General features: G+C 28.8%; 3 protein-coding genes across 8 annotated transcripts; 2 read left to right on the top strand and 1 right to left on the bottom strand.

Annotated features, from left to right (window-relative positions):
* Nucleotides 1-3,387: 3,387 nt before the first annotated feature.
* Nucleotides 3,388-16,332, bottom strand: LOC136976039 (probable RNA-binding protein 18). The gene is made up of 5 exons (XM_067271231.1): nucleotides 16,165-16,332; nucleotides 7,411-7,505; nucleotides 5,771-5,984; nucleotides 3,972-4,045; nucleotides 3,388-3,897 (listed from the first exon to the last, which is right to left on the bottom strand). The coding sequence occupies exons 1-5, from the start codon at nucleotides 16,171-16,173 to the stop codon at nucleotides 3,714-3,716; spliced, it is 576 nt and encodes a 191-aa protein (XP_067127332.1). The 5' UTR covers nucleotides 16,174-16,332; the 3' UTR covers nucleotides 3,388-3,713.
* A 15,880-nt stretch (nucleotides 16,333-32,212) lies between these two features.
* Nucleotides 32,213-43,268, top strand: LOC136976015 (probable glutamate receptor). The gene is made up of 12 exons (XM_067271213.1): nucleotides 32,213-32,318; nucleotides 38,350-38,469; nucleotides 38,559-38,740; nucleotides 38,811-39,122; nucleotides 39,197-39,297; nucleotides 39,580-39,667; nucleotides 39,749-39,907; nucleotides 41,000-41,171; nucleotides 41,246-41,469; nucleotides 41,516-41,568; nucleotides 42,100-42,384; nucleotides 43,043-43,268. The coding sequence occupies exons 1-12, from the start codon at nucleotides 32,276-32,278 to the stop codon at nucleotides 43,266-43,268; spliced, it is 1,965 nt and encodes a 654-aa protein (XP_067127314.1). The 5' UTR covers nucleotides 32,213-32,275.
* A 2,463-nt stretch (nucleotides 43,269-45,731) lies between these two features.
* LOC136975966 (uncharacterized) lies at nucleotides 45,732-111,587 on the top strand. 6 transcript variants are annotated; one of them, XM_067271148.1, is made up of 17 exons: nucleotides 45,732-46,005; nucleotides 51,742-51,814; nucleotides 60,471-60,530; nucleotides 64,829-64,915; nucleotides 71,765-71,815; nucleotides 72,028-72,128; nucleotides 74,065-74,173; nucleotides 84,555-84,634; nucleotides 87,521-87,691; nucleotides 88,935-89,137; nucleotides 89,341-89,467; nucleotides 92,491-92,663; nucleotides 92,764-92,800; nucleotides 97,477-97,545; nucleotides 97,841-97,954; nucleotides 109,423-109,678; nucleotides 111,046-111,587. In XM_067271148.1, the coding sequence occupies exons 1-16, from the start codon at nucleotides 45,923-45,925 to the stop codon at nucleotides 109,649-109,651; spliced, it is 1,767 nt and encodes a 588-aa protein (XP_067127249.1). In that variant the 5' UTR covers nucleotides 45,732-45,922; the 3' UTR covers nucleotides 109,652-109,678; nucleotides 111,046-111,587. The 6 variants fall into 6 exon arrangements, with proteins under 6 accessions (XP_067127249.1, XP_067127248.1, XP_067127250.1 ...); XM_067271147.1 differs by having other exon boundaries at nucleotides 84,531-84,634; nucleotides 111,046-111,585; XM_067271149.1 differs by lacking the exon at nucleotides 71,765-71,815 and having other exon boundaries at nucleotides 84,531-84,634; nucleotides 111,046-111,585.
* Nucleotides 111,588-114,402: the final 2,815 nt, after the last annotated feature.

Here is a 114,402-nt window from a genome sequence, read left to right on the forward strand (position 1 = left end):
AGCTTGCACGTGGTTTGTCATTTAACAGGTTGGCAACGCTTTCTTCAATTTAAACTTAATAGGACTGCAGTATTTTTATATCATGGACAAGTTAAAAAAGGTGCTTTTCTGGTGGGTTATTCTGGCAGTCTGACAGGACAAGATGCTGCTTTATATGAAGAGAAAGTTCCATTATGTCAAGATGTCCATCCATAGGAAGCCAGCATCATTGTAGATCAGGAGTTGTGGCAAATAAAATAGAATTTGGTGACATGATAAACTATTTGGTTTTGATGACAAATTTGTACTCTCACAAATAAAACCTTTCAAATCTTTAGAGGCCCGTAACTATTTTACAAGTACAGTAGAGAGTCGTAATCCGAATCAATTTGGGGACTGGGGTTGTTCGGATAACCGATTATGTACGAAAAAATATATTAACCTGTCCCATGTTGAAATTTTTCTCCGTTACGTGTCGCTTCGTGTTGAATTTTCGTCGATTTTAAGCCTAACGAAAATTTTTATAATTATAATCGAGGCTATTGTATCGTTAAAAATTATTTCTTTATTTTGTACAAAATAAATATATTGAAAAATATAAAAAATAAAAATTATACTTTAGAAGTAAATCTAGTATCAAAAAAGTTCGATTCGGCACGACACAGTCCGACTGGAAAGCGTTCGATAACCGGTGTTTCGGATAAACGACTCTCTACTGTAGTTGTGTTTCTCATTATGTGCTCTTTCATAATGCTCCTGCTGTGCAGTTGGGTTGTGACCCAGTGGCGTAGCGTGGGTGTCAGCCGTTTGGGGCGGAAGAAAATTTTCTCGCCACTTTATTTTAAGTATCTCAATTTAAAAGACTAAAATATACAATAATTCTAAAGAACTTTACAGCAAGAACAATCATCATTATTGTGTATTGTACAGGTGCAACTTTTTTACAAAATATTATTTGTTGTGAAATTTTGCCACCCCCACTACACTACTGTTGTGTCCACTCATACCCCATGTATAATGTTGGCACCCAAGTCTAGTGATGACTCAATAAAATGAGGAAACCGAAAAAATTTTTCAATAATATATTATTATTAAAAAGAACTTATTTATAACACCATAATGATAAGAATTTGTCAGGAATAACTTGGAAGTTACTAATGTAAAAAAAAAACAATGTAAAATTTTAGCTATTTGTGGAAATTATTGGTTTGTATGTTAAAAAAAATACACTTTTATTAATGTAAATTAGACTGGAAGGACAATTGGTTCAAAAGTCATTTCTAATTCATCTGATAGCAATTATCTTTGCTTAACACTTTAATATTAATTGTACTGTATAGTTATTATAAGCAGAGACTAAGAAAACAAAACAGAAAGGTGAAAAATAAAGTTAAAACACAATTATCTATTCAAACTAAAATCTGTGGTTGTTACAATTATTTAACTTTACTTTGTCAGAATTTACAAAGGGATTTATGCAACCGGCTTGTACACACTATGATACTCATGCAAAAGTTTATCTAATCATAACATTTGATTACTAGTTATTGCTTACCTGAAATGAAATGTTTCTGACAAACTCTTGTATTGATATTCACTTTATTCGTATTGAAATTTTTCTGGTTAATTCTTGAAAGACATCAAATTGCCTTTGTTGTGAAAGTTTCTCGGTTTGGAGTCCTTCGTGACAAATAATGCCAGGAATTTAAATAAAAAAAAACACATTCCTTTGTTCTCGAGTGAATTAGTATTACACCCAATTACACAATTCACCACAGTGATATTCGTGACTAATAAACAACACAAGAACTCCAGCTAAAGCACACGTAAACAAGCCACAAAGATGGCACCGGATAATTGTGCATGCTCGTGACCACTCGTGATGTCAATTTGAAACTTTTCTATTATACCCATTAGAAAACAGAAGTCTCTAACAACATTAACTAATTATGATGTGAATTAACGCATAGAAGATGGATGAAAATGCATGTATTTACGTATCTTTGGGAAAAATCACGACGGCAAATGCATTAATGGCACGCATTCTTCAATTTTATCAATTGAAAATCTAATCTGTAACATAACCTGCATTCAAGCAATTTTTTTCCAAAACATTTAGAAGTAATTGTTATGCAGTGTTTATAAATTCAATACCATCAGTACACATTATTGTTTATCATTCACAAAGATAGTTATTTAACATCAAGTACAGGTACAGTATATACAAATTATAATCCTATTTTAAAAAAATCAAATACAAAAATCTACTTTTTTTTTTATTTAATGGTCAGATGGATGAATTGGTAAATGCATCAGCCTTTGGGACCTAGGATCAAATAAGTAGTGAACCCTGGACCTTTTTGTGGACATTATCTTGGATACTTTGAGCCAAGTTCAATCCCTCACCACCTAGCTTACAGTGGGAACTAATTACGAGTTCATTTGGATCTACAGTGGGCACCACCACCACATTAAGTGTCATCGAAGTCACGACGAGCTGGGATAAAGGCCCTCTTGGTGTCCACAGTGCAGAGTTAAAAAAAAGTTTCTGATTTGGAAATCAACACAGAAAAATATCTATCAATAAATTCTGAGATAATAATGCCCCGAGAAGCATAATTGGATTTGATTAAAATACCAACAAATCTACTCTGTGAATTGTTAATTTGTTGCAACAGATTAAACTTTCATATTTAATGTGTTACAAATTACATATGACTTTTAGTAATTTAAAATTATGAAAAAATCTCAATTACATATTGTTAACCAAATTTTAGTAAATTAAATTAATAAAAAAAAAGGTTATAATAATTTGTAAATTTTAAATCATCACTTGTTTAGTAATGTTTTAAATGATATTTTCTGTTCGTCATATAAAGAAAGTATTTACAAAAGAATAAATTTGTGAACTTATATAAAGCTTATAAATTACTTAAAAGCAACAATAGAAATAACCCACTTACTACATTTGTGGATAAAAAAAATAAATTTATCTTGACATTATAGAAAAACATATAAATCATGAAATTATCATCAAACTAGACTGATTATAAGTATTGTATCATACTAATAAGATTTTAATTGTGTAACATAACTTCAGATCAATTTTAGTTATCAGAACAACATACTTAAAAATGATTATCATATGTACTGTACATGTCACTGCACTACTATAAAAGTAAATATTTGCATACTTAAAAAAAATTTGATTTATGCACCTGTTTAATCATGTATCATCAAAATATTTCATTGTGAATATAAACAACATATTAAAATAAAAATATGATTTGTTTCATTCCTTGTTTATTGAAATATGAAACACTTCCCTGTGATTTTTCTGTATTTATATAAAATGATAAAATAAATAAAAATTTTAAACAAATGAGAAATTTCAAAGTTACACAAAAGTATAAAAAAACAAACATTTATTTGTGACAGAACTATTCACTAAAATAAACTAGTAAATAAATTCTTTTTTTTTTCTTTACAAAATGTTAAAATACACATAAAACTGTACAATATGGTTACAGTTTTACAATAAACGTTTAAAACAATACTAATTATATTAAGCATTTTAAAACTAACATAGTCTCTTAATATGTTGAAATATAATTAGGTTATCAAGAACAGCAATTTGAGGGGCATATTCTTTGACTTTTTCCATTGGAAAAATCTCACATAATTCATTTGTCAATATTACAGTTTTTTTAAATAAATATTGATATATTGATGATTCATCTATTTTTTAAACCTTTTCCTTCTGGATATGGTCTGTTTCTAGATAATTTGTTGCTTTTAGATAATTTATTTCCTATAGATTTTGTTGCTGTTACTGCAAGACATCTCTCCAGTTCCATTTCTCTTTCATGTTCCATTGATCTTAGTTTAGCTTCAATAGCATTAATTTGGCTTTTAATACTAAAGAAAACAAAATTATAACTATCAATTTTATAATATATTCTTATGTTTTTCAAAATTTACGAAAAAATTACCTTTTATTTGATCTTTCTTGTTGCAAATTCATTCCAGGAAGCACAAGCTGAGGTTTCTTTATAAAATAATCTTCCTAAACATAAAGAGATATCAAAATTCATTATTTTTTGTATAAAATTAATTAATCTTTTATAGTATTTTATACAAAATCAGTTTAACTTTTATGAGCATTTCACTATAGAAAAACTACAGGCTAACTAGTTGTAATAATGAACTAGTATATGAATATTTTACTAAGAGATGGTTTAGAAAGCTATAACCTTTCAATGTTACTACTACATAAATATTCCAAATCTGTTGGGAGCTATTGAGTCAGGTTTGTTCAATTAGCACAGTAATAAACTAAAAAAAGAAATGTTAATGGTTAGAATGTTACTCAATAGTTGCTATTTTTCCATCTTAAATAATATGATTATTTAATTTATACCAATAAGACTTTTTCCCCCCTCTTATTTGAATTGTTAAATTGTGCAAGTCATCATTAAATTCAAAATTACAAATCTAAAAAATGTGATTACATAAAAATAATTCAGATTTATCATCTACCTAGTAAAAATTTAAATAAATTTAATTTGAAACATTAAACAACATAAAACATACGTGTTGCTTAAATGTCACAAAAACCAAACTCCTCTCAGCTCATACAATTTACATCAGTATTTCATAAATCCATAAAAAGAATGTGTGATTAATGTAGAAAATCATACTAAAATGTGAGTTAAGTACAAAGATTTTATAACACTTATTTATACCTTAAATCATTGTTTTGATAAATACATTTTCTATTTTTATTATTAAATATAAAAAAAAATTAATTTTTTTTACTTCTCTCTAACGATATTTTCATATTAATAATAAAAGCATATTTTTTCAATATAAAAAAAAACAAGAACTGATGATACATCAGTATTAATATGAAAATTTTATGAATTTATCTATATAAAACTCATTTTCTACAGGAGTGGAAATTATTAAATACTTATCACTGTATCAATTTATAAAGTTAATCGTGATATGACAATATTTCAATAATTCAAAAATAAAGAACTTTGTATTTGAGTTTGTGTGTAAAGGTGAACAAATTGTAACATTAAATCAAAGCTTTGAAGGTATAATTTTCATTAAAAGCAAAAATAATTAATTTAAAAAAACATCTAAAAATTCAAGTTCTGAATTCTTTTTGAATGTAGACTAATAAAACTATTATTAGATAAATGTTGCAAAATGAAGCTGATGGACATCTACATGTCTGTTTACAATTTTTATTTGATACAGAGTATTTCCTTTTGTCGAAACTCTCTTTATTTTTAGTTTCTATTTTATTTCACAATGAAACGATGATTTAAGACATCAGACTCTTGTCTCTGTCATCTTCATTGTGAAATAAAACAGAAATTAATACAGAGTGATTATTGGTATAATTAAAGAATATTTATCATTCATTAGTAAATAAAGAATTTGATTACAGAATTATTATTAGGAAGTAATATGGCTTTTAAATTGTCGGCATTACTGCTGACGATGTAAATGCCACAATGTATATAAGACAAAATGGAAAGAAAAAAATTCTTAGATACAAGTCATTTTCATAAAAAATTATTTGGAAGAAATAATAAATATTACCACTCATTGTATTAAAATAATAAGTTTATATTTATCAATATACATAAATTTTCATTCTTTGCTACCATATTGCTTCATCAACAAATTACTTACTCTTCTATATAAACTTAAAATTTTAAATGTAAAAAAAAAAATCTATTAAAAATATAAAAAATATTAAATAAATATAACTCACAGCAGGAACTGAATTGGCCCATTTCACTGATAAACTTTTTGATAAAACAATTTTCCCATTTAAAGAAGCAAGTGCCTTTTCTGCTTCACTTCTAGTCTGATATGTAACAAAGCAATATCCTCTTGGCTGTCCTTTCAAAGGACCAGATTTGTGAAAAAGAAAATCAAATTTCTTAACAGTACCAAATTTTTGTAATATTTTAATAAGGTGATATCTGAAAAAAATAAAAATAAAAACATTATAAACTACTGGCAATTAACCAGTGAAAGTAGAAAGTGATATCTAAAAATAAAATTAACATAAAATAATAGCATTTCATTCAACAATTGATTATTTAGGGTGTCATATAAGACAGTCTTGAAATCTTTCTTATAATATTTATGAAAAACTATAAAAACTAAATTTGATGAGATACATTTGTAATGATCATGACTTTTTGTAAAGTTCAAAAAATATTACAAAAAGAAAAAAAATGAAATAAAATGATATCACTGCACATAGTTAAAACTTCATTCTTGCACATGCATTTCAAAAAAAAATAAATAAATAAATAAATAAATATGGGTACGCCTCACTTTACGCCCTATCTGCTTAACGACCACTCGCACTTACGACCGATCGAATTTCGACCTGCAATTTGGGGAATCTCCTTTCTCGGCTCGAGTGTCGGTCAGTGGCAAATAGTGACATGCGCACTAAGCGTACTACAATTGACTTATAGTACTATAATAGGTTAATAGCATACTATAATAGCCTTTTTATGAATAAATTTGAAGTTTGTTGCATAATTTGTATAATTTTACAACGATCCTATATTCCTGGCGCAAGCTCCTCGCTCGTCGACCAATTCACTTAACGACGTAGTCTTCGGAACGAAACTCCGTCGTACAGTCGGGAGTGTATATATATTATTTGTTTAAATGAAATACAATCATACTCAAATATCTGAACTCCATATATTGTAGAATTTAGAAATTTGGAGACAAGATTTCCTTTATAGCATGCAATATCCAAATCAAATAATTCAGTGTTATGAATTTATTCAAGGTACATTTATGAAAACTTTAAAAGTACATTGGTAAAAGTGGAAAGTGTTTATGCTCTAACATGGTTGTGCATTTGATAATCCAAAACTAATTAATGTTAAGAAGTTGGATTAAGTATAATTTTGCAAATAAATAATAAAATAAAAATAAATAAAATTTTGATTATTACATATAATAAATTTATATAAAATTAATACTGAAGTATATATAAAATAATGTAATTTTTTAAACAAAAATTTGTAATTTTTCTTGTTTCTTTCTTTAGCTTTTATTTTCAATCAAAATAAGAATCTTTTAAAATTTCAATTCAGATTACTGGACGGTTCAAATTATTATAAGTATATTCTACTTGTAAGTTGCATACATTCATTGTAAGTTTTGTTACTTTGTTTGGTTAATTAAAACAACATTCACTATCTATTATTTTGTCAGAAAGAGAAAAGTTCTATTTAGGAAGATAAATAAGATATGAATGTTTGCTTTTCATTTGTGATACCACAAAAACAATTGAATTTGCAGTTCTAGTAATAGTAAATCCAAGCAAAAAATATAAAAATATAAAAATTTATATAAAACAATATTTGTCAGGCTTACTCTGTTAATCTACTATCCAAATTTCCAATCCACAACCTTTTATCATCAGCTTCTTGAGGTGGACTTGGATCTAAAGGCAATGGAACACTTGGTATCTATTTTTTTAAAAAGTTGCTTTCATTAATTCTACACACCCATAAACAAAACACAGATTTAATACTTTATTTTTGCTTAAAATAAATTTTACTATTATTTCAAATTTAATAACTATTGAATATTGAACCATAAAGAGAATCTAAACTTAAAAATTGAATTTGCTAAATAGTTTATAAGACACACATATATAGTAATATTGTAAATGATATCTATGTTAGGAATAAAAAATTATCTTAAAATTCAAAAACCAGTTTACCTATCTTACAATATAATTGAGATGAGATGATTATAATAATAATAATAAGCACATAGCCCAAATGGTTAGGAGTTAAAAGTTGAAATTTGATACACTGTTACTTTACATTCTCATGAGGTACCCTAAGAAGAAATTTTTCAAAATTCCCATCCATGGGGGAGAGGGAGAGGGTTAAAGATTACCCGGAAGAATGTGGCTTCTACTGTACTATTTTAGATAAAGTTTTTGCATTTTTGTGGGAAATCAGACATATTTTTAGACCCGTCTAAAAATTCTCTAATTAGTCTTAGAAGAGGGGAGACTTAATTCTTATATCAATGGAGATCAGCTATAATTTTAATCTTCACTATTGTTACTTTTTGCCCAAGCAATGCCTGGCTCATCTGATAGTGTTCTTTCTCTAAATTATTAAGAGTTATGTATAAATATTGGAAACAATTTTCAAATTACTCCTTTTTAATCAACAAAAAAAGCAACAGTATAAGCAAAATCATATTTACTGTAGTAAATTTCAAATATTTTTGAAGCAGTCTGTGGTTTAAGCTTCAGTTTGAATTTTTATGAAGTTCAAGAGAATTCGTACATCAACACACCAACCACTGCTGTAAATCATCGGGCTATAATTTGGAATAAATAATTATAAATAACAAAAAACAAAACAACTTACTGGAAAATTCATTTATTATAATAATAAATAATAAATGAATTTGGCACTAGAGGGCCGACAATGGCTATAACTTAACGTTAAATATACTGAAAGAGGAAATCGGACCGAAGGTCCGAGTAGCGTAACTGGTAATGCATTCGCACGGTAAGTAAAAGTTGCAGGTTCGAGTCCCACTTTGGGCCGATTCTTTTCTTCCAATTTAATCTAAATTATTTAATTAAATATTATAATTATTAAATTTAATACATGATGATGTCTAACACCTCCCTCTAGAGCCAAATTTATTTGTAATTCATAATTATTATTTCCAAAATATTATTTACGGCAATTGTGGGTGTCTATTTGCTAAGCATCGAGTTAATAGGATTGTTTATTCGAATTCATACATATATAAACAACAGTAAAATTTAAAATAAAAAATTTAAAACATATTTTTATATCAGAAACAACCAAACACCTTAAGTTGCTGAGAAAATTTAATAAATAACAAACGTTTTCAGCCAAACCTGTTGGCCATCATCAGGTTAAACGTATTCGAATGCAAACACAAAAATGGAACAAAAAATTTAAATACAAACAAAATAAAATAACAGATAAAATATACATATAAGAAAGTAAAAAATAAATATAAATAACAAAAAAATATAAAAAATATGTATAGGTTAAATATATAAACATTAATAAATTACATGAAACTCAAATAAATGCAAGACATGCATTTATCAATAAATTATATGAAATACTGACAAATATAAGATATGCAGTGATAACAAAAAATCAAGGCATTAAATTAAGAGCTATCAAACCCCTTAATTAAATACTTCCATGCCGAAGGCAACCCTTCAGCATCCCTGGCATTAATGCAGGCATTATGTAATCTGCTCTTAAATATTTCAATGCCTGCATTAATGCCAGGGATGCTGAAGGGTTGCCTTCGGCATGGAAGTATTTAATTAAGGGGTTTGATAGCTCTTAATTTAATGCCTTGATTTTTTGTTATCACTGCATATCTTATATTTGTCAGTATTTCATATAATTTATTGATAAATGCATGTCTTGCATTTATTTGAGTTTCATGTAATTTATTAATGTTTATATATTTAACCTATACATATTTTTTATATTTTTTTGTTATTTATATTTATTTTTTACTTTCTTATATGTATATTTTATCTGTTATTTTATTTTGTTTGTATTTAAATTTTTTGTTCCATTTTTGTGTTTGCATTCGAATACGTTTAACCTGATGATGGCCAACAGGTTTGGCTGAAAACGTTTGTTATTTATTAAATTTTCTCAGCAACTTAAGGTGTTTGGTTGTTTCTGATTTAATTTTTGCTGAGTGAGTTCACTTCAATGTTAACATATTTTTATATTAAACAATTGTAAGAGGAGAACTGCTTTCGATGTTATAATATGAATTTTTATTAAAAACTTTTAACACACACTTAGAAATTTTACAAAAATCTCCCATGGACTTTTTAAGCATCCTTCTTCTTTGTCCCTTCGTACACCATCAGGAAAGATTGTAATGTTTTTCATTGTTGAGGCGGATGAAAAATCTCCAAATAAAGGTCGACTCTGCCATGAAATTGTTATTTCCTGATAGCGTACAAAGGGTAAAAGAAGAACACTTTTAAAGTTTGTCCATGGGCAAAATTTTGTAAAATTTCTAAGTTTGTGAATTATTTTTGTCTTATTTTTGACTTTAATTGAAATCATTACGTTTGTAAGAAATCTGAAGATAAGGATTGCGCAGGGGAGGATTTGTATAGATTATATATATGTGTTAATTTGATTTTGGTAAATTATTATGAAATTGGTAATTATTACAAATCTGTTTCCATTTAAAGCTTGTTCAGAATTTTAAAAAGAATATTTTTAAATTACGTACCTCTAAAAACCTGTTACCGGTGAGTATTTAATGATCCAAAAAACGAAAAAATTAGATTTGAATTTTGATTAGATTGATAATTTTTTCGTTCTTTGGATGATTAAATACTCACCGGTAACAGGTTTTTAGAGGTACATAATTGACTATCATCCGGTGTTGAGTAAAGGGAAGTTATAATATTTTTAAATATTAGGGTTTCTCATTTCCCAGTCTTTTGTTTGTCCTGAGATTCCAGGAAAAAAGGGAACTGTTTCCCGGGATCTCAGGATATAATTAATTATTTTTAAGATATACAAGTAAAAATTGTTGGATTAAAACTGAAAGTGTCTTTATTTATAAGAAAACGGCAAAACATTAACATGGTTGCAGAGCATGGTTGTGACTAAAGATTTGACACAATAGTTGTCAGATTCATCAAGAACAACCAAGTCGCCATTTTGTTGTGTCAGACTAGACTCAACGAAAAGCCGCCATTACCACGTGCAAGTCAGCTTCTTTGTTTCTCTAGCTCATTTAAAATTAATTGCTAAATACTTGGAGATGGAAACAATGAATATTGGTACTGAAAAATTGATGAAAAATAACTGGGAAAACTGGAAGTTTCAAGTTAAAATATTACTAGATAGCAAGGACTGCTGGAAAGTTGTAACTGGAATGCATAAAAAGCCAGAACACCCTAGCAACAATGTTAGTACAACAGAGAAAGAAAATGAGAAAGAGTTGTTGATCTGGTCCAGAAAAGAAAAAGCTGCCAAATTGGTGATGCACAGTAAAGTAACAGGAGAGGCACTTTTAGCAATAAGAAATTGTAAGGCATCAAATGAAATGTGGAACAAACTACTTATCATGTCATATCTGTCAAAGGAAATTGCACTGAAGGAATATCACTTGTTTAAATATGAAGATGGAGAATCTATAACATTATGTTCTCTAGAGTTGATAGAATAAAAAAAAAAAAAAAAACAGAATCTTTGACAAAACTGATGATTCAGTGGTATGCAAAATAATCACAGTCTTTCCACCAGAATATAAACACTTTGTGACTGTGTGGGAATCTATGGACGAGAACAGAAATCTTGAGACTCTGATGGGAAGATTAAAACTGGAAGAGTCCAGGCTTAAACAGGGAGAGATTGAGAAAGACAATGGACAGGCTGAGACTCTACAATGTAACAGCAGATACAGTAAAAAGGGGAACTGGAAAAACTCAAAGGGGAACAGAGGAAGAACAACAACTGGTATAGTTTGTTTTGGATGCAATAAGCCAGGACACAAACAAAATCAATGTTTTACTATCTGCAGAACCTGTGAAATGAAAGGTGCCAAAAAGTGCAAAAAGGAAGAAGGAGTTAACATTAGTTTAGTAAACAAAGAAGAAACTGAAGCATGGGTCACTGAAGAAATCAAATGCAATCCAAAAGTAGATATATGGATTGCTGATAGTGCAGCTACTGATCATATGATAAGCAGGAAAGAATGGTTCAAAGAATACAAACAAGACACTTCTCATGTAGTGACAAAAGTGGGAAATGATTCTGAGATGCTGGCTATTGGAGAAGGTTCCATAGCTGTGAAATTTTCTCGCAGCAGATGTGCATATAAAAGTGTAGAGCTAACAAGAGTTCTTCACATACCCAAATATGGAAGAAATTTACTCTCTATCACAACATTAGTTGAGAAAGGACTCATGAGTCTGATAATGAAAAATGTCTTCTAAAAAGAAACAGACAAATTGTGGCTAAAGGTTTAAGAGTTGAAGACTGTACCACATGCTTATGACAGTAGTAACCCAAGAGGGAGAAGTACATATAGTGAATGCCACTGACCCCTTGCAACTGTGACATGAAAGACTGGAACATCAGAATAAAAGACATGTGAATGGAAATTGAGGTGACTAATAAATGTGAAGATAATATCTGTAAAGGCTGCATGATGGGAAAAGCTCATATGTTGCCTTTTAGCAAAAGTGAAACTGTCACTCAAGAAATAGGAGAATTAATTCATGTGGATATTGGAGGACCAATGGAAATTAGTTTTATAGGTGGCTCCAAATATTACATCCTGTTCAGAGATGATTTCTCAAATTTTCAAGCTGTAAAAATACTAAATGCAAAAGAAGCAGCACTGACCAAGTAAAGAACTTCATAGCATACAGGTTCTGACAAGTAAAGAATTTTCAGGCTCCTGTCACAAATAGGCTACATAAGGATTATTGACTATCTGTGACATGCCATAATAAGAAAAAATTTAAGAAACTAATAAAGCAGGCTTAAACTAATAAGCATTAATTAATAAATACAAATGTATTCTGATAGTTTGTGGGTTAATAATACTTTGTTTGCAAAATTTCCTCAACTTTAACACAAAATAAGAAAAAAAGTGAATTTTTAAGAAATTTGTGGAATTTCCCAGGTTAAAAATCAGCCGGGATCCCATTGAAAAAACCATAATATGTACATAATTACATACATACAGTGTGTTTTTGAAAAGTTCTTGCCAAACTTTAACAGTGTGTTCTACAAGTCGTAAAAATGAAAAATTTCCATATAAACATAGGTCTGAGAAGGCTTCCTTTCCATATAATATCAAGTTGAGAAAATCTCTACAGTCTTCACACTTCATGTACAGTACATTGCTGTTAGCTTGGCCGTGCATAAGATGAATGTCTACCATTTCTTATGAGTTATAGTAATGGCTCCTTGTATTAAGAACACTTAAAAATACAGACTTCAAAACCATAGTTTGTTATTTTGTATTATGTAAAAATTTTTAATTACATCCAATTTTAAAATTGTTATAACTTTGAACCTAAAATTTGTATGAAATATTTCATTTTTATAACATACAGAACATACTGTTAAAGTTTGGCAAGATGTTTCAAAAACACTATACATAAACCTATGTTATAGTAGATGACAGTGTTAGTCACAATGTATATCAGATATGGTCAACCAGTTGACTGCAGCATTATTCCTGTTTAAACAAAGATAATATGATCTGTTAAAGTGAAAAAGAAACCTTTGTAATTTCTATAAGAATATAAATTCCATATTTCCTATTGAGAAATATTTTAACTATTGTTATGGATTTGTATGCTGTACTATATGGGACAATGTGTGTCAACTTTTGGCTGTACTATAGATTACAACCTATGGAATTTTGGGACTTTGAGTATATATCTGAACTCAGACTCAGGGGACTGAGACAAATTCAACGATACTCTACTTTTGGACAGAAGACAAAAAATAAGAAAGTCATCGTACTTTTTTAATGCTATCGGGCAGACAGCACCGTTGCTAGTACTGACAGTAGTTGCTAGTACTGCCATCCTGCGGTAGTCTGCAAACCATGATGTCGGACTACGGTCATCTCCCGGAGGGATAGGTTAGATTTGTTGGACAAGCTGCGATAGCGACGCATAGTACTAGCCGACCGCGAGCGTGTCAGCGGCCGAGGGGCCGTAGGCCCCAAGGTGGAAAAGCACGAGGGTGTGCAAAAAGGACTTAACTCCAACTGCAGACGATCGGTGTGCTCATGGATCAACATCTGCCTCTGTTGAAGGTATATATGGCCAACTTTCCAGACTGCCTGTTAAACACGCAATAGGCTTAGCGGAGAGAGAGACATGACTCCCGATCATCGCACGATTGCCAAAAAAAGTATGATAACTTTTTTATTTTTTGTCTCCAGTCCAAAAGTAGGGTATCATTGAACTTGTCTCGGTCCCAAGTTCAGATATATACTCAAAGTCCCAAAATTCCACAGGTGGTAATCTATAGTATCCCCAACTTTCTCATTCCAGCACAGTGAAAAGATCATTTACTAATACTGAATAATAAACAAGAAAGAACAACATGCTATTTTTGTCAATAGTTGTAGCTATGTTATATTAATTATTAAAAACTATTTTGTTGTGCCCTGAACAATTTGCGTTATATGCAAAATGTGTGTGCCAAAAAGGAGCAAAACTTTTTTGCACAATGAGGATATAAAATTATTATTTTTTGTTATGATGATAGATAAATACCATTGTTTATTAATTTATAATGCCATGATGTCTTTACCAAAAAAGAGAACTTGGAATGTCAATTACTATGTAATAACTAACTATGTTTTAAAACATAATTTTATAAAAGTAGGTTAATAAACTTTAACAATATGAACAATGTGGTGTTATATCATTGATACTTTTAACTCATGAAAGTAGATCATATTCCACTATAAGCTGGTCAGGCTTGGTGCATATAATGTAATATAGCTAAATAGATATCATCATCAAGTAGTAAAAAAAAAAAAGAAAATATCAGAATGTTCTCTCTTGAAAATGAAGAAACCTTTAAAAAGAAATTCAAGTTTGGCTAATAGCCCATTTAAATTTAGAAGTGTAATAAATCTATTTTGAGTACATATTTACCAAAACAGTTGAAGAGAAGCAACAAAGCCCCAGATGCATTTGACATCAATTATTTTGACTAATTAAAAGCTCTGTTTTTAAGTGTTCTAGTTATTAATTTTGCTATTTATCTATTAACACAAATTTTAAAATGAATCTAATGGTCAAAACTTCAATTTATAAATAACAATGAATAACCTATATATTTTATTAAAAAATAAATTGTATTTTTAAACCTATTCCAATAACCTTAAACAGCTTTGCAAAGTATAGTTGTAATTGTAATAGTTATAATTATATTTTTGTAAAATTAACCATGTATACATTTAGTATTCTTTTCAAATTGAGAAATGATATAAATTTAAAAACTAATTGTAAGTATAACAATATAAGTTACTTTTATTAATTTGCATGTGTATAAATATGCAAATTAACGGTAGCTTCTACTATTAAAGTTTGCAATTTATTTAAAACCACACAACCTTTACAAATTACTTTGTTTGATAGGACTACAAAAAGTGCAATGTAAACAACTATAGCATAAATTACACAACAACATATCTTAAGGATACGATTTGTATCAGTTTATAACACAAATCATAAAATTATTTATTTCTTTCATATCTTACGAGTATTATAATAAAATTTTCCAAAAATATTATCCTTAAAACCGACAATAGCTTTCCTTTTAGTTTGTAAAATGGCATATATACTTGCTCATCATTAACTTATTAATAAATATAAGAAACATTATAACAATACGAAAATATACAAAAAACCCATCGTTCAATACGGCTCGTCCGTCTCGTTCGCAAAGCGTACACTTTTACGTCGATTTCGCATCGGTTTTTAAACTCGCCCGTACGTAAAACCGAAGAGACCGCATCGACGCGTACGCTTTCCGGACGAAACGAAGAGAGCGACGATCGGATAGGGTTTATTCGGTCACGGCAAGACACCGGCCGAGGGGAACGCCTCCCGGGAGGCTCTTACGGAAAACCGGCTTCCACTTACGCGTCACCGACGTAAAGAAAACCCAGAAAACCTCCGGCGACCGAACACCGGCAGACGCCGACGACCGGGATAATTTGACGGTCCATTATATTTTCGAAATATCTTAATCATTTTAACGTTAGCATTTGTACCGTACACCACACGGTTTAATTTCACATTCCATTCCTTTTATAGGGATATTCGTTATTATTATTTTAAGACATTCTTGTATAATCAGTGAAAGTAATAAAATCGGTGTGTTTATATTTTGTCAGCAGTCAATTATATATTACGAACGTGTCAAGAGGTATAATTGTCACGTATTACTATTTTTAATTTATTAAAGCAAAATAAATATTCACTTAGTTTCTTTGTGTAATTTACGAAGCTCGAAAATATTCAATTCGAATTCTTAATACTTTATATATAATGCAAGAACGATTTATATAACTTACCGTTGCCATTAGAAAATATCAGATATATAACGAGTCTTATTTGCCCACTTTCCCTCCGACCAATGTATATTTATATAAAAATGTTCTATCTCGTGCGATAATACCGAAGCATAATACACATTTTACACAAATCAAAAAAATACTATAATTGATCGTCGTCCGCCACTTTAATTTCTCCCTGCGACCTCTAGAGGAACAACTTCGTATTGTTAAAATGACATAAAATAAACGGATAACTAAATATTTTATATAATTAATCTACACGTAAGTATTTAAATTACCTTAAATTATAGAGTAATAAAATGTACATCTTTTTTATTTTTATTTCCGTCTATTTTAAAAGCTGGCATTCGAATCGCTAATAATTATGTAAAACAAAAAAACAGGTTATTTACGTTATATTTTGTACTTTTATTAAATTTTGATAATACTACAGAGTATTTTCATGCTATTTTCGACCGCTTAATTAATTAAACGATTTGAAGTCTCGAACACAAATTCGTGTTAATAACAACCACATGGCTTTATTCCACCTTTATTTAGTTGAACTAAATAAAGGTGTAATAAAGCCATGTGGTTGTTATTAACACGAATTTGTGTTCGAGACTTCTAAGAATAATACAACACGGTTTCACAAAAATAAACGATTTGATAGAAAAATGCCTCGCGTATAAATTTTGTAGCCAGAAAACTGTTTACGTAGAAATAAATGACGCAATGTATATCCAATTTTAGATAGAAGGCGATGCTTTTCTGCATAAGAGATTTAAGTGTTTATAAGTACTGTACGCGTGCCAGAAATATGTGCGTTTAATCTTTAAAAATTGAAGCGTATCCAAATTGTCGGCATTTAAAAAGTGTGTGGGCGTTTAATGCGTTTAAAGAATGATACCTTGAACAAATTTGAAACTGTAGTAAAATATCACGTAAAAATGATTAAACATCGAGTTAAATTTATTATTTTTTAATTTTATACAGTAATAATGGAAAATATCATTTGAAACTTACACCTGTAGCGGCCGATGGCCGGATAACCGAGCAATCGAGAAGCATCCTACCGCTCTGGAAGACCCGAAATCGAATTCCGACCGCCCATTCTGGATCTGGCCGAACCCATAATGAGCTTGCTAAAAGAGGCCTTCTTAGTGCCCACAAGGCGGAAAGTGCTTAAAGAAACTCCCGTAGCGGCGAACGACGGAATACAATACTAGATGTGTTTTCGTTTAGCTAACCAATACTGATTGTTCGATTATATTTTATGATATCACTTCTGGTTTATATTGTTTCTGGAATAAAGGTTTGTTTATCCGTTGGCAAACGACGTTATCAATAATCTATTTAGCCTGATGACCGTATGGCAGAATTAGTTAAATGGGGAATATTTGTCAATTGCGAGTGTTTCGTATCTTCGTATCGTGTAGTATAATATATTTATTCTGTATTCAATTAGCTTTATGTATTCGACGAAAAATAATTAATTTCTTATAATGATTTAATAAAGAGCAAAAGGAAATTTGAAGTTATACGAAAAACAGAGGCGGTTTCAACACGAATCCGAGTATGGACGGTTCGAGTAACGTTTGGACGTTTGAGGAATCGCCTTGTTTAGTGCAATTCTGGTAGATGTGCGTGTTCTTTTAATTCAATTTTTGCTTTACAAAATGTTTAAATAATGTTCGATTTTATTTTGTAGCTCTCATTTCAAACGCCAAAAGAAAGAAAGAGTTCAAGAAGGAATTGGAGATATTGGTGTTTAGAATGTGCCAATTCTGCTCAATGCTCTAGCTCGCTAGATTTCACGAAAGGGAGTTTAGTTTACCAGGCTGTGACTTTATTTTCCAGACTATACGTAATAACCTTGATTTCACCATTTTATCCGGAAGTGACAGTTTCGTCGGCTATGACCTCAAAACTCGGATGTGCCAGTAGGTTGCAGTGGTGTGCCGTCATTGGATGCGGTGGAAGCGCCGCATCCACCTTCCGACGACCTTCCCTCGTATTTTTTAACGTACTTTGAATTAATTAAAATTAATATTTTATTATAACCGCATTATGTATCTTATTACAAATTTCTATACTAAATGTGAAAAAAACGATAAGATCGCTATTGTATATTCGAATATCAATGGCGAATGGAAGCGCTTCCGAGACAGCTTCCACGGCGAGAATAACCGAGTGGTGTAAAGCAGCCAGAGGGCATTGGCGCATGCGCTTTACAGAGCACCAGCCTCGGCCGGTTTAGCCGGTGGAAGCTACACACGTGTAACGCTTCCAACAATTCTATCCCTTAGCCACCGGCAGGGAGCTCCCTGACTAAGTGAATTGTTTAAGATTTAAAAAGTAAAGAGTATTCAATGTTATTTTTATGTACGTATTTTTGCAAAGTTATATTTGATTACAGTATAATTAAAAGAAAATTATAATTATATTGACAGATTTTCAGACAAAATCTTTAGAATTTTTATCACTTTTAGATGTTCTTCATAATATTAAAATTATTAACAATTTTTCCAAGCGTGTTTTAATTGTTTAAATTAAGTAAATTTTATGGGAAATTTTTGATTTATCTAAATTACGTATCGAATCGCAATATTTATATTAGTGTCCGGACTATATCGACGACAGTAATTTGACGAGTAACTCTTAGACATAAAAAGTATTATAATTAATGTCGATCCGAACAAAGACGTACTAAAAGGATTATACGATTTAATATCGTTAATTTTTACGGTACCATCTACCGGTGCGTCTGTCGAGCGCAGTTTTTCGACCACGGAGCGAATTCGTACATCGGCCAGGAACGCTCGGTCGGTCGGAGGAAAAATTGTCGCTTTCGATAGAAAAAGTGCTTTTAAATACGTCGACGGAGTCGACGACCGGCGACTTTTACGATAAAGTAATTAACGACTCGACGGAAAAAATCGCCGAATAGAATTAGTTTATAAAAAGTTTACAAAACAAGTTTTTCTATCATTGTTGGTATCGTATCAATTTGTATTGTGTATGTATTATTTGTATTTTACAACTAAAATACATAAATTGTTTATTTTTGTCATTTCCGGTATTTGTTTAAAATTTTTACGGAAATGTGAGGTTCCGGACATGTCCGAACCGTCACGAATGACGCGAAAAAACGGTTAATTTAGAGAAAAAATTTATTAGTTTAAAAAATCATAGGTAAAAGTCGTCTGTAGTCGGACACCCATCGTTTATATCAAACTGCCGGGCAAAAACCGTAAATCGCGGAAGGAAGTCGTCCTACGATCGGTGGAAGATCGAATCCGTCTTCGATTTTGACTTTTCTCCCGCTCCGAGTAAGAGTCTCGTTACGTTTAGTAACCGGGGACCGACCGCTCGGGAAGCGTGATCGAGGGAGAACGACCGATCAAAATGGACGAAAGAAAGAACGGAGATCGATGTAATCTCCGACGATCGAGGACACCCGGCACTCGGTTAACGTTCCGAATAACCAAAACGCCGCGTGTCAACGCGCAAAAAAAAAAAAAAAAAAAAAACAATTTCTCGTCTATCGTGCCAACCCGTAACCCGTGCCACTTCGGACTTAGACCGTGTCCCCGACTCCAACGGACGAAGTCTCCCCGTGCCTTACGGACTCGTCGACGCCACCGTCCCGGGGCCACCTTCCATCGACCGTCGAAGAACCGCATCGACGCCCAAGACGTCCGAACGGCCGATTGTCCTAAAGCAAACTATTTTGTACATAGTATATGTTTATTTTATGTTAAAATAAACGGTTTTTGTCAGATACTTGTCGTCTTTGTCTCTACAGCCACCACGCACGTACGAATGGACCCTAGACCATTGCTGACGCGCAATTAACCGATTGCCCCTGGAAGTCGGCTTCTTACAGAAACACGGCTTCCCTATCATCGAATGTCACCGCACGCCACTGGTAGGATGATTCTCGAATGGGCTTTCGAATAAGCAGAGAATCATTTCTTTCGCACTTTTGTGTATTATTGTCCATAATATAGGCCTAATTGTTTTCGTCATTATGATTGTGATTTTATCAGTAGATCGAGTTTCGACCTCTTCAGAAAACTGACTGCGAATCTTAATAGCTGACGTTTTCTCTTCGTCGTGTCTTGTGCATAAATTTTAATATCTATATTTAATTAAAATTCAATTGTTATAACGTCCTGTAATTCGTGTACATACAGTACAGTATTGTAACACCTTTTACATTATATAGAACTGTTTACTTTGAAATAGGAAGTTTCTTCCATAGTAATCACTTCGAAATAACAAAACGTTATCAAATGATAGTAAGACAAATTCACATACATTAACATTTCGTATTCGTATAATAAACTATATCTTCATTTTAGTTTTAACTTATCCTTTATACGTCGGACCCATCTCGTTCCGGTTGCCGCCATTGTGAGCCACGATGGGTGTGGGAGGAAGCCCTCTCATTGCCGACGGGACGGAGAGTCGATTTTAAGTTATTCACAATATCGGGTGTCTGTAAAAGCGATTTAATGTTTTGTCGTAGCACTAATGCGTCACGCATCATTTATCGACGCGTCATACTTATCTAACAATACTTATTCCAAATTGTTATTTTTTCTATTATTTGCCGCCGACTCCGAGGAAATCTCTCAAGAATATCCGACTTTTTGTCGTCATATTTCGACGCTATTTTGGATCGAAATCGAAACGTCTCCAGGAAGTAAACATTACTTTTTTCTTGATCTGCGCGATTCAAATTGAAGAAATTGTCGACTCGCAACGTTATCATCATTTAGATTAACGGTTTATAGTCAAATTAATGTTGAATTTAATTAATTTATAAATAATTTTTGTCGTTCAAACTTAATAAGGGGCTGTCCGTAAACGACGTCCAGACTGGAAGTGAGGGAGGAGGTTATGACGAGTCGGACAAAGGGGAGGGGCAGAACTTCGACGGACGTCGTTTTATTTCATTAAATTTTACACAGTTTATACATTTTATTATTCATAAAGCGATACAGACTTTGAGAGGGATCGAATTCTGATGGACGTCCGAAGTGAGCGGGGGGGGGTTTACGGAAACTTGGAATGGATCTCCAGTAAATGGCATCTGTGAAATAATTTAACATTTCCGACTAGTTTGACGAATGGAACACTTAAATTTATTCAATATATTATTTCTCGAGAAAGTGTAACCCTTTAAATAAACCACTTTTTACGACGTGTTACTGTGTTATACTGTTGACTTTGTTTTATGCACTTTGTAACTAAGGCTAAATAAACTACCAAAAAATAAGTGAAGGAAATTTCTAAATTCTTGGAAATATACAGTATTGACCCCGCGATAGTAGTCGTGTAACTTAAAAATAACGATAGTAATAACTGAGGGTTAATTATTATTCGTCGCCGTATCTATTTTGAATTGGCAAATCTGCGTTGAATATTCTTTTTTTCCAATGAGAACATTTGACTAAAGTGACGTAAGAATTGGATTTTTTCTTTCGATTTCGGTTCACCGAATTAATGGAATAGCAACGAATATCCAGTTTTATTCCCCGATTGTTATTCTGTCGGGCAATGGGGGTCAGTTTCTGGAAAATAAAAAAACTACCACAAAATGGGTGTCGCCTCGACGCGGCTTTGTGGCTTGTGCGAAAATTTTATCGAATTTTACCGATAATATTTTCCACAGACTAAGAACACCCGACAGAAATGTCAAAAGTATTTTAAAACAATTTTTATCCAGTCGTGTTTTGTCACTTTCTTAAAAATCCAGCGACGAGTTGCGTAACTTTCTCCGCAGAAACATTTAAAATTGCGTGCTGCGCCATCAGTTACGATATTTTATTTTTTAAACATTTTATTAATTATAAAATGGCGAAAAGCTTAATTTTGAGAGTAAAGACGAGTTTTATAAAGAAAGAAAGAAAGAAACTTAATGCTAATAAGGAGTAAAAACCTCATTAAGCCGACCCTACTCGAGATACGACAACCGACACCCCTCGATCTTTAACCGACAAAATTTAATAACAATTCTAAGAAATTTTTCTTTTAAAAAAAATCTCGAGAACTACAAGTGAAAACACTTTTTAATTCCGATTTCGATAGAGTTGAAAGAAAAGAAAGACCAGTAAATTACTCTCAGTGGTTCTTACTTTATTCTATCCATACATATTTCGCTTACATAGCCTCTTCGGTGGATATTACACTGTTGCATTGCCGGTACTGTACTTTTATAATTCATCAAGCAATCCCGGCATGCATCAATACATACGCCGGTATTTAAATTTATACAATTTGCATGTTCTATAATACGTCGTTTTTCACGATTTTTTACTTTATACAGTATTTTAATATTATTTCGGTCAATAATACAATTTGTTATGCTGCAGTGTTGTTGCCACGGGGATTCTATTCTGTTTAATCTAATTGCCGCCTCATGCTCTTTCAGCCTCACTTCCGGTTTTCTTCCTGTTTCTCCAACATAGTATTTCCGTTCTGTGCATGTACACATCAATTCATATACGACTTCAGCCATCTCCAAAATGTTTTTTGCTTGTATCTCATTTGCTTTATTAATCAGACAAATACCTTTGTTTAACTTATTTCGTTGTTCGCCTACTAAGTTAACAGAAAATAATTCTTTAATATACAGTTTATATGTTTCATAAAATTTTGAAATATATGGTATTTTAATATATAAATTTTCTAGTTTTTTTATTCTTAACGTTATATCTATTATTAATATACGTACTATGCCACTTATGTATAAGCTGTTGCGGATAATCATTTAATAGATATTTTTTAAAAAGGTTCTTAATCTCAATATCAATATATTCTTTTAAAGTTGTTCTATTAAGTATTTTCTTTAGTTCCATCAAAAAAACATTTCGTTTTATTCCCATAGAACAATATGATTTATAATTAATTGCATATTTTTTCGTACTTACGGAACAACAATGCTTCATTTTTTCTCGTAATTTCGTAATTTCTTTCTTCTTCGTAAGTAAATTTTATATTATTATTCAAACTATTTGCGTAATTCTTGATGTTTTCGGCTGTAACATCATTTGAGTTGTCATCCCCATATCTAGCGTAAAAGACAATACCTTGTAAGTGGAAGATTTTTTCGTCTACTGATGCCGTACAAATGTCTGCAAGTTTTGGGCCAATTACCGATCCCATTGCAATCCCGTCTCTTTGACGATAATATTCTGTAGAGATTTTAAAATAGTTATTTTTAAAAGTAAAATGAATAAATTCTAAAATATGACAAGGTAAATTATATTTACTTAAACTTTCTGTAATAAAATTCCAATTTACTGAAGGATACATAGATTTTACGTCTAAGGATAGAAGTCTATAAGATTCTCTACTTTGACCTTGCATTTTTTTAAACGAAAAATTTCTTAGAATTGATTAATTTTTATTACGGTATACACTGCAAGTAGTTTTTTAAGCAATGTTCCAAATTATATAATACCGAAAATTTAAAATGGCCTACTTTGTGGGTTTTGAGTCGGATACGTACATTATTGAAGTTTATGATCTTGAATTCTTGGCTTGTAAACTCCTTTCGACGTGTCTTCATTAATTTAACTAGTTTCTTTTTGAGGTCTTCCGTTGGATCTCCGGGTAGGACTTCATATTCATCTGTAGCTACTATTTGCTTTTTATTTTGTTGTAAATCTGAAGTTTTAATGATAATAAGAGCATAAGAATTATCTGCTCTTATAATAGAAATTTGTTTATTTTTAAAGAACTTAATTAACCTATTTATTTTTTTGTTTATTTTAATTGCTTTTTTATCTAATATATAATTTTGGTACGCACCTTTTCCTTTATATTTTTGGAGATCTTTACTTAAGTATTTTTATCCTCCTTTTTTCCTGTGATCCCTTGGATCATACTCTCTATTTCTGCCACAACTTCGATGGTTTTTGTGAATATAGGGAAGTTCGTGTTGCTTCCACGTGACAATAAGCATAAATAATACGTTGGCACTTTTATATCCGTTAAATTTATAATTCATTTTTTCATCCATTCCTCTTTTTCTGCAGTTGAGGGCTAATCAAATTTTTTATTTAACTTAATAATCTTTTTAATATTATACTGATCGTTTCTACTATTGTTATTTCCGTCATTATTGCTATTATTATTTTTCAGTTTTAATTTTAATTTTTTAGATTTTTTAGACAATAAAAATATTTGTTTACCTTTTTTCCTTATTACTGACTTTATAATTGATCTTTCTATTTTAATTATGTCTCCATACCGGATGCTGGACTTAATAGACTCTGGCAACTGCAACGTTGTAGGAGTTTGTTGTTCTCGTAAGAAACACCTGAAATAATTTCTATCGATCTTTAAAATTTAATAACATCGATCCCCCTAACACACAAACTTCTTTGCAAATTTCAGAAATTTTCGACAAAAAGCGCAGAAGTTAAGCTTCGAATTGGGTGATCGAAATCGTGCCCTGTATACACGAGCACGCAAACATTCATACAGAAGAAATCCCCAAATATTATTTAGCATTTCTCGACGTTTCAAGGTCCTCGATTCCAAAAATGTAAAAATCTTGGAGGGTGGTCATTTTTGGCCGACCGTCACGTTTTCCCATTGCTGTATTCGGGTATAGTGGCTGGGATAGTAAAATGGACCCGGATTATATCTCGTCTTCGGCCAACCGTACGTACCATTCCTCGACTGTTTCGTCGGCTAAGAAGGAAATAAAATGGCAAACAGCACTCGAGTCCATATTGTACAGTAAGATCTAATGTATCTAAAACTTTACTCGATCTCATTTGTACCGATACTTTAGCAAGTAATTAAAAACGTGCCACATGATTTATATGACACGTCACACGTTTATTAGTAATTTACCGTCTTCCCTATCTTACATTCTTTTAACTGAAGCAGTTATAGGTTTACTCGTAAATAATTTGAAGAAATTTTATTTACTGTACTTGAAAACATTAATCACCAATAAGCAGTGCCGTAAGTAGACAGGGCACAGGCACAGGTGCACTGGCACAGGGCCCAAACTGCGTGTATTTGTTTAATTATTTTCCCAAACTAATTAAAGGGCCTAAATGCAAATTCTTGCACGGGGCACAGGAATGGCTAGTTACGACACTGCCAATAAGAATAGAACCTGTGCCAATATTCATTGATATTACAACGCAAAATAAAAAATATTTTACTTTAAAATAAGAGAAATACCACATTTTAAATCTCATTTAGAAAATAGCGCGATTTTTATTTTTTAACTAGCGGAGGGTATAAATTTTTCCAAGGATTTTTGTTAGGATTTAAAATTGTTTCAACGCGTATACTGTATACTGTATATATAATCAAATTGTAGGAACTGCTAACAATTTTCGTGTATACTCTCCGTTCGGAAATACGCACAATGTTGTATATAAATAAGTGTTATTGGGCTGCAATTTAAAAAATTGTGAATCTATAAATTCTCGATGTGGTCCGTCCGTTTGTCTGATGTGTGTCGGCTCTTTTTTACTTTCGAAAACGGAGATAGGTAGATGAAAGTATTTACAAAAGCATGATGTGGTTTTCACAGAAATGCGCAGAATGAAGCAGTATTTTTGTTTATGTCGAAAAAATTGTAAAACTAAATTAGTTACATTTATTACCACCAGATGGCTCCCGAGTCGATCGCTTGGTTTGTATAACGCTGTAACACGAAAGAAATGATTACAGATTTACAATGTTTTGCCCATCATTCGCGAGCACTGTCCTCGGGCCATCGCCTACGCGCATCGCTTCTATTGTCACGCAATTCCTAAGGTCAACTTTTGGAAAGAATCGCTTTTCACACGAATGACCCGCAATGTCTCCGGACCTCACACCTTCAGACTTTTGGTTATGGAATTACTCGAAGTCAGAGGTGTGTAGAGTATGGCCAGCTTCATTGGTCGCATCGAAGGACTCTATCCTTCAACGCTATCCGCCATCACGTTTCGGCAATACCGACTGAAATGCTCGTTAATGCCATGCAGTGTTGTAACTTGGTCTGACAGCAGGCTCACGAGTGATGGACACTCCACTGAAAATTTGTAACAATTTCGCGTTACAGCGTTATACGAACCGAGCAATCAACTCGGGAGCTATTTGGCGATCAGAAATGTAACTAATTTGGTTTTAAAATTTCCTCGTTACAAACAAAAATTTGACTTTATTCTGTTTATTTCTGTGAAAGCCGCATTGTGCTGTTGTAAATACTTAGAGAATTATTGATTTTTCAAATTTTCTGTTACTTTTGGATCATCTTGTACTGTAGGCTTATAAATACAATACAGTACTTTATTGTCAAATCGACGTTTGTATGCTATTATCTGTAAGATGCTCCTTAGTTTACTGGAACTGAAAAACTGTATGTTTATAATTCCAAAGTCATTATACATTTTTTATTAGCTTACTCTGTCTGTCCAGATAAAGAACTCAATTTTCTATTTAGTCGATACTTTGTGTACACGTGTATTTCCGATAACCATACATTTTCAAGAGTTTGCAGAGTTAGCCAATTTTAGCAATTAATTAACAGAAAATTAGGGAAAAATTAAAATTTGTAAAAATCTAAACACAGGACAAAGCCTCGCCCTCTTTAGTGGTACTGTCTACACAAAAACTTGTAACTCAGTTTTTCACCCACCTTCCAATAAAATGCTAAAAAATAAAACAGCTCTGGTTACTTCTCGAAAACTAAAGTTTAACCATTATAACGGATATACAATACCGAAGATATATCGTTCTTTGAAATTAAAAATGTCGACAATGGCGAAGCAGTAAGTGATTTACGACCGAAGAAATTGCAAATGTGTGGTTAATTGCCACACATTTGCAATTTCTTCAGTCGGTAGACAATCAATTACAGAAATGACAAAGATCTCGAGGTAAACTGCGTCTGAAGTTTATAGTATTATTGCACGGGGAGAGAGTTTTCGGGCATGACGAGTATCTGTCAAAGATTTTGAGATTTGCTTCTCAAAATTGATCAAATGGACAAATTTTAAAGAATATGGGTGCAAAATATCCATGGATACACTTCGTAGAAGATTAAAAGCAATACATGGTTCTTTTGCTTTCTAATCATCTCCGTTTTTCAACTATAAAAAGTAGAACGAAAATGGAGACGATTAGTATTGTAATCGTTTCAAATCTGATATTCAGAGTTTTATGCAAATCGCGACATTTTGAGGCTCCGAGAATCCAAAAAGTAAAAACAAAGGAGAAATTCCGGGTGTCTGTAAAGATTAAGAAGCGAAATTTGACACGATAACTAGTAAATTTTGGTGGTGAAAGGTCGAGGGAATGGGGAAGTATATTAAGAGACTTAATAGAAAATTTTCTCGTTATTGTCATTTACAATATTTTTAAAAATTAAGCCTTTTTTGCCTTCTCGTGATAATTAATAATATAAAAATTCATCTTCTAATAACATCTCCTAACCGATGGTGCCACATAATTTTAACTTCCAGCTAGTGTCACAGTGTTTAAACTTAAATATATTTTTTCGTGGAGATTTTTATCATAATCAGATTTTGAGTTTTTACTATTTAAATTTTATATTGTAGTATAATTGAAAATTAACGGACTTCCTAATGGTCACTTAACCTCCCGTTAATTACGAATATATATATTTTAAATTCGAACATTTTAAAGATTTCACGTTTTATCGAACATTGAATTACGATAACTTTAAAAGCACGAGAAAAAAATTTAACAAACTTTTTATACAATCAAACAAACCTGCGAACAACGGCCACTTAGGAACGTAGAAAAGGGCCGTTGTTTGGGAGGTGAAAGCGGTGCGGGTCTTATAAATCGAAGGAAAACTTAATTTACTACTTTTAACATAGTAGAAAAATCACAAAAAATAAAATAAATTTCTACAAAAGTCTTCTAACGTGCAAAGAACTCCTAAAAATACTGTATTGTACTGTACTGTACATCAATCTGCTATTACAGGCTACGCATTAAAATATGTAATTAAAAACAGGAGCAATGATCTGTTCCGCAGCAATTTAAAAAATTCTTCAAATTCTTCTTAAACGTAGTTATTCCTTAATGTTTCTTAAGAAAAACATGTTTATTTATTTATTTTTGCGTTTATAGCCAACTTTTAGGCGGTTAATAAAACCACATAAAAGCCGGTAGCCTAATCTTATTAACAATGACTAATTTCGTACAGCGAATTGCTATTTTGAGGGAAGTGGCCATTGTTTAGAGCTTAAAAGTAAGATCTTTAGTGGCCGGGCCGTTGTTTGGAGCTTATTTCGTATGCATTTTTATACAAGAAGAGACGTTTGTGGAAAAATAAAAACGGTCGTCGTTTAGGGGTGGCCATTTTGTCGGTTCGACCGTATTTATTTTCGAACGAATTAGGCAAAGAGTTTTTGTTGGATGTTTTTCCCCTACTCTTTTTATCGCATTTCTTTTCTTTTTTCTGCTCCTTAATAACACTGTCCTTTTATGGCCATTATCTTTTTGCTCTATCGACACTCGCTCTTTTTATCATTTGGTTGTTCTTTTGATATATGATCCCGGAAACATTCCGTAGGTCAGAAAAATAAAAACTTATTCGAAACCCTCCATTACAAGAAAATACAATTTATATAATAAACTACTACAAGACGAGTCCATCTAAAATCAAAGTTTTGAATTTATTTCTAATACTATTTTGGCAATTATAGTTAGTGAAATTGCATTGTTTTTAAAGAAAATTCTATATTTTAGTTTTATTTTATGTCGAATATAAAATTTGTTTTTATTTTAAATCAATTAAATTAGTTGATGTACTGTACATGGACATTTTATCATTAAATACGATGAAAGCGTGAAATATCGAAAGTGTGTTTTGTAAGCTACGTCATAGTGTCTTTTATTGTTTCACACGCGATAGGTGGTCTATAATTTTTGCATTCCAGTCAAACCTGTAAACAACGGCTACCGGTACCGGTAGCCGTTGTTTACAGGACTGTTGTTTGAAGGTTATTTCGTCCGCATCTTTGTTCAAATAATATAATAAGATGCTAAAAATATATCCACTGTTTACAGGTGGTCGTTGTTGGAAGCTGGCCCTTACGGGTATTTGATTTTTGGATAGCCACATACAGCACTTGCCAAACAATTTGTCTTTTACTACGCTCGATTGATTTCTTCACGCCAGTGTCTAAAAAATCCAGACCAGACCAAAGTTTTTAAAACCTGCTCTTGTAACCTTATGAAAAATTCGGTTTTCCTAATTTAATGCTAGGCGTCCCACCTTTTCGCTTGTATTTTAGTATAAATTTAGTTACAGCTTAAATAATTAAGAAATACCATCCAAATTCCCCCAAAATTATTCTGGCGCGAAATTCGAGTAGAAGATTAATTAACGGTTTTAAGACTGTAATGCAGTTTTTTAACAGAAATGCTTTATTGTAAACTTCATAACTTTATTTTTCTTACTAATTAAATGCCTGTAAACGAGTGGCGATGCCCGAGGCTCGTACTGTACACTGTACAGTACTGTACATCTCGGGTTAAGAAACATTTTGCTACATCATCTTCCAATTGTATTCTTCTCGCGCAACTGTATATTGTACTGTACATAATATAATAATTTTAATTGTCTGATTATTGTATAAAACAATTAACAAAAACTGAGTTAAAGTTTACATTGTTTCATTTTTATAATTTATAAAATACATTTTTAGATATTTATAAAGGAAGTAATCAATTTAGAAACCTTTTAACAAACATGGTAAATTTTATTTCAGTTTTTATTGCAAAAAAATGTTTATTTTCATTCAATTATCACTCTAAGAGTTATTTTTCTTTATAAATTTCTCTGTTCTTCTTATGTTTTATTTATTTTCCTTTCCTTTCGACATCCGCATTTTTAACATTTATACGACTTACACTTTACGAATTAATTTAATTAATTTTTACGAAATCTTTCTTCCTTTTTTCCGAATTATTACTTTACTTAATTAAATTTCGATTTGGAGAATTTTATAGTTTATAAAAACGAAAATAATTCCTATTATCAGATAAAATATTTGCAAAAAAATTGTCCAGAATTCAGTTACGACGTATTTATCGCGTTTAGCGACATTTTAATTGCATTTTCGATGAAGAAAATAGCAGAAAAATTTAGTGAATTGCACGACAACAAAAAAGTTAAAAATAAAAAAAGAATATGTAAAATAAAATACACGCGAAAAAGTATAGAATAATTGATTTTTAAATGGATGGAAATAAATTTTATGTGACAGAAACCTTAACTGAAAGATATTAGCCTATTCTTCTCTTCTTTTAAATTAACGCACAAATATAATGCCCGGAGCCTCCTTCAATAGAGGTGCCCAAATCAATCTTTTATAAACTTATTATTGTAGTAAGAGTATCGAAATTTAAATATGGGCCAGATCTACATTGCCGGCGTGGCGCAGGCGCAGGCGCGGGGGTCACCGACACAGAGCGGAGGCCGAGTTAAAAAACCAACGAGGATATCCCCACTGTACGCGGGGCCCCCTAATTTAAGATTGACCCCGTATAGAAAACATTCTTTTCAATCGACCCCCATAAAATTTTGTTATTTCCCAAGATTTTGCTTAATGTATCGAGTAAATTATTAAATCACTTAATGGTTTTCCCACACGATTATTAATATTCTTATATGAAAATTAACTGAAATTCTCGATAAGTATCTGATTTTTCTATCGAGCTCCAATTGACCCCTTTAAAATTTCGTGACCCCGAGGGGTTTGTATCGGCCCCATCGAGAATCGCCGATATAACGTATAAATACATAATATAATAAATATCAGAGTAATGTATGTGCTTAAAAACACAGTTTAACCTTTTCAAACGTATAAATAATCAACTCTCAACTTTCATTAATTCAAGTAGAAGTTATTCTTTGCTTTTGCGCTTGTCTACCGAGCAAATATTTACTTATTTTCTTATTTTTCAAGCGGCGAAACTCTCAAACCACATAACAATTTATAAATCATATAAGAGAGTCTCAGATCGATTTCGGCTTAAATCAATAAAACGTAATCTAAAATAAAGACAAGAAAATAGAGTTAGCGGGTATTTTAATACTTTAGAAATTAAATAACTTATTACAACTCCAACTTTATTATTTTATAAATTCGATTATTTTAAGTTCAAAATGTTTTTAAGAATTTGAAAACTTAACACTTTACTTTAGATTTTCCAGTAAAAGTTGAATTTTTAGGTAGTTTCACTGTTTTTTCTTTAGTCACGGCATACATTTTAGTAACTTCTCCGAAAGAAAAATTGAGAAATTCGGTATTGATATAATTAAACAATTTTTATTACTGCGTTAAGTATTTGGCATAAAATATTTAGAAACAAAAATGCATTTTTAATAATTAATTCCTAATTGCATTTTCTTTAATTAGCATCCTCTTCTCTTATTTTATTACGCATAATTTGGAGAGAGTTTCTGATAAATTCTGAAAGAGTTAAGGACATTTTCGGTTCTATAATTTTATTATAGGATCATAAATTACATTTATTATTATTATATAATAAAATTATAGAATCAAACAATCAATACTTTAATTTTAAAATTCTATCGGAAGCCTTCTTTCTACATAATTATATAGGAAAACTGCTTGATATATGATTATATATATTATCATTTCACAAAAATACAAGTAATATTTATTGTTTGTTTATTATTATTATGTAAATAAAACATAAAATAATCAAACTTTGCTAATGCCCTATCGATTACGGGATTTATTATCAAATAGGCTACTTCAACAGCAGCGGTATTAATAATTAGAACAGTTAAAACACTTAAGTTTGATACTTAAAATAAATAAACTGTGCTAATATTAAGGAGTTTAGAAAGTAAATTAACTAATTAATATAACGATTATAAAAATTTAATTATTTAAACACGAACATATCAATTGATAAAGGTCTACCGAAGCATCTGTTCTGTTTACATAATAAAAAGTAGCGCAGATCTGCCGTTAAAAATAACAAAGTCGGGTACCAAAAGCTGTTTTGTATTCGAATCAATATCTGGTGCATCGCTGTTTACAACTTGAAGGACTGTCTTTATATTATATTTGCTAGTCTACTGTTAAAGATGATAGCTGTTACCTCGGCCACTATAACTCTCTTTTCAATACGTAAGCTTTGGTATTTTTTAATATTATTTTATAAGCAAAATATTACCTTTTTAAATAAATATAAATTTAGATTTTTTGAAAAATACATAAAAATTATTAGATAATAATTTTAATTTTGTAATTTAATTAGTGCTTTACTATAGATGACATTCGGTTAATCGAGCAAGGAAGAAAACCTAAACTTTATCCACTAAAACATTAGAAATACTATTGAGCTGCAAAATTGTAGCCCTATAAATTTCCACTGTCGTCCTTAATCCCGAGAACAGAGTTAGATAGATGAAACCCGAGGGCAGGAGGCCCGATTAACTATACACGAACTACCGATGCAAACCGGGAGTGACGTTATTTCAATTCAAAAATCAAAAATTTCCCCCGAAAGGACCGGCATAATTGTTTCGCTAACAGGAAAAGTATGACGTACAGGGGCAAGAAACTACAAATTCGAGATGGACAATATGTATTTTAAATTAAGTAAATTAAAAATTGCAGCCCGGTATTGTGACGATGTCACAGAAAATAATTGCTCCTTGATATTATCGTTTATATTGCACGAATATAATACATAATGATGATAATATTCTATAGTCATTGAGTTAACGGTGAATTATGTATTATAGTAACGTTACCAGTGTCAATTATCCTTTCAAAAACTGTCAAACGCGATTTGAAATATAAAAGAATATGATTTTAAATTCGCTTAGCTTTCGTCCATTTTTCATTTTGAAGAAACGTAAAGGCCGACAGTGATAAATTTAAAGTTAAAATGGTCATTTCCAACGAAAATGTTTTTAAAGTTACGAAAAATCGATCGGTAACTTTAACATTTTCCAAGAAACTTCTCTATCGAAATGATGTAAACAGCTCGAGACAAAATAATACTGACGTAGGATAGAAATGCGATATTAAACAGCTTACGTATATCTAATTACAACGGTTAAATGGATCTAACTGTTTAATTTATTCTGCAAAGAATTAAGAATAAAAAATAAAATAAAAAAAATCACCAGCTACGTTAATGACGACAAAATCCCCGGCATTCTTTTGTGATGGATTAGCGCTGTTTCGGATCATACGAGAAACGTGAAGCGTGAGTAATGGCACGAATGCTCGTGCCTCCGTGCAATCAAACCGCCAGTGTCGACCCTGTCATTTTCTATAATATTACTTCTCAATCTTTACTTTCTTTCCAAATTTATGTCAACTCGCATCAGCCATCGAAAAACCATTATAACACACAGAACAATAATAAATGTTGAATATAAATGATCGAGAACGTCGATTAAAGATTCCTTTTTAATAAATGTAATGCGGTCACTGGCCAAACAACGTAGATATTAACAGAATTAAAATAAATATATTCTTCGATTCGTAAAAACTTGTATTTATATTAAATATTCTGTGGTAAATAGATCCGAATTTTCAAATACGCTACATTCAGACCTTTCAGATATCGAGATAAACCGCGGCCATTTATCTTTTTGACATAACAAAAACTTAAAAAATCCTTAGAAAATTCTATTATATATTTTAAATAATAAAATTTGACAAAAAATGAGGGATTCTTTATATAAAAATGCAATGGAACGAATAATTTGTAACAAATACTTTTGAGATGCGGGGAGCGAGTTGGCTCTCTGAGAATAATGTGTTTACGTTGTATTTAGAAATATAAACATTATTATTATTATTATTTATTTTTTAAAAAATATTTAAAGAGTTTTACTTTGAGATTTTTGTAAGATTTTACTAAATTTTAATCAATAGAAACTTTACATTAAGAAAACCGACGATGTGTTATAATTTCTAATTTTTAAAAAAAATCAATAGAAAAGTTTGGCCTCGGCAGGCAGAAAAGATTAAGAAGTGTTTTCAAAAACACTTAAACCGATTTATGAACCTATAAAGATGCGACACTGCATATTTTTAATTGTTTTCGTCCGAAGTATAAACTTGACAGAGACGAGAGAAATCTTTAGCCCGAGCTAAACTGTATAATAATGGCGTATTAAAATTTATGCAATGGTTTTCTGAAAGGCCGACACTTTTTCAAAATAAATTTTCTTCGCGAGTTTCGATATATTTAAAATGTAGCAATAATATGTTACGGTTTATAATAAAAGTAGCTCGTTTGCCCTTAATGTCGTCTTCTCTGTCAAATACAAACACTCGACGGGGAAGCATCCGAAGGAGCTAATCTTGTAGAGCGGTTTTTAAAAAGAATTTTAACGGATTATATTTTAATATTAATACAGAATTAATTAATTATAAAAATTAGGAATTGTCTTACTGAATTACGTATATGTTCTTTAGGCTCGCAGTAAAGCTTATAGAAAGGAAAATATCAGGCTGTGAGATGTTGATTAAAATTTGGTAAAATAATTACAGAAAATGTTCTAAACCTAAATGAAATTAATTAATAACTGTCAAATTTTCAATAATATAATTACATAAATAATTTTATGAGAGTTTAATTCATTTACTATATTCGCTTGGTCAATAAAATTACATCTTAATATAGTTTTATCGGAAAATAATTCAGATTTAATTTAATCTTTTAAGAAATTACTTACGTGTTTATTTACATTATTCCTTCCTATATTTCGGTGTTTATTAATCATTCGTTATCGGGTTAATTAGCTCAGAGAGTAACCTTAATTAACCTTCCATTAATTTGATTTAATTTGCTGTTTAATTAATTGCTTCGTCATCGACTTATTTATCGATGTTTTAAGAAGTTAATCCAAAAATAATTCCTTGAAAGTGAAAAATAAATTCAAAAAAGAAAATTTTACTTGGTTTGAATTCGACCGAATAAAATGAAAGATGCGGAGAAACACTACACTAGAAACTGTCATTTTCCCAAAGTATTTGCATACAAATGAATTACACCTCAATAATACATAAAATTATTATATTATATATTTTAAAATTCATATTTAAATTCAATTTTCATAATTTATTAATGTTAATTTAAAAGTAATTTATTTTTTAGTGAAATATAAATAAATATACTTAAGAAATTTACTTATTAAAAGTTTGAATGGCACCGAAATTAGACATTGCACATTTAAAATAATACATTTTTTATGGAAAGTGTTATTTTATTGGCGAATAAATTCATCAACATAGTTTTACTATTAGAGTAGTCTTAGTATCCTTCTAGTTAACTGGATCTTAACCGAATTTTTAATTATAGATTTAGCCAGAAAAATAGGAATTCAGAACTTGTGATATTTTATGTGTTAAATTTATAACTGTCTGTACAACACATTCTACATAGAGATTATCACGTTTATAGAGTTTTATTTGATGAATTCTAGATAAAATTTGAAGAATTTTCTGAATGATAATAGTTTCTAATTTTAGATTTTGCCTAAGAATTGATTTTTTATCAAAAGGAAAATCATTAAATCTAATTTAATGATTTTAACTTAAGCTCTTTAAGTTGGATTTTCGAGATGATAAAATTGAACTTTTAACACGCAACATTAACAAAGTTAAGTCAATTTGACCGAACTTTTAGCAATTAAAAACCACGTGTATAATACTTGTACGAGTAGATACGATTCCATATATTCCTTATATTGTTTTGGTAATTATTTTTGTCTCTTGAACACCGTACAAACACTCGAACACTAGACAATTTTCATCATTAAGTTTATCCGGTTTAGTTGACACGTGTATCAATTATTTACACACGTTTCGGGCTATAACAGCCCTCCTCGGTCAACTAAAATTACAGAATACATACGAATTACAACCTTAGTGAGGAATAGATTGGTCCGTGCTATTATACAAGAAAAATAGATGTCGTGTGTAAAAGTATCCTACGAGTGTGAGAAATGTCTTATATATGTACAAAGAACTTGGTCGATTAACGAGAAAAATAATAAGGAATAATTAGAGGTATAAGTCGACCATCTGTCACGCGAAAATGTGTAAAAGATTTTTGCAATCTCGAGGTATGTCCGGTACGATATTCATTTTAAGTATGTATATTGAAAAATTTTTCCTCTATATGTGTATGTAATTCGTATGTATTCTGTAAGTTTAGTTGGCCGAAGAGGGGTGTTACAGCCCGAAACGTGTATAAATAATTGATACACGGATCAACTAAATCGAATAAACTTAATGATGAAAATTGCCTAGTGTTCGGGAGACAAAAATCTACTTATATATTAAATGCATTGTAGCAAAGTACTTAATCTACTAAATTTGCACGATGTTTTCCAATAAAATTGCACAAAAAATGCTTAATGTCTTCGGCAAACCGTTGATAAGGAACTGGACTTTCCATCGAGAAAAATTATATTATTTAATTATTTTATACCAATTTGAACGAGTCTTTAATGAGATCTTTATATATAAATAAATTATATAAAAGGATAAAGAATTTATAACTAAAATTCTATAGTCAATTACGTACAGTTTAGGTTTATATTATTAACAACATTCTACGTAATATTTGATGTCGGTGATATTTTCTATTATAATGAAAATATCGAAATTATTTCATAATCTTAAAGAAATATAAATACATTACGAATGTGTGATATTATATTAATTATACGATAGATCCACGCAAATAAATATTAATGAAATATCATAACGTATCTGTGTGGTTATTAATAATTAAAACATTAACTGTATGTATAATTAAAGCAATAATATATATCTGCGATTTGGTGTCAATCAATGAAAATGTCTTTTTAAATATTGACATGGGCATCGATAGAGATCGTTACGTTCCCTCCTACTTACATTTCGACATTGGTTCTAGAATTCACCTAGGCAAGATTGGACTTTGCCACTTCTTACACTAAAATATATAACATATTCTAATAAAGAAGCTATTTTGTGTGTAGAACATCAAATACTTTGTATTTTTAATCGAATTGTAACAAATTGCATTTAATGCTAATTAATTTAATGTAAATAGCAACTGTTAACAGAAAATTGAGATTTTATTTCTATATAAAAAAGGAAATATTTTAAAGTATTCTTCGTAATATATCTCGAAAGATTATACAATGGAACAGAAGTACTTCTCTGGTATATATGTATTTTTTTTTTAAATATTAAACACAGTACAGGATTGCCTTTATATTAAATATAACTGTATAATATTTTCTTTGATTTATTTAGACTATACGCCGACTATAATAATTAATGTACGAGTTTTCTTTTCATAATTCACGAAAGTGGATGCCGATGGCATCGAGATGCTCTTAAGGCTCGAGAGAATAGAAGATGCGGAATTCTCTCTCCGTGGCAGACGGATACGTTTATAAAATTCGGAAATTATTTTGAAAATAACAGAGCAATCATTTTTAATATTATTCCTCGTAATTTTATTATGATATACTCCGAAAATGTTTTATTATATTTTACGGTGCATTTTATTTCTCCGGAGAATGAAAAAAGTACGGTTTCTTCTAACGCAATACATAACAAGATATAAATAACACAAGATGAAATAAAAATATGTCAACGTAAAATTACTATTTTAAAGAAAGTATTAAATAAAAATTGTATAATAAATAGTTGTATATGACACAAAAATATTTAGTTGCGTGTCGAATGGTTTTGAATCGAGTAGTAAGGCAGAATATTCGTTGTGTCGAAGGATATGTTTACTGCAAAATGAGAAATGTAATAGCGGGAAATAAGAGCCGAATTGTAATTTGATCATATTCTATTTTAGATATCAATGATATCGTTATTTAATATAATCCCTCGTTACAACTTCGCGTATAGTAAACATGCTTCCAAACAGTGGCGCGTTATCCTATGGGCAAAAAGGGCAATTATCCGAAACCACCATCGACAAGGCCCTCAGAAAATTCCCCTGGAAAAAGTCTGGAATGTGCACGGGGCCCCTAATTCAAATTTCCCCGGGCTGCACGGAGCTATAACGCGCCACTGCTCGTAAAATATGAATTTTGTGAATATTTATAGATTTAATATACATTTTAGGTCACAGTTCAGTTAAAAATTAAGATTTGCACAGTTATTTTTCACATTTCAGTCATTTTAAGTCCTTCCATCGGAATTATAAACGACGAAAATAACTGGAACGACTTTCTTTCTTCTATCTTTCATCACTTAAAGTGGAAATTCGTGATATTTCTGGTGGAAAACCACACAGGTATATTAGGAAAAAATTTATATTAAATTGGAAAAACCTTTAAACTACTTTTACCGTTTAAAAAAATATTTATAAAATCAATATTACAGATATTAAGGAAGAAATCATCGTCCAGCTTCACGACAGCCGTAAATCCTCGGTTGTGCTATCTGTGACGAGAGAGGGATTAGTACACGTGCCAACGTCTCTCGATTTTCTATACGAAGAAGAAAAAAGCATCAAGGCTGTGGTTGACGTTAATTTAGAAACTTTTAAAACATTTTTACATAAGGTAAACATTTTAACGTTGTTAAAAATAATTTTATATGTCGAATTTTAAACGTAATTTCTAAATATTGCAGCTAAATAAACATCCGATGCTGTGGTCTTCGAATTCTTACTGGTTAATAAAATCGGAAAATTTATGGTTTCTGAAGGACAGAAATTTTTCTAATTTGATAAATAAAGAGATAAATATTGCCTTTACAGTATTTAATAACACGAAAGAGACTTTTTTTATTTACTCGTTGAACTGCGAAGGAAACGTTGGACCGTTATCGTTTAATGTTATCGACTGGAACGAGAATGCATCCAACAAAAAGTCAATATTTCACAAAAAGCCTAGATATGTTAAGGATTTGAAAGGCAAAAAGTTCAAATTTGCTTTGGAGAAGGTTAGTATGCTTTGCCAAACTTATCCATTGAATTATGCATTGGATGGGCTGTTTTTCATCAAGTCGTTTTTCAGCATTTTCCTTTTTATTTGCCTCCCAAAAACATAAAATTTCCTAAACCAAGTGGAATTGATATTTATCTTTTGGACATTTTAAGTCGCCATTTGAATTTTAGGTGAGTTTCGTGGAAAACATTTTAAACACCTTTCATCAAATTACAGTTTCTTAATCAGTTAATTAATTAATGAATTTATTTCTTTCTTTTAATATACATTAGGAAATGTCTTGTAGACAAAGGATTTAAAAATTTACAAAATTTAAGGATAGAAAATGACGTTTAAATGTATTTTGTGAACGTAATTTAGAATTCATAATCCTCTGTCTCTTCGTAAAAATAAAAATAACGTAACACGTGTGCTGTATTTAATTTTATTAACATTTTAAATCTTATTTTCAGTTACGATATCGTTAGACCAGCAGATAAAAAATGGGGATCTAAACACAACGGAACTTGGAACGGAATGATCGGTATGATAGAGAAACAGGTTTGTTTAAACGATAAAAATGCTGTTTTGGATTCGTTTCACGTAACTTATTACGAGCTTATGATGTTATGTTGTTGATAGGAAGTGCACGGAGCATTAGGAGGCATGTCTGTAATTGCTAGTAGGATGGAAGTCGCGGATTTTAGTAAATCCTACGCCTTCGATCGAATCGCTTTTGTGATTCGATCACCAGAAGAAACAAGTCGTAAATGGGTTATTTTTCGTCCTTTCACTTGGGATGTAAGTAATATGTCTTAACACACCGTAAACACATTTCCTGTGACTTTTATATTTGCGATGATACGTTATAGCTTTACGGGGCCCGGGCAAATTTGAATTCGGGAGCCCCGTGTACAGTATTGACTTGGTACATTTTTCTTCTGGAGAATTTTTTGAGGAATATTTTCTTATAAAAGATTCGTTTGGGGTCCCAGGCAATTGTCCTTCTTGCCCATAGGATAAGGCGCCATTGCTATCTCGAGGGAATAAATACCTAGTCTAGCTTTAAAATTAAATATATATTTAATTTTACATTGATTAATTTAGTACATTGGCTTCATTCGAAGAATTGTTAATAGATAAAAGAATTGAAACGAACAAATCTGGGCATTGAACTAGAACGAGACGTGCTTGATTGAAGTAGCCTGTACACACAAAAGATGTGACAGAAATAGAATATGAAATTATTCAAATAAAAATCATTTGTGGAAACGATATAATCTGCTTATTTTAGCAGAGTACACATGGTCGTCTCGTAGCAAATCAGAGTTTTCTCTAGCGCATCTCTCGAGAATGCCAAACTCATAACGTCTATTCAAACAGGCGATATCTTTTATTCATCTCACGGCTCACTAAGTGAAGTGACTGAATCAGCTGTTTTCAATTCGCATTTTCTCATGTACATATCATTAAGTGAGAGATTGGACGTCTTAGCAGAAGTAAAGTACCATTCATTTTTACTAGCTTTAATGTCAGGGCAAGGAATGGTTAGCTTATAAATTGATGACTCTGTATTGTTCAGAAGATTAGTTTCTGTTTCCCGAGCGTTCTGGAGTATCATTTACCATATTTAATATAGAATTATAGAGCGGGTACAGTTCTATAATATTTAAAATGGTACAAAATACAAAATAAAGATGCTTAAAATACGAAAACAAAATACTCCACTTCTTTCGAGTATTAAACATTAATTTACTTTTGTTTAAAAGTGAATTAAGCACCGCATTTTTTCTAATTCTACTAATTTAACATTTATTATATTGTTATTACATTCGACTATTCTCTTCTTTAGTAAATTGTAATTAGATTTAAAATGTAATAACATATTTTTAGGTGTGGTTAGCTGTAACAATAGCAATTTTAGTGGTGGCAATTTGTTTGTTCGTAATAGAAAACATCATTCGGCATTGGGCAGAAATTTATAACAGCAGATACGACGTGAAACTGAAAGATCTAAAAATAGTTAAAGCCATTCTGCTAATTTACAAATCTGTAGTATATCAAGGTAAATTTAATAATTTATAAGTTTATAAAAGATTTAATATATTTATCATTTAATTGATGTTTGAATTCTTGCAGATTGCTACGATCCAACGAGCAATTCCGGAAGGGTTCTAATTGTTTTTTGGTGGATATTCGTCATTACACTAATAGCCGGATACTCTGGAACTCTAGTCTCTTTTATGGCAAATCCCGGAAGAGAAATCCCAGTAGATACAATATCCAAGCTCGTATCGGTCCTTAAATCCGGGCAGTTTTCTTGCGGGACCATTAGCGATTCGGCCAGTCACGAGATTTTTCGAGTTAGTTGCTTTGTTTTCATTTAACTTTTAAAACATTTCGAATTAGAATTGCGAAGATCCGATCGACGATTTAAAAAGTTTCGCCGCGCAAATGAGCACGTAAATTATATTTTACTACATACTTAAGCGTGTTATTGCTTAATTGGAAAACTCTTTTAATCCTTAATCGATTCTTGGCTCGAAAATTTATTATTTTATATTGTTTTTTAGATTTTCATCTTGCTTAATACGTTCACTGCACTTTTTTATTTTTCATTTGCTATTTTAGTTCAATAAAACTTTTTAAAAATCTCTTCATTAATTCATCGACTATTCATTTCACTACCTATAAATTTTTCTACAGTATTTTTTATATCGCTGTAAATTTGATAATTTTCCATTAAATTAAAAAAACTGCACGTTAATAAATATCTTACAATTAAATATTTTATCTTTTATTATTTATCTAATATATAATTTAATGTGAATATAAAAATAATACTATTTGATATTTATTTTAAATTGAAAACCTTATTAAAAAGCATTGAAATAAATACTTTTTACTGAAAAGGTATTCATTACAACGCTTTAAAAATGAATTTCGTTTAATGTCTATAGTATATGAGATAATTAATTGTAAAAGAAAATTTGAACGCATTTTACACGAGTTAAATATTTGCAGACGAGCCCTTCGGAAGTATTTAAGATCATTTTAAGGAGCATGGAATCTAAACGATCAAATTTCGTAGACCACGACAGCGAAGGTTTGGAGAAATGCAAAAGTGAAAACTATGCGTATATTGCTGGCGAGTTAACTACGGAAGCGGATATCGAAGAGAAAGGAATGTTCCTTTTTTCTCGAGACAGTTTCCAATTCTTTGGCTACGGCATTGCCTTCACTCGCAGTTTCTGGTACAGAAACGACTTCGATCGAATGTTAGTATTCATTCATTTTGCTCTCACGCAATGTTATGTTTGCGTGCTAATTTAGACTGTATAATAATATCTTACGATTATTTTCATTTAATATTTCCCCTTTTTTTATCGTTTACTCCATACATAATTCAATCTTCATTTAAAAATAATTGAAATAAAAGTCGAGTCGATCGGATAATTATAATTTGTTGGTACACACTTACAGTTATTCGTAATTTTATTTTAAAATATTTAATTTCATAAATTATAAAATTATTTACTAATACCATAGAACTATTTTTAATATAATATAATAAATGATAAATTGTAATAACTTTTATATATTAACTTATATATAAATATACGAAACAGGAGATTTTATATATTGAGCAGTAGCGCAATTTTTTTATAAGGTCCTTTATGTAAAAGTATTTTTTATATTAAAAAGACAATGAAATAAGTTTTTTAATAATATACCACTTTTTAAACGATAACCGGGCATATTATCTTTTTGCCACGTAGTTTTTGAGGCCTCTGGTGATGACCAGAGCCTACGCGTGCGCTAGTAATTGGCCACCGCTATTAAGTAAATTTATAACTGTAATCTAAATTATTTAGTTTAAAGTACCTTATATGTGTGTATTTTATTACAAATATATCATATATGTATTTTTTATAGTATAATGCGTTTGAGATATACGGGCATCATCGATCGTAAAATTCAGAAATATATAGAAGAGCAGCAAAAATACTTACCAGAAACACTGGAAGAAAGAATTTTGACTATGTATGACTTACAAGGAGCATTTTTTGTTTTATTGATCGGTTTATTAATATCTATTGCCGTATTTATTATAGAGTTAGTCCCGTATATAATGAAAAAAATCAATGTAATCAAAGATTAAATTTTGTGCAATTTAAGTTTAAAATATAATGTAGAAATTTAAAAATGTCTCGTAATATTTTATACAGAAAAAGTTCAGGTACTTTTCAACTTAAAGTGATACAAAAATGTGTTTTATTTCAATTAATTTCGTTGGATATTGTAATTAGAAGGGAAGACGAATATGATCATTTATCCTATTCGATATTGATGAATAAATATGTAACGTATCTAGCCATAATAGCGTGAAATTTAGGTTGTTATTCTTTTTTTCTGAGTCAATACTAGCCTGTTGGGTGGAATCTATGTTATTCATACGCTGGCAAAGTTCGCAGCTGACTTATTGAATAATTGATTATTTAGTTGCAAAAGTGCTTATTTCGTATACATATATCTTTTTATTTTTACGTTGGAAGTCTATCGATAAAAAAGATAAAGAGATAAAATCGAGATAAAATTCAACGGATTGCATTGAAAATATTCAAAGAGTCTATAATTAAATTGTACAGTACGTATACTTTAAATAAGCTTAGTACACGATGTGGTTTCCAAATAAAATTTATGTAAAGATATGTTACAATTTGAATCAATGTATTATTATAATGCACAGTTATTTATTTTATTCTTCGTTAAATTTAAATATTCTTTCAAAGCATTTTAAATTAGAAATGTATTCTCTCTATTCTGTGTAAAGTTTAGTTAAATAAGCTGTAATTTCTAAGAATTTAAAACCTTTATTTATAAAAATCTGTATTTCTTTAACTATAATTGAATAAGTCATTAAAAAGCTATTAAATATTGTATTCCATATGTGTAAACATTATTTATATAAGCTACATTATTCACAGTTTTGTAATATTCTATATCAAAAAAATTTCCTTGTGATATATGAAGTAACTTTTTAAAAGAGGAATAATGTCTAATTTATAAATGCATAAATCTGTTTTACATTTACAAAATGAAACAAATAAAGTCTGTTTTATATGATAAACATCCATTCATTTTCAATAAAAAAACTACTTTTTAACGAAAGTGAATGTGATTAATAATTTTTTCCCCTTAAATTATGAAGATTTATACATATTAAGTAAATAAATTAAATCACAACATTATTATTACAATAAAACATTTTATATTTAATATATAAATCTATTAATGCAGAAAATAACAAGTAACCCATAATAAGTAGCATTTATAATAATTTCAATATTTAATTATGCAAAAATGAGGAGTTTTTATATTTAATTCGAATACTTTAATAATATTTTGTAAATTATGTGAATGGAAATGTAAAAAATAAAGATGAATTATTCAAAATGAAAATGAAAGTTTACATATCATGCATTTTGTGTGAGGCATTATTTTAGGCGAAAAGACTTGATTTTAATAAGACACGAAGGCTATTTTCTCGCTAATCTTATTCATGTTTTTCAAAGAATAAAAATTACTTCGAGAGAGAAAATAAACTAGAAAATATAATTTTTTCCTTAGGAAAAAACGAGATAAGTTTTTCGTGTAAATCTTATTTAATTATTAAAAAGTAATACATTTTAAAATCGTGTTACTTACTAACATATTTCTTCTTTGAATAAAAGTAATGTAAAATGTATAAAATAAATAATAAATTGTTCGAATAAATCTCATTTATTAAAAGAACTTCATTCATTCATTCATTTTTTAATGGAAAAAATGATATTGGAATAGTTGAAATTTAGTATTAAAATATTAAAACACGACATTATTTTAAATAAGATTATTACTGAAAAATGCAATTTTAATAAAACTTAAATTCAAAATAAAGTAATTTTCGATATTTTAATAAAAGTAACACACAGAAAATTATATTTTTTCTTAAACATTAACGTCATTTTGATTAATTAATTAGTTTTTCCTTTAAGAATTAATCACTGTGATGATAAAAATAACAGATATATTAAAATTTGAATTAAAACACCGTCTTGCGAGCTTTATAAACAATTAAATTAAACTTTTGTCTTATAAATAATAATAAAATTAATAAGAGAAAATATAAAATTCTTATCAAAAATGTTAAAATAAAATTTTTATTTCAAAATTAGGATTTGAAATATAAGTGAAGACGAAGGGATGATTGGTACATCAGTATACCAATAAATAATAAAACAGACAAACTATAGGCCTATTTTAAATTAAAAAAAAAATTGTTTTTGCTTATAAATTCGTAAAAGAAAATTGGTGTAATCCCCTGATAAAACATTAAAATGTTTTTTTAAATGATACGTTATCACTTACAACTGGTCTGGCATTGTAAACAAGAGGAAGCCAACACGCATTGTCTATTGTTGTGTTTGGTTTCTATACACAAAGAAAAAAGTTTATAACAGTAATCAAATATGATCAGTGTCAAAACTAATATATATATTCGCAAGAAACAATTTTCCTTATTTGGAATTCGGATCATCTGCATCTTCCCGTTTCCACGGTAACAATCATCTGACTAATCGCACATGCGCAAACGACGACTTATGGTTACCATAACGACGAGAGGCCGTCCTTGAACTAGAATCGTCCGCCTGATTTTCGAAAACAGCAAAGGGCTAACCGAAAAGGAATCCGTTTCTCACGATTTAATGTCAGCGTTTGATTAAGGGAAAAGATTTTTTATTTTGTAAATTGACTTGACGGTGATTGTTAGAAATGGCTGCTGTTCATCCACAACAACCCCAAGAACCATTGCCACCTGGATGGGAATGTCGATTCGATCCTCGCACAGGAAGATAGTAAGAAAGCAATTATCTTTCATTTCATACCAGTTCATTAAGCCAATTGACTTTGTTTATAACAATTTTTAGCTGTTGTCTTCCCCATACAATATTTGTGTGTGCAGCAAAACCTGTGTAAACCGCAATCGCACCGTACCCAATCTTCTTGTCCGCTTTAGACAGGTTTTTTAACTTAGAAAATCGCTCCATCCAAAAAAAGGATTTTCTTTCCGTTTTAAACAAGTTTTCCTATATAACGTTATTAGCACGCCTTTATCCTCGTGATATATTTTTTAAAGCATGTTTTTATATTTTTCGATAGTGGTTTATGAATAAAATACATCTGGTAAAAATTTTCTGGCATTAATAATGGAGGCAAGAACTGGAAAACTAATTACAGGACCATGAAAAGTTGCAAATGGGTATTATCAATTATAGAGCTTTAGAAACAATAGAGAAAAATCTTTAAAAAGCTATGGCTTTTAATGTAATCGATTTAAAAAAATATATTAGTGGACTAATGCGGCAGATATGGTAACTTGGTGGGTATCCGTCGACGACGTATCTATAATGACTAAGATTAAAATCTTGCGAGACGTGACTTCGATCGTGAATCCATTTAATCCTGTTATTAAGTTACCAATATAATCTTTTTGCAACATAAGGGTTTTGATGAATCAAATTAAAAAAAATCATCTTTTATTGATGAAAGAAAATTTAAATTGAATCTTTATTAAATATTTTTAATTGACTGATTTTCTTCTTCTTATCTTTGTAAAAATCAACCGGAAACAGTTTTTACCCTTAAAATAATGATCGATCGAAGTGCCGGTACTTTTTAAGTTTTAGAAACTCTCCGATTTAATTTTTGAGTGGTTAATAAATGAAATATAATTTCCTGTTAATTGTATTTACTTGGGTGAATTTACTGAAGTATCTATTAAAATTATATATATACAGTATATTCAAAAGATTGATATAAACATTTGAAAATTATTCTAAATATAACTAAAAATAACTAAATATAACTAATAGTTGAGCTAAATTCATTTCCAAATTAATGAAACAAGAAAGCTGATTCCAAAATTATAATATTTACATTTATTAAAAATGCCATAAACTAAACTGAACTTCAATCACATTTAAAATCAGATTTGTTGTGTGTTCATTTGCAAGTATAATTTTTAAATATCTTCACTAAAGTCATATAAAATGTGAATATGATTTAAATATGTAGGCATGAGATTTATATCTACTCAAATGTGTTTGAAATATTATATTTTTTAAATAGAAAAAGAAATTCACAGCAGCAATTTATCATATGACAAATTACAACTGATAATTTGTCATTTGAATAGCTTATATGAGTATCATTATCATATTATTTCTGTCACTCTGACTCCAAAATGCTATTTTAACTGATTAGATGATTTTTTTTTATATACTAATTACCAAATAATTTGATAACTGTTTACAGACTTACAGATTAATTTTTCTATTAAATAAAATTACTGGGCCTACTACAATATTTGTTTTAATTCTATCTGTATTTCAGCTTTGGTCTGTAATAATTTTGGCAAATATAAAGCATAGATTAATTAAAATTAAACTTATTTAATAAAAGTTAGAATGTTTCTTTGTCTATAAATTATAAATTATTTATTTTTGTAATCAATTTTAAAAGCGTCGGATGAAATAGAGACGTTATCCGTTAACTAAGGTAGTATAACGCTTCGATGCTAAAATTAATTTCTGTATTAAAAGGTATATTCGGTTAAATCGGTAAGTTTTTAAGGAAAAATATCTGCACGTAAGATTGCTCCCTTAGTGTTTTTTTAATGTTAATTTTTTTTTTAACATATTAAATTCAAAAGAATAAAGCTTAGACATCTTGGTTATAATTTAATTAATTATATGAAATTTATCCCATTTTCATAGAGTTTCATTGTTTATAATATAATGTAAACCAATAATATCAATACTATATTCTGATATTGATCGGTGCAGCTTGTTGCGAAGGTTAACGCAATCTTTCGTAACGATTCTACTCGTAACGTTAAAGAGGTTGCGGCCGACGTTTTCGTGGCAAAAAAGCGAACGTCGGACGTTCGGGGCTGCCTTCCCGTAAAGCCCGGAAGTTCGACGACGACGTTTGGAACGTCGGCGGAATCGTGCTCGACATTTTCGTCGCGAACGTCGAACGTTTGCGTTTTTGCGACGAAAACGTCGGCCGCAACCTCTCTATTAAGAAAATATTTTAAAAATTCTCGTTCTTTTATTTTCCATCCTATAGTCTCAGAAATTTCCATTTAAAATGAGTAGGAACATAAAATATGATCAATATTTTTGTTTATATATAAATTAAGATATTATTATTATTTGTTAAATATCCATTTAATGAAAATTAAAACATTTTAAAATACTACTTTAGACTATCAATTTTTTGTTGATAATTCCCTATAACCCCAAACAAATTTCTGCAAAACCTTTGTTATATTTTCAAACTATTATAGAAAATATAAATATAATTGCAAATGTTGTCAAATGTTATGTATATGCTTAATATATATAAGTTAATATGAAAACTTGATATTTTCAAGTTTTTTAAAGTAAATAAGGTTTAATTTATTGAGAGATTAATAAAATATTCAATATTTTGATCTCATAACAAAGGTCTATCAGAAATACTTTGAATCTATGTAAAATTAAACTATATATAAAAATGTTGGAAATAATTCCAAATTTATATTTTTAAGAAACTAGTTTGTCTTTCAGGTAATCAAAATTTAATGTATTTCTTTATTTTTAGCTTTATAAAATTAATAAATTCAGAATTTTGTGTCAAATAACTGATTACATAAATTAGTTTTTATTTTTGTATTTACTTATTTTGTGGCTCCTAGTCAGTCTTTTTTAGTTATTAAACATTAAAAGTTTCGTAATAAATGTTTAAACGTTATAGGAATGTTACTCGTTTGTTCTTAACGTTTGATATACGTATAATGTTTGATGATGATAAACTGATAACAGCAGATATTAACATTAAAATCTGAATAGCTTCAGAAACAAATTGTTTTTTGCATAAACTATATCTAAATTAATTTTTCTACGCTTTAAAATATAGGTTATACACTTTTTGTAATCTGTTAAAATTAACACAAATATAAAATATTTGATATATAGTTTAATATATAATAAGTGTATTTCAAGATTTTCAATACTGCTATTTTGTAAAAATGTCTATTTAATATATATTATTCAAATATTATTTTTTGTGAATTATAGTAAAAATTTTAATTGATTTATTTATTTAAATCAATAAATAGTTTAAAATTGAACTGCAAATGCATACTAAACGAATAGTGTATAAAATTAGTAGATAATTTTTTCATTTCATAAATTCAAATACTCTTGAAATATTTTTATTTTTATTATAAATTTTTTCTATAATTTTTGAAATAAAATATCGTTTGTAATCTGCTATAATAATTATTTTCGTAAAAGTTTTATTCTCCCGATCTAGAAAACTTTCAATAAGATTTGAAATAAAGTTTCTATTAATTATATGTCATTTCTTTAATAAATATGAGCATATTATTAGTAATATTCTGGATTATATTGTATATATCGTAATCATTGATAAAAATTTGTTAGGTGTTTTTTGATAATCGTCATTTAGAGTAGTAATCAAACTGTACTATCTTATTCTCCACATAATACAGCTCTTTTTATCTATATCAGAATGATATTATTTTTATTGCCAGAGATATGATTGATTACATTTTAAAAAAATATTCCCTTTATTTTATATCGTGGGAAAAATGTCCATTGAAACTTTAACTAAAGCTATTCTTTTATTTAACGAGGAAATTTAGACAATTTTTCCGGTAAGATTATCAAATGAAAACTTAGTGTCGGCATTAATTTAATTTGAAGCTAAAATTTCGTACGCGAGATACCGAATTGAAAATACATAAAGTGCATTTCTTTGTAAACATTAAATTTACAATTAATTTCATTACAAACCAAAACAGAATATTTATTTTAAAAATTATATTTAAGAAAAAAATTGTAATTATACTATTAAAGTGTTCTATTGATTTAGCATTTTAATACCTTTGCATTAGAGCAGGATAACAGAGATAATATTGAATGCTTTCAGATGTAGTAAACAATTGTTGGGTTTAAAATAAACAAATTAGAAGAGTTTCATTCATTTGAAATCTTAACAAGACAAAAAACAAATGTTCTTTTTCTAAAATGTTACTATTTGTAAATTGTGTTTTATTCCTATGAAAATGTAACCAAAACAATTCAACCGTGGTTGCAATTTTAATTGAACTGTTTTGTTTTAATTATGTTTCTGAATAAACGAAACATGGCTTAAAAATAAAAACAATATTTGTAATTTATTAAAATTTCAATATAAATTTTTTGATTTGTTTGTCTGGATTTTTGAAGATTGATTACTAAGCCTTTAAATACTTAAAGAAAGGACACTACGTAATTATAAATACGACAATGAAAAGCTTTGAAAATTAAAACAAGGCTATATTAAGATTTATGATCTGTGAATAGAATTAATACATTTTAAATTTGTTTATTTATTTAATCAGTATAATATATTTATTTGAGACAGAATGAGATGTTATTTTTTTGTTTTGATTAAACACAAATATTAAAAAATATATTTAAAAAATTTTATTATGTATTGCCAGCATTATTTCTCAATGAATGACTTTTTATTAGAAATGAATTCAAAATATATGCTTCTTTATTAAAATTTTAAAATTACTTATGAAAAAAAAAGAAATACAAATTTTGAGCAAAGTAGAGAGATAATGAATATACAGTAAATTTTTTTCTTTAAAGAGACATATGTAGAAGAGGTCATCTTTTGCTTAATATTGTGAAATTTCTTTTATAATTCTTTAACATAATTAAGAATAATATAGCTTTACATTTAAAAATGAGAACTTTTAATACGAAAACAGAAATTATATTTATAAAAGAAAGATGCATGCTTTCATCATGGAAACAGTTAATACAAAATAAAAAGATGAAGATAAATAACAGAATTAGGTGTTTTTAAATTTAAGAGGATGGAGAATTGTGAAGTTAAAAAAATATTTAAACAAATTTTATAACTATTTAGAAATTTTATATTTTTTAAATAAGTTATGTATTTTAATATCCGTATTGTATATTTTTTGCTTTTATAAAGTATAATAATAAAGAGAAAACACAAACGGTGCTTTGGGGAACAAAAAAGATATATTGTATCTATCATTTTTAAGAACTCCTTAGATTTAAAATTTTATCCAAAGTAAATTAGATATATGGAAAAAAGTAGGAATAACACAGTCATTATTGTTTATTTAATTATGCTAATATTCTGTAAAAAATTAAATTTAAAATTTAAGAATGTAATTTAAACAAGTTTCGAAACTTGTTTAAATTTAGAAGCAAAGTTTCTTACATTAATTTTATAATCAATTTGATTAACTTTAATAATAATTTTTCAATGAATAAATATTTATAGAAGGAAGGTTATATGTAGTACTCACAAACAAAAAAAATCAATAATGATTGTGATACTGAAATAATAATTTAAAATAAATTACATAAATGATCGTTTCATAATGTTTATACAACATAATACTACAAAAATAGTTTTAATATTGAAATATTATGTACTGTAATTAAAATTAAAACCTTTATTTTAATTCTATTAATATCTAATTTTACTTACAGTTACTTTATTAACCATATTGATCATGCGACAACATGGGAAGATCCCAGACTTCGTCACCCTCAACTTCAGCAGGTAACTTTTTGTAAATTTAAAAATTTATAAATTACTAATTATTGGTATCTATTGAAATTTAAATTAACTTTATTTTCAAAATAATAATTTAGTATAAATAATTAAAGAACTAATTACCAACTAATTATTAAATTTTTTGTGAATAATTTAAAAATTTCAAAATGATTAATTTTATTGTATTATTATAATTTCAAAACTAATTCTTAATGCATGTAATAAAACTATTTAGACTAAAATAAAGTTTAACACAAAATATTAACAAATAATAAAGTTTGATAATATTGAAATTGTATTGGGAACTATTATCAAAGACGACGAATATATGATCGGAATAAACAAAAGTATATACGATGACATAAATGTTACAAAGATTTCAAATGAATATAATATATACTACATAAAATAAGAATAGATTACTGTAAAAATAAGAACAAACAAGATAAAAGAATTAAAAGAATCATTTAAAATTATGTAATTAATTAAAAATCATAATTAACTCATTAATGTTTTATTATTAACATTATTTATTCACGAATTAAACTATTTCATTTGTATTAGTCTTGTTTAATTTTTGATAAGTAATTCTTTTGAACTCAATAAATTTTGTGATTAAATTTTTAATCACTTAAAATTTCAACATTTTGTTTTAGAATAAAGTACAATTAAAAAATTTATTACAATTTTAAATATACAATATTATTGTTTATTTGAATTTTTTTTCAAGACATTCTAGTTATTTTCAAAATAAGTACAAGTATTCCTCGTACAACACACTTTGAAATCGGGGATATTCCCCGTACGACGTGACTTCTGGTTTTGCTTTAACGCGGTTTTGGAAATCCTCCGTACAAAATACAATTTTTAATGTAAACTTCGTTATTCGATATTATTCGAGTAAGCCCGTGCGTTGTCTCAAATTTGTCCGTGGATTTTAGAATATTGAAATTATCAAATTATTTTGTCAGGTTTACTTTAATGAAAACTGACAGTACAATTTTTTTCCTTGTCCTAGCTTTCCTATCAACCAGGTGTCATTGTCATTGCTTTCAGACTTTAGCCCTTAATACTGTCATTGTGTTTTGTTTTTATAGATTAATCTTTGTATTTAGTAAAGTTTATTTAAACATTTTTAGGTAAGTGTTATTAATGTTTTTTTAACTGTAGGTAAGCAATTATTTGTAAAATGATGAAATGTGGTGGTATCTTAGTACTCAAACAATTCAGTATTCAAACACAAATTATGGAAAAAATTGCATTATACAAGTAAAAAAATATGACTCTCTAGAACAAATTTTTGAATAATAATATATTTTTATTTTGTCATCCATAAAAATTTTTTATGGTAAAAATAAAAATAATTAAAATGTCGATACTTCTGATCGGGATCAACAAAAAATCTGAGATGACGACAATACTTTGTAAAAAGAAAATGGCCTATTTAACTAAAATTAATATTAATACATAATACAGTACTTTTAATTGTGGTTTTTAATTTATTATTGATTGGAAATAAATCATCAGTTGCTTTAATAAACATATTTCTCTTAGTGATGGAAAAGAATAGTGTACTTTTGCTAACTAACCTACTAATTCTGGAACATAACTATGTTTTGCATTAGTTCTTTGTTCCGTATTTCACGGATTTGCATATCGCGGCACTTTTTTGGAATGTAACCGACCTGTTATACGAGGATACTTTTATATTAAGAAAATATTAATGATATTTTTTATATTAATCACCTTGTTGCCTCAATATTTCTCATTGCTCATTTTTCTATCATTCGAATGAAAACAAAAAATACTGAAGACTTCTTACATTTAGTATTTCATAAATATAGGGAAATTTATAAAAAAATTATATATCAGTTTATATAATTATTTTATGCACTTTTGCTATTTTTTTTTATTTAATTCTTTCATTCTTTTTATTCTTTTATATTAATTTTTTACATATTCTCAATTTATCATATATATATTTTACTCTTTTGATTTATCTCAATTTATTGTTATTTATTTGGATTTGCAGTTTTTTTATTATTATTACAATATATATGTGAAGGTTTCCTTGTCTTATAGTAATGATGATGCATTGCAATGATGATTCACTCTTATAATTTCACGAGTGGTTGACACTGCCAGTTTTCTTGCTACTTCCTGTTATTTGCTAAGAAATTTCCAAACTGTGTTGGCACAAAAAATTATATTTTATGTCCATTAGTGATAGTGTAAACATGAACCAATTTATACTGAGTTATTTCTGTTTATTATTATAATTATTATACACTAGTGTCACAAATACAAATTAGAGAAAAACTGAAGATTACAAAAATGTATTTTTTATCAGAATCTTCAGTTTTTATAGAATTCATGTTGATTATTTTCTTCGGGTATTTGGAGAATAAACTCAATATCGTCTCTCTTTCAGTGCCACATGTAAAAAAACAATTTATATTTGTCAATAACTTCAGATTTTTTCCATTATTTCTGTTTCAGATTTTATGATATCCATTTTCTTTGTCCTTATTTATATTAATTTCTATTATAAGAAATTTATAATTTCACATATTTGGACTTGATAAACACTAATGTTGTGTGTTTTTTCTTCAAAGACACACAACATTAGTGTCTTTGAAAAAAAAAAAAAAAACACACAACATTAGTGTTTATCAAGTCTAAATTATAGAACAAGACACGGTTTCATAAAACAAATTCACATATTTGATTTTTTGAAGATAGAAAAGTACATAAATAATCAAAAATATTTCAAATTCAGTTTTTAAAAATCAGTTCAGAATATTAGGCAGAGAAAAGTCATGGTGATTAAGAATGAAATATAATAAATTCTGTTTTATTATTTGTTTTAGTTATTTGTATTTATAGTTCTGACAAATTCTGATGAAAAGATTATTAAAGATAACTACAATTCAATTGAATACAGTTTTTATTGAATTTTATATTAAAATATTTTTATGAATTTGTAATATCTGAATTTTTTCAGTTGGTAGAGGTACAGTACATTGCAAATATTAATGAATATACTCTTTTTTAAAATGAAAAACAAATGAAATATTAAAAATATACTATGTACTAAAATATATAAAAAATTCAATTTATTTATAAAGTATACATTCAATATAAAAATAGATATACAAATTTTTTCCATATCTATATTTTTTATATTATAATTCTAAATATTATTATACAATGGATGATTTGTCGATCAAACTCTCTTTAATAGACAAAAAGTCATCCAGAGAGGTTAGATTTTTATTTGTTTAACATTCTGATTTCATTCTGTATATTTCTTTACTATGTGATAGTCATGCGAGTGTACAGTACAATAGTCCATGAGAGGCAGTACACAAAAAAAAAATAACAACAATTATTTATTTTTTTTCTCACATGATTAACAATATACAGGATTTTTTCAGATTCCAACTCTTAATGTATACAATATCCCAAACTGGAGCGAGGAATCGAGTGAATACGGAACAAAAGAACCTGCTTGCGACAAATAAGAAAAGACGGACTTGTAATCTTACGACTAACTTACACTAAATTATAAACTAAAAAGGAAAGGAAGAATAGCAAGAAGTTTTAGTATGATAGAGGAGGTTATAAGGAATACCCGGGTTCTCTGTTTTGTATTGACGTTCTTCTGGTGGGGAACCACTCTAAATTGTTTCTCACTGATTTTTTTCGGATCTCTTCAAAGATTCTCCTTACACAAAGGACGTTGTCTCTCTCTCTTTATGTTAGCGGGGTCCTTTCTCTTCCTGTAGGCCACCTTCGTCTCCCTTTGTCCTTCTAGATGACGAGCAGGAGCGTAACTTTCGCACGTCTACCTTCACCGAGAGTCCGATCCAAGAATGAACCTTCTTATTGATCTAGTAGCCTCGGGGACTTCACTTCCCATTGTTAACATGGGTCGTGGAAAGGGTTACCCCACCCACAGGAAGGAATGTTAATAGAAAATTTGAGAAAACAAAAGAAAGAACAAAGAAGAAAGAAAACTTAAAACTAAACCTATATCTAATATATACATTAATATGGTGCATTGCCACAACTATTTCAAGAAATACTTTAAAAGAAGAAAGAATAGAATATATTACTAGAAAAATTCTTATGTATTTTTTACATAGTTTAATATATATTGGGTTGTCAACCATAAACATCTGTTTCTCAGTGCACTTTGCATACATATAATGGAAAAAGTACATTGAGTCAGGGGATATTGCAATTTTCCATCTAGTTGCATGGTTATTTCATTTTATGATTCAGTCCACTATGAGGTTTGACAAAATACACATGAAGAACATAGTGTTTTTTGAGTTCCATAAAGGGTCAAATGCATCTCGGGCTTCCAGGAACATCAATGATATTTATGCAAATGTACTGAGTGATTGGAAGTGTTGCTGATAGTTTGAAAAATTTTGATCTGGCAATGTTAACATCAAAATTCACATATAAAGTTTTCCAAACACAGATAGACAATAAAGTCTCACAAACTTTTGTGGAATCCAACACAAAGTAAATATTATGTAAAATAGAAGAGATTTTGAAGTGCTGTCTTGTGACAGTATGTCAACACCTGCAAGAAATTGGCAAAATCTCAAAGGACAGCATTTGGGTTCCACGTCAATTTTCCAAACAAAATTGCAACTTGGTTTCTGCAATTCAATACTTCTGAGACGAATCCAGAACTTTATTATGAGATAGGATGAAATTACAGAAATTGAAAAGGATTATATTCTTGATTAGTCTGTTCTGTTTACATACAATGTATTGATTTGTTTGATGAAACCGTGTCTCTTTCTATAATTTAGGCTTAGTAAACACTAGTGTTGTGTTGTGTTACAAAGACACTTTGCAAGTTTTCCATCAAATTTCTTTATTCAGTTTAGTTGATACGATACGTTGTCTTGTACACATTTTGGACTTTGCCCCTCTTCAGTCAACTATAATGCAGTATATATTTTATCTATTACAGTAGAGAGAACACAAAAATTGAGTATACAAACGATAGATAGACGTACCTGTTGGTTTTACTTTTTATAATTTAAAATCTTGTAAAACTGTCTTAATCCTTTTGTGGATAAACCAGTATACATTACAATTTAAAAAAATTCTTTGACTGTAAAAATATATTGCAACCGTATCGACTAAACTGAATAAAGAAATTTGATGGAAAACTTGTCAAGTGTCTTTGTAAGACAACACAACACTAGTGTTTACTAAGCCTAAATATACAATGTATTGTTAAAGTCTGCTTAATAAATTGGACATTTCATAGTTGACAACAGATAGTTTTTAATTTTATATCTGATGTAAATCTAATAAACAAGAAATTATCACCCAAAGAATACATTCAACATAGAATATATATAGAAGAGTACTTACTATGCTTTGGATTTATATTTTGTTTTGGAATCTAAACTGTTTTTTAATCATATAAACTAAGTCTATATTTTTGGAGTTCTTGCAATCAATTATTTATAATTTATTTAAGCTCTTTCAATACAAATTTTTCTTTGATTAAAAATTTTTATGTTTATTTTGCATGCTATATGATGAAATAAAACCTTCATCATATTAATAGGAGAAAAAGATAATGGAAGATTCAGAATAAAATTAAATGTATTCAAAAAGCCAAAACAAAAATATTTATAGTCGTAAGGAATATTTCTTTCAAGTACGTTTCTTGTTTTGTTCTGTTGTTACTGTTGTATTTATTACTATTCACAATTATATTTATAAAAAGATATTAATAATTTTTGTGTGTAAAATAAAACTTAAAGTTCTTTCTAAATAATTATGTTTGGTCTGATTTTCCTGTTGCTCACGGCATAATCATCATCAATAGATTCTTCCATTATCTTTGGCATTCCACAGCAACTTTCATCTATATTAACTGAAGTTTCTACAAATGTAATTATTAATTTATTTGCATTTTAATATTCAGTTGCTGAAGTTGAAATTAATTTATTTCAAATATGTCTATCATTTCAATTAGACATTTGCTTAATTATCTGATAATTATATTTGATTGCTGAAAAATAAACAGTGTCCATATTTATTTATTTATTAAGTAATGAAATGTATCTTATTTTAAGTGTTTTTTTAATAATAATTTGTTGAAATTAAAATCTTTTTATGAAAACATTCTGTTAAAATACACTAATTCCTTATTTTATGAAGGTTATTTATCACAATTTCTTGTTAACATATTTAAAAATTAATATTACAGTTTATAGTTAAAGAATTTATTACTACCACAGGAAAAGTATCCTAACCTATTGGATAAAATTAATTTTATATTAATGATGAAACTGCAAATTGAGAATGAAAGAAATATTAATTTAAACATAAAAATATGTTAACAATTGAGATAGTTATATTTAATGAAAACTCATAAGTTTAGTTGAATAAAAATTATTCTTTTGCTAAAAGCACACAAAAAGTTTTTGAATGTAGGGTTTCTGATGATATTGTTACTTGTCTTTTATATTTTATGTTTGTCTTAATTTATAATTTTACTCAAAATTATTTATTGTTTAATATAATCAGGATTGGGCCTTTATAATATGAAAATTTTAAAAGGGAATTGTATAGATATATATATATTTTAGTGAGATACATAATCTAAAATCACTGAATAAGTAGATTAACATTTTCTAGGTTTTTCTAATACAATTAATAATAATTAAAAATTAGAAACATTATAGTAAAAGCATATCTTTATTATAAAGTCATCAAGTTTAGAATGTAGCTTATAAATATAAAGTATTATTTATACAGGATTCAATCAGAAAGTATTAATAACATTTTTATTTGATAAAAGATATTGCTGTCTATTAGGAATTTTGCAAATTATTTTACAGTACAATATATTTATAAATGAAATACTTAATTCAGATTGAATAGATATAGATATCACATATTAAAAATTTATTATTAATTTGTTTTGTTCATTAATAATTTTTTGTAAATAGATAAAGAAATTTAGCAATTATACGACAGTCATAAGAAATCTAAACATTCTGCTCATATATTGTGTGTGTCAATAAGAATCAAATATTTGAAATTTTATTAAATTTTCTGTAATTGAAGTCTTCATACATAAACTTAAATTTTTTATATTATTCCTGAAATGTTTTCAAAGCATTTTCATGCATTCAATACTAAAATTTTCATTAAGATGATAACCAAATATAAATATATTAAATTAGTTACATAAATGAATATAAATTTAAAAAGATTTAAGTTTTTCATATTTTAATATATTGGAATTTAATGTCATAAAATGAATAAATTTCTTATTCTAGAAAACTTTGAGAAATGTTTTCTTCAAATTCTTTCATAATTCCTCTTAGTGCACTATGAATTATTCAGCATATTTTTCTGCATATCTACATCAATATCTGTCTACCAGTAATAATGATGTACAGTACATATACATTATGACCAAGCATTCTCATATTCTCAATTGTTATACTGTAATTATATTTAAATTTATTTTCATATTAATCATTAACTTTCAATAAACATTCCTTTTCATAAAACAAGGATTCAGTGTATTAATGTTGTTAATTTATTTAAAAATTTTAAAAATTACATTTTAACAAATGTTATAAAAATAATATATTTTATAATTATTACTATTATTAATTTAATAATAATTAAACCTTTTCCATTTTCAGATATGAATGTACCATATTATAATAAAATGTTTAGTATTTTTATTATTTTCATTTATATTAGAAATGTATAAATATAAATGAAAAATGTTATAATAAAAAACTTACAGGTAATACATATACATATAGAAAAATATATATATATTTTTATATGTATATACATATATAAAGCATGAAACTTTATATTTAGCATGTGAATGGTGCTACACAATCACTCCCGAATGCAGTGCACTGCAATTGCTGATGGTTTAAATAAGGCCTGTTGTTGTAAAGTGTATGCTTTACTTTGTAACTTTATTTGCCAAATTCTTTAGTTAAAATATCTTCCATGTATACACTTACTTTTATTTAATGAAATAATAATGTTCTAATGCAATTTTTGTATTTTTTTTCCTGTTGAGTTTTTAATTATAATTTTAAATAATTTTATGATATAAAGTGGTATGATTTATAACATTTATTGAATTTAATGATGGAACTGGGTGCATAAAAGAAATGAAATAAAATTTAAATCAAAATTCAGCATTGATGCAGTACACTGTATAAGGAGTGTAAATTAAAAATACAATTAATTTATATATTAAGGCTTATTTATTTTTATTATATCTTTTGCAGAAATGAATAAAACCAAACAATGACAGCAACAATTAAAGCCAAATATTAAATAATGAAATAATTAGATTATACACCCAGTTTCATTTTGTTGTTTAAATACTTTTATAAAGTTTTGCAATATTAAAATTGTTCAAAAATGTTTTACAATATAAGTAAAAATGAAAAGAATTTTAGCTTCTTTTGATATTAATTTTTGCAATGCTTATTTTTTAGCAATTATTTTTATTTTCCAACACTGAGTTTTCACAATACCTTAAGTGTGTTTGTGTCAGTGTTTGGGATTTAATAGACCCCTTTTTTAACTCTCATGATTACCATATTCGATGTTTATATATTTCTACCAGGGGTCTTATGCAAAGTATTATCTGTACGGAATTGCGAAGCCTTCTTCGGGACATATCAAGGTGATAACTCATGCATGACTACTAATATCTAGCATAATTTTGCATTTGATGTTCCCCTCGGCATGATAAACGATAGTTTTGAAAGTTTTGTGATTTTATTTAACATTTTGTGTTTGTAGTATTAGAATGTACTTTAGTTTGCATCATTTATTTTGTAGCATGTTTGTCTTTCATAAAAAGAAAAACCCTAAATGTTTTTATTTTTTAAAATTAATCACATCCTGCTTGAAAGCATTTCTTTCATTTCACTGACTTTAGAGCATGATTTTATTGAGTTTTTCCAAGAATCCCAAAAAACTGTATTGTGATATAGAAATAAAAAGTTAAATAGAATGATTTATTTATTAATATATTATTTATAAAATAAAAAAGTTATTGAAAAAATTTTTTATTTGTGTAGAATAGAATTTTAGTATTAGAAATTACATTTGTATAGCTTAATTAAAAATTTAATAAAATATTTTAACAGTTATTTTAATAAAAATTAAATATAACTAATGTTACTTAAAATATCTTTAAAATATAATATAATAATAAGTAAGTAAATTTTCAAATTGTTAATGTTTTGTATAGAATAGTTCACATTTCTTTTAAATATGTGATGCGACTGTTTGGAAATACTGTATTTTAATAGAATAAAATAGAACGATTTCACTAATAAAATTTAAATTTTTTCAAAATATTTCCGAGAAATGTTAACGGGAATATTCCCGTGTTCAATTATATAAGTTTATACATTTATTACACAAAAGTGGAATTCTATTCAAACTATATCATTTTTTAGTTTGAATGATTAAAACCAGTATAATAATTTATTAGCCTAAGATACTTGAACAATTAACTGAGTTGTAGATTTGATTCCTACTCTGATTTTTTTCAAATGTATAAAAATTGAATTAATTAAATTCACCAATTATTAAATTTTTAATATGTAGTGATAAACCTATTTCACTAATTAATGATTAACTTATCTGATCATTGACCACAAATAAATTTGTTTTATTCAAGAAAAATTAGCTTTATTGCATGTCTGTATCATTTATCAAATTTTGATAGCAAGGGCTTTTCAGTTTGATAAGAACTGGAACTATCTGCAAGAGCTTTTTTAAGTACAAAAATGACCTAAAATTTTTTAGTTTTTTCCAATTTTGTTTTATTTTTAATTTTCTCATATCATTAAATTCATCTTGTGACAAGCTAAAAATTAAATTAATATAAGATTTATATTTTTGGCTTTTGATTATCTCAAACGTGTACTGATAAGTCTATATATTTTTACACTTATTTGAAAGAAAAGAAAACATTTTCTCTATTTATTTTGTCTGTTTATTGATTTTTTTTGATGCAAAACCTTAAAAAATCTAGTATTTTATTACAAAAAAAAGTGATAGCTACTGCAAACAATTGTTTCTTATCATCAAGTTACAAACAAAAAAAATTTAGAAAAAATAGAACGAAATATAATAAATTCATTCATAAGAACAAAAATATCAAAATTGTAGAAAGTTGTAAATTTAAACCATGTTAAAACACCAAAATAATATCATTTGTCAAGAAATATAAATTATGTGCAATCCACAAATTATGACAAAAAAGTTTTATAAATATCTTAGAATTTTAATGATTAAAATAAGAGATTGACAGAAAAAGTAAGATCTTTTCTAGAGGAATATTTATGTCAAAAATTAATTTTTATAGTTTCTCAACTAAAATTATTGAAATTTAAAAATATTATTTTCAGGAAAATGAATAAATCAACATGTTTAAAAATGTAAATTTTAGAATATTCATTTTAAAAAAAAAAACAATCTTCATAGTTTAAACAAATGAAAATTTTCAAATATCAATAGTTTGAAATCCTTCCTGATATTGAGCTTATGAGTTATCTTTTTAATCTTTTAAGACTTATCTATTTATGCTAACTGGGAAAGAAGACTTAAATGTTCTGATATATGTTATTGCTGTGACTAAAATTACAATAATATCAATAATAAGGAATTTTATATTTAATATTTTACGTTCGTGTTATTGTTCGAATTTGCATTATCGATAATACCGTACTGTTAACGAGGGTATAAAATATAATGATATTTTAGATACGAAGAATTCGGAATTAAAAAAATACAGAAATTAAATAATTTACAAAATTTTTCAAAACAGAATCTGGATGAATTTAAAGGAATTATTGAACTATTCTATATTCTTATCAAATACCTATTTTATATATTATTATTTTAAAAATTCTTGCATGATTGATCCTTTATTTCTACACAATAATTTACATAGAACAATTTAATTATGAAATTAAATTTTTATAATATATTGTGAAAAATATGTTTTTTTATCAATATTTTCAATATGAGGTTCAAAGAATTTCATCAATATTTTTGAACATTATATTTGATCAATTCAAATCTAAATTATAAACTTTTATATGGAATTTCAATTAAATTTTCTTTCATAGTATACAGAAAGTATAATAATAATCAAGAATGTAAAACAAAACAATATACTGTAGTATATATATATATATATATATATATGCAGTTTGTCTTTGATTTAAATTTAAATAGAAACAAGAAAAATTTGTATTTTAAAGTATTTTACTGTTTTGCTTTATGAAATTTTTGTCCTTTAAAATAGTTTTATATGATAATTAGTTTAAAGTATTAAATTTGATTTCCATTGAAAAGAACAAAAGATTTGGATAAAAAAATATATTTCTTATTTAAAAAATTAAAATTTAGTTTATTAGAAATATCCAAATGCATGTTTGTTGATATACTTCTGTGACAAATTCATTTTTACTATTTATCTTAAATAATGAATTGAATTTAATAATAAAACAACTTTGTATATAGAAATCCAAATATCTTTATATTTATCAAAAATGCAATATTTTTTAAAAGAACATTATGTAAAATTTTTAGAAACTATACATTCATTCCCAAATTACAATAAATTATTATAAAATTACATTTATCAACGCAAATTTCTTACTGCTCTAAAGATCGAGCTATAGGCAATAATACTTTTTCGTATTTATAATTTGATTTGGCCGAAAACGTACGAAGGAAGATTGCAAAGATATCTGGTCCGACGACTAATATAACGACATTTACGAAGCATTTTATTTAGATATACTGATGATATATATTATTATATTTTGTTGAAAGTTTACTTCCTTTTGTTGATTAGTGAACATAATTAATAATTTAAATAAATAACAGAATTTTAATGAAATTTGAATCAAAGACAAAATTTCTTCAAATAGGTTATAGTTATAAATATAATAATTTAATATTTATTTCATTTAATCATTTTAATATTAAGTTTCACTATTTTTCTTAAATTTTTAATATTGTATTATATTAAATATAATGAAAATACTAATTATTATATATTTTTAATCTTAGTACTATATAATATAATCTTAAGAAAAATACATTTTAAAAAATATTAAATGAAGAATAAATTTAATTATAAAATTTGAAAAAATATCTGTTGACTTTAGCAGACAGTTAAAACTACAAAATTGAAAAAGTTCTGAAAAATAAATAAAAAGCTTGAGAAAAATGTTTTCATTTCATATGGTTTAAATCATTCATTTCATTAACAAAGTATGTCTTATGACATCATATTTTATTTTTCATTATGCTTTTATGAATTTGATGTCATAAAAATTCATAAACTTAGATTAGTAAAATTCTCCAAGTGGATAAAACTACCGAATACTGGTAGGTTGTAGGTTTACATCTGACCATAAGCTGGTCACTTGTAGTTTCTCGTGTCTTTCACCTAAATAAGAAAGACCCTGGGGCATCTCTTTGGCAGATTAACCAAGTGCTTCATTTCCTTCTTCTATCAATCCAATCCTAAAATTTTCAAAATGCATTTAGATAGATTGGCAGAAAGTAATTGACGATGCAATTTTTTCCTTTAGTGCCGATGTTAAAAGTAAATTTTGGGAGAAATGGTTGACACGATTAGTCCTCGAAAGAAATTTATGTTTTGAATTATATGAAATGAGATTTCTATTTTGTTTTATATTTAAACTAACGATGAATTCGTGAAGATCTTACTTAGAAAGACTGAAATTTAAAAATAATTTTTATTTAATGTGGTGTTTATTAATATATGTAATAATATATTTATTTTCTATTTTGATTATAAAATTATAAATATTTTAAACACAATTTTTAATATGTAAATATAAATAATAGAGATTTTTTCTTTTCAAAATATTATTTTCTTACAAATAGATAATATTTTGGCTTTTCAACAATTTGAAATTATAGGCTTATCCTACTTACTATGGGACATTACACTATCCTAATGTTGCTCCTGCTGTTGCTCCTGCTGTTTCTACTGCTGCACCAGCACAGGTGAACTTCACTCTTTGTTCGAAAAGCTTTTGTATCACAAATATAAGTTTTTATTTTATTTGCATAGATGTATTTGCTATTTGCACTTAAAGTTACATGTGTACTTAAAATATATAAGCATTTTAGTGTTTTATAGCTTTCTTTTAAATGCATGTAATACGAATATTTTTAATCTTTAAATCATCTTTATATCGAAAGATCTCATTTTTTTGTAGATACTATTTATGAACTTTTTTATTCTTATAAAAGTATATTTATAATAAGAAAAATAAACATTTATTTAAAAGAGAAAAACAAAAAATATTTATACAAGAGTTTTTCTAAAATGTTTTAAAAATTATGATTGTAATTTCAACTGAATATTTTGAAATTATTGAGCTAACTACTGGCATTCAGAATAGTAGTAAAATTTATTGCAAAGGAAGATTGAATGCATTCAATATTTTAATGACTTCAATGAATAGTTTAAAGTTAAAAATTGTTTCAATTAACAGTGTAGATATATTCTAAAGTACAATTGTGTGTTGTTATTGATTAGCTTATGACATCAGAACCAATTCAAATATACATATTTGTGAAACACTATTGAGAAAATATAATTATGATAATAGTGCAAAATTTAAAGAAAGAATATTTAATTTTATCTCTGTTATTGTTCTTAGAATGCAATAAAACATTTTGTTAATTACGACATAAACAACGCCTAACACTAGTACCAAATTATCTTAAATTATTAATATTACTATAGCCATTTGCTAGCCCGATAATTCGGCATTGGTTGATCGTTACGACATAAACAAAATAATACTCTATCGGTGAGGATGTTTTTATAGCTCTCTGCTTTAATTAAATTAATCAGCTGTTTATAATGTTTCTAATTATTGTCTATTGAAAAAATTGTTTTTCTGATCACAAAGTATGACCACAAAAATATCCGACTTTATCGATAAATGACGTGGCACGTCCAATGATAAAATGTTAACAATTTTATTGCAGTTTAAATATAAGTTAACAAAGTACAGTTAAAATGGCAGATGGTATTTTAACACAACTTAAAAATAAGTTAACAAAATTTAAGAACATAAAAGTTCAAAACATATTTATAATATATAAAAAAAGAAAAGCTTATAGCACAAATAAGTTTTAAATCATTTAACTAAATGTATCAGGAGTTTTGAAATGTACTTTCAGTGTAAATGGTTTGTTATTTTTACTTAAAAATCTAATCATATTAATCATGAAAAGCAAATGTATTTGACAAATAATTAATTTAATCTAGAGAAGAAATATTTTTAGTCCAATATTATAGTAAATGAATGTTTTTGGCCACCTTGAATAGTCATTGCCAGGAATAATAATACATTTGAAATATTGATTATTTCACCGTATGAGTTTTATATTTCAAAAATTACTGGAACTTAATATCATTCAAGATGCCAAAAGCATTAGTTTGCTATAGTTTTGCTCGATTAAAAGATTCCTGTTATAGATTAAACCAAATTAAATAAAGATCGTATTTTAAAAAATTTTTTCTAACTTGATAGTTAGTTTACATTTAATTCTCTTGCAAACCTTGTAACCGGTGCTGCCAAAGTTCGTACGCTAACGTTTTCGGCCCCTCACTAGGTCCTTCTTCAAGCGAAATTTATTCTATTTTCTTTTTTTGACCGTTAGATCGAAGAATATCTTCTTTCTGGATAAAAATTCGAATTGTCCGAAGTTAGTGTACACTTTAACTTTTTTAATAATTAGCAAAGTAATCATATTTATCATACAGTTCAACAAACACAATAGTTTTCAAATTCATTGAGAGTACATAGTCTCAATGTATTTGAAATGTTTTAAATCACAATGATGATGAGCTAGAGTTCTATCATTATTTCATATCAGTATTATATAAAACTAGCAACGTGTGCCCGGGTTGCTCGGGTTTGTGAGGGAGTGTGATTTAGAATAATTTGTGAGATATTTTTATACTGATTTGTGCACTGAATTTTCAAATTTATATTATTTTGATTAGTTGTAATCAAAGTATTGTTCTTGTAGCTGTGTGCAGGCACATTTGTGAATCTAAATGTGTTAAAATCAATGAAATTTGAGAAAAATGCTTTCAGAACATAGGGGGAAAGTATATTAAGGAAAAAATTAGTTTCAAAGTTTTATAAATGAAAATGAGGAATTGCACTGTATATCACAGGGAAGCTACTTGAACAAATGTAGTCTGATCAAACTATTTAAATAGTAATGAATTTTCTTGAATGTAAGCAAATAGAAACTCAAAAATTTATTATATCTTGAATATTGAATTTGAAAAATGTACTCAATAATGTATATGGTGGATGGAGTATGTTAAAAATTTTACACTGGATACAATGTTGCTAACTCTAAAGTCTGTAGTTTTCACAAAATTTCACTGAAAATTATTTAAATCCTAAAAATAAATTTTGGTTTTTATATTTTGTTTAAACTTAAAATTCTAAAATCTTAATTTTTTAAATAAATTTCTCTCTTTAATGTAATAAATAAATTTTGCATATGATGTTAAAAAAAATAAGTTTTTAAAGTAGGTGAAATTTAAACTATAAAATATACATATTTCCAGTAAAATTCTATACATTTCTTCAAAATCAATGAGAAAATTAGTACAATTGAATGTTAAGACTAAAGAATGATAAAAACTCCTTTTGGGAAAAATTTGAAATTACTTCACTACAAAACTGTAGCCATTAATGAATTGAAAGTAACTGATCATAAAAAGCTTATTTACTATAAATAATTTTAAAATCATCTTACATAGTCTATTGAAAATGATTTAACAAGTCTTTCCTCAGTCAATCAGTTCAAAAACTAATTGAACAATTTTTGTAGACCTTTCACTGATGTATTCTATTGAACATATGCTAAATAAGAGTTCAAATTTCTGTCCTCTTGAAGCCCTATTGAAGTGAGCTAGAGAGGGTTAGAAATGATATAGATAAACAAATGATCTAAAAAATTATTAAAATGATATAATAGAAAATATCAAATTCATGAACTTAAACCTATCTACACAGTCAACTATTCTTGCATTGCATTCATGTTATGCAATGATGCACTGCCACTCCATGTGTGTTGTTCAGTGACATTTCACTGTCATATTTGATAGCCTGTTCTGCTATCTCACTTGATATTTTGAAATATGCTAAACAATAATACTATACATTTTTTTGTAATACAAATCTGTGATTGATGATAATGCCCTATATCCATTAAGAGCCAAGATTGCAATAGCCCTCTCTGACAGAAGGGCTGGAGGGTATGAAAATTCATGCATTAATTCGTGCTCAACATAATATATATTGGAGAAAGATGAACAGTAATTACTGTTGTGCCCTATTAATGTCTGAAATAATTGTTTGGGTAGAGACTTTTGTTACTACCCAGTATAATGACTGTTTTATGACTGTTATTTATACTTATTTTTAATCTTACCTTTTGGAAAATCAGATGCATTCTGAACCCTACATGCTATGTTAGTCTTCAATTACTTCATAATAATACTTATCTCATCAAAACATTAACATCTTGACCTCTTCTTATTACAGATATTGTGGATCTTTAAAAATTTTCTTGAATTATTTATATAGTTATAGATTTTGTGGAAAGTTGAAAATAATTAAAATGATACACGTCAGCATAAGAGTCGTAAAAAATTATTTTATCGATATGCATTTTAAAACACAGTATAAACACCTCAAAATGATTATTTGTTTTTATAACAGTTGGAAAGATTGATATTTAATAATTTATGCTATCAGACATATAATATGAATTTTGTTAATATAGGCACTCAGATTATAGGACCATGTTACAGCACCCAGATTGATTTCAGTAGTGTTCTAATGGGGAGTACATATACTACATGCTGCATGTTGTATTATTTCAATCAATTATCCACATTGAGAGCGATGTCAATAAAATGATTAGTTTTTTGAAAAAAAAAATTATTTCTGTTAGAAGGATTAATAAACCTGGTTTACAAAATTTTTTTGATTAATCAGTTTATAGCTATATAATTATATATTAAAGTTATATACCGTATTTACTCGAATATAAGACGATCTAGCATATAGGACGAGGTGTGACTTTAAAGACCAAAATAAAGACGATTAGATTTATTACAAAACTTCTAATTTTATTTCATTTAATTACAAATAAAATATCAAATGCATGTAAATGCACACATTGTTCTGCAAAAATTACTGGCATTTTAAACTTTAAGGAAAAATCTTGTAAAATAGACAACATAATTTGTTCACGTAAAGCTAGACAATGGGGAACCTTTTTTTGCCAATACTTAACAGTCGAATTCACTCTTCGTCGATTATACTTACGAGTTTCTTCAAATTCTGATTTCCAAATAATCATCTGTTTTCACGTGGGAACGAATTAAAACTTATATCGGGCTCTCGTGTAATTTTGGAATTCAATTGAAAAGCTTTGCTTTTCCTATTGCTATTCGTCTTTACTCCCGACAATATACAAGAATGATCAAAATGACCCGATAAAATACTTTCGTTTTTAAACATCAAAAGATGAGAATCCGGAAAAAATGCGAATACACAGTTTACAAAAATTATACAAAAACTAAATGAATCCTTCGCTCGTGCATATAGGACGACCTAGGTTTTTGAAGCAGTAAAAAATGGATAAAAACCTGGTCTTATATGCGAGTAAATACAGTATGTATATAATTTTCTTCAAATTTTGTTTTGAGGGAAATTTGTTCTCTTCATTCCTTTACACAATTTTTGATTATTTAAAAATTTTAAATGATTATGATATTGATATATTATTAATTTATTATTAAATGATATATTATATTTTACCAGTAGGTTATTTATAATTTGAAATTAAGTAATGTGCATTTTTATCTGAAAGTCTCTTTGAAAGATTTACATTTTTCCTACCCAGTATAATGACTGTTTTATGACTGTTATTTATACTTATTTTTAACCTTACTTTTTGGAAAATCAGCTGTATTCTGATTCCTACATGTTACGTTAATCTTCAATGACTACATAATGATACTTATCTCATCAAAACATTAACCTCTTTATTTCTTCTTATTACTAATAATGTGGATCTTTAAAAATTTTGTTGAATTATTATCAAGGTTGTTCCATAAATTAAGTTATGAATTCATCACAATATTGAGATATAAAATATCATTTCTTCATGTATAATACAAATTACTTTCTAATATTCACATAGTTAAACTGAAAAACTACTATATTCCTTATTTGGATAACGTTTATTTTTCTTTTTATATTTATCTATAACATTTATCCTTCAATTTACATGGTATTCTTTAGCATCTGTTAAAATGAAAATGTTATAGTAATATTAATCAAAAATTATGGAAAATGGGGAATAGATTCATGAAAATTAGCTGTAGCTAATGAAATGCATGTTTTATTTTGTGAGTATTTTCTTATTATAAAATTTAGTTTACTTAAATATCTAAAAATATGCAGTTCTTTTACTAACTTTATTCTTTTACATCTGCAATAGTTCAATTTATGACAAATATTTATCCTTTGTTTAAACTGTGACAAAGATCCCAAATTTGTAATGTTTTCTTATAAATGTAATAATACATTGACTTTGTTCTAAAATATAAATTATTGTTATGCTTTAAACAATTTAGTACAAAGGGGATTAAGTTAATTACTTTTTACTCAATAATTAAGCATTTTGCAGTTGTTGCCATTTACTATAAAATCATTATAACTGGATTCGTTGATCTGGAGAATATTGCAGGAAGGAAAATAACTGTAATTAAAGATAGTAAGAATACACAATAGTAAAGATTAGAAATGAAAGTGATAACAATTTATTTATCGTAAAGCAAAGTGAATTTTTAGCAATATCTTTGTCAAAGCTATAAATTTTTTCATTTTTCTTTTTAAAATTAAAAAAAATATATTTTATTTGAGAAAGTTTTTACATGTTGACAAACATTTTTTTGATTACTTCAATCCATCTTCAAGTCAACATATAGAAATATATTTGATATAATATATTTGATATATATATATATATCTATTTAAAAAGATTAAATGACCTGAAAAAATTGCCTGTTTCAAATAATTTATTGATAAATTAATTTCTGTAAAATAAAATTGCTAAACACTTCTTAATGATTTCCATGTCGTTCTAGTGAATATTAATTTAATAGACTAAGAAGAAATTTATCACAAGATATTAAGTCTTCAAAATTTGCAATGGATTTCAATATTTTGTTTAAAATTTTTCTTATCAGCAATGTATAATGTTAAGAACTATTAACATTTTCAAATTTATACGAAAAATAATTATTATGTTTTAAATAAATTAAAATTTTGTAGTAAGTAAATCAAAGATAGTTAAATTTCTTAATTGAATTAGACTGAAACCATGTAAATCAAAGGATGGGTGTATGTGTGTATCTATAAATGAAAATATATTTTTGAAATCTTCAAATCTGTTGCTTTTTTTAAATATTGTTTAAAGAATTATTTCTGTTTTTATTAAATATATATTTTACTATGTTTGTTCATTTTTTCCTGATAATCTATTATTAATTTTTTTAGTAAAATTACTTTTCTTATGTTAATTTTAAAGATCTCGTAAAATTTCTTAAGAATTTAATTTCTGTTATTTTGTTTAGTGAATGTTCTGTTTATTGATTAAATAAGAGGGCATTTGAAATGATTTTTATCATGTTATATTTTTGCAATTTTTTATAACTATGTACAAATTTGGAGTATTTTTTTAAAAACTAATATACAGAATTTTAATACCTGTTATTTATGCATCTTCTATCAGAGTGGTTACTCTCCATATTGTGGAAGTCCAAGAACTCCTTACAGGTTAAAGGTGACTAATAAAACTAAACAATTATTTCCTTTATCATGATTTCTGCAGAAACATGCATGTATTTTTAATATGAAATGGTTTGAAACTAATCAATTTAATACTGTGTCATAAATTATTAGATTTAATTATTAGTTAATTAAAGTATAGATATAATACATGAGTATTATAATGATTCTGAAATTGTATATTTTTTAAATTTTTTCCATTAACAGCAGGATGGAGGTGTTGTTCAAGTTGATGAAAGAATTTTAATGAAATTATGTTTACAATTTCCAACTGTAGAAGAAGGACATATTTGGCAACTTTTAAAACAGTAAGTTTACTGTATATTTATATATATATAATAAGATATCCTATATTATATATTGTATAATTTATACAGTATGAAGTGTAACAGACACTGTATGTTTTTGTGATAAGTTGGACAATATGAAATACATATATGTATTTATTTTGCTAAAATAACAGTTAATTTTCAATAAAATGTGTGGATGATATATTAAATAAATTTAAACATTATGCCAATACCAAACATATAATAATATATAATATATTAAATAATAAAAAGTGATTTAAAAAAAAAAATTACTAATAGTAGGAAAAGCACCATAATTTTTCACTCCAAAGAACAACTTTTGACTTCTTTATAGTGAGAGGTGAGAATGATTTCCACACTGGTGTGTTTGCTCTCAGGATCAAAGTGATATAGTCAGGTTTCATTACTAGTGACAACTGATTGCAGAAAGCATCTTCTAGATTGTCCACCAGACATAGACATTTGCATATTTCCCTTCAAATATGTTCCTGCTCTGGTATCAGAAGCTAAGGGTTACTATTGAAAATAAATGTACTTTATATGCAAATGATCATGCAGAATTGTATGAATACTTCCAGAAGAAATTCAGCAAAGGTAACTTGATCTTCTTAGATGATGACACCAGCAGTGTTTGAGTTCTGTCAACACTCACAAGATTCAGTAGATCTGTGTGCTTCAAAGAATGCCTTGAGTTATCAAAATGCTGTGGATTGTGGAAGAGCTGCTTCACTATATTCCTGTTTTAACATTTCATAAGCTTCTCTAGCTGTTTTTCACTAGCAGAAACAAAATTTCAGCACTTTATATTGTTTGTCAGAATATTTTCAGAATAAATCTCCATTTTGTCATAGATAGTAGATGACATTTGCTCTGCACACTGTAGCAATCAAATGAAGCATTATATTTCCATGCAATCTTTGGACAGATGTATTGATAACTGTTCTTTACAGTGATATAGATACAAAATTTCTTAGTGTTGTCAACAGGAAAAAACTCAATATCAAAATGTTTTGATTCATCTTTACAATATATGAATTTTTTCGTATTTCTCATGTTTTATAACTTTAGTGATTAATATTTTTTGTCACCTATATATACTTCTTACTTATTTTTGTGTTTTGGAAAAAACCATTCATTTTGTATTTCAATATGCAAAGCAAAACTTTCAAATCATTTTATTTATTATATTTAAATATATAAGTTGACTTCTCAAATCTTATGTTGATTGTTGAAATGAAGAATTAGAATTTTCATTTTCTATAACAGAAAAATAAACAAGAAATACAACATAATTTCAGACAGAAAAAAAAGATTTATATTTTCTTAATTTAAAAGTTAGTTCATTGTTTCTTTCAATAATAAAAAAATGTCTGTAGAATTTATTTAAAGGTAGCAATTTTGGTATCAGATTATGAGTATTGAATAGGTATTTTTAGGTTTTAAATTTAGTTTATATTTTAATAGATAAACATAAAGCACAGCAGAACGTCGATTATCCGAATATAGATCAACTGTAATGTCAATTAACCGAAAGCTTTCCGGTCGGCAAATTTAAATTTCTGCTAGTGCTGTGGCACTGCAGTCTTTGGCTATGTCTTGGGCTACTCCAATATTATTTTTGTTGGTGTGTGTGTTTTAGCTGGCAGCGCTGGTGTGACCACAAGAGGGTATTTAAGGACGCGCCAGGATTTGAACAAATTTCAACGTGGGATGGGTTAATATATTTTTTCATACGTAATCGGTTATCCGAAAAACCAATTTTCCAAACAATCTCGCCCCCTCCAATTGATTCGGATAATCGATGCTCTGCTGTATTAGTATATTTTACTACAAAATATACATAATGTTTTTAAAAATTTCAGTACCATAGCAAATAAAAAATTGAGGTTAGGGAACAAAATAAAAATTAAATTATAATTAAAAATACTTTCAGATATCATAATAGAGAGAATGTTGTCGTAAGTGCCCTATTAGCTGAAGGTCACCCAAGAGCACAAACTAATCTAATGGCTCACGAACACTTAACACCTAAATTACAAAGGGTAAATAAAAAACAAATTTTATTTTTATTAAATATGCAAAGTTAATTCTATAAAAACTGAATTTGTATAATTTTAATAAAAAATTTATACAAATGAAGTTAATGTTTTATTTTTGCTTTTCTAGAATTTTTAATTTATAATGAATTTTTTTTAAACAAAATTTTAAAAAAACATAATAAAAAAGAAATATAAAAATATTTTATTATAATATTTTTTATTCTGTCGAAAGTTTCCTTTTGAAATGAATATTTCATTTATATTTTTTTTTGATATTTTAAAAGCTATTTTTGTATTAACTTATAACCAGAAATAAAATTATATGTTAAGTTAAAAATTAATGATATTTATATTGTAGACATTTCAGAATAATAGATTTTTTTAATATTATAATATTAATTATAAGAAAACATATATAATAAGATTTTTTTTTAATGTTTCTAAAAATGATTATATTTAACTTAGAAAATTATATTATCTGTAAAAGACAACTTTTCAGTGATAGTATATAGTTATATTTATAAAAATATTAATTTTAACTTTATGTGTTAAATGATTTTACTTGTATTTTCTATATTAAGAAATATTTTAATCAACATAAGCCCTTAGCCCGAGTTATCTCGGGCAAGTTTCATAGCGTTACAAACAAAACGGTACTTTTGGCCCGGAATTTTTTTTTTTTTTGGATCTTTGGAATGTTTTCTGTCTCCAAATTTTTTGAAAAATTTTTACCCGCGCGAAAAAATTTTATTGCGATTTTAATTAACCTTTAATGATGCGCGATTAACGCTTAATTGTTTTTTATGGGATTTTTTTATGGAACTTCATTCATCCTTCTAAAGTTCTAGTGCGCCGATTTTACTTCGGTAAAATTATTTAAAGCTATTTTCTGATGTCAAAAACAACATCCAATAGTTTTTTTAATTTTTTTAATTAATAGATTTTATTATATATACGTTTAATTAAGTCGGGGGGGTCGGAAATTTCAATTAAAATCGTAATTTTAAAAAAATATTTAGAAATATACCGCCATCTAGTATTCACCCTACTTTTTACTCTTCTCCTCCTGAGAGTTTGATGAGAATGTCCCGCGAAAGATGACACCAGCTGTTCTCAAGGTCATCCAGCTGTGTAAACAATGACTCATCCGTGTCAGATTTGGCGCTAAGGCGAGACAAAGGAAATTGTACTTTGAAGCTTTTTCTTCAAAATTAACACATTTCTTTTGTTTTTTATTCATTTTTATGTTTAACTACATTAAAATTAAAAAGTATTTAATTAGCCAGAGTCCCAAAGAGTTAAAATATGTAAACTATATGACTTAAAAAAATTTACAGATCCTCTAAGTCAGTGGTGGGCAAAAGTTTTTAATGGGGGGCCACAAAGTTTAAGAAATTCTAGAGGAGGGCCAGAATTATAGAAAAAATGCATTTTGTGTTAAAGCTTTTAATCATAATATTATAAAAACATTACAGCATTACACACAAATGTTACAAATTACCTTTTACCTTAAATAATAATTAATTTAACTTTTATTCGAAGGCCCTGCCATGGTAGGCATGTGAGACATATGGAATTGTTTTTGATTTTCCATAATATTTTCGAAAGCAGGTTCCAGCTGTGACGAAGCAACTTTCAGCAGTGCGAAAAGGTGTTCGTCAGTCAGTCGGTTTCTGATTGAGTTTTTCCGCAATTTCATGGTCGAAAAAGTCTGTTCGCACACATAAGACGACGCAAACATCGCCATAATTTTCTGGGCGTGAGCAATCATCTTTGGGAATTCAGCTTTCCGCAGTGCTCTCTAAAAATCTAGTTTTGTGGAATTCGAGAACAATTGCTTTAAATGGGTACTGCACCGCATTTCAATAATTTCCAACTGCAATTCTGCAGATACATTTTCCGGATCTACATTAAACGGCATCGAGAAAACATCTAGCGATGATTGAATGTTCTTAAAATCTTGAAACCTAGTTTCAAGTTCTGTGTGAAGTTTTCTCAACGCCTGACTGAATTCTTTTAGTTTGTTCTCACTCACTGGTGACATGGATTTTAAAATCAGAAAGTGAGTTAAATCGTTCTTCGCCATGCAGTTATAAAACAGAAAAAGCTGAAATTTAAATGATTTCAGACAACCCCAAGTCTCATCTATAAATTGGTTCTTTCCTTGCAATTTTTTATTTAATTTGTTATAGTGTTTGAGCAAATCGGTAAAAAATGCAAAATCTGTACGCCAATCTTTGTCTTCGAAGATTTGGAAATCAGACTATTTGTTTGTTTTATTCTTTAAGAAATCTTGTATTTTCTCTTTTAAATTCCAAACCCGTTCAAATGCATATCCACAACTTAACCATCTTACTTTCGTGTAGTAAAGAAGGGTAGAATAATCTGCGTCGACTTCAATCAGAAATTCTTGGAATTGTCGGTGTACCAAGTCCCGAGATCGAATCGTATTAATTAGTTTTAAAACGACATTAAGTACTTGGGTAATATGTATTGCAGCTTTACAAAGGACATCCTGGTGAATTATACAATGTAAAAATACAACATCGTGATTAGGATTCTGGTTCTGAAAAATACCTGAAAATCTCCGTGTTTTTTCCAACCATATTTGGGGCTCCATCTGTAGTTATATTGCATAATTTTGAAATAGGTGCATTTAAATTTTGAAGACCTTCGGAAAATTCGTTATAAATTATTTGCCCCGTCAATTTTCCTTTTATCGATTGCAAACAAGCTAGCTCTTCAGTAATATTAAATTCGTCGTCAACGCCTCTGATGAAGATTAATAATTGAGCAGTGTCACTTCTATCTGTACTTTCATCCATCGTCACGGAAAAATATTTAAAGTTTTTCTATACGCTGTCTAAATTGAGTCGACAAGTTTGATGCAATGGCATCAATTCGCATTGTTACTGTTTTTCGCGATAAGCTGACAGACTCAAACTCTAATTTTTTCTGGACATAAAATTTTACTCATACTCACCGTACAATCTTTTACAAATTCTCCTTCCGAGTATGGTTTGTTATTTTTAGCTATTTTATAAGCCACAACATATCCGGCCAGTGTAGAAGCCTTTTGAGCAGTGTTTTGCTTTATAAACAGATTCCGTTGAGCAGATATTGTTTTTTTTTAGGTTTTCTGCATTTACCTTTTTTTCTGCGTCATTCATCAAAGCATATTTGGTTTTTGAATGTTTGGTGTTGAAATGACGAGCAAGGTTAAAATCTTTAAATACCGCCACTGCTTCATTACAAATAAGACATACTGGCTTACCGTTGTGTTCCGTAAAAAGGTATTTCCAAGCCCACTCTTCTTTAAACAGACGACACTCGGAATCGACTTTTTGTTTTTTATACGCCATTATCCCAAAAGCGCAGATAAACATGCCAAATTCTTGGGCTATGTAAAGGCTATAATTAAATATTAGAAATCAGTTAATTTGACTAGAGGAAGGGAGTTATGCTGCCATCTCGTATTAAATTTCTAAAAATTAATTTTGAATTGGTCATTAAATGTCTGAATTAAAAATTAATTATTTATAATTATTAAATTAACATAATACGTGTGGCTCGGTCAGTGACAGCTGGCGAGTGGCGAGTGCCGACTGAGTTCACTCGCCCCCGCCGCCCACGCCTCTCATTTCACCACGCTTTGCACCCTGTATTACGCAACACATGAACTATGCGGCTAGTTTAGCTTCACCTATAGGTTATGCATCTATTATTCGACTAAGTAGCATCTACTTTATACTTCTCGACCGTCAAAACGTAATTATAGCGGGCCATATACTATCCATGTCGATGGACCCTCAGCGGGGCGGATTAAATACTTTCGTGGGCCGGAGTTGGCCCACGGGCCGTACTTTGCCCATCACTGCTCTAAGTTATTGTTTCAAATTATTAAAAAACTAAATATTTAAAAAGTTTTTAAATTCAATATTAAATAGATATGGATTTGAATGATAAGCATTTGAATGAAAAATTTAAATGCTAAGAGATCTGAAGGTAAAATGTAAATTTCTTCAAAAACATTAATCAAAATACTAAAGGATTGCTGCTTTCAAAGTGTGCTCTTTGGTTGAAGAGTTAAAATGGAGTTGTTATATCTGAATTAGTATTTAAATTTTATTTAAATAAATAGAATCACTTTTCTCAAACTGCACTTAATTAAAAACATCACACTTCAAACAACTTTTTAGTATGCAGCCTTTTTTATTACTCTTCAAACACTTTCTTTTTTTAGTAGTAGTAAGTAAAGTTTATTGTAATAGGGTATACCTGTTACAAGGGGGAGAATCAGTTGATACCAACATAGTTGATTTTGTTATTTAATAATTATAAAATATTGACGTATTATAATAATATTTAATTTGTTCAACATTGATATATATTTGCAATACTGCAAACATGTGTATTTGATATATTATATCACTTTTGTTCATTTAACTGACCTTCTTCGGGAAACAAAATCGAATGATTCCAGTTTCTACAGAACAAAAGTGTTTGAAGAGTAATAAAAAAGGCTGCATGCTAAAAGGTTGTTTAAAGTGTGATTGTTTTTAATAGAATGCATGGAAATTTAGTTATTATAGTAATTCGTCTGCTATAAAGCAGGGCTTTGTTGTGATAATTATATTATCAGAATACACAAATATATTATTGTTATGTTTATTATAATAATTTGTAGTTTAACTGTAGAAATTATTTTTTGTTAATGTTAATTTTAAGTTGAAGTTTAATTACTATTCATTGAAACTTTTAGTATTTTATTAATATTTATTAATTCATGACATTAACTTATTAAAAAAACGTTAAGAGATTCATCAAAATTGGCTGTGATATTTGACAAATTATTGAATAAATTGGTTTTTAAAGCAGTTTAATCATAAATACGATGTACAGTAATACCTTAGATTTTGTTGACTTTGGTTATCGTCGGTTTCGGTTTTCGTTGATTTTTTTCGCGAAAAATTTGTCTCGATTTTTGTCGATTGCCTCAGATTTCGTCGGCGTGCTTGAGTGACCTTGCTGCTAATTTTGTGAAAACAAAGGGTGACTCACATATTTTCTGGCACAGTATGGTGTCGTTTCTTATTGCGTGAACGTTATCCTACAACGGCCCACCATTGGCCAATGGTTCCGTTCCCTGAACACTGGGAGTTTGATCGTGGGTTCGTGCTTTGCCAGGGTGGGCTGGCCACGTGAAGTTTCTGGGTTTTCTCCACGTCTGTAATGCCCAAATAGGGGCCAGTTACCCTTAAATGGATTTCCCAAAAGGCATTATTCTCCTTGATACAACCATTATAAACGCAAACAACTACTATTACATGACAATTATGTCACACTTTACCACAGGTCGATATAGGCTAGAAGCTCGTGTCCGACTAGCTTCTATAAGACAAGACATTACCCTGCGTGTCTAGTGGAACAATTCCATTTCTTTCATCTTAATGCTAATTATCTTATCTTTAATCTTAATGCTTTTTATCTTTATGCTAATTAGTCTTCTACATTAATTTCTTACTGCTTTTAGTATTTAACGCTATATTAATTCTCTATAAAATGTGTTTTTGGTATGTATTTTGGAGTGTGTAGAACGAATTAATTGGATTTACATTGATTCATATGGAAATAATTGCCTCGATTTTCATCGGTTTTGGATTTTGCCAATTGTTTCTGGACGGATTATCGACAAAAACCGAGGTATCACTGTATTCCATCAGTATATATTCAATCACATAAATTAGTTAAATTGTTATATTAATTATTTTGTACTAGAAAGATTATGTAAACAGTTAAACATGTTTTAAATCAAGTTAAACATGTTATTTACTGAAAAACAAAAAATTAGCTCTGAATGAGATCAAACTCAATTTATCAATTTTTGAGTTGTTTCATTTACAATCTAATTACAATTAATTTCATCAGCATTCTTAATTTTGAGTTCTCTTACAGAAATATAAAAAATATAGATATAATGTTTTTAACATTCTATACATCTTTACTGAAATTAATATGAAAAAACCTTAAATTCAGTAAAAACGGAATGTTTAATATTGGAACGAATGTTTTTGACCATGTACTGTACAATGGCCATATTCAGGTTCTAAGAATGGAATATAATGAATGTACTATTTATTATATATCATTCTTTTTCAACAGAAAGCATATTTGAAATTATATGCATTCAAAAATTACCAATTTATATAGTGAGCCATGTGTCCAGGAGCATAAATATATTAAATAAAATATAGAAAATAGGAATAAATCATTAATAAGAAATATATAATATATAAAATAAAATAATTACACAAATACAGCAATATAGACAAATATTGTAAGTAAAAAACATTAATATAGCAAAAAAGTGATAAACAAAACAATAAAACTTCAAATAATGTTCTCCGAGCAAGTGTGAGACTGGACAGGTTCGAACCCTCACTAAAATTTGTGTTAAAATATTTTTTAAAAGAAAGAAAAGGAAGCTAGAAATATTTTTTTGTATGTAAATGTGATGAGAAGTTTTAAACAATGGAAGAATGTAAGTCCTAAGATTGACCATCTCCCATTGGGGATAATTAAACCTTGATTTTGATCTCCAACAATCTAAGTTGAGATCTTGTTACACTTAGTAATGAGTGATCAACCACTTAGAAAGTGAGGATGAGGAAAAGCAACCAATCAGAATGGGCAATCAAGGATGGAAATTTATAAAAGCCTGGGAATTATAGGATGGCTTCTTCTCCTGAAAATTCCAAGTGTCAGACCAATTGTTGTGTGGGGTGTGTCTTGTGCCCATCTCCATCTCCTGTCCTTGGATTGACATCTTCCCGTTACCAGAACTGCATCATCCCGGAGTTGTCGAGAAGTCGAGCAAACTGTCATTTATGAACCAGAGACATTCCTTCATTTGGGACTATCTTGGAAAGGATTGATAGGAGGAGGATGGTCATACTGCTGGATCGGCCACCATCTGAACTGTTCTGATGGAACTGTTAGAATGTGTTATGAGCAGTGGGTACGTAGGGGTATGCACGAATGGCAAATGGGCTCCAGACGCTATTGACAGACCACCAGCAGGGAGGATCGTCTCATTGTATGTCAAGCATGGACAGTGCCTACAGCTTTGTTATCTACCATTCACACAGTGGTGGCACCTGCATTACGGAACCGTGTATCCGGCCGCACCACCAAGCATGCCTACATAACGTTGCCACACTTCCTTGGCCTGCACAGTCTTCAGATTTATCATTAATCAAACATGTGTGGGACCACCTGAGATGCCAGCTGCAATAGCTGCAGGATCCAATGCATCTTGAGTCCCAGTTGCATTATGCGTGGACAGATATGCTGCAGAACATTATACACTTGCTACATTGCTTCCTTGCTGAGGCGTATCACAGCTTGTATCTGCACTAGAGGCAGCCCAACAGGATATTAGCACCTGCACTGTATTGCACATTACTGCACAATAAAGTATGTTTTTGCTTTATGCTTTCAATCATATATCTGTCTAGCTATGACAATGTCACATACCAATTTTTATTCAAATCCAACAAGTCCTTCATGGTGTGTTATTTTTTTTGTCGTCTAGTGTATAATTATTTATATGGAAATATCATAGATTGTAGATGAACTTACTATGTAGAAAAAATTAAAATAAGTGTAAGTAAAAATGCCAAAATTGGTTCAATCTGATTTTTGCATTTGATAGTAATATAATTTTTAGGAAAATCAGTGAAATAAAAAATTCGGCAACTGTTTGTGACTTTGGATATCAGAGCACTTTTTGTGTAAGTACCTGCAATGAGGTTTGTAAGAAAAGCAATTACAAGCTTGCTGCAGCAGTCATGTTTGTGTATTGGAAAATAAATATGTTGGTTTTCTTTATTTTTTGTGTATTCAGTATACTATATTGAACAAAATGGTTATGCGACCTGCACTTGGCATTCTCTCAGTTATCTGGACTGCTGAAAAAAGTTTGGAGACCCTTGCTGTAAGGGAATTGAGTAGATCCCAGTTAGAGTCTTCTCATTAGCATGATCCTTATTATTTCTGAATACTGAGAATGTAGTAGGGCTTCTTCTATATTTGATTCTAAAGTTGGACAGTTTTATTAGTTTCTTGAAGATATCACATAAAACTTTGTTGTAGGTAGATGGCAGTTCTAAAGACAGTCCTATCATCATCACACCTGGAATTCATCTGATTGCAATAATGACTGTAAACTTCAGTTGGTAATCATGAGCTGTTACTATATGGAAGATACAATGTAGCTCTTGGTCCCCGAGTTGAGAGTTGGAACAATGGGGTGAACCTCCAACCTCCAATGTAGCTTTCTAGGTTCTTTTAACTAGGGCCTTGAAAGCAGTTAGTTTATAAGAAAATGGACTATGCAAAGATGGAGGAATGGATAATGGCTTGAAAGAACTTTTATTTATAGTAAACATCAGTAGAGAGAGCCATTACTTATAGTGAAAGTACATCAAGGACTTTGTAATCATAATCACTTTGTTGTTCAACGTTACTCCACCTTGGATTATTGTTAATGCTGTCAAGGAATTTGGGGATTGGGGTTCACAAGACCAAATAATTAAGATATCACCCACCTGTTTGGTATAAAGCAAAATCAGAAAGAGCTTCCTGCTTGAAATGTCCTACAAAGAGCTCGCATAAGTTACCTGAAATGGGGCTACCCATCAATACACTTTCAGTTTGAGATATGTGGAGCTCTCAAAGATGAAAAAGGAGGAATGACAAATGATGTGTGTTAAGACCAAGATTGTAGAATGATATTTGTCCAATTGAGTAATGTTGGAAAGAAGAAAGTTATGCAATTCATAGAAGCAAGGTTCAGTTTTGATATAAGGAAAAAGCAGCTGAAAATCACATACCATGAAGTAAATTTGTCACTGTGTAGCAATATACCATAGACTCTGGAGTAAAGCATCGGGACTAGTAATTATATGTGAAGATTGTTGGAGGTTCACTGTAATAAATTGATTGAACCTTAATAAATTGATTAAGAATTCTCTTGACATAACTTGAAGGTGAAGCAGACTTTTATGATTTTCTATGTAAATTTATAATTTTTGAATGTATATAATTTCAAACTTGCTTTCTATTCATTATATTCCATTCTAGAACTTGGAGATGGCCATTGTACAAGGTTGAATCATTTGTTCCATTAATAAACATTCCATTTTTACTGGATTTTTTTGTTTTTGGTATTAATTTTAGTAAATACATCCAGTTTTGGAGTTTTTTCATCTTTACTGAATTAAAAAAATAATCAATTATTATTATGAGAATAAAGTGCTAACAAAAACAGTGTCTTGTAAATGAATAGATTATACTTAGACTTAGATTAGATAGATTAAACTTGAAGATATACAAATAATAATTGACTAAAATTTACTAACATATACTTTATGATACACATTGTTTTGTAATTTTGATTTTAAATATCTAACGTTCATATTTTGCAAACTGCATTTAACAAGTGTAACAAAGCAAAAAGTTTGTTTTATTGAAATATTGCTTTCTAAAGAGATGAGTTATTTATGTAATAAAATGATAAGTATAAAAATCTATACAAATCAACTTTAGGTATATCACCAAATATAACTTGTGGTATCCAAGCATATATCAGCATCTGCTACAATATTTATTAAATTTTTGGTAGTCAATATTTAGCTTTAGCTTTCTTGGATAATCATTTGTATCTTAGCTCTTCTTTCTTCTTTTCTTCTCTTTTCTATGGCTCATTTTGTTAATGATTTAATTTATTCATAAATGGACATTAGGTTTAGTCTAACAAAAGTTAGATATAAATTTTGCTTTAAAGAACTTTGAAAAAATTGATTGTGAGAAGAAAGTGATATTTTTTGATTTCCAGCTTGCTGTGAGTACATAGTAGGTGTAGGTTTCTTACTTTTTTATTTAGAGATGTGAAGAGAACTAAAATTAGAGGCATAAAACTTAAATGAATTTTATTCCAAAAGGACATTAAATCTGAAAACAAATTATAAATCTCATAAATTTTATTCGAGGCATGTATTAAACACTTACAAAAGAAATTTAATTTCTTCTCTTTCAACTTATCTTTATTTTCTCTTTAAATTCTGTTTGTTGAAACAATTATTTGATAGAGTATAGTTTTATCAATAAAATACATTCAATTAAAATTATTATTTTTAATTTTAGAAATTATTTTGCAGTTTGTTTTATTTTAATCAATACATTTAGTTACTTATTATTATTGTAGTTGTTGTTAATTTTGTTATAATATATTATCACAATACTTTTCGTTTTGATTTTATTCTATGTTTGATATAAATAAATTATAAATTACTTCCAGCATCCTGATTCCGAACCATTACAGGTCGATGAAGCTGTTGTGCAGAAATTGCATAGTTTCTTCCCTCAGGTGGACTTTGATCATATACGTAGTTTATTAAAAACGTAAGTAATTTGTTTATAATTACTCAAAAAGTACAGTGAAATTCCATTAACGTGGCATCGTTGGGCCCGACGTGGTGCCCGACAAATATGCCGACTTATTGGACGACGGAGTTTTTTCCGATTTTTTCGATTCCCTGGACACAATTTTACATATCTTTGCATGTAAAAACTACAAATCTGTCTTTTATAATTGTTTAACACACCATTTCAAATTTTCCATATTATTCCTACCTTTTGTTGGTTTGAAACAAAAAACACACTAAGCTTACTTTGTGCTTTGTACACTTTTATCTATATATATTCTATTCTATATCTGTAACTATATCTCTGTCTATATATCGGTATTCTGTACATTTTGCACATTAAAAGCAAAATATTCTGTCACTGCAACCGAAATCAAAACTAAAACTTTACAAAGTAGTTCTATAAATAGAGACTCAACTTTGACTGCCTGGATGAATATATCCAAATCAATCAAGATGGACAAGTACTTTATCCACACTTTTTGAAATGTTATGTTTCAATTGATTTGACTTTGATTTTAATTTAATTTTAAATTTAAATTAAATATTTATAAATTTAAGTATTATTTTTAGGTTTAATTGACTGGCTATCTAGTTTCATATAAATACAAATGAATAGCCAATGCACCAATACTCGCTCCCAAAAAACAAGCTGGACATTCTGCCTTATCAGTTTGCCAGCATACTGGATGCCATGTTAATGGAATTTCACTACAGTTGTTATAGAATATTTAAATTTTGTGTAGATTTGCTACTTGGTAAAATGCATTCTCCATATCTGTATATGAAAATTTTTAGCTGATAAATAAAAAACTTCAATATAGCAATTTTAGTTTTGGAATTTATTTATTCTGCACATTTTGATTTTTTGATTATTTGAAATATTTTAATTAATTTAATTAAGTATTTTGGCCATTAAAAAATAGCTGTTAATGAAATTTCTTAAGCTGCAAGAGAGTTTGCCTTTATTAAGCATTAAGATTAATCAATTACTATATTATTGCTTATGTAATATAGTATTTGAATGTGATTTTGGGAATTTTAGTATCAGATATTGATATTTAAAATATTTTCATTAAAAGTTTTCTTTACTAATAATTTGTATTTCTGTTGTTTTATCAGAAGTTTTATAGTTTTAGCATACATTATATTAAGCATATTGTAGTACCAGTTGTATATCATTTTATTTTTTATGTGAAAATGTAGTATACATAGCCTGTACATTAAATCTTTGTTAAGATGATGATATAAATTTTTATATTTGTGAGCAATTATCCATTGCAATACTTTCAGTAATTTTTATTGTCATATCAGCCTTTTTTGAATCCTAATACATCCCCTCTAAATTCTATTACTATTTTATTACAAATAAAAAATATTATAAAATTTTTATTGTAATAAAACTAAGCTAAAATTACCAACATATATATCAGATATTTTAGTTATTTACACAAGCACTTAAAAGAGATTTTTTGACAATTAGCACATCTGCAATGTCCTTCTAACAATTAATAGAGACCAGGGATGACTCAGATATGTATTAACAAATTATTTTTATTATATGCATTTCAAATAATAACTTGCTGAACTTTCTTCCTTCTACCAAAATAAAAAAAACTATTTACAAAATACAATCATTAATTTAAAAAATTACATATCTAAAAACTTATAAATGGATGTAACTTATAACAAATGTAGTAATAGGATGATGTAGTAATAGAACTGGAATTTCTGTTAGAACATTAGATACTGGAATTCTTATGTTAGAACAAAATTCACATATTTTGTAATAGAATAAATTTTTGAAATTATAAAAATGTACATCAGCATATTTGTTAAATTTCAAGTTAAAAAGAATATAAAAGAAATAATTTTAAGTTTAGTATAAAATTAAGTGATTCTTGCCTAAATGACCAGTTTAAAAATAAAAATAATTAAATAAAAGTAATAAATGTTTATAAAATGTCATACTTTGTTAAGTAAACAAGTAACTATGTATTAAGTTTATTCAAATTTCCTATAAAAGGAAAAAAAATTGAATGAACTTAATACATAGACTATATCCAAACATTTTAAATTTATCTATATCTTGCATATTATAAATATTACAATATTGACTTAAATATATATACATACAACATAGTTAATTCTGACATGCCCTTTTTTTAACCTATTTTTCTTGTATTAAGTAGAAGTACACATTAGAATCAACAGTATCTTACATTCACAATACAAACTAATTCATTAGTGCATCATATGGTATGTTATTCCCCAGTAATAGACGTTTTTGGCTATTCTCTTGATGTTCTTTGCTGGTAATGGCTGATTAATAAAAACTCTCTATTAAAATTTAAAATCTCTTCAAGATGATGTTATGTCATACATGGAGAAAGAGTAACAAAATATTACCTATTTTGTGATATTTGTATTATTTTTCTTTGTTACTTAACAAAACTTAATAATGATGATTACTTAAGAATTTTTTCCTCTAAAGATATTTTAAAATTTGATTTCATAGTACATCTTAGAATTGGGGAAATAATACAAAATCGTTCTAAAACTTTTATTTGGATATTATAATTTAATTTTTTAGTCAAAAGAATTATTTTCTAGACTAATACAATAGTTAGTTGGAGAGTAAGTTATGTTTAGTTTCATAATTTTATTATTTCAAAGTAAATACTTTATAGTAAGGTCAAAATTTTTTCAAATGAACTACCAGGTTAATCCCATAACATTCTCATTTTAGCTCAGTTGCTTTAACAATGCACATAAAACATTTTATTACTCTAAAATATATGTGTATGTTTCTAATTTTATGATTATTTTTTAAAGTCATGTAAATTTATAAAAATTTTTTTAGGCATAATAATCAAGAACATGAAGTGATAGCTGCTCTTGCTGCAGGAAGCAGCAGAGGTTCTAACAGTCGTCATCAAAGTCCTCATCCGAGTTCTCCAAAAATGAAATTACGTTATTTGAAGCTGGTATTTCCAGAAGCCGACGAGGCAGTTTTGTTTGATGTTCTTCATAAGTAAGATTTTGTTTTTGAATAAATTTAATTAATCAAATATACAAATATGATACTTTAATATAACTGAATACAGTAGTCTTGTTTATTTAACTTTTGGTTATCTAAATATATGATATAATGTTTAGTGTTATGCTGCATCTGTGTACTGATTTTCCAATTTCTGTTGTTGCTTTATTTGTCAGTGCGTAACACTGCTAGGGGATAGTTTTATTTATTTATCTACATACTGTGTTGTACATACTATGATGCATTTTATTTTCCTAGCTGCATTTTTTCCTTTAATAGAATTTTTGTTTATCAGTGAACAGAGAACATAATAAGTGAAAAGATAAAATGATTTTCTATCTGAATAATAATTAAGAATAATCAGATTAATACAAAGCTTATTTTATATTTATTCAGTAGAATCTTCTTATTTTAAATACTCACCTATACTGATAACAATAACTGAATGATAGTATTAAGCAGGGTAAGTTAGTGGAAATTCTTATTTTATGAGAAAAAGATCAGAATTGTTACGGTATATTTCAGAACTTAAAAGTTAATTACAAGGCAACTCTTTTGAAGATTTTAATTTAATTAAATATTGTTTGTTGAATGAAAGGAAGTTGTCCTCTGTCTTCTTTGACAGTCATCTTTTCAACCATGTATAAAGGTAAAATCTCTACTTGCATAGAATGAGTGTCAAAAAACTGATTGGTATCATTCTAATATAAACAAAATGCATTCAAAACGATTTTAAAGTAATTTCATAAGAAAAATATTATGAATATGTAAATATAAAATATGATTTTGAAGGAAATTGTATGTTTGTTATACTAATAACTTCAAAACAGACCAGTATAACTATATCAGTTATCAGATCATTCATTCATTTACTATAAAAAAAATTTAAGCTTTTAATATATTTATGTTGAAAAACAAAAAGGAAGAAAAGGGGAAAAATATTGTAATATTGAATATAAGAAGTTGGTCTCGCTGTCCCTATTAAATGGAATTTTGGTTTTCATTCTTCTTATGATGCATTTCTACACTATAAATTGGTTATTAAGCAAGTTTTTAAAATTTTTAAATATACATATGCTAAACCATACATACATACATACCAGCTTAACATTTTAATATATATTGACAAATATTTTTCCATATTGAGTAAAAGTCTAAATTTATAATCATTACATTTTTGTTTAAAGTGTGAGATTTTAATTTTTCATAAAAATATTATTATATATTTTGTAATTAGCTGTGATAATAATGCCCAAGAAGCCAGCAATCGTTTAATTGCAATGGGTTATAATAAGAGAGATACACCAATCACTCGTCCCAATAGTGGACAAAAGCCAAATCAACAACAATCACGTCCACCTTCGGATATCCAACGTCCTACTCTTCCTCCAGAACGACCAATCACCGTGACACCTCCAAGTGCTGCTGATAAAAATAAATGTATGTATATATTTCAAATTATACATTAGTTATATTTGTACTTTATATTTATTGTAAAATTATTTAAATATGAAATAAAAATTTTATATAATTATAAATTTTAAAATATTAAAAAAATTTTATAGTAAAAATTCTATAATAAAAATGTTTAGTTTCTTTAATTTCCTTTTTTAAATATATTTTAATGTTTTAAATGTTTTTAGTAATGTGTAATCTGCAAAATCAGTTTCCTGCTGTTTCTCGAACATTAGTTAATATGGCTCTTGAAACAAGTAATTATAATGAAGAAAGGGCTAAACAGTTTTTAACAGCAATGACACCACAAGATAAGTGAGTATAGAATATTATTAATTTTATTATAAGAGTTTAATTTCAAAATTTAATGTGCAGTGATTCATTTAAAAAATTTTATAAGATATTTATAAACACTTTGTTATTAATATTCTATTAACATCCTACTCAAGAGTGTTTGGAATATTTTATGAATAGATTGCTACAAAATTTGGGGATGTACACTCTAGAATAAATATAAAGTATTTTTATTAAAAAGTGAATTTCAATTTTAATCAGTTGGGGAAAAGTAGTATAGCAAAACATAAAAAATGCATTTTTCATCAATATCTTTTTATTTTTTTAACTCTGCTCTCTGAGCACTAAGAGGACTTTTTTTTAGCAAGCCCATTATGGGTTTGGTCAGGCCCACATATGTGGGTGGCTAGATGGTGAGGGACAGGGCCCAATATATTTGGATGGATCACCCCCTGAAAAATTTCTGGGGTTTTTTGACCTGTCTGGATGATGATCCCCATAGTGGTAGGCTGCCACCTTACTGCTTGACCATCCAGCTGTTCTTCTATATCTTACAAGGGGAGGGCACGACCTGGGAAATTCACTTCGGGATGAGACTTAGTATATAGGTAGTACTCCTTTAGGGTGTTCAACCCTCAAAACAAGAAAGTGCAATGCCCAGCCAATTTTCAGAAAAAAGCCTTTAAAGATTCGAGCTCAGCTTATGTACTAATAAGTTTCACTAGGTCGGCAGCCACTTTATTCATGCTAATGAAGTGTGTGAAGAAGTATTTTTTGAGCAAGTTAAAGCTGATATCTCATCTGACGAGTATGAGCCTGAAGAAAAGAAAAAAAGAGAAGTAGAACATATTCCTTTGGATTATAATATGAAAGTCATTAACATTGCGAAAAAACATCCTACGTGGAATTTGAAAACATTCCAAAAAAATGGATGTAGTTGATTAAAAAAAAGAGTATTTATGTAAATGGGAAGAAGAAATAAAAAAAAAGAGGAAATAAGTTTGATAAATATGCAATTATTGATTCTTGGACATATGATCGTTTTGTTGAAGCCAGACAGAATTATCAACAAGTAACTACTAGAAATTTGCAGCAGTGGGCTCTATCTGCTGCTGGACAGTTTGGAAATTTTGAATTTAAAGCTTCTGAAGGATGGGTGAAGAAATTTAAAAGCACTTATAACATACATCAACAAAAATAACAAAATTTGTTTCGCAAAAAGAAACAGCAACTTTAGAACAAGTTTTAGATTCTGCAGTAACCTTTTGGAAGCAGGCATTACAATTAATACCTAAATTTAACAGAAATTTCATCATTAATACTGACCAGACAGGTATGTTGATATAACAAAATTATGCTCAATTTTAATTGTACACTTATCCATTTTATATAACTCATGCTATTATTGTTTTTAGGGAGCCAGTACCAATCTACTTTTAATAGGACTCTCACAGAAAAAGGTAGCAAAACTGTATTTGTTAAACGACATGATATGAATAAAGTGACACATTCATATATGGCACAATATGCACTCACCTTATCTGAAAACTATTGCCTCAGGTATTTGTATGTCTTCAAGAATCAACCAGTAAATTTGGTCCAAGAGTGCAGAAAACGGTGGAAGAATACAAACGAAAATATAAAAATGTTATAACAACGTCATCAAAGTCCGGAAAGCTTACGACAGAATTATATATTGAATTCCTTCAAAACTGTTTAAAACCTTACGTGGGGAAAAAACAGCTTCTTCTACTTATCGACTCTTGGGAAGAACAAACAAAACCCGAATTATATGATGAAATCTTCCAGGATGACAATGAATTACCTACTTGTACGATTAAAGTGATTCCTCCAAAGTGTACACCTCTTGTTCAACCTTGTGATGTCTATTTTTATAGACAAGTAAAAAATCTAATAAAAAATTTTCAAAATTCTGCTTATTTAATCAAACAAAATCGAGAAATAAATTCTCGAGAAGACTGTATTAAAATACAATCAATAGTTCATCATCAATTGTAATCGCCAACTTTTGATAAAATGATTAGATATGCTTGGTACACTTCTAAACTTGCTGAAAAGCAGAGAGATATTCATGAATGTGAATGAAGTTTGTTTTCCAAAAGTTGATCTTTGAAGTTTGATCTTCTGAAAGAACATTGCTCTTGTAAGCATTGATAATTTATTTGTTGTGCTAGATGCCAAAAAATGTATTGTTTTCCATGTTACTATGATAATTATCATTCAGGTTTTTGTATGTAATAAAAAATATAATAGAAGTGAACTTCTATTATATTGGTAGAACTTTAGTAGGAAAGTATAATACTGTAATGTCATAAATACATTTACGTTCTTCTACAAATTCTTCTTTTTACTGCTAGCAGTAAAAAGAAGAATTTATGTTAACGCTGAACTCAGTGCTATTTATCAGAAGTATATACAATTTTGGCGTGAGTTTACTTTTATATTTTTTCTACATAAATACATTGTTAAAAACCTGAATACAAACTGTAATTTTTTATATGATAAGCTAACTTTTCATCTTCATCATTTACATTTACAGCGCTGTAAATGGCAACATTACATTTTCTCCAAGTGGATAAAATTACTGTAATTTTAATAAATCCAAAGCAGTATATAATCATACAGGTATATATCTCACAAAAGACTGCTAGAATAGAAATAAAATATTTACCTTATCTGTACTAATATACATCCCACATCTCCAAGTAGTCATTTAAAATATAAAATTTATTGGCATAATTTACTGGTGGAGATGATATCATCTCAAATATCCTATTTTTTCCTTCATTTTATTTCATTTATTGTAACAGTTCATTACAGATATAATTATAAAATAAATGGAAATGGAAAAAAGAATATTTGAGACAGACTGCATAAATGTCAAAAATACAAATGACAGCTAAAAGCCCAAATTTTTTATTGTTTTGCTTCATTTCTATTTTATTTATCAAATGATAATGAATGCTAAAATAACTTTGAAAAAACTTAAATAGAAAAAATAATTTAATGATATTAAAATTTAGACAGCCTGCAGCTCAATCTGAAACATCTGTTCAACCTGTAGATAAAGAATCAACTGTAGAAAATCCAACAGATCCAGCACCACCAGTACCTCCAAGAAGTAGACATGCATCATCATCCCAGGAAACAACAGAAATATCTTCACAACCTTCAATAGTTGAACAGTTTTTAAAAGGTAAATTTTAAAATTATATTTCAAAATAAACATTTTTATTCTTTTCTGTTTTAGAAATTTTGGTTTCTGTTTTTAAACATGAATTTATTGTTTATCACAGAAAATGCTCAAGAAGAATCTGCTGGAAAAACTTCTGTGTAAGTATTAAAATTGGAAAGTTTTATGATTTTAAATCATTATACGTATAATAATTTACTTTTTGAATATAATTATTTAGCAATGATAATTTTAATTCAATCATATGTTTATATTTAATTAAAAAGTGTAGAAAAATAATTAGTAACATGTTTAAAATTTATTTATTTTTCATTTTTGTTTTTAGAAAAATATTTTGTATATATCAAATGTTAATAAAATAAATCAGCAACCACACACCGATTTGTATATAACAAAAAATGGACTCACTTGAACCTTTGATCGGTGCTTAATATGTTTAATATATTAAAACAAACGTTTTCCTAACCCCTTCTGAGTTCTTCCTCAGCTAAAGCAGCTGGATCGAAGCCGAATATGAAAATTATTTGAACAAAATTGAACTTTGGAAATTTCAAATGTCCAGATTGTATGCGTGGCCGTTCACGTGACGTGTTTAAATATGTTCAAACTTGACCATTAACATCGAGAACCATTAGCATAGACAAGTTAGAAATCCAAAGTAAATGTGCAGATGTGTCAGATGAATTATCTATGACATATGTGCATGCATTCCTGCATCCACTTGCATTAATTCAAGGGATGAGATTGGTCTTTCAATGGCCTGGCAGGCTTTACTGCACACAGAGAGTTAACATTCTACTCTTAATTTATTAAAGAAAAATACGGAAACGCATGTGCATATGTCGTGGATAATTCATCTCGCACGTGCACATTTATTTTGGATTTTTAACTTGTCGTTGCTAACAGTTCTCAATGTTGATGGTCAAGTTTGAACATATTTAAACACATCATGTGAACGGCCATTCATACAATCTGGACATTTGAAATTTTCCAACGTTTAATTTTGTTCAAATAATTTTTGTATTTGACTTCGATTCAGCTGATTTACATGAGGGAGAACCCAGAAAGGATTAGGAAAATGTTTGTTTTACAATATTAAACATATTACACATGGTCAAAGGTTCAAGTGAGACCATTTTTTGTTAAATGTTAATAACTTAATTATACAAAATATGATTGTACTTTAAAATAGTATCTAGTATTAGAATATAAAATTACTAGGATATCAGCTGGAATGGGTAAAAAGTGTGACTCACATTGACCAATTAACTGGGGTGCATATGATCAAAACTTGTGAACATTTTTGTAACCCCTTCTGTTCTCTTCCTCAGGCTTCTTTTTTATTCAAAACAAGCTGGCATTCGAATATAAATCAAATGGTAATAGATTTTGGATACCATTTGCGCATGTGTTCCCCTTAAGATGTTTAAATGAGATCTTATTTAAACATCTTATCTTATCTTATTAAGCTCATTAATTGATTCAGAAAGATTTTCTCCTTATAATATATATACTGTATGTAGGTAAGTAGATAGAGTAAAGATTAATTTTTAATTATTACAGCTATATCCTATATTTGGTAAATTATTAAAATAAAAATGCAATTATCATTTAAATGTATTAGGTTAGTAAATATTTGATATCATTATCATCAATAAAAAAATATTAATATAAACTATAATATATATTTTATGTTTGTAATATTCTTCAATTACAAATTATTGTTTTTAAAATTGTTGCTAATAGAGATTATCATCATACAAATATTTCTTGTAGAAAGTATTGAAATACAACATATATCATCATTGAAAGAGGTTTTTGTTATATGTATTTAATATAATTGGAAAAAGCATTATTATTTTAGAATATTTCTGATATTAATTCTTTTCTATAATGGTTTTATAAATTAAAAACACCAAATTAAAATATTTGAATTTTTTATCTTGGCTGAATTTGAAACAGATATCTTACATATCTTTAATAATTTTATTGTCTTTATTACAATTTTATTACATGTAATTAAAATTTTATATGATTATACATTTATATATCTAATTATAACTAGGCTTACCAGACGTCCCACTTTGTCCCAGTTTGATGATGTAGTCCCTGCGTCCTGACCAGTTTGTCGTTTTGTCCCAGTTATTTAGTAAAGTTTTAAAAGTGCCGATTACACAAGAAGTAAAAATAGTGCAGCCTTGGCTAAAATGGTGATTTGTCAACTAAAATATCTTCTCTGTTACACTCACTGTTGCCAATCTAAATATTTTGTATCTAGATCTAAGTACTATGTTGTCTAGATGATTTCTCCCAAAATTTATAGCATGTGGCCTAATTAATTTAGATGTTTTATTTTTTCATCCAGATATTTTTTCACAGAATATATGAGATCCAGATATTTTAATTTTATTTTTTAGATACTTTGTTTCAATTAGAGTTTGCAACAGTGAAACTTACACCGGCTACATAATTGTTGCGCATGATCTATCTTACTGTTAGTTGAATTCAAAGTGCTAGTTGGCATTTGTGATTAATTTGTACTGAACATTAAATTAATTCAATCTCCAAAATGCCAAAAAACCCTTGTTTACTGATGAATTAAAGGCCCACCAGTGGCCAAGCAGTTCTGTTCCCTGAACATTGGGAGTTCAGTCATACCATACCATTGAATTGAAAAAATGAATTGTAGCATATTAAATGTGCCATCTCTAGGACTTGCTTATGTAAGATCATCTCCCATCTACCTTTTGTGCACTCAGAGATTTCCTATTAAATTTTGTGAACGACGAAAGCTTACATCAGCAAGTCCTAGAGATGGCACATTTAATATGCTACAATTCATTTTTTCAATTTAACGGTACAGTATACGAACAAAGAAGAGGAGTCCCGATGGGGAGCCCCATCTCGGGAGATTTATGTGAAATGGTTGTAAGACGACTAGAATCCAAGATCCTCCCTCGCCACCTCCCAAACATCATTTTATATAGGAGATACGTAGATGATATAATCATTCTATGGAAGACATCTACAGACATCTTAGCCTTTGTAGACTCTATGAATGACAATCCATATGGTTTGACCATTGAAATTGATCAAGCGCACCCTACGGAAATCCATTTCTTAGACATCAGCATTCGAGTTGAAGGATCAACAATTCACACTGAGGTATACCATAAACCAGGAGCAGAATCCATATACATACCAGTGGAGTCGTGTGACCTGCATCGATACAAAATTGCAGCCTATAATGCATTAATTAGAAGAGCGCACACTCACTCATCCACACAGCAAGCTCTGCGTGATGAACTGAGACGTACTCATCACATCGCCTCAAACCACGGGTATCCCAAACTTACCTGTAAATTAATCAACAAGTTCCACCGCTCTCAAGAAGCACTCCAAGTCCACTCACACAACAAAGACCAACCTGAAGAGGAGGAAAGGATTCCAGTCACTTATAACCCATATCTCCAATCACTCTCTGCACAGATAGCTAAAAAGTGACACATTCACATCGCATATAGATGTCCAACCATTTTTTGCAATGAAAAGGACATTCTTAACTGGGATAGACTCCCAGGAGTCTACAACATCCCAATAAAAGTTCACAGATTCGATAGAGAGCTCATTTACATTGGCTCTACGAAGCGCTCCTTGGAGATTAGAACAAAAGAGCACATCGCAGACATACAATATGCCAGGACCACCACAGCTCTGGCCATTTATTCCAGTGATCCTGGGACAGAGTCAAATTTTAACCAGGTGAGAATCATCCTCATCACACCATACACTGAACATCTAAAGTGGTTGAAAGCCTTATATATCTACAAACTCAGCAACACCTGCATCAACCACAAAGAGGAATTAAATCTGTCTGTAGCATGGCAAGCACTAGTGGACAAAGAGCTATAAATTCTTGTTGATCACTACATATATAGTGCGCATGCCTAGTAAAACTTCATTGGGTAACATGTTTTCAAATTTCAAATTAAATTCGTATTTAGTGACATTCAAACGGAAATTTGTCGCTGCCCGAAGAAGAACCGTCGAAGGTTCAAAAATGTTCGTAGAAGTTAATTTTTCATTTTTGATGTTAATTGCACACTGGAACAGGCTTTGAGGTACATAATAGAAATATATGTGTTATTTTTCACAGTTCAGTTTTTTGTTTTTCTGTGCTGTGAGCTTGGAACCTGTTATGTGCCATTAAAAATAGCCAATGTGCCAATCCTCATTAGATTATCCTGTTATGATATATGAAAATTGGAATTTAACTATAGATTTAAATTCAGTTAGTTAAATTCATATCAGGGTTACAGATAATAAACTCCTAAATAATGAGCTTTATCCTTCACGATGCTAAGATTTAAATAAACATATAAAACTTAGATTTCACTAATGGTCTCATAAACTTCAAGCTGTTCATCCAGTATTAATGATAAAGGCCAGTGCTGTAACTAGACAGGTGCAACAGGTGCACCTGCAAAGGGCCCACTTAGAAGGGGGAGTCCAAAATGCATGTATTTGTTTTATTATTTTCCCAAACCTAATTAATTAAGGGGCCTAAATGCAGATTCTTGCATTGGGCACAGGAATGGCTAGCTATGGCACTGATAAAGGCTTTTCCCAAAATATTAACAGGTCATAAGAAAAAAGACAGAAAAAATATGTACTGAAAGAACATATATTATAAGAATTGGAAAATTTGGGTGTAGATTGAATTTTAATTAACATATCTAATATTAAATCAAAAATTTATTTTTCTTTTTTGAAAATTTTTTTAATGAATAAAGTATATTTTTTTATTTAATTCCAGTGATGTAGCAGTTTCTTGTCAAAAGAGTGACAGACACGAGAGACCAAAGTTTAAGAAAGAAGTAATGAAGTAAGATTTAATACACTTGTAATTTTTATTTTTAGACAACAAATCAGCATTTTTAAACTTTATATTACTATAAAGTATTTACAATAACTAGACATGTTTTCAGTTTAAACTTTAAAAAATAAAATTTAGACCTGTCATTAAGTTGATATAAATATCACAATATGATAAACTTTAAATTGCAAAACTGAATAGAAAAGAATTGTTCTTATTAACTATTCTAAATATATTTTGTATAAATTTTAATTGATATATCAGTTTATGATTTCTTTTAAATAAAAATATCCATTTATTTTAGAGTTTCCAAAGCTACCAGTACTCATGAAGATCAAGAACCAATCTCTGTTTACAGGACCCGTCCAAAAGGTGCTGATTCCAGTTTAAGAAAAGGACCATGTCATGATCTCTTATTGTAAGTTTAGATTTTTTTAAAATCAGTTATACCTTTAAAAATATCACATATTATTACTGTAAATTATAAAAAGTACCACCTTTTTTTAACTATCCAGCAAACTATTTAATACTGTAAAAACGTTTCATGTATTTAATACTGTAAAAACGTTTTTGTGTTGCATATGCATATTTTGTTTATATATTTATATTATTTTTGTGTTACTTTGTCATTGTTTGACATTTTTGATACTCCCGCATGCGCTAATTATTGTATTTACGCAGTCACGCTTATTATTTTCATAATTTAATTTCCTTATGTTCTATTTTTAATGTTCTTTTGGTAATTTATGTTTAACTGACGAAGACCATTAAAAATGGTTGAAAACGTTTTTACAGTATTAAATGGTTTGCTGGATAGTTAAAAAAAAAAAGGGTGGTACTTTTTATAATTTATTCTAATTCCAGTGTAATTTATTATATTATTACTGTATAAATAACTTTAAAAATTATTTTGTTTATTGAAATTAATTCTAAAAATATTTGTTAATTATGACTTAAATTATTGTTTGTCATAGTAAGTGAGTAAGCTCAACATTTTAACTATTAAATAGTCGTATTAAAAACATTTATTCTTCACATATTTTTTTACCATATTCAATTATGACTTATTCAGAAATATGATACTTTCAACTATGCAAACTATTTCTTTAGTTTAAAAAATAATTTAGAATGTTTTTAAAGCATTCTGAAATATTCTTTAAACTGAAGTATTAGTACAATTATATGAGCACTAAGGTGGCTTTTCTTTTTTGCTAGACGTATTATACCATCAGTAAAAAGGAGGACAAGCTTTAGAAAAACTTTTTATTTCTTTGAGTATGCATTTCGGACAATTATGTCCCTTTTCAACTCTTGTGTTACAACTATATAGGGAAAATTACATACAGGTTAGCATAATGTATACAAGTTAGCATAAATTTATTGTAATGTTACAAAATTGTAAAAGATCATTAGGAAACTTACATGGATTATGAGAAATGCAGGTTGTGACATTAGATAAAATATGGATGGCAATTATTGATTAACAGGTATAAGCTAAAATAATGATTAAATTGGAAATGATTTACAAAAGGGAAAAACAAACAACATAGATGTAAAAAGTTTTGAACTTACTGCAAACATGACGGTACGATACGTAGTGTTGGAAAAACACCTCAGTATACATGACACAGTGTTGAGTTAAGATTATAAAATTTGGGAAACTGTGATCTTGGTTACAGTAAGAACAATAGAAAAAACCCTTTGGAACAACCAGTATGATGAAGTGAAGGTAGTGCACCATTAAATAAAAGGGACATAAGAAGATTGTTTTAATTTACAGTAGAGTTTTACACAAATGGAATGGTCCACAAATTGTAAGTGGGAGAGTTAACAGGATGCATCAGAAAGGCGTCATCTTGAGGTGGGGGAGATAGTGGGTGGGATGGTCTTAAGGGAAGGCAGGGTCGAAAAAAGGGGTTTTTTGAGGGATTTGGGAAATGTAGAAGAGTGAAGAGTGAAGGGGGAAGTGGAAGTGAGACATACGAGCACCCTGTTAGGTACCATTTGAAAATGATGCACAGAGTTAACGAGAACCTGCTGTACTTTAACACATTATTTAACCACTACCGCCACCCCTTCTCGGCTTCTCTTGGTCAAGTATGGGTACCAAGTTTCATGTAGCTTTTGACTGATATTATTATTCATCACACTGTCTTTGTTTTTAAGTATCTCAAGATGTTCATGCCATCTCCTATTTTGCATATGTAATTCTTTTTTGACAATTTTTACAGTTTCTTTTATGATTTGGCAATCTTTGTTGTTACGATGAACAGCAACAGCTGAGTTACAATTATTATATTTAATTGCAGATATGTGTTCTTTAAATTGGGTCTTCAGATTTCTACCAGTTTCACCTATATAAGATTTGGGAATAGTGCAGTTGCAACTGAGTTTGTAAATTACATTTTTTTGGTCCAATATATTATTATCATTATTATCTGGGTTTATCTTGTAATTCAAACAAGGAAATTTTTCTGGTGCCAAGGTAATACCATAATTGTGTGATATAGATTTGATTCTTTCAAATAAATTTCGTTTGTGTGGAATTTTAAAATATTTTTGACTGGTGGTATTGTTTGTGTTTAAAAGTGTCTTTGATATTGATCCATTTGTTGAGTGTGCTTTTGCTGTAACTGTTCATTAAAAATATTTTTATTACATCTTGTATCTCATCAGTTCTATCAGTTTCGTTAGTGGTGTGTTGTAAGATTTTGTCAATTTACATGTACAAAATGTTTTTGTTGATGTAAGTGGGTATCTCAGAAGTATAATGTATGATACTGTCAACGGTGCATGGTTTTTTGTATTTTTTAAAATTGATTTTGTAATTAAATCAAGTGACAAGGATATCTAGGAAAGGTAACTGGCAGTTAATTTCGGATTCTAAGTCAAATTTTATATTAGTGTCTATTTCATTAACAAGTTCTAGAATCTGGTTAGTGTTTATAATGTTACTATCGTAAACAATGAAACTGTTTTACCCTCATATACCGTGGTATACTAGGTATTAGGGGTTGGGTAAGGCAAATTGGAAAATTAAGAACTTCACACGCATTTTTTTGTTTACAGATGAAAAAAAAAAATTTATTCTGTGTAATTAACAAATCCAGGTTTCCTTAATACCAGAGAGCCTAAGTATCTGGTCAATAATTTACCATACAATCGAAAACGCATATATAGACAAATAATTACAACTGATATATATATATACAACAAACCTCATACTACCCCATCCTTCAATACCCTGTACAATTATGCAAACAGCTCCACGTGTGGTTACAATACCATGGTTGGTTATAAGAAACAAAAACGGTCTTACAATTCTTCTTCTCAGCACTCTTTCTTCTACTAATAACAGATGTTTTTGGCCACTGACCCAATGGGGAAAGATCCTTTCTCTCAGTGAACTTCTGAATTTATACTCCCTGCCATTAGGGTACGTCATCAATACGTGGTACGATCCTCACCCAATCAGCGAGTACATAATATACACCACATTAAAACGTGATGTCCTGGCACAAAACGGAACTTATATTGAATTGAGTATTCAACCTGATACAAAAAAAAAAGAAAAACCAAACACGCAAGATACACATTAATTTACAAGACCATTAGTGCTGTAGCACTACATATCTCCCCCCAATAAAATTACTTTCCATAATGTAGTTTACGGAAGTCGATTTCATGCCTGCGTAGATTATATGGTTTTTCCTGGTGTACATTCTCAGTAGGGCCACTAGTAACTGGTCTAATACTTTCCTTACTACGTGCAATGACACATCTTTTTCTAACCATTCGATTGATTACTTTAATAATGTGAAAAGGACCTTTGTAATTGCATGAAAATGTTTTTTGTTTTCCTCCCTTCCTTCTCACCCACACCCTTTGACTTTGACCTTCAGAAAATTTTATCAGCTCCTTCTTGTTGTTATGATATTCCCTACCCCTTTTGTTATAACTCTGTGCACGATCACTTGCCATTTGTCTTATACTGCGGAGTTTACTGACCAGATAGGACCTACGTTCATCTGTGGCCATATGCTCAGGGATCTGCTCGATGTTCGGGATGCGAGGATCAACCCCGTACAAAAGAAAAGCCGGTGAATCACCAAGGGCCGAGTGGTGAGAATTATTGTAGGAGAAGCATGCCAATGGAATTAGGTCATCCCAGTCAATTGTACCTTCCTCCGCAGATTTAGTTATCATATCAATAAGGGACTTATTTACATGTTCACATAGGCCGTTTGAACAAGGCCTACAAGCAGTAGTCACATTTCTTTTAATACCAAGCCATTTACAACAATCAAAAAAAAGGGAGGATAAAAAGTTGGTCCCTCTATTTGAAATTATCACTTTGGGGTGCTGTACCTACAGATTATTCTATCAAATGTTACATTACTCACGGTCCAAGCAGTTTGGTCTGCCAAGGGATATGCTTCTACAAACCGGGTAAAAATGTTGATTATGACTAAGATATACTGGTTACCCTTACTAGTCTTACTAATAGGACCGATCATATCAACGGGGAATTTTTGAAACGGTGCCTCGGCAACCTCATTTTCTTGAAACTGAGCTTTTTCTCTATGAATGTTGTGCCTCTGGCACTTTTCGCATTCCCGAGCCACCCTTTCAACCCTGCTTTTTAAGCTTCTAATGAAATAATTTCTTTCAATGTTTCTTATTGTCTTTCACACCCTCCAATAACCTGAAAGTTTGTTTTCATGGACTGCTTTTACCACATCATAAGTCAAATCCTCTCCTACACATAACTGATTAATGTAATTACTGCACAATTTCAAAAAAATTTTTTTATACAAGCAGTCATTAATAACCGCATATTCAGGAATGAACTTACAGTAAGACCCTGCTTAACGCGAGGGATGCGTTCCTAGATGACAGAGTGCTAAACGAAACAGCGTTAAACGGGGTCATCTTAACACGTAAATAAGGGGGATACGTGAAACAGAACAGAGAATAAGAAAATTTATCAGTTTTTTTTGTTTTATTTTGTAACATTTATTGTTAAATACTTTTTTATTACATTAATTATAGACTTATTTATTGCTAATATCGAAATTTATTCATAAAACATTCATGAAAATAAAAAAAAAGTTTGAGTAAAGAAGTTATGTTTGTGATGAGGAAGGTTCTTCCTCATTTGACACCTTTTGTTTCTTTGTGAAAAAGTCATCTAATGTCGTTTGCCTTTTCCTGTTTTGTTCAGCGAGCAGTTGTCGATAGCAAGACATCGCATCCATGACACTTCGTCTTGCCTTTGAACTTCTATCAAAATTGAAATCATTTTGTATAAACTGATCTATAATATCCGTTATAGTGGCTAAACTTTTTTTTAGAAAATCTGTTGAAAGTTTCTTTTGTTCCTCATCTTCAGAAATGCTAATTTTGTCATCTTCATGCACCTGTTGTTCTACTAATTCTCTAAGATCATTGTTGGAAAAACTTTCTCCAGTTGTAACTTGCAATAATTCTTCAATATTCTGCTCATTTATATTATCCAACTCTGTTTCATTAGCTAGCTTGATAATTTCGTCAGCATCAACAATGGATTTCCTTGTGTCAACATCCTTGCTTAGCTCTGGCCATAGATTCTTCCATACTCCTTTCAAACATTTCTTGGTCACCTCATTCCAGGAAAGATTGATATTGTCTACAGCATTCATGATATTCTAGTTTTTCCAAAAATCTCCAATGGACTGTTTATCTGCTCCATCTGTTTTATCAATTAGTTGTCAGAATGTCCGCCGCAGATAATAAGCTTTAAAATTTGATATTACACCTTGATTCCAACACTGCGTGTGATCTCGGGGAATTTCAATACTACCGCGTAATACTGAAACAGTGTTAAGCGGGGTCTTACTGTACTTAAATTTCCTTCACCTTCATTTCTTAACAAGTCATGTTTTATAGGGCCAAAAGTACTGTCCTGGTCCTGTGACTGGCTGATTTCCTGTTTGTTTGGGATACTGCTTTCCCTTTGCTCTAAAGTATATGTGCTCACCCCATTAATATTCCAGGACAAAAAATCAGCAACTTTATTGTCGATCTTCCCGTACATGTTGAACCTCAGTATGGTAGTCAGACAACTCTAAAACCCATTGGGTTAAACGACGGCTTCCATTCTGGATATTATTTAAGAATACTAAGGGCTTATGATCCAACAATATGGTAGTCTTTTGGCCTAAAATTAAGTACTTAAAGTGCCTTAGTGCCAACACAATAGCCAGGCACTCCTTTTCAATAGTTGAATAATTAATTTCTGCTCCTTGAAATTTCTTGCTGAAATAAACTATAGGGACTAATCCTTCATCACGTCACTGCTCTAGGACAGCCACTACAGCCCTATTCGAGGTGTCAGTATGTAAAAAAAAGGTTCGTTGAAGTCTGGGTGAGTTAGAATTGGCAGGTGGGTGATCGCTTCCTTTAATCATTCGAAACTCCTTTGGCATTCTGGGCTCCAAAAAAATTTTCTTCTCCCTTTAGTTAGGTTGGTTAATGGTGCTGCAACATCAGAAAAGGAGGGGATGAAATTCCTAAAAAAACCCAAAACTCCCAGGAAACTACGCACACCCTTCACATTATGAGGTGGTTCAATTTTCATGATGGAATCAATGTTGTTAGGGTCAGGACTCATCCCTTTCTCATTTATTATGTGCCCTAAGTACTTTACTTCCTGAGCCATAATCTGACATTTATTTGGGTTTAACTTTAAACCCTCATCCCTCAATACCTGTATTACGCAATCAAGTAATTCCAGATGATCCTCTAACTCCCATGAAAACAACACATTATCCTGAGAGATGAAACAGCTTCTCCCCACAAATTTTGCAAGTACCTTGTTCATTATATATTGAAAAAAATGGCCACTATTTTTTGCACCCTGGGGCATTCTGCAAAGTTGGAATTTTCCCTAGGGGGTGGAGAAAGTGAATACGTGTCTAACACTTGGGTCTAAGGGGATCTGAAAATAGTCTGCCTTTAGATCCAAAACAGAAAAATATCTATTTCCATTCAATTGGGACAAGATATCATCTATTCTTGCCATCGAATAAACTTGGGCCTTAGTGACCTCATTTATCTTACGTAGGTCCAGCGTCACCTGAATTTCCCGTGAGCTTTTAGGGACGATGTGAATGGGGGAATTCCATTCAGTGGAGCTTTCCTCACATATGCCTGCTTCCACGAATTCACCAATCTTCCTTTTCAATGCAGGAAGGTAACTAACAGGAATGCAGTATTGTTTAACCTTAATGGGGCATTCTGTAGTGAGACTCACCGAGTGTACATATTTACTGGTTCCGGAGATATCAGTGATCTCCCTAGCCACAGCATTAGGATACTTATTTAGAATCTCACTCACTTTCCATTTTACTTGGTTCTTTAGATGATCTAGTTTCCAAATTCCCCCATTAGAGAATGTCCCACTACTCATATTTATGCTGATATCCCTTTTACCACTTGGATTACTTGCCCTTACCGCTGAGCAGACTTCTAACAATATCTCAAGAAGTAAAACATTTTCACTTCTCCTTGGGGTGTCGACTTATGTGGACTTGACTGTATGTATGTATTTTATGTATGCTGTATGTTGTTGTTTATGTTGTAAGTTTGTTTTAGTATGTTGTAAGTTTATGTTTTAGTTATTTCAAAACGAAAAAAAAAAGGAAATGTGTTACGAAGCTGGCACTGCCAGAGGGCATGCAAGACAGACGGCCCTGACTAATGTATAAGGGTGGAAATTGCTCGGTCCAGGAAGGACCCCGAATAAAGTATTCAGAGTAAGTGTCTGTATTCCTGTCTCGTGGGGGTTCCAAGTGCGTTACGAAGAGCATATAAACACCAAGTAAACCACTTAAAACAATGTCTCTCTTGAATCTCATAGAAATGAGGAAAAATTTTGAGATAGACAGGTTTCAAGATATAAAAGTTCCTCTACATTAAATAGTAATAAGTTTGATTGGAGTTCAGTATTTTATTAATACAGTAGCAAGTACTGTACATAACATACTTGTATTAGGTATAAATAAAATATTTTTGACATACCTTAACAGAAATAGTTTGTCAGCAGTTTCTGATTCCCGACTCTCTTCAACCAATACAACGCTAGTCAAACTCATAGCCAATCAGAAAAAGGCATTGTTAATTACAACTATGTAATGTATTGAGATGTTTTCAATTTCAGTTTATGCTATAAAAATGTAGTTGCTGAGCTTTGAATTTCTAATTGGCACTTCAGCCCATAATTTGAGATACTTAGGTTTTGAGGAAAAATTATTTGAGATAAACTTGTAAATATATTGAATTTAGGCTGAAAATAAGGAAAAAATAATAATAAATTTCAAGATAAACAGGTTCAATTCTATCACAAATATGTTTATCACAACTGGTCCAACTGTATATAAAGTCAATAATTTTATCATCAGTACTAATTGATACTATTTTACATCTTCAAAATTTTATTTTATTTTTATATTCATAAAAAATGTAATAAAATATCAGCAAAGAATAAAATTAAATAGTTTAAAGTTTACTTTAGATAATTATGATGAAAATAATTATAGAATTTATTTTGATTTATTGCCTAAATAATTTGTATAATTTTTATACTGATTAAAAATGATTAGCTAAATTTCTATTGGGTTGTTTGGAAAGTAATTTCGTTTTTTTTTTGTGGGGAAAAAATTTTCTTATAATATATAAATATTTTATTGAATTACATATTGACCATTTTGGTCAGATATCTGTTGCCATTTTTCTGGTAGTAGCATGATTCCACGTTGATAAGAGTTTTGAAATTTACCTATAAAAACTGATCTAACTGATTTTTGACATCCTCATTTGAAGTAAATGTTTTGTAAAGACCAGAACAGGTAATAATCCAAGGATGCCAGATCTGGCAAATATGGTGAGTGTGGTAGCACGAGTTACCAAATTTGTGTGAGCTCTGGCATCATTGTGTTGAAACACTACACCTTTCCTGTTGATCAATTCTGGCCTTTTCTGTTTGATGGTATCACTCAATTTGTCCATTTGATGGCATTTTTGAATCAACTGTGGGATGGTAATGTCTGGCAGAAGCTCAAAAAAAAATTTCCTTAAAATTTCTCCAAAGAGAGCAACTTTTTCTTTAAGAACATGTGGAACCCAAATATCGAGCTTTGAAATGAAATTAAGTCGTTTCAAGTGATCATAAACGGTTCAATTTGACAAATTTAATCTGTTAGCAATTTCTTGTGTTGTTATTTGGCAATTTGCTGTAATCAATACCTTTATTTTGTCTTCATTAGCCTCAACTGGCCTTCCAGAATGTGGTGCATCTTCAATATCGAAATTGCTAAAACAAAATTTTGTGAACCAGTTTTGGCATCGTCATTCTGTCAACACATCTCCATACGTGTGTGAGATATGCAGAGGGTCAGGGGTTAATCCTCGCTGACCACTTACACTGCACGGGTTGGCAAAACCCGATCTCTTTGTCGTTTCGGATGGCTAGGAGGGCAAAAAGTGAGTGGTGAGGTCGTCGGTAAGTCGACAGGCGGCTTGAATTGACAGGAGACAGGTTAACAAATAAAACCTTTATTGGCTAACTAGAATAACATACAAGGCGATTACAACTATTCTACGATACTATGCGATTAAATGCGGTTATATGCAAGTAGATATAAAGCTCTACAAGTTCTAAACAAACAGGAGGCTATGAGCTAAGCCTATTGCCGTTGAGGGAGAGAGAGTTTACAAAGGTCCTAACAAAATACCTCTTGGTGTGAGATTGGACGATATAATTTGATGTATGGCAGTCGCCGAAGATGTGGAAGAGTTGCTGTAGGTCTTCTCCGACGGGACTTTGTTCCTGGGCACGGAGACGGACACAAGTACAATAATAATTTCCTATGCGAGTGCCCTAAGTTTCCGGTGGCGTGAGCTTTTATAGTGTTAGTGTGGGAAGCTGTCGGTTGTTGACGATGACTTGCGAATTCTTGACAGCTAAGTGTCAACTTTTCCACCTAACTGTTGATAGTTACTGGAGACCTCTGCTCCGTTTCTCCGCGAGGAGTTTTTTCTATCGGTGATTGTTTACAAAATTCTTGAACAAAAAAATGAAAGTTTTCTTTCATTTACACAAATTTTCCCGCTAAAATCTGCGGTCTCACACGTGTCTCACAATTTTTTTCTTGTTTGAACAGCATTTTTATGTTTTTGATGATAAAAAAGCAAAATATGCCCAAAATGCTGCTTTTGATTTTCCATATTTGATGGGACACCAAAAAACAATTGCACAGAACCAAACAAAATTTTTTGCAAATATGCCTTGAGATGTCAGCTGTTAAAATATATAATAACAATATGGTTTAAAATGAAATTGGCAGGTAAAAATCTAATTTCTCCGGCGGTAAAAAAATGAAATTACTTTCCAAATAAACCAATATAATAAACATTTCATATATGTTTTATCTTTCTGTAACTGGGAAAAATTTTCTTTGTATAAGGAATAAATTTGAATTGAACTGAAATGAATGTTTTTTTATTGACTATGATAAATAATTTTGAAAAATAATACAAGAATTGTATCAAAAATAATGACCAACATCATGTTAAAAATAAATCATTGGCAATAGATGAATGCATAATATATGTCTGGTATTGACGGCAGTTATTTTACTCTGCGATACGAAATCACATCACTTGTATCAGCCTTGTCATAACAATGCAGTATGAAAAAATAAAATCATCGTATTGTTTTGACAGTATGCTGTGATTGAATTTTTTGTTGAGGACAAAATTCCATTGATTGATATTGTAAATGTGGTTGGCAATGTAAGCATTTATGTGAATTTTTCTATACACTTCTCTATATTTTGATGTTTGATGTTTATCAAAGATCAGAATGTATGTAGAGAAATTTATATGAATGTTTACATTATAAGACAATTAGACGACAGGTTAAATAAAAGTGGTAAAACAGACATCACAGATAAGTGTCTTAACCTTTTAGCAGTGGGAGAGTCAGTATGGTTCTATCCCTTAGTAGTGGAGAATATACCTGGAAAATTTTTGAAGTATTTTTTCACGCAATTTTTCTCATTTCCTTTCAGAAAAGTATTTGTAAACAGTTATGTCTAGTAAAGAAAAGTCTTTTTTTATTGTTACTTAATTCATTTTTATGTGAATTTTTTTCGCGGTAGTTTTTGGCTAGTTTTTGAGCAACACCCCCAAAAGAATTTAGTGGATATATACGTCCCTCACCATTGCCACACGATCACCCTCGACACATATATACGTTCCTCACTGCCGAGTGGTTAATGATTGCTTACGAACTGTTTATAACAAAATCAACAAAGAAAGACTCGATGCTCTCATAAGGAAGAGGAACAAATTGCAAATCAAAGAAAAATATAACACATTTTGGAATCTATCAGTTTGCATTGAAAAAGATGATTTTGGGATATCATAAAATTTGGGCCCATTGGGTTCCTTGATTACTGTTGCACAATCAGAAGTGTGATCTGCATTCAGTCTAGATCTGACTCTTTAAAATTTTTATCTGTTCTATTTTATAAAGGAGTTGATACTAGGCTAACGTTGCAAAACTATGAAACAGTCACGCAAGATTTTTTCATTGTGACTGAACAGATTTTTTAATAGAAGGGAATTTGCAAATTTCCATGACAATGGCCAACTTTTTGTGATCGGGATATAAATTTTTTAAAAATTAAAGATACATTAATTGCACTGATATGAGATATTTTCTTTTCAGTGATATTATGTAGAAGTAAAATTAATGTGGCTAAAACTTTCAGTATAAACAAAATTTATTAAATTTAATATTTTAATTTTAAAAATATATCTATATATATTTTTATATTTTAGGAAAGAATATATGCCGTGGATTGGTCCCGATCCAAAAAATTACAAAGGTCCCAATCCATCTTTATGCCATGGGCCAGACCCTAACAATCTTGGTAGCCAAAATAAAACTCGAGCCAAGGGACCTCAACCAAATTTAAGAAGAGGACCTTTGGCTAGTATAACCTCCTATGTTGATTCAAATGATACCATAGAATGTAATCTGGACCTAAAGAATTCAAGATCCAGTTGAAAAGTTTCCTGCCAATAAAATTATATGGTAAGTAATTTAAGATAATTATTCATTATTTTCATTTAATTTTGACTTTTAATATTAAAATTTTCATTTTAACAAATAAATTATTTCGGATGATTATTATTTTAAAAATGAAATATGTAATTTTTATAATTAAGTGAATAATCACTTAATTTTTTTCTTATTGATAATTATGTAAATTTTAATCCATTTAAAATATGTCAAATCATAAATTTTTAATTTTTTTCAACTAAAGCCTAAAAATTTAAATTATAATAATATTTGATACAGTAGAACTTTGTTCATTCAGCCTGGAATGTGTGGTAATCTGGCACTATCTGGTAATTAGTTTATTATCAAACAATTTCAGATTATAATCTGGCTTGCTAGTATTCTGCAAAGTGGAATTTATTTTGGACACATGATGTGCTAAAGAAATGTAGTACACAAATGTATGCATATGAATCATTATGATGATTTTGTGCAACAACATGTTCATTAATATTTTTGCATGTTTTTCAGTCAATCTTAATTTAGTATAGTCATGCACTGTATCATCTTTAGACTGATTGCTGTTTGCTTGCAATGCATACTCTTTAATGTGCATTGTTAAAGAATGTATAGTGATGTCTGCAACATTCAGATCACATATAAGTTGTTGAATTTTGTGAAAATACAAAAAGTCCAATAATCTAGCACCATTGTGATTCTTACCACAACGGTGCTATTTAGTCATCTAGTAATTCCATTATAATTGGATGATTATTTGCTTTTCTCGGCGACGATCCAAATAAAGATAAATTAAAAGAGTAATTATAATTTCTGTAAACTTACTATTCAAGATAATATATATTTAATTACATTATTATATAATTTGTATCTTAATCCCTATGTAAGAAAAAAAATCTCCTTAATATAATAAAAGTTAATAAAATTGAAAAAAAAATTAAATTGAAATTAAAAATAACATACAGTAGATATTAATTTTTAAAGGTATTCTTTGCAATCAACATACGAAAATTAACTATTTAAATGTGATGTACAAAATATACAGTAAAACAATGTATGTTACGGAAAGTCTGGAATGTGAGAATTTTCACATACTGGAACACTGGTTGGGATACATTCAGTATCACGATCAGTATATGATATGAGGGAAAAACAGCATCAGTACAAAAGGAAAATAAAAAATTATTTTGCAAATCTTATAAATAGTCTTCACATTTACATTATTAAATTTCTTTTATTTGAATTTGAAAATTGTGTAATTATAATGTAATCTGAAACTAGGTTTTTGCCATAGACAAAATTAATTTTTTAAATCAATTTAGTTTTCTTGCAGTTTGAAAAATGTAATTATTATAAATAAGTTAAATTTAATATCTTTACAGGAATCAAAGATATCAGTAAAGTGAAATTGGTGATGTCAGTGCTATATTGTATTATCTCATCAGTTTTACAATAACAATTAACATTGTATAAACATGCATATATTCATGTGTGTAATTCATACTACTGTATATTTACTGTCCATAATATCTAGTCTTTTACTAAAGAATCTTATGATATTTTTTCCATAATTATCCTAGAATATATAATATATATAAAAAGTTATATATAATATACATATAATATAATATAAGCATAATATGCATATTCATCTCTCATAATAATTTTAAACGTTTCATAATTTTATTATTAGTTGGTATCAAATTGTCTAATTTATTTACAGTTTATAACATTTTAAAATTATAATTGTTTTAAGAAGTTGAAAGCATTTAAGAATAAAATGTACTTTATTTAATATTTTTATTATTTTAAAATTTACATTGTTTTTTCAGTTTATTGAAATTTATTACATGTTTAAATAAAATGAAAAATATAGAATTAAATGTTATCAAGTTTGAAAACTTAACCACAAATTAGAAAACATGATATTAGATTTCAGTGCATTTGTTCAGGATGTACTGTACATAGCTTTAATTTCAATTCTGTTTTTAAATAAATAATTTTACTATAACTCTTTTAATCATATAAATATGAGCTGCTACGTGTAGGCTAGATTACATTGACATAATGATAATGATTATCATCATCATCAGTTTTTAGTGGATATGACAAAGTGAATTAAACTATAGACATTTTATCTGTTTATAAAATGCAAATGATTCTGACAATTTCATTTTATATGTTTAATTTAATATTATCTAATTAAAAATTGAAAATTATTTTGTGGCATTGTATATTTTGCATCATATTTTGTGTCTATATATTTCTGTTGGAAGTTGAAAAAAAGGATATTATTGTTTTTAACTTTTTTTAAAATTCATTAAATATATTTTCTGATTATAATCTATCTTGGTGTTCTAATGCACTCAAATTTTTATAGCAAACTATAATAAATACATAAAATATATTCCATAAATGCAAAAAATATATTCATAAGATTATAATGATAAAGTTTCTGATACTATTACAATAAACTTAAGATCTACACTATATTTCATTTTATAAATTTCAGATCTACTATATTTCATTTTATAACAATTAATAATAATCATATGAAGTAAGAATTTTTCAAATGGCAAAAGCCTTTATCTTCAAGAATTATTTAGTAAATTATAAAGAATTACATTTTTAAAATGCTTTTTTCATGAAGCCGAAAGCTAGTAATTTGTACTGTTGAGTTTTTTAACTAATTATTTTTTGTTTAGTTTTAATAAGTAGCTGTGTAAATCGTTATTATTAAATTTGAACAATGAGTTGTTCAAATTTAATAATACTGATTTACACAGCTACTTATTTCACAAATTTTATAATTATTATTCATTAAAATAAGTTAAAATTCAATTATAAAACAAATTGCACCCAAAATCTTTGTTATGTATTAGCGTGTCATTTCAAAAAATCAAGGCTCGATCATAAATACATTTGATTATGGATGGATGTCGATATTTGATTGAATGATAGCATTTGATATTCTATCTGCTAAATGCTTTTAGTGTGTTGTTAAATAATATGAGTTCAGTTTATATCCAAACTTAAACACTTATTTTCTTTATTTGAATAAAAATTTATATACTAGTTTATACATTTTGAGTGTTTGAATAATTTATTAACAAACATTTATTTATTATATGAATCAGTTATAAAATTTATAGTATTTCTATGATGTTAATAAGTATTAGACATTAATATGTAACTGTATGAAAAGTATAGAAATCAATACATTATATTTGGAATTCAAATCAAATTAACTGCTACACATTTCAAGAATTTTACTTTGTTTTATAAAAAAGTTAAAAAATCAATTTTTTGAAATGCCAACATTTGATATTTCTAATATTTTGATTATTGGTATTACAGCATAAAATAATTGTCATGCTATTATTTAATTATTACATTAATTTACAAAATTAATTGATATGAAATAATAGATGATTTCAAATAAAGTACATTTTATTGTTATTTAATATTAATTGATTTGATAGTTATAAATATTTTTTTAAACTAATAATTATATAATGGATGAATATTTTAAAATCATTATGATACAAATATTTAATAATAATAAAACTAATTACCAAAATAAAGAAAATACAGAAGAGAAGTTTCAATTCTAGAGTTAAATAAATCTTAAATTAATCAGATTGAATATAATTGCATAATTTTACATTAATATTAAAAAGACATTTAATTTTTTATAAAATATTAATAATTTAAACTTTAAAGATTTTTCACAAGTCAAGAAATTGTCTGACATATTTTAATTATTAATAATTAATCAATTGTTGCTGCATAAAATATGATGCCTTATTCTTTGAAGTCTCTCTAATATAAACATTTAATCAAATATTTTTATTAATTTAAATGACAATAATAATAAATTTACTTGCCTCAAATGGAAGGCTATCATCTGTTTGTCTTCCACTATTTTCTTAATTAATCAGTTGTTAACTTTGTCTTCCTTTTCATATCCATCTGTCACTAGTAATATTGCTATTGGCAATTTATTCTTGAATTTTCCTCATATTGAGTCTCTTGAAAATACATCTATAATGTAAATATCATTCAAGTTCAGCCTAATTATTGCTCATTTTATTCTCATCTATGAATATTAATGATAAATCTTTGGGTCCTTGATGGCAAGTTAACATATCTTTAATTTTTAAATAATTAACCATATTAAGCCAAGATAATATCAGTACAAATAACCTCACTCATTTCTCAAAATGTGTAGAAATTTTTAAATTTATGAATAATTAAATTGACTAATTACTTTGAGTTAAGTTGGAATGATTTAGAAAACAATTTTCAAATAATAGAAATTACTACAAAAAAAAAACTGATATAACTTTGTTATATATCCATAATATGTTTTAAAATACTGTATTTATTCTAATAAACAATGCATCTAATGCTAATTGCCCTGTAATAAACAACTCGAGTGAAAGATGAAAAAGTTAGACAGGACACTTTAATAGTAAGTATACTTTCTATTGGAGGAAGATAAGGCTTATTTTAAACCAAAAAATTGAAAATTTTATTTAGTGTTACCACTTTAATATGTGTTGAGTGTTACGTTGTTGCTTGAATAATAATAAAGTGAAAGAAGTTGCTGGATTTATTCCATTAATAATTGCCATCAAATAATAGTTGTGCCCAATTCTTAATGAATAGAAATAATAGTCACCCTCAAATAATAAGCATTCCCCCAGCATAGTTGCAACCTGAAAAAAAAAGTTAGA

This window comes from Centruroides vittatus, unplaced genomic scaffold (assembly GCF_030686945.1).
Source record: "Centruroides vittatus isolate TY-2023 unplaced genomic scaffold, ASM3068694v2 contig_392, whole genome shotgun sequence".
Taxonomy (NCBI): domain Eukaryota; kingdom Metazoa; phylum Arthropoda; class Arachnida; order Scorpiones; family Buthidae; genus Centruroides; species Centruroides vittatus.

Bases quoted from the DNA above. Each gene is read 5' to 3' on its own strand.
- LOC136976039 (XM_067271231.1), bottom strand. The intron at 5,985-7,410 runs GTAAGCCTGACA...TATTTTTTTCAG, and splicing joins TTGGATAGTAGATTAACAGA to ATATCACCTTATTAAAATAT. The intron at 4,046-5,770 runs GTGAGTTATATT...CTTTATGTTTAG, and splicing joins GGGCCAATTCAGTTCCTGCT to GAAGATTATTTTATAAAGAA.
- LOC136976015 (XM_067271213.1), top strand. From the start codon at position 32,276: ATGATAGCTGTTACCTCGGCCACTATAACTCTCTTTTCAATAC. The intron at 38,470-38,558 runs GTATATTAGGAA...TCAATATTACAG, and splicing joins TCTGGTGGAAAACCACACAG to ATATTAAGGAAGAAATCATC. The intron at 39,123-39,196 runs GTTAGTATGCTT...GTCGTTTTTCAG, and splicing joins TCAAATTTGCTTTGGAGAAG to CATTTTCCTTTTTATTTGCC.
- LOC136975966 (XM_067271147.1), top strand. From the start codon at position 45,923: ATGGCTGCTGTTCATCCACAACAACCCCAAGAACCATTGCCACCTGGA. The intron at 46,006-51,741 runs GTAAGAAAGCAA...TTTTACTTACAG, and splicing joins GATCCTCGCACAGGAAGATA to TTACTTTATTAACCATATTG. The intron at 89,468-92,490 runs GTGAGTATAGAA...ATTAAAATTTAG, and splicing joins GCAATGACACCACAAGATAA to ACAGCCTGCAGCTCAATCTG.